This window comes from Oncorhynchus gorbuscha, linkage group LG08 (assembly GCF_021184085.1).
Source record: "Oncorhynchus gorbuscha isolate QuinsamMale2020 ecotype Even-year linkage group LG08, OgorEven_v1.0, whole genome shotgun sequence".
NCBI lineage: Eukaryota > Metazoa > Chordata > Actinopteri > Salmoniformes > Salmonidae > Oncorhynchus > Oncorhynchus gorbuscha.
Genome location: NC_060180.1, coordinates 57,022,108 through 57,166,286, shown reverse-complemented (window position 1 = coordinate 57,166,286; position 144,179 = coordinate 57,022,108). Strand labels below are relative to the sequence as shown.

The window sequence follows — 144,179 nt, the reverse complement described above, 5'->3', positions numbered from 1 at the left end:
GCAGATCGTCAACCCAGTTATGAAGCGGGACTAGACCATTTATCCAGTATCGGCTGCCATATTTTGTAAAACATTGGATTTCTATTGGAGGTATTGTATCAAATCTTTTCCATATGTATTACATTCCCTAAATCCCGTAACCACATTTCAAAGGTAGGTACAGTCTCCAGTTTCCAAAATTGCAATATGAGCCTTTTGGCTAATAGAGTACAAAGAGAGACAGCTTTCCCTTCGTGGTTATTCCCATCAACTGTACCAAACAGAGCGGTCAATGGGTCTGGGGCTAGAACTCTATCAAAGGCTCTAGATAAATAATCAAAAATGAGAGCCCAGTAAACATATAACTTAGGACATGTCCAGAATAAGTGGCTCTTACACAGTGGTGAGGTGTCCGGGAATATTTTATGCAGTTTTACTTTTGAGCAATGTAACCTGTGTATCACCTTAAACTGTACAATGTTGTGTCTGGCATTCACTGAACTGTGGTTTATATTCCTGAGAGCTTCTACCCAGTCCTCATCTAAGATTTCTGACCCAAGTTCTTGTTCCCAAGCCCTTTTAATGGTGTCTGTGGATACCTCTATGTGGGCCTGTAGCACATCATACAGTCTAGAGACCGACCCTTTTGAATGGGGTTTGACAAGGATCAAGCTATCTAATGTAGGACTATTTGGCTTCATGCCATACTGTGGGATATGAGTCCTTAAGAAATTCCTGATTTGGAGGTATCTGAAAAAATGTGTTGTTGGCATGATGAACTTTCCCTGTAATTGTTGAAATGAAGCTAACTGACCATCTATGTATAGATTACCAATTGATGTGAGCCCCTTCTCCCTCCACTGTGAAAACACCACACCATCCAATGTGGGGTGGAAAGCATGATTCAGGCAAATCGGGCTGTCAATGTATACAGTGGGTATGTCAAGAAAATACCTAATCTGTTTCCAGATCCTAAGCGTATGACAAATGACTGGGTTAGAGTCATAAGTGGATCGCAGGTAAACTTTCCCTCCAGAAAGACACAATGTTCAGATTAGCAGTCCAATAATACAGTTTAAAGTGAGGAAGGCCATAGCCCCCTCTATTTTGTACTTGCATAAATGCTTCTTTGAAATTCTGGCTGCCTTGTTATCCCAAAAAAATGGAGTTACTATTGAATCCAGTTTCTTAAAATAGCTTTGTGGTATGAAATTGGGTAGACATTGGAAGAGGTAAAGAAACCTGTGTAGGACAACCATTTTAATAGCGTTTATACGACCAACCAAGGAGATATGCAGAGTTTTCCAAAAATCTATATTTTCTTTAAGCTGATATATTTTCATGTCCCAATTCGCTTTCTTTAGCTGATCAAGGTCTCTTGTCACTACAATGCCAAGGCTTGTGAACTTGTCCATCACTGTTCTAAACGGGGTAGATTGCAGAAATGTCATATCCACAGGCCGTGATATTGGCATCAACTCACTTTTTTGCCAGTTTATCTTGTAGCCAGAGAAGGAGCCAAATGTGTTTATCAAGTTAAGTAAGGGTGGAATAGAAGTTTGGACAAAAACAAAAGAACATCGTCTGCATATAGGGACATTTTGTGCTGTGTGTCTTTTATTTTAACAGAAGCTATATCGGCACATGCCCGAATGCGAGTAGCAAGGGGTTCCATGGCTATAGCGAAGAGAGCAGGTGAAATAGGGCACCCCTGTCGGCATCCCTTGAACAAGCGGAATGACTGCGACATTTCTTGATTGGTTACCATGGACGCCATTGGGTGAACCGACATCATATATTTCCACTCAATCCGGTCAAACGTCTTCTCTGCATCAAGAGCTATTACTACTGCCTCAACCTTATGATTGTGATACATTACGTTAAAAAGACGTCTCAAATTGTAGTGTATATGTCGGCCCGGGATAAAACCTGTCTGGTCAGGGTGTATGATGTCAGAAATATATGTTTTCAATCGGTTTGCCAATATCTTTGTCAACACCTTGTTTTCAATGGGGAGTAACGACACAGGGCGATAAGACGACATCTCCATGGAATCTCTATCTTTTTTCAAGATCAGTGCTATTGTAGCCTCATACAGTGTTTGTGGGAGTTTGGCATTTAGGAAGTTCACATTCAGCGAGAAAGAGTTCCATAGTTTGTGGATCAGTAGCATCGCATTTTGATTGGTATAGCTCTGAGTAAAACTGCGCAAAGCATTTATTAATATCCTGCGGATCTGTTACTATTTTACCCTTCTTGTCTTTTATTTTGTGAATAGCTCTAGATGCCTGTACATGCCTTAGCTGTCTTGCTAATAATTTATGTGGTTTGTCACCCAGTTCAAAATAACTTTGTTGCGTTCTAGCAAGTAAAGAGCCCACCCGTTTCGAAAGGATGGTATTGTATTCATATTTTAACTTTGTGATCTTCTCAAGGACTGTATACGAGGAATTCGTCCTAAAAACGTTCTCCTGTTCCCCTAACTCTCTTTCAATTTCTCTTAGCCTAGTATTGGCGCGTTTCTTCCTCTCTGATGTATAAGAAATAATGTAACCTCTAATCACAGCCTTTAGAGATTGCCAAAGGGTGGAGTCGTCAACATCCCCCGTGTCATTAGTTCCGAGGAAAAAGGCAATCTGCTCCTTCAAATACTGACAAAAAGCCTCATCTTTCAGCAGGTATGTGTCTAAGCGCCATATTGTCGAGTTTCAGCACCATGGACAGAGGAGAGTGGTCCGTAATTAGAATAGGGTGATAGGTAACCGACTCAGCTGCTGAAATTAGTTTGGAGTCCAACAAAAAATAGTCAATTCTGGAATATGATTTATGAACTGATGAAAAGACAGAGTAATCCCTGTTTGTTGGGTGCGTCAGTCTCCAAATATCGACAATATTAAGGTTTGTCATCAATGTATTTAGACAGACACTGGCATTTAATTGTTGAAGTGACCTTGATAGCTGTTTATCTAAAAGAAGATCTAACGTACAGTTAAAGTCCCCTCCAACAATAATACTTGTATCCGAGATATTTGGTATGTCCTTAAATACCCTTTGAAAAAATAATGGATCATCAAAGTTGGGTCCATATAAATTGACCAAGGTTACTGGTTTCGAATTCAGTGTACCAGCCACAATAATATACCGACCATTAGGATCTGAAATCGAGGATGAGTAAACAAACGGAATGTTTTTGCTTATCAGGTTTTGCTACCCCTCTCGCTTTAGCATCAAAGTTAGACTGGTATATCTGACCGATCCAGCCGACTCGTAGCTTGGCCTGAGCGGAGCGTTTAATATGAGTTTCTTGAAGAAACACTATGTCAGCACCCAGTGATTTAAGATGAGAGAAAACCTTAGCTCGCTTCACCACATGCTCTAAGCCATTACAGTTCCAGCTGACTATCTTTATTCCACCTGGTCTACTCTGTGCTCTGTCACTATGTGGCATTTCTTATTTTAGAGCAAATTGTTGCTGTCATACAAAACTCAGAAGAAAAATGTCCCGCCGTGTGGGAGCTTGTCATGCCACCTGTACTAATAATAAACGTGAACATAAAACACATACCCCATCCCCCCTCCCGTCCCTTTACTGAGTGACTTCCCCAAACGAAGCACTCCTTGGCTAACACACAGACCTTAGGGTGTCTAGACATACAGCTTGAACTAACTCGTCGTCTATAGATGCTCCGCATATACGCTAATATTAAATAACACTTAACTCTCACGTTAGGGGGTGAGTGGCACTAAAACATGATGTGCCAAACAATGCTATATTAGCCACAACATCTCACCAATCACAAGTCCCAAATTCTGATCTTCTAAGCGAAAAGCCATAGTCCGGAAATCCAAACACATTCCTGGCCTGTATTTGGTCATTTAGCCGGCTGACACAGCCGTTCTGTATCCTCAGCCAGGGAACTTGCTTGTCAAGAACAGATCGGCCTCTTTTGGGTTGTCAAACGTACGTGTTGATCCTTCGACTGTCAACTTAAACCGGGCTGGGAAGAGGAATCCATATCGGATGTTGGCCGCCCTGCATTTGTTGCGTACCTCATCATACTCTTTCCGTTGGTTCCTCACCTCCAAGGTAAGATCTGGGTAGAAAGACACCCTGGTTGAAGTTAAGGGGGAACTTTTGACTAGCCAGCTTGAGGATGAAATCCCTGGTCTGGGGATAGTGCAGCCGTACAATGAGTGGCCTTGGTGGCCCGCCCTTGGTCGGCTTCGTTGCCTGAGATCTGTGTGCGCGGTCGATCAGGATGGCCGTTTTGAAGTATTCACTCCCCAGCAGGGAGCTCCGAGACAGCTCCGAGACAAATTCAGTGAGTTTCCCTTTCTCAGTGTCCTCCTGGATGCCACATATTCGGATGTTCTGGCGTCTTGAATGCGACTCGAGCATTTCCAGTCGGGCTTTCAGGGTTTTGTTGTCATTTTTGAACGTTGCGCACTGTTTCTCTATGTCCTGTAGTCTGGCCTCGTGATCGACTGTCGTTTGCTCAACCTCATGCACCCTTCTCTGAGTTGCCTTCACAGTTTCGGCCAAAGTCCCAATACTCTTTGAGATATCAGCCAACCTTGTGTCCACCTTCTTGCTTATATGTATATACTGTATATACTGTACTCGATACCATCTACTGTATGCTGCTCTGTACCATCACTCATTCATATATCCTTATGTACATGTTCCTTATCCCCTTACACTGTGTATAAGACAGTAGTTTTGGAATTGTTAGTTAGATTACTTGTTGGTTATCACTGCATTGTCGGAACTAGAAGCACAAGCATTTTGCTACACTCGCATTAACATCTGCTAACCATGTGTATGTGACAAATAAAATTTGATTTGATTTGATTTGATTTGAGTTTATGGCAGCCAGTATGTCACTTTGCGTAGGCTCTGTGGGGGACTCTTGGAAGCTAGCCTCTTCAGCTAACTCCTCGTGGGTTGGCGACGTTGAAATTGGTTCGCTGTCTATCTCATTCAAGTTATCTTGTTTAGCGCTCCCTTTTCTGGTGCCTTTTCACTTTGTCATATTTGTTTGAAGATATAGGTCGTGAGAGGTTAAGATAAATACTAATTTGTTTCAAAATGGAGCGGAGCTCTAGCAAAGCACGTCTACTCCATAGCACGCTCTCTAGCGCCCCCATCACAATTTTCTTTAACCAATGTTTGGTCTTTAATGCAGGGCCGACAGACAAGCTCCTTACTTTTTCTGCCTTGTACCTGCCTCTTTCATTTTTGAGGTAATGCTGCAATTAGTTGGTTGTAATTTTGGTTAGAGCAGACATTTCTATATGTCTGTGTTAGCTGTATGTGTGACACAACTCCACCAGTTTTATTTATGATAGAATTTACAAAAACGATACCTTTTTTAAATATTTTAGCGAAAAACGTTTTTTTTAATCAATTAGTATATTTGAGTTTAACCACAATTTTGTTCTGTCTTTTCCGGTGGATTAAACTGAAATTGCAACTAACTTTCTAAGGCTTGTTTAAAAAAATAACAATATTTTGGAGATGATTTTGTTTTCAAACAACCAAATGTGAGCAGTTGTAATCTGAATAAAGGGAAAAAGGACATCCTTGAACATAGGATGAGACATTCGTACCAATTTACCAGAGAACCATTTCGTATTTAAGTATAACTTTTGTATGACTGATGCCTTTAGTGAGAGGTCTAATGCTTTAATATTTAATCATTTCTGCCCTCCAAATTCATATTCATTATATAAATAGGCCCTTTTAATTTTGTCTGGCTTGCCATTCCAAATAAAATTGAATACTTTTTGTTCATATAATTTAAAAAGCAGGTCACTAGGCGTAGGCAAAACCATAAGCAAATAGATTAACTCTTAACTAGTCATATCACAGTTTATCAGGGCGATTTTTCCACATAGATGGGTATTTTCCTTTCCATGGAAGCAAGATGGTATCTATTTTTGGCAACTTTATATACAACTTTATTGGTAGCATTTCTATGTTAAAGATTGAACAATTATTTGGTGCATTTTCCCCCATATTCCATCCAGTTCACTTTATTTTTTATAATATATTACACTGGATCTTTCTTGAATAAATTCCTCCATTTATCTTTCCTCTATATAATTCTGTGCCTCTATGGTACCATTTTTATTGCTATCTAACTGTACTGTTAGACCTTCCATTTCCTTTGTTAATATGGATTCTTCTGATCTAAATTGCTTTTGTTTTATAGATGAGTTCTGAATTGTATGGCCTCTAAAGACACATTTAAAATTGTCCCATACAATAACATAGGTACAGCAGATCCCCTTGTCGGAAAAGGTCAGTTCTAAATTTTTATGTCCTAAATATAAACAGGTTATCATCCAGTAGGCTTTGATTCAATTTCCAATATCCTCGCACACATGGACATTCTGTAAGAGTAATATACATGCCAATTATGTGATGATCTGACCACATTCTGTCCCCTATCAACACTTTTTAACTTTTGGTGCCAGAGAATGACATAAGAAAGTAATCAAGACGACTAGCTTGATTTAAGCCTCCGTCATGTATTTCTCACTAGGTCAGGGTATTTAAGCCTCCATATATCCACTAATTCCAATATATCCATGATTTCCTTAAGTGTCTGTTGGTGATAGTTTGTAGTGTGATTTCCTTTCCGGTCCATAGAGGTATTTAAAACCGTATTAAAATCTCCCACCATAATAATAGAGTCTAGTGTTGCTTGTAGAGTTGATAAATTCGTATATTTTCAAAGATGCTTGGATCATCATTATTTGAACCGTATAGGTTAATAAGCCATATCTGTTAATTTTCCAATAACATATTTAAAATAATCCATCTACCTTGATCTGTTATGGACAATTTGCACATTTGGATCAAAATTACTGTTAATTATTATCATCATCCCTTTTGAATTTCTTTGCCCATAGGAGAAATATATTTTGTCCCCCCCAGTCCTTTTTTCACAAGGAGTTTCCTGTAAACAATAGACATTATATTCCTTCTCTTTTAACCAGGTAAATACTGACCGTGAAGCACGGGTGTGGCAGCATCATGTTGTGGGGGTGCTTTGCTGCAGCAGGGACTGGTGCACATCACAAAATAGATGGCTTCATGAGAAAGGAAAATGATGTGGAAATATTGAAGCAAAATCTCAAGACATCAGTCAGGAAGTTAAAGCTTGGTAGAAAATTAGTCCTCCAAATGGACATTGACCCCAAGCATACCTTCAAAGTTGTTGCAAAATGGCTTAAGGACAACAATCACCCATCTTATTGTGGGAAGCTTGTGGAAGGCTACCTGAAATGTTTGACCCAAGTGAAACAATTTAAAGGCAATGCTACCAAATACTTATTCAGTGTATGTAAACTTTTGACCCGCTGGGAATGTGATGAAAGAAATAAAAGCTGAAATAAATCATTCTCTCTACTATTATTCTCACATTTCACATTCTTAAAATAAAGTGTTGATCCTAATTGACCTAAGACAGGGAATTTTTACTATGATTTAAATGTCAGGAATTGTGAAAAACTGAGTTTAAATGTATTTGGCTAATGTGTATGTAAACTTCCGACTTTAACTGTACGTCTCCAACTTCAACTGTAAGTCTCCAACTTCAGTGATTTTTGCAATTCGTTCCAGTCACTGGCAGCAGAGAACTTGAAGGAAAGGCGGCCAAAGAAGGTGTTTGCTTTGGGGATGAACAGTTCTTATTATCTGCTAAGTCATTACAATTATAACTGGCTTTACTTATTTCACCACTTACAATAATGAGACAAGTTTCAATTCTATTTATCAAAATATATGTTTGTAAACATACCATTAAGAAGTAATGGTAAGTTTGATTGAGTGTCTATATAGCTGTACCATGATATTTGCAGTGCTACCAAGTAAACCTCCAATTGGTCCCCACTGTTCCACCCGCTAAAAGCCCTCCTTATCCCGAGTTGGGTTGTCATCCCAATGCCCGGCAGACCTCCGGACCCCATAGCCCTGGACACGATTCGTCAGGACCTCCAACAGCCGAAGCTAAGTAGTAACATTAACATGATGCCTTCTAATTGCAGCCGCTGTGCTCGCCTTACGGCGAGGATAGCTGTACTGCAAGCCCAGCTTCAGACGCAATCGTTAGGCAAGGGTAATTTCAGTGTAGGAAAGGATGAAACAGCGTCTGTGCCACCAGTAAGTACAGATAGTAGTATAAATCCCCTGGCACAGTCCCCGCAGCCGGACAACTTTCTCACGGTTTCTGGAAGGAAATGCTGTAGGAACGCTCAACCGGTGTCGCTCATTCAGCAGACAGAAACTTTCAACCGGTTCTCCCCATTAAGCAGCGGGTCGGTGTCAGAGGCCGAGTCTTCTCTGGTCTCTACTCCTCCCGTTACGGGGTCTGAGACGCCGAAGCTTCCCACCATTAGCTCTGACAAATTGAAAACTCTAGTCATTGGCGACTCCATTACCCGCAGTATTAGACTTAAAGCGAATCATCCAGCGATCATACACTGTTTACCCGGGGGGCAGGGCTACCGACGTTAAGGCTAATCTGAAGATGGTGCTGGCTAAAGCTAAAACTGGCGAGTGTAGAGAGTATAGAGATATTGTTATCCACGTCGGCACCAACGATGTTAGGATGAAACAGTCAGAGATCACCAAGCGCAACATAGCTTCTGCGTGCATATCAGCTAGAAAGATGTGTCGGCATCAAGTAATTGTCTCTGGCCCCCTCCCAGTTAGGGGGAGTGATGAGCTCTACAGCAGAGTCTCACAACTCAATCGCTGGTTGAAAACTGTTTTCTGCCCCTCCCAAAAGATAGAATTTGTAGATAATTGGCCCTCTTTCTGGGACTCGCCCACAAACAGGACCAAGCCTGACCTGCTGAGGAGTGACGGACTCCATCCTAGCTGGAGGGGTGCTCTCATCTTATCTGCCAACATAGACAGGGCTCTAACTCCTCTAGCTCCACAATGAAATAGGGTGCAGGCCAGGCAGCAGGCTATTAGCCAGCCTGCCAGCATAGTGGAGTCTGCCACTAGCATAGTTAGTGTAGTCAGCTCAGCTATCACCATTGAGACCGTGTCTGTGCCTCGACCTGGGTTGGGCAAAACTAAACATGGCGGTGTTCGCCTTAGCAATCTCACTAGGATAAAGACCACCTCCATTCCTGTCATTACTGAAAGAGATCATGATACCTCACATCTCAAAATAGGGCTACTTAATGTTAGATCCCTTACTTCAAAGGCAATTATAGTCAATGAACTAATCACTGATCATAATCTTGATGTGATTGGCCTGACTGAAACATGGCTTAAGCCTGATGAATTTACTGTGTTAAATGAGGCCTCACCTCCTGGCTACACTAGTGACCATATCCCCGTGCATCCCGCAAAGGCGGAGGTGTTGCTAACATTTACGATAGCAAATTTCAATTTACAAAAAAAAAAAAAAAATGACGTTTTCGTCTTTTGAGCTTCTAGTCATGAAATCTATGCAGTCTACTCAATCACTTTTTATAGCTACTGTTTACAGGCCTCCTGGGCCATATACAGCGTTTCTCACTGAGTTCCCTGAATTCCTATCAGACCTTGTAGTCATTGCAGATAATATTCTAATCTTTGGTGACTTTAATATTCACATGGAAAAGTCCACAGACCCACTCCAAAAGGCTTTTGGAGCCATCATCGACTCAGTGGGTTTTGTCCAACATGTCTCTGGACCCACTCACTCTCACAGTCATACGCTGGACCTAGTTTTGTCCCATGGAATAAATGTTGTGGATCTTAATGTTTTTCCTCATAATCCTGGACTATCAGACCACCATTTTATTACGTTTGCAATTGCAACAAATAATCTGCTCAGACCCCAACCAAGGAACATCAAAAGTCGTGCTATAAATTCACAGACAACACAAAGATTCCTTGATGCCCTTCCAGACTCCCTCTGCCTACCCAAGGACGCCAGAGGACAAAAATCCGTTAACCACCTAACTGAGGATCTCAATTTAACCTTGCGCAATACCCTAGATGCAGTTGCACCCCTAAAAACTAAAAAAATGTCTCATAAGAAACTAGCTCCATGGTACACAGAAAATACCCGAGCTCTGAAGCAAGCTTCCAGAAAATTGGAACGGAAATGGCGCCACACCAAACTGGAAGTCTTCCGACTAGCTTGGAAGGATGGTACCGTGCAGTACCGAAGAGCCCTTACTGCTGCTCGATCGTCCTATTTTTCTAACTTAATTGAGGAAAATAAGAACAATCCGAAATTCCTTTTTGATACTGTGGCAAAGCTAACTAAAAAGCAGCATTCCCCAAGAGAGGATGACTTGCACTTTAGCAGTGATAAATTCATGAACTTCTTTGAGGAAAAGATTATGATTATTAGAAAGCAAATTATGGACTCCTCTTTAAACCTGCGTATTCCTCCAAACCTCAGTTGTCCTGAGTCTGCACAACTCTGCCAGGACCTAGGATCAAGAGAGACGCTCAAGTGTTTTAGTACTATATCTCTTGACACAATGATGAAAATAATCATGGCCTCTAAACCTTCAAGCTGTATACTGGACCCTATTCCAACTAAACTACTGAAAGAGCTGCTTCCTGTGCTTGGCCCTCCTATGTTGAACATAATAAACGGCTCTCTATCCACTGGATGTGTACCAAACTCACTAAAAGTGGCAGTAATAAAGCCTCTCTTGAAAAAGCCAAACCTTGACCCAGAAAATATAAAAAACTATCGGCCTATATCGAATCTTCCATTCCTCTCAAAGATTTTAGAGAAGGCTGTTGCGCAGCAACTCACTGCCTTCCTGAAGACAAACAATGTATACGAAATGCTTCAGTCTGGTTTTAGACCCCATCATAGCACTGAGACGGCACTTGTGAAGGTGGTAAATGACATTTTGATGGCATCGGACCGAGGCTCTGCATCTGTCCTCGTGCTCCTAGACCTTAGTGCTGCTTTTGATACCATCGATCACCACATTCTTTTGGAGAGATTGGAAACCCAAATTGGTCTACACGGACATGTTCTGGCCTGGTTTAGGTCTTATCTGTCGGAAAGATATCAGTTTGTCTCTGTGAATGGTTTGTCCTCTGACAAATCAACTGTACATTTCGGTGTTCCTCAAGGTTCTGTTTTAGGACCACTATTGTTTTCACTATATATTTTACCTCTTGGGGATGTTATTCGAAAACATAATGTAAACTTTCACTGCTATGCGGATGACACACAGCTGTACATTTCAATGAAACATGGTGAAGCACCAAAATTGCCCTCGCTAGAAGCATGTGTTTCAGACATAAGGAAGTGGATGGCTGCAAACTTTCTACTATTAAACTCGGACAAAACAGAGATGCTTGTTCTAGGTCCCAAGAAACAAAGAGATCTTCTGTTGAATCTGACAATTAATCTTAATGGTTGTACAGTCGTCTCAAATAAAACTGTGAAGGACCTCGGCGTTACTCTGGACCCTGATCTCTCTTTTGAAGAACATATCAAGACCATTTCGAGGACAGCTTTTTTCCATCTACGTAACATTGCAAAAATCAGAAACTTTCTGTCCAAAAATGATGCAGAAAAATTAATCCATGCTTTTGTCACTTCTAGGTTAGACTACTGCAATGCTCTATTTTCCGGCTACCCGGATAAAGCACTAAATAAACTTCAGTTAGTGCTAAATACGGCTGCTAGAATCCTGACTAGAACCAAAAAATTTGATCATATTACTCCAGTGCTAGCCTCTCTACACTGGCTTCCTGTCAAAGCAAGGGCTGATTTCAAGGTTTTACTGCTAACCTACAAAGCATTACATGGGCTTGCTCCTACCTACCTCTCTGATTTGGTCCTGCCGTACATACCTATACGTACGCTACGGTCACAAGACGCAGGCCTCCTAATTGTCCCTAGAATTTCTAAGCAAACAGCTGGAGGCAGGGCTTTCTCCTATAGAGCTCCATTTTTATGGAACGGTCTGCCTACCCATGTCAGAGACGCAAACTCGGTCTCAACCTTTAAGTCTTTACTGAAGACTCATCTCTTCAGTGGGTCATATGATTGAGTGTAGTCTGGCCCAGGAGTGGGAAGGTGAACGGAAAGGCTCTGGAGCAACGAACCGCCCTTGCTGTCTCTGCCTGGCCGGTTCCCCTTTTTCCACTGGGATTCTCTGCCTCTAACCCTGTTACGGGGCTGAGTCACTGGCTTGCTGGGGCTCTCTCGTGCCGTCCCTGGGGGGATGCGTCACCTGGGTGGGTTGATTCACTGTTGTGGTCGGCCTGTCTGGGTTCCCCCCACCCCTTGGGTTGTACCGTGTCGGAGATCTTTGTGGGCTATACTCGGCCTTGTCTCAGGATGGTAAGTTGGTGGTTGAAGATTTCCCTCTAGTGGTGTGGGGGCTGTGCTTTGGCAAAGTGGGTGGGGTTATATCCTTCCTGTTTGGCCCTGTCCGGGGTGTCCTCGGATGGGGCCACAGTGTCTCCTGACCCCTCCTGTCTCAGCCTCCAGTATTTATGCTGCAGTAGTTTATGTGTCGGGGGGCTAGGGTCAGTTTGTTTATCTGGAGTACTTCTCCTGTCCTATTCGGTGTCCTGTGTAAATCTAAGTGTGCGTTCTCTAATTCTCTCCTTCTCTCTTTCTTTCTCTCTCTCGGAGGACCTGAGCCCTAGAACCATGCCCCAGGACTACCTGACATGATGACTCCTTGCTGTCCCCAGTCCACCTGGCCATGCTGCTGCTCCAGTTTCAACTGGCCTGGGCCCTAGGACCATGTCCCAGGACTACCTGACATGAGGACTCCTTGCTGTCCCCAGTCCACCTGGCCATGCTCCTGCTCCAGTTTCAACTGTTCTGCCTTACTATTATTCAACCATGCTGGTCATTTATGAACATTTGAACATCTTGGCCACGTTCTGTTATAATCTCCACCTGGCACAGCCAGAAGAGGACTGGCCACCCCACATATGCTCTCTCTAATTCTCTCTTTCTTTCTCTCTCTCGGAGGACCTGAGCCCTAGGACCGTGCCCCAGGACTACCTGACATGATGGCTCCTTGCTGTCCCCAGTCCATCTGACTGTGCTGCTGCTCCAGTTTCAACTGTTCTGCCTTATTATTATTTGACCATGCTGGTCATTTATGAACATTTGAACATCTTGGTCATGTTCTGTTATAATCTCTACCCGGCACAGCCAGAAGAGGACTGGCCACCCCACATAGCCCGGTTCCTCTCTAGGTTTCTTCCTAGGTTTTGGCCTTTCTAGGGAGTTTTTCCTAGCCACCGTGCTTTTACACCTGCATTGTTTGCTGTTTGGGGTTTTAGGCTGGGTTTCTGTACAGCACTTTGAGATATCAGCTGATGTACGAAGGGCTATATAAATAAATTTGATTTGATTTGATTTGGAGAGACTGGGACCCATCCTTTGAAAAGAGCACACAGTGCCACCCACAGAACAGAAGCAGATCAACCGCCTAATGCATTTCCATCACCCTCATCTCAATTTCTATTATATATAGCCATTCAAAAATATATAATATGTGTGTATATATATATATTTGAACAGGATTTTTAAAATATACTGTATATATATTATTTTCCATGATGAGCTATTCATATTTCTAGTAATGTTGGCAATTTATGCAAAGGATTTTTACTTCTCACCAGTCTTTCCATGACCAAAATTACATTATGGAAAGCAATTATTATATTAGCAAACAATTATTGTGAATCATCCTATATTGTCCCTAACATCTTTAATTACCTTGCAACAGTTGTGGAATACACACACTCATACCCACTCAACCCCTTTCCCCCACAACAACCATAGACTCAGATTCACAACAGTTGCACCATTCCAGAGCCCAACTCAAGAAAGGTCTTGATTTACAAATGCATATACAGTTGCAGCTGTATGAGAAGGCCTGCAAGACCATGCAAAAAAAATAATGGGCAGAAATGGGGGGAATTGATTAACCATTGTCACGTCCTAGATGATGGAGGTCAGATATACCCCTTTTCCCTTAAACACCCACAACATGGTACCCTGTATAGACTGTATTCCCAAGCATCTCCGTGCAGTCAGACCTTTGATTTTGTGCCACCAGGGCCACAATAATATGCCCCCTTTCTGAATGTCTGAGTGTGACCCCCTCCCCACGGGTTACTGCAGCTAGTGTTGCCAGCACCGCCACTGCCTGGGTGGGGGCACCCCCCGGAATCCCCACCGGCTAGGTACAAGATTGTCAAGGTTCTCATTAGCAGCTTTGAGAATTTCCTTGTATATTATGCTCTCCTTTCGGGGGGCTTTGGCTTTGCAATAAATAAGCTATATGTATAATTTATTTTAAAACGCTGTTTCACCATGATAGGACAATAAATAAACAAATAAGATGTATATCCCTCATCTGAACAACATTGAAAGCTCTCTCTCACAAACCCTGCTCACAGCAATACATTGCTTCTGGGATATGCAACCATTTCCTTTCTTACTCAACGCCACACTTTTCCAAACACCAAAAAACACACACCACATCATCCATCCACACACACTGTGCATTCTGTTTACTGATTTTTTATTATTATTATTTATTATTTTTTATCTCCACCATGTTGAATTAGTGCTTTTGTGTTCCAATTATATTTGAAGATAGATAGAAAAGCTATATTTTTGTTGTATTATTGCAATCCATAACTGGGCTAGAATTCTTTTTCCTTATTTGTCTCCTCGATGAGAACTTTGTCATTTTTAAAATAGCCATGGAGTAGTCTTTGAACAACTGGTTATCAATATACAGTTTAGCGACGACGAGAGCTATGCCTTTCCCTTTCAATCTATTTGCCTTGAAAATTTGATACAGAACTTTACGATGTTCTGCAATTTCCTTTGGGAACTGGTCATTCATGCCTATTTTTGTGCCAGCAAGTCTTTTACCCAGGCTTTTAAACATGATTTAACTTTAAAGGAAGCAAATTTGGCAACAATTGGGCACTCATGTCTCTGTCCTCTCTGTCCAAAACGGTGTACACATTCCAGTTGGATTTTGTCGATAGCATCACGTGGAATCTGGAGCGCTGTGAGGAGGAACTCTCTAACTACAGATTCAGGAACTTATCAGTTCTTTCTCTTGGATACCTGTAAGTACCAAATTCTCTCTCATGGATCTAGTCTGTATGTCAAGTAAGGCTCCTCTCAGAATGATGTTCTTTTTAAGTTCATTAACTTCGGTTTCAATCTTATTGACTGTCCCTTTCGCTTGTGTGTTTCCTTCTCCAATGTCGCAGCTTTTTCGTCACTCATCTTGAGGCTCGCCTTCAACTCTTTTATATCCTTACTGACTGGTTCAAGTATACCCAGTTTGTCATTTATTGATTTTAACAGATCAGTTTCAACCTTTACCATTCCCGGTGGTGAAAATATTAAATTGTCTGTGTCTGTAGAATAGTCATGTTTTAGTTTTAAAATAGGCTCCCGTCTCACTCTCCGTCATGTTTGGATGTTGCTTGTTTTCGTAATATTTGTTGATTAAATTTCTCTAGTCTTATGATTTGTTTTGTGTTGTTATCCAGATTGAAGGTTATTACCCACCAGATTGTGTAGTGCTAATATTTAGTCTAACTTACCGATGTTGAATACTACGTTTTTATCTTGAGGTGGTCTATATAGCTGTGTTCAGTTCGCCATCTTGCTTTGCAGTTTTTGACAAACCGGAGCAGCCTGGGGTTAACACCCCTACTCTTTACGATAAGTGCCATGGGATCTTTAGTGACCACAGAGTCAGGACACCCATTTTAACATCCCATCAAAAAGACAGCACCATACACAGGGAAATGTTCCCAATCACAGCCAGGGTCATTGTTTTTGTGTGTGTTTAAGACCAGAGGAAAGGGTGCCTCCTACTGGCCCTCCAACACCACTTCCAGCAGCATCTGGTCTTCCATCCAGTATCAACCCTGCTTTGATTCAGAAGCAAGCCAGGAGTGGGATGCAGGGTGGTATGCTCCTGGCACATAGTGTCCATTCAAATGTCAAAATAAAACTTCCCACAGTAGGCCTAGGATCTCAATCAACTAGTCCGAAAGAAAGAGAGAGGGGGCAGAAAATAAGGAAATGGCATTAACTTAGTCCAATTGCACTAGTGTGAGTTCTGGAAACTGGGGTTAGTATAATACCAATGTTTTGCTGGGGCTTAATGCAAGGCAAGCTAGAAGTGTCCAAATAATGGGACTTACTGTATGGGGACTTGTGGCCTGAGCCAGTAATAGGCTTACATCAAAGGGGATGAATGTCAACTGGATGAGGCTATGGGAGTCTGGTGTGGGAGGAAGGTTTTGAAGTGGGTGTAGTGGGGGGTAGGCAGTGGTATTGGTTGGTGCTCTCCCTTGCCCTTTTCATCCTTTTAGCAGCTATCATTTCCCCCATGGGGATTGACAATTTCTCAGAAGACTCATAATTGCTTTCCTCGATAGTGTATAATGGCCTCATGCTGTGTCATCCTCCTCAACTGTACCTATGAGAAAAGATGACTTTATTGATTTCCATGTCTTTTTTACCTTTTCAAATGTCCCTGATTGCCTTTCAGTTGGCAAACCAAGTGGATCGGCACTAATCCAGTTTCCAGTATCATTTTGTTGGGCTGTGTTGTTGTGAGATGCAGTATACTCTGCTAGTTTGATCACATCAAATATAAGGCCAGCTGACTCAATGAGATGCTGTTATGCATCTTTTGCCATGAAATGAATTATCGTTTTCAAATCTGAAACCACAAAGGGCATCAATGTAGGTGATGAAAGACAATGAAAATGCATTAGAAATACAAAAAGGGTCAATACATCACACAATTAATGTATATTTCAGTTTTAGTTTTTCTTGTATATGTATATGCATTATATATTGCTGCTTAGAGAAATGGCTACTTGATATTTACCAGGGTGAGTGTAAGAACAGATCATTGCACAATAGAGGATCCATGTCGTGGTCCATGTCAACATGTGGCTCATGCTTTTTTACAAGCAAAGAGGCTGTTTACAAGCATGTGCATCTCTACCATTTAGGACAGTGTCGGTGGAATTGTTTCCTTCCCATTCTCTTGCTCCTGAGTTCTTTTACCTCGACCACCACAACCATGCGTCTGCAAAAGACTTCCAGATAATTGAGTGTGATCCAATTAAGGTATACATTGCACTTCAGCTATCTCACAGGCCAATGGTAATTACCTTGGGGGTTTGCAATTCCAATACCTTCCTTCAATCCTCACTAGGCAGGCAGCGGCTTCCCCTCATCTACTTCCTGTCAATTTGAGTCTCTGGGTCAAAGACCAGTTGTTGCAGCTGAAGCATGCTGGGAGAAAGCTTATTGATGAGACATCCAATGTATCAAAGTGTTTGAAAGAGAGAAAAACGATGAAATAATTATCCTATTGTTTTTTTAGAGCAACAATAGTCATGCGTAATTCTCAGGAAAAAAGATTTGTACATTAGTTTTTTCCATCAAATCGAGTGAATCCATTTTGCAAGAGAAAATGTGTACACAATGTTTATTTCTGGTGTTCAATGCTGAATATCCAATCTATACACTACGTGGCCAAAAGTATGTGGAGACCCCTTCACACTTGCTTACAGGTGTATAAAATCGAGCACATAGCTATGCAATCTCCATAGACAAACATTGGCAGTACAATTTGCCCGTACTGAAGAGCTCAGTGACTTTCAACGTACCACCGCCATAGGATGCTACCTTTCCAACAAGTCAGTTTATCAAATTTCTGCCATGCTAAAGCTGCCCCTGTCAACTGTAAGTGCTGTTATTATGAAATGGAAACGTCTAGGAGCAACAACAGCTCAGCCGTGAAGTAGTAGGCCACACAAACTCACAGAAGGGGACCGCAAAGTACAGAAGCACCCTCGGTTGCAACAATCAATACCGAGTTCCAAACTGCATCTGGAAGCAACGTCATTACAATAACGGTTCGTTGGAAGCTTCATGAAATGGATTTCCATGACCGAGCCGCCGCACAGAAGTCTAAGATCACCATGCGCAATGCCAAGCGTCAGCTGGAGTGGTATAAAGCTCACTGCCATGGGACTCTGGAGCAGTGAAAGCACGCTCTCTGGAGTGATGAATCACACTTCACCATCTGGCAGTCCGACGGACAAATCTGGGTTTGGCGGATGCCAGGAGAATACTACCTGCCCCAATGCATAGTGCCAACTGTAAAGTTTGGTGGATAAGGAATAATGGTCTGGGGCTGTTTTTCATGGTTCGGGCTAGGCCCCTTAGTTCTAGTGAAGGGAAATCTTAACGCTAAAGCATACAATTAAATTTGAGACGATTCTGTGCTTCCGACTTTGTGGCAACAGTTTGAGGAAGGCTGTTTCAGCATGGCAATGCCTCCGTGCACAAAGCAAGGTCCATACAGAAATGGTTTGTCGAGATCAGTGTAGAAGAACTTGACTGGCGTGCACAGAGCCATGACCTCAACCCAATCAAATACCTTTGGGATGAATTTGAACACAGAGTGCGAGCCAGGCCTAATCGCCCAACATCAGTGCCCACCCTCACTAATGCTCTTTTAGCTGAATAGAAGTCCCAGCAGCAATGTTCCAACATCTATTGAAAAGCTTTCCCAGAGGAGTGGAGGCTGTTATAGCAGCAAAGGGGGGGGCCAACTCCATATGAATGCCCATGATTTGAGTGAGATGTTCGACGTGCAGGTGTTCACTTACTTTTGTCCATGCATTGTAGAATGCTGAATGTACAAGTCCTTCATGAGGAGAATACACTTTAATGGATTCTTCGGAATTTTCTATATGTAAGGTTGTCTGATTCCGCAATCTGGAGGTGTATAGAGTACCAGCAAGCCCAGCCACCTGATACAAAACCACCTAGCCAGCCTGCGAATAAAGGATGTGGTCATGTACTGTCTGGCTGTGGCCTCAACACTAACTACCTCTAACATACCCCAGACATCCTTGACTTAGTTTCCTATATAGGTATAATTCCCAGTAACGTATCATGTATTTGTGCCTCAGCACCATAGCTCCTGAGTCTTGGCTTCTCTCCTGCCACTACATCCCCCTTTGAACTGTACTGGGAATTACAGCTCCGTTATCGCAACAGTACAGCGGCAGATGTCAGCTCCTCTTGTTGCCGTCTGTCGTCCTCCTCGTATTAACGAACAGGGAATACCAAGCTCTCTGAGTGGATAATACTCTAGAATGAAAGCAATCAGCTTATGTTCCGAAACGTTTTGGGTTTACTGTCTACCTAAAACACCTATCGTAATCTCAGAATTGAATGTCGGCGCTTGTGATCGTTTGAGTGTGCAGATTGATTGACATCAAGCAATCTGCAGTATATGCATAATGATGGTGTGAAGCACATCATACTAGGGTAGGAAAGAAAACATTAGTCATCTCTATATTGAGTGTTGTGTAAATATAGCCCAGAATTTGGATGGCATACCATTGTCTTAAACATCACATGATAATTTCTGGTCACAATGAGCTCTGCCAGTTCACATTTTAGCACGTAAGTCTTTGGGATTGTGCTACTTTCCACTGGAGAGGTGATAGTGTGTAGGATGATATAAAGGACAGCTTGTATGAGTAATAATTGACGATAACGCCTACATACACTCCCATACGTATTTACTTGGACAGTGAAGTTAAAACTTTTAATTTTTCTCTATACTCCAGCATTTTAAATTTGGGATCAATGTTTTATATGAGGCGACAGTACAGAATGTCACCTTTAATTTGAGGGTATTTTCTTACATATCTGTGTCACCGTTTAAAAATTAAGGCACTTAAAGTCCCCCATTTGAAGGTGTCAAGTATTTGGACAAATTCACCTGTAGTGTAGACGTGTTCAGAAACATATTATATTTTTATATACCATAAAAGGTGACTCAAATGACAATATATTATTTACCATTCATTTCTATTGGGCACAACATAATCTGAAACACAACCAAAGTAAACTGCAAATGCATCCAACAAGTTTGTAGAGTCACAAGCTTGATGTACTCAGTGACTGCTAGGAATATGGGACCAAATACTACATTTTTTATTAAATGTTACACACCATAATATTTATGAAACCTTCAAAAATGTATGAATTTTATGAAACCTAAAATTAAAGGTGACATTCTGTACTGTCACTGCATAAACCATTTGATCTCTATTCCAAAATGCAGTATAGAGCCAAATTAAAAGTTTTAGCTTCACTAAATATCGCTAGAATATGGCCATACAGTACATGTATTCCACCTTTTTTGTTGGAATAGGTGACCTTTTGCTCCTTTTCCCTTGTTCATGCTGTCTGGTTGGAGAATATAATAAACTTGGTGAAATTTAAGTGTAGTGGTATTTGTCTAACAACTATACACAGGGATGATGTACTGTATGACGTATTTTCAGAGAAGATTTACAGTTGAATGTATAATTCTATGAAAAACAAGTTACTGTATCTATCTTACAAATTAGTTGTGGACAATTTAGAATAACCTTAATAAGTACCATATAATGGCCAATTCATTGGCCACTCTAAAATGTGTAGTTCATACAACACAAAGCCACAGATGTCTGAAGGTTTGAGTGTGCAATTGGCATGCTGACTGCTGGAATGTCCATCAGAGCTGTTGCCAGAGAATGTAATGTACATTTCTCTATCATAAGCTGACTCAAACATAATTTTGTGAGGCCATCCAACTGGCCATCCAATATGTACTCCCAGCCATGTGAAATCATTTGACTAGGGCCTATATATGAGCTGTACCTCAGTAAAATCTTTGAAATTGTTGCATGTTGCGTTTATATTTTTGTTCGGTGTAGAAGGGGAGGTGGAAGGATGCAAAAAAAACAAGGCTAGTGGTGTCGTACAATGCGACATGCACTGCAGAACAAATAGGAATGTTAGTTTGGTCAGGTTTCTGTAGGGTGACAGTGGTGATTAAGGAGAGTGAGGACAGGTGTGGAGGCTGATGAGCAATGAGTAGCAGCAGATGCTTGTTGAGGAGCTGCATTCAAGTCTGGTCCTCACTCCAGAATTCCTGTCAACTCTTAACACCATTTCACAAGTTTAAGGACCAGACATGAAACATGTTTAGAATATTTGAGGAAATGGAATGGATTTTAGTATGTGGGATACAGGGGGAATGAGAATGGACCATATGAAACAGAGGGCTGCAGAGTCTGTAGAGCAGAGATCATCAACTATATGTAGATTAAGCAACGGGCTGACTTTTTTCTTGAGCGGATGGCCAGGAGGCCAGAACATAATTACAAATACATGTGTAGACTGCAAATTGGCCACTAGAAGCACAAACATATGACTGAAACAATTTCAAACCATACTTGTATTTGTATATCACAGTGTATATCTCTTACACATGGGAATACTTCAGAACAGATTTCCCAAATAAATGAATCACTTTGAGCTGATTTGCTGTTTCTACATTATTTTATGTCCAACAAAAACACTTTTAAAAATCACCCACGGGCCAAATTCAGCCCGCAGTTTGGGGAACCCTGTTGTAGCATTTGGCTTGGAGTCTCAGGTCGACATCATCAGGGCGTGGTAGACTGCTGTGGTGATTGCAATCATCACCCCCCCCCCAGGAGATCCTTGGAAGAACTTAAGCAATACCACTAGTAACACACAGTGTCACTCAACATGCACTGCAGAAGAGAGATGAGGAATGTTAGTTTGGTCAGGTTTAAGTAGGGTGGCAGTGGTGCTTAAGGAGAGTGAGGACAGGTGTGGAGGCTGATTGGCAATTAGTAGCAGCTGGTGCTTGTTGAGTTGCTAGGGCGCTACATTCAAGTCATCTATTTAAAGTGTTGCATTCCAGTCTGGTCCTCTCGCCTCGTTTAAAAAAAAATCTTAACACCATTAAAAATGATAGATATGAGCAAAGCACGATAATACATTAATTTCGGAGACATTGTATTCATTTGTTTATATTCATTCTCCCTCCCAACCTGCCCTTTAAATGATTATACTGTCTGCCACTGCCAAACAGTCAGGGGTGCCTGTGAAGAGACACTTGCTAAAACCCCACGGTACCTCTCATAAAGTTAGCTTGTCTCCAAGCTAAATTTAATCTAATCTCCAGGAGAAAGATTTCACGTAGGCACTGAATCGCTGCCATATCAATTCATTGGAGCATTCTGTGTAGTACTCAATTTTGCAGAGTACACCACCACCATATTAAGTATTTAATACTCATATACTGGGTACACACAGATTATTGAAGCCCTCAGGACATCACAAGATGTGGTGTTTTGCTGTTTCGTATATTTTGTGGACTGATCACAGAAGGTTGGTGGCACCTTAATTTGGGAGGACAGGCTTGTGGTAATGCCTGCAGTGGTTATGGGGGGAATGGTATCAAGCACATGGTTTGACGCCATTCCAGCCTTTATTATGAGCCGTCTTCCACTCAGTAGCCTCCACTGGTACTGATTAAGTATAAAAAATGTATTGCATCACTTTATCTTACACATAACAATTTTAACTATGATCAAAGGAGATAACAATGGTGGTCAGTCTTATTTGTGGATATATAAGCTACTACACCCATTCTAATTGTAGTGTAGCCAAGATGTTTTGTATTTTGAGTGTAATTCAAGTGAATTCTATCTCTCCTTTTGTAGTTTTTGCTTCACTATTTCTCAAAACAAAAATAACCTCAGCTGTTTTAAAATACTTGCCTTTATATATATTTGAAACTCTGAAATCTTGACAGTGTGTTGGAGACAAGAACGTGGACAATAGGAAGGAAGAGGTGGCAGACAGACACACTATTTAAACACAGTTTTGGTGTGGACAAGAACTAGAGCATACAAACCCAAAATGTAAAATTGTGAGTCTCCAATGTTCCCAGCATATCACATTGTGCCAAACAGAAGACTGCTAACAAGCAAGCAACATAAGTGGCTATTGATTTAGTTTACTGAAATAGTGTGTTGGTCCCTGTTCTTTTGTTTTTGTGAAGTCTCGTCCCATAATCTGTCATATAGCCATCTGGCTCAACTCTAGCAAACTACAGATCCAACTTTCTCTCCAATTTTATGTTGCTGCCTGAAAACATGTTTTCTGTCGTGTGGACACTACATAACTTTTAACAATTCCAACTTCCTCCGGGTGTGACCCTAATTTCTCCATAGATTCCCCTGTGTTCAATGGAGACAACGATAAACCATCATCCATGTCCCTGTTGAATTGTCATGTGCATTTTCCCTCTATTGCTCTCGTGGTGTCCCTCTGAACATGGTGGTGGCAAATACATCTGCTGCTCTTTTCTAGAGTGTCCATGTCCCCTGGGCGACTTCTTGGAATAACTGGTCCTCCTCTTGTCACCACTTGAAGAGAATAACCCTTTGATGGCATCAAGGACACTTCAAACGTCCTGACCTTGATAACTTCTCAAAGCTTCTCTCTTTCAAAACCGTTCTCACATGCTCTTACGCACAAAGCCCGAACCCTACAAGTGGCATATGTTTTCGCACATCACTGATCTCTCTTAAACATCTTTCACTCCCCCCCTGATGATTCAGACTTTTTTGTCCCCCCTCTCCTCTCCTCCTCTTTGCCCCTTCTCTCTCCTCGCTGGCTTCCAACGTTTACCCAAGAGGACCTGGTGGATGTGTTTCATAGTATCGTGTGGTTTTCTACTCAGTATTCAAGGCTATTGGATTTCTTTGCAAGATACGCTTGCATGCATCTTTTCTGCACTGGTTTATCTCCTCCTATACTGCTGCAGACATGACTACGATTAGAGTCCCAAGATCTGATTACCATTTACATAACACGTTGTTATCATATCATTTAAATCCAAAATACACTATTCAAATGGTGGTACAAGAGAGCTGTATCAGTTCATTCATTAAGTCGAGAAATAAAATAAAACGGAATAAATGAAACCGTTCACTTCAGCTCACATCAAACATGAATTCCTACCTACGTAAACCTTTTATTGAAGACTAAATGTGAAGTTAATGTGACTACTTCCTGTACTGGTCATTATTTACAAAAATATGGCATATCAAACAGCTCCTTTGAAGTCCAGCCCACTTGAGAAAGACTGACACACATCTCTCCCCTCCTCTCCCCTCCACTCCCCTCCCCTCACACTCTTCAAGGTATTAATTGAGCCTTTAGTATTGCTATTGATTGTTTGCCAAGTTCAATACCGTTACACTAGTTGGCCACTCACACTCCATCAATGAGGCTTCAGCAACAAGATTTTTGTAGAAACCTTGTATCGTATCTAACCCCCTTGCAATGACTTAATAAAGTGGTTGTATCCCTGTCATCTTCAAATGTTGAGAACCCCAAAAATCTAGTTTGGGATTTTGGCACTATGGCCCTACATACTGGACGCAAGATACATAACAATGGTATCAACAAGTTGATCTGACTGGGGAAGTAGATAAAGGGCCTCATTGCCAAAATACTGAACTATCCCTTCGAGGCCGCACTGTGCAGCTTCAGATGAGTCATAGCCAATAAGAAGCCCTCTTTTGCCCTCTTATTGTTTCATGGCCTAAAGCATCGAGAAGAGATCTGGAAAGCCAGTCCTTTTATATTTCTTTATTTTTGGACAATCCTCCTTACAGTTTCTCAGCCCTGAGGATACTGTGAGTCAATTCTCACTTTCCATACTTCGGTTTAAAATTTAACTTAACTTGACGGTCTTGAAGACTGAGAAGATTAAGAGCACGATGGTTGAGGATACTCACTTGTCTTTTATAAATCATTATAAATATATGATTTATTGTATAATACTGTGTTGTTGTGTCTCGTTTGCGGTCAGACATCATTAAATGTCACCTAATTTCACCTCATCATGTCAATTTAGAATTAAGTGGATTATCATTGGTCCTCCCTTCTGCTCACACAGTACTTCACCCTTACTTCCTGTGCATGATGCTGAATAACTTTAAACTATTGAGAATCAATATAAAGGCCTTTCTTCAAAACATGTTCACACAAAAGGCCATAGAGTTTCAGCATTGGCATCATGCCACGATTCGATGTAGGGCATGAAAGAATACATCTGCATGGTATACAATCACAGCCGCCAACAGTCATGACATGTAGCTGACACATATGTGTTGACTGCTTGGTGTCAGTTTTTCCACCCAATGCTGCACAGACACACTTCTACTTGGGAAATAATTACTATTCATTAAAGCTAGCTGTCAGATTCTCTGTCTCCCCTCCCTCCCCAGATGTCCTTCAGCAATCCCAGCACCTGTCATTCTGTCAGCCCTCAGTCAGCCTATCGATTCACAGATCTTTACCCAAGCATAGAATGCTTGCATGCAAATTTCTCTCTCCCTCTTTTTCTGGGCTGACCTTTATTTCTTAAAGAGTTTTTGGCAGGGATAAATAAACCACCATGAACTTTATTCAATTTAATTATTACTCTTCTTCTCATTCAGACCAGACATTTGTCAGGTACTAATATGTATTGATTTGCGGTTGTATCCACAACGACAGTCCAAAGTAAAGTTTGCACCTCACTGCAGAGTAACATTGCAATAACAACACATATATCAGTGAAGGCTGCTGGGAGGAGCTGTGGGAGGACTGCCTGATTGTAATGGCTGGAATGGAATGGTATCAAACACAAACATATGGAAACCACGTTTGACTCCGTTCCTTTTATTCCGTTCCAGCCATTACAATGAGCCCTCCTATACCTTCTCCCAACCACCTCCACTGACATCGAAAGTAGTCAGAATGAAATATCATTATCAGAACACATACGCAACTGAAAAAGGTAACATACTCCAAAGTATTTTCGAATGCATATCTGAAATACCTTGCATCCAATTAATTGTTTTTATATGGATAGAATACAAAGAAATGCAAACTTAGTTGTTCTTTTTTATTATTTAATATAAGAACATTTACATCCTGTTAAAACATTGAGAGAAACAAATATTTTTGATCAAACAATAATAAAAAGTTAAACGGTTCTTTACAGAGCCAACCAGTAAGCATATCAGTATGTTTGTGTATGTAGCGCCTCATTCAGTATGTACAGATACAAATACATAAAACTTGATCATATAATCAAATATAACTCTTTCAGCTGGATACTGAGCTGATATTTCATATTCTTGATTGAGCTGTGTGAAGTAGAGTCTGATCAAAGTCGATGGAGTCAACCTAAGAATATTTACATTCAGCACTTTGGTTCTGGACATTTGTAGCTTTCAGGGGCAAAACAACATCTTATTCTATAACCATACAGAAGTTGAAGGCGTTTAGGAAATATCTGTACATTTTTCGAACGACAATTACCTTTCATACTGTACGGAAAAACTGCTTGGGTTAATTATGTCAGGAATAGTACAAGCTAGACATACAGAGAGTTTGTTGCTTATTTCTTGAATGGCTCGCATAAGTAGTGTACTTTACAGCATAGGTACGTACATGGTAGAAATATAGGAACAAGTTATAACTGTAATTATATCAGAGATAAATGTATATAATTGATCATTGTAAGTGTTCACAACTTGTTCAAATCTTTTAACCATGTTACTACCACCTTTATATATAGTTTGATTCTGATGGTAGCAATACTGATGACATAGAACATGTAATTAAATAAAGGCAGCTAAAGATGACATTCAAATCAAACTGTAATGATAACCTCTTATAGTGGTGCCATTCTCTCATATCATTACCCATTGAAAAGCTGAGGTTGGGCTCCCTGTGGAAAGAAAGATGTCCCCCACATATCAAATAAGTTATAAACCGTAATTGTGAGGTCATGCCTGTCTGAGGCCTAAGGACGTTGGCACCAGTCCCAAGACTTGCACACCAGACAAACAGGCCACTGCTAAGTGACAGTGTTGGCATTGTAGAAGACCTTTTACTTCCACAGGGATATTTACATGTCAGGCGTCCTCTCACCAATGGAAAATGGATCGAGCACACATGAAAAGAGCTGTCCAGCCTTGAACATGGTGGCCATGAAAAGCTCAAGGACGGCCGCCGTTAACAATGAAGTGCCTCAAATGTTAAAAGAAGTCCAATGTGGCAGAATTGGAAGAAATTACACCACTGATTGACATAAAATAATACAGAGTTTGAAAGAAGAACATCTGGGTGGTATGATAAGTGCTGTGTGCTGGCAGCCATGCTATCCGTCAGTTACTGTCCTATGGACAGAGGCAGTCAGAGGCAGTCAAAGGCAACAAACAAACAGAAAGGAAAACATGGCAAATAAATGCTCTATGAAATCATCTGCGGTACTCAGTGTACTGTCTATCATGTAACGAGAGGCTAGCCAATCAAGTCAAGGAGAGTTAATATGCATTCATTTGCATGCTTAGATTTTAGACTGTTATGCAAGTGGATGTGGATTTGGAGTGGAATGTTTGAATGTTTCTATTATATGATAATGTCCATAGTAATGAAATTGTAATAGTACCTTGTATTTGTTGTTGATAATGTTTATAGTTTATCTCTCTCTCCCCCTCTCTCTTTCTCTGTGTGCTAATAATAATATATTCTCCAGACACTTTGTATTTCTAAAATTTCTCTGAACCTTTAATCAAAATTGTAATTGATGACTGTACTACATGACCTACACAGGTACAGGCAAAAAAAAGAAGTACAAGGACCACATTTTATTTGACCAATACCACAACATAAATTAAATTATTGGACTCTCAAAACATAATAAATCATTGGAGAAAAATTGCCAACCCCATTTCCCTCATTTTCTTGTGGGAATGTTTGAAATGTTTACACAGCATAATAGACCCTCCTTGATTGATTGGGTGTCCTTCACTGTCCTGACGATTAGCTGAAGGGCAAGTGATGATTTCTAGATGAGATCAAGATAAATAACTTTTATTTACAAACTCTGTGTTTGTGACTCCCATCTTATTAAAATAGTTTGATGTTTTTCCCAGGTTGTTCAGAAGCACAGTGAGTTTGATGCAATGTGACAATGTGTGTTTGGTTCCCGTGCACTGTGACAACCTTGGAAATGAGTTTTAACTTGCAAATGCTGCACTTCATATATTAGAGAACATTCATCTTATCAGGAAGCACCCAGGGTAATTCCATTTCATGGTAACAAAGAGGATTCGTACAGCGAAGAGGGACATTTAAATATGTGTTCTTTGTCGAGACCAAATGTTCCTATTGTCCAATGGTACAATTGATAAATCCTAGAAACACAGCTATTCCAGCAGTAGATTTATGACAGCAATTTTTCACTCAAGATGTAGGTTTTGTAAATAATGAAAGGTCAAATAGTATTTTATCATATGACATAGATATAGCAGTATGGTCAATTGTTGAACCATCACAATCCGTGTAAAAGATTTGAAACATATCCAGTTGGAATATACTATACTAAGAGAAATGGATGGTCTCCAGTTTATCAGCTCATGTTAATTTGAGTTCCAATCTAGGCCTACCGTGAATACCATTAATAAACATTTGAGTTAAAGAACTAGTTTAAAAAATAATAAAATTCTGCAATATGTTTAACTGGAATTGTGACTGGCATTTACAGGTAAGATCCACAATACAGTGTACTCATTAGAATGCAAATACAGTTAGCCTATTCCAAAAAAGGTGTTATGTCTGCAAAATATATTCAAAACATCTAGCTTGGAAATTAAACTGAACTAAATGTGTTTTTTATCTGAATATTGACTCTCCATTATAAGGCATGATTTTTTTTTTTTTTACAAATATTTTTAGGGTGTTTGCACTTGGTTATCAAATAAAAGGTGTGTGCACTTGGTTATCAAATAAAAGGTGTTTGTACTTGGTTATCAAATAAAAGGTGTGTGCACTTTCCACATAGATGGAGCAATATTTACAGAGCTGTATACACAGACCTTTAGTAACCTTGTCAGAAGAATGAATTTTGAAGTCCGCTGAAAAACTCAACTCAACATTTAAGACATTTATGCCACTCAGTTTGCCACAATGTTCACCTTCTTTTGGTAAAGTAATGTTGCTGAATAGAACGATTCAGTCATAAGCACAAATACATATCTTGTATGGTTTTGAACGAAAGATCAAATGGAAAGGCAAGGATAAACAAATGTGAAGGATTATCAAAATAAACCGTTAAGCATAATCAACAACTCATTCAGCACATCATATTTTCCCTTTTAAATGAAATTGTTCTGTAACCAAATAAAAAAAGTTAGAAAGGGAAATCCTGTTCCGTTTCCTCAACTTCATGCCAACAGATGATCAGCCATAGTGATCCTTTTGAAAACTCATCTGAGTTCCTTGCTTTCTATATTAAAAACTCTATCTGTTGTCATGACATCACTCCACATTCAACAGATTCAACACACGCCACAGTCTTTCAGCAAAGTGTATAGGAATGTTCTAGACATCTCAGAAATATATGTACATGTTTTCCAAACCAGATGGATAAATTGGCGGATGACTGAAGAGTAACCAGCAGCACAGCACTCTCTGGACCCTAATTTAGACTGAGCTAGCTGCATAACTGGCCCAGTTCTGCCTCAGAGGAATTGGGCAGCTTGGAGTTGAAAATCTGGAGGGAGTCTCGGATGCGCACCACCTCGCTGGTGGAGAGCTTGAGCCTGTGTCGGAGCAGACATGAAAAGATGTCCAATGCCTGCACTCCGGGCGGGGAGAGCCGGTTGATGCGGTCTCTCATCTCCAGCAGCATATGAAAGGCTGCGTCCTGGGTTCCTTGCGTGTACGGGTAGTCCAGCTGCATAATCAGGTCTTTGATGCCCTCTGGGTCAAAGTGCATGCTGTAGCCAAACACCTTGAGACTGTTGATCTTCATGTAGCCCAGGTTGGACGTGTGGTCGTCCAGGTCCAGGGGCTCGTAGAAAAGGGTCTCGTTGACAGTGGGGTCGTCGGTCAGGATGCGGCTGCGCAGGTAAATGTGCACCGTCTCGAAGAAGGACTTCCACTTGTTGCCCAGCATCAGCGTCCAGTTGTAGCACTGTAGAGAGGCTTCCAATTTAGTTCTCTCCCAGTCTGGGAAGTCCTGTTGGTTGACAGGCATGAACCAACTCTCCGAATGGCTGCCCCCAAATGGGTTGACATAGATAGCAGGCACAGGCTCCAGGGTACTGTTTTTAGTGGAGCAGATCTGGAATGAGATACCCATTAGCATATGAATGAGGTTGGATTTGTTTTTGTTGCTCTTTAGAGTGAGGAGCATGCGTTTCCTCCAGGCCGGGTTGAACCAGCTGCCCAGACGCACATCATTGCTGATGTAGATGGCATGGACCTCCATGCGACTGTCCAGCTGCTGGAGAAGATACTTGACCTCTGTGTCCGGCATGTCAAAGTCAATGTTCAGGTAGTGGTCCAGAGAGTTTGCTATGTTGGGCCGACACGAGCCCAGGTGCAGGATGTTGCCAGGGTGGCAGGAGCCACAGCGGGTGATGTTGTCCGGGGCACATGAGAGGCAAGTTGACCCCTCTCCGACCTCACAGGGCACTGTCCCCTGGCAGGCGCTACTGTGCTCTGCAGTGCAGGTGCAGCTCTGCATCTCCTCTGAAAACGTGCCCAGGATTCCATGCTCGTTGCAGTACAGGAGTGACTGGGCCCTGTTCAGCCAAAATCCTGGTGTCCTAAAGAGGAAAGAGCATTATTTTCAAAAACATAATTTAACTTTGAGATCATCTTTACTTAAAATGTTTTACCTTTGACTAACACTATTGTACCCTATAGAAAGGATAGAGTAGTGCATACAGGACACAAGTGATGACAATGTCCTAGGGCTCTATTCAATGCGCATCGCAGAAATTCAGCTTTACAGCGAAAGCTGAAATTTATAGGCAATATTCCATCTTTAGCAGAGACTGCATTCATAGTAAACGCTGCATATGTCGGCTCAATCGGAAATAACCTTTACATTTCAATCGCGGAATATAGCCCTTAACGTTCACTTAACATCATCCCATTTAGTAAGTGTCAAATAATGATTGATGTGGCCTTTAAAAGGTTTATCGCCCATCTTTGGGATTCAGAAGAATAGCAAGGGCCCTACACACAAGATCCTTCTCTCAACTGTTCCGTTTACTCTGGAGTCTGTCTTCCAGAGTCCATTTCACACTATTTCTCAGCCCTATTGAATTATGCAGAACATGTATTCCAGAACCTGCAGAACATACTTGTTCTTTTAAATACCAATATGTTATTGCTAAATCATTCTTAGGATTGTATCTATTTGTCGATTTATTATACATAATGTTCACTATATAAAGTGAATTTGCTATTAAATCTGTGTTCATTATTTATGTACAAGCTTTGGTAGGATTTTAGGTGCAACCTCATTTAGAGGGAAAATAACACAAATATTGTACATAAATTAAAAATTTTGTACTTTGCTGTAACTTTCTACTATGCACTATTGAGTAGTTGGTTCTGCAAATAGTAGTTTTGCTCAACAGGTTTTGTATTGGGACTTGCACAACATAAATCTCAAAAATGAAACTTTTCCTTTCCGCCGGCTCGCATATCAAAATTGAGGGATTATATAGCACATGATAATGTAGAATACATCCTCTGGCTCAGCTGAGCTGAATAGATTGTTTTTATTTGTTTGAACAGAGTTAAGGAAGTGAATGACAGCCAGAGGTAGCGCCTGTCAAAGAAATTGAAGTGTTCAGTGGGCAATACGTTAATAACACCAACCTGTTGTCTCTAAGAGCACTTGATTACAGACATGCCACTGTAGACCTCACATCATACAGACCACTTCAATCGGGGCAGAGATACTAAACAGCTTTCTCTCTCGCCCTCTTTTTCATTTCAGACTCTTGCCCTGGTTTTCTCACAGCATCAGATAACAAATTGCATCTTAATGTCAGACAACTCAGCCAAGTCAGTGCCTTCATAAAGTATTCACACCTTTCTACTTTTTCCACATTTTGCTTTGTTACAAAGTGGGATTAAAATGGATTTAATATAATTTATTTTGACAACAATCTATAATATATCTATAATATATCAAATACTCTATAATGTCAAAGTGGAAGAACATTTCTAACATCTGTAAAACATTTATGAAAAGTAAAACACTAAAATATCTTGATAAGTATTCACCCCCCTGAATCAATTCATTTTAGAATCCCCTTTGACAGCGATTACAGAGTCTTTCTGGGTAAGTCTCTAAGAGCTTTCCACACTTGGATTGTGCAACATTTGCCCATTATTATTTTCAAAATTCTTCAAGCTCTGTCAAATTGGTTGTTTATCATTGCTAGACAACCATTGTCAGGTCTTGCCATATTTAAGTAAAAACTGTAACTTGGCCACTCAGGAACATGCACTGTCCTTTTGGTAAGAAACTCCAATGTAGATTTGGCCTTGTGTTTTAGGTTATTGTTTTGCCGAAAGGTGATTTCATCTCCCAGTGTCTGGTGGAAAACACACTGAACAAGGTTTTCCACTAGGATTTTACCTGTGCTAAGCTCCATTCTGTTTATTTTTTTTATCCTTAAAAACTCCCCAGCCCTTATTGATTACAAGCATACCGACACTATGCTTGTAATTGATTACAAGCATACCAACACTAAGTATGGAGAGAAGGTACTAGGGCTGTGGCAGTCACAAGATTTTGTCAGCCGCGCTAATAAACATAAACACATTTAGCATCTCCTGGCTTCCACACAACCCATTGATGCAGACCTTTGGAACATCTACATTTTAGTCTAATAAATCCATGTAATATAGCCTACATCTTCACAACAAATCCATTATTTATTTTAGACAGTTCTAAAGAAGCATGATATGAAGAAAATGTAGTCTATTTCTGAAGAACAGAATAGCATACTCTGAGTTGTCCTTAGGTTAGGTCCTGATCTGGCTATGCCAAATTGCTGTGGGCTATACTAGTTAATTTAGCAGACAAGATTTGCTTAGAATTCCGTGGCATTATTTTATAGTTTGATGAATGCAAATTAACAAAGCTGAATAAAAAATAAAGGGTATTTTCTCCAAACGATTTGAGAGAGAGCGCACATTCTGTGTTGAGCGGTTAACAAAGTGATGCAGTAATGCACCCTAAAAAAATCCATGCCTTTTGCAGCCAGCGGACGTTGTGCCCTTCTCTTGTGCCCTTCTCCCCGAGTGCTACGTTGTGCCTTTCTCCCTGAGTGCTGTGTTGTACCTTTTTCCCTGAGTGCTGTGTTGTACATTTTTCCCTGAGTGCTTGCGTTGTGCCCTTCTCCCCTTGTGCTGCGCGCTCTGAATTACCTCTCACTTACATGGCTCTCCATCACATGATTGGATCTTTCTCACAGGCTACAAGTGAAGAACGACACATCGGGGACGCAACTGCGCGCATCCTTATCCAATTCCGAGGTGCATATTGAAGATATTGGAAGAACTGTCCACATTTACTTTTCGTCAGCCAACAACAATAGTAGGCCTAACGAACAGCAAAAGCACTAGCCTATGTCAATCTACTATCCTCCATAGTGAAAAGGTCAACCTACAGTATTCTGTGCGAGAAATAAATATTCCAAACATAGTCTGGGACAGTTGTGGGATGCGATAGATCCCAAATTCATACAACCACTACCTTCAAAAAAACATTTTGATGCAATGTGGCTGACGCAACAGATCAGAACGTTTTCAGCTTAAAATGTTGATGAACTAGTAGGCTATTTCACATTATAAGTGCAGAAATGCGCACATGGTAGTAGGCCATAAGCATTAATGTTCTATTAGAGGGAAACACCATTCTCAAAAGTGACCGCAAATGCAATTATACATGTAATGCTTTTATTGTAAAGGTGCATTTTAATGGTGAAAATGAGCTTCCACAAACTTTAAACTCACTCGCTGCTTTATGTATCATGCATCATGTTATCGGTATGTCAGTTAGGCTCTACACCCCTTCTTAATTTTAAGAAGTTATTTGGCCACTTTAGTTGTTAAACAAACTATGCCTATGAGCTAGGCTACATGATGTGTGCGACTATGTTCAGAAAATGTTGCAAAAAAAATAAATTGTTTATTATGCTGGGCATTATTCACAAGTCATAGTATATAATTCACAAGTGATAGGCTAATATTGTCATCAGACTATTCTTGATTTAATCTGGTCTTTAGATATACTAAATAATATTTGCGTGAAATTTGTTTTGATTTAGAATGGACCATTATCATGCACCGTTTTTATTTATTACTTAAATAGCGATTGGAGGACGCTTTTCCTGTGGTTCATTTTCATACCAGCCAGGTAGGCAATACTCCTGTTGTAAATATAAGCATTGTGATTAATATTAGCAAAGTTGAGAAATAAATATAGTAGGCCTAGCCTATAGAAAGCAGATGGGTTCCTCCTCTGTTTTCTTGCGCAATTACATGGCCTATAGAAATGTTGCGTGACATGAGCTCATGTTTGATTAGATTTTGATTACATTTGCATTGATGTCAGAGTGATTAGAGGGACAATAGAGTGCCGAGTACAAGACAGTTAGCAAGTTTGGTAGGCTACTAATGACCATCAGTGGCATCAGAGCTGGGAGAAGCCTAATTAACATGACTAAATGGTCACATGGAATTTAACTGTCTTCATGACTCATCACCGCCGCTTTGGCAGTAATACGGTCACTGCAACAGCCCTAAGTGGTACTCAGTTATGTGGTGTATTGGATTTGCCCCAAACATAAGACGTTGTATTCAGGACAAAAAGTGAATTGCTTTGCCACATTTTTTGCAGTATTACTTTAGTGCCTTGTTGCAAACAGGATGCATGTTTTGGAGTATTTTTATTCTGTACCTGCTTCATTTTCACTCTGTCAATTGAGTTAATATTGTGGAGTAACAACAATGTTGTTGAGCCATCCTCCTTTCACAGCCAAACTTTTTTGAGATAGGGGGCAACATTTTCACTTTTGGATGAATAGCGTGCCCAGAGTGAACTGCCTCCTACTCTGTCCCAGATGCTAATATATGCATATTATATTATTATATTATTATTATTAGATTTGAATAGAAAACAACTCAGTAGCTCAGTTGGTAGAGCATGGCGCTTGTAATGCCAGGGTAGTGGGTTCGATCCCCGGGACCACCCATACGTAGAATGTATGCACACATGACTGTAAGTCGCTTTGGATAAAAGCATCTGCTAAATGGCATATATTCATATGACAGGTGAAAACCTGAGACAAATCCAACCAGGAAGTGGGACATCTGAGGTTTGTAGTTTTTCTAAGCTTGGCCTACCGAATACACATCGAGATATGGATGCTATTGCACTTCCTACTGCTTCCACTAGATGTCAACTGTCTTTAGAAACTTGAATGAGGATTCTACTATAAAGGAGTGGCTCATGAGTCAGTAGTCTGGCAGAGAGTCTTGGTCTCATGACAGAGTTACCTCGCGTTCCAGTGCTTTTTCAGAAGAGAAAGGAATTCTCCGGTTGGAACATTATTGATGTTTTATGTTAAAAACATCCTAAAGATTGATTCCATACATCATTTGACATGTTTCTAAAGGACTTTAACAGAACTTTTCGAGTTTTATCTGGATGAAGTGCCTGCGCCTCATGAAGATGGATTACTGGGCTGAACACGCTAACAACAAGTGGCTATTTGTACATAAATGATGGAACTTTATGGAACAAATGAGTCATTTATTGTCGAAATGGGATTCATGGGAGTGCCTTCTGATGAAGATCGTCAAAGGTAAGTGAATATTTATGGTGTTGTTTCTAACTTTGTTGATTCCAAAATGGCGGATATTCCTCTGGCTGTTTTGGGTTCTGAGCGCTGTTCTCAGATTATGCTTTTTCCGTAAAGTTAAAAAATATCTGGAGAAGGAGAAGTCTATCTTTAATTCAGTGAATAACACTAGTATCTTTTATCAATGTTTATTATGAGTATTTCTGTAAAATCACCGGATGTTTTGGAATGAAAACATTACTGCACGTAACGCGCCAATGTAAACTGAGATTTTTGGATATAAATATGTACATTATCGAACAAAACATACATGTATTGTGTAACATGATGTCCTAGGGTTGTCATCTGATGAAGATCATCAAAGGTTAGTGATTAATTGTATCTATATTTCTGCTTTTTGTGACTCCTATCTTTGGCTGTGTGTTTTTTCGACTTGGCAGTGATCTAACATAATCATATGTTGTGCTTTAGCTGTAAAACATTTTTGAAATTGGACACGATGGGTAGATAAACATCTTGCTAATCTTTAATTTGCTGTATTGTACTTGTTAATGTGTGAAAGTTACATATTTAAAAAAATATATATATATTTCGCTCGCTGCCTTTTCAGCGGAATGTTGTCGAATGTCGTCGAAGGGTTAAACTCTTGTTTTAATGTCACCTTTGGCCTCATGGTGAAATCCCTGTGCAGTTTCCTTCCATTCAGGCATCTGAGTTAGGAAGGACACCTGTATCTTGCCTGTATCTTGTAGTGACTGGGTGTATTAATACCCCATCCAAAGTGTAATTAATAACTTCACCATGCTCAAAGGGATATACAATGTCTGCTTTTTTATTACCCATCTACCAATAGGTGCCCTTCTTTGCGAGGCATTGGAAAACCTCCCTGGTCTTTGTGGTCGAATCTGTGTTTGAAATTCACTGCTCGACTAAGGGACCTTACATAATGTGTGTGTGGGGTACAGAGTTGAGGTAGTCATTCAAAAATCATGTTAAACACTATTATTGAGTCTATGCAACTTATTATGTGACATGCTAAGCAAATTGTTACTCCTGAACTTATTTAGGCTTGCCATAAAAAACACTTTGAATACTTCTCAATTAAATCCATTTTAAATTCAGGCTGTAACACCACAAAATGGGGAAAAAGTCAAGGGTGAAGACCATGAAGACCTGACCCAAACAACATAACTTGATATAAAAGAGGAAACAATGATGATGATAGAATGCCATCAAGTGGTTTTACATAATAGTTAATGTATGTAATTTACCAATAAAGTAGGTGTAATATGTTCTAAAGCCAAAATAAACACGTTTTCATCTGATGGCAGATATTACAATATATTTCAGCAATCATTTAAGAGCATGTGATGTTCACATTTTCGTACCTTTCTCTAGAGAGGCTGATCCTTGGCAGTTTGGGACAGCGCTTGCTCAGAGTGAAGAGTTTCCTCACAATCTTCTGGGCTTTCCCAAGAACCAAATTGGTGCTGATCTCCAATTGGCTGTAGCGCTTCTGGAGAGCTGCATCTGTTGCCCAAAACTTGAATACCATGGATGTGTTTAAAAAACGGTCCGTTGGTAGTTTTTTCATGAAGGCCTTGAATTCATCTAAGAAATTGAGAAACAATCACCATAAAAACATGGTTAGTTTTATTCATCTTAAAAAAGTAAATAATTTCACAATCATCAATATATTTTCATTTTCTTCACTTTTCTTAATTTTAACCAGATATTTATATTATGGATTATACCTTTTAAAGTGCAATTATGGTTCATATCCCTAATTTACCATGGGCAGCTCTACATTATCATTATATTATTTCACTATTTCACTAATTTAAACCATCCAGAGACTTCCTACTTATACCCTAGGCAAGTTATATCCCTATGTAGCTGCTATGAAGTATCTTATCAAATCACTGCAATGAAGACACACCGTACTTTTTTACAAAGCCCAACTGAGTGAGACCTGCAATTGTTATGGGGGCTGGAGCTTTTATATTCCTGTATGCTACTCTTGGCAAACCTGTAGTGAGTACATTTCTAGTTAAACTGACAGGCTCAGGTCTTTACAGTGCTTGTTGATCCTGAGTGAGCTACCTCTGGCTCCCAGAGCCAACACCAAATGAGTTGAAAACATCAAGTTTTAGTTTATCACATTCAACGGCTCAATTGGGTTACACATCGGACTTGCGGTGTCACCTCTCTTCATTACTATCAGTCTCAAATGCATGCGATGTCGCAATAGGTAGTTGATAGATCCATTCGTTTGTTCAGTGTTAAAATATTTTGTTTAATGGTAAATTATTTGATTGCATTATATCTCGATAGACCTCCTGCCTGATTATTTGTTGACATGGGCATCATACCAGAGGAACTACTCCTGAAAAAGCCTTACTAAATGTCTATGTTGTCGGCATGCGTTCACATGCATTAATTGGAAACCCTTGAATGAGTAGGTGTGTCCAAACTTTTGACTGGTAATGTACGCTACTACTTCCCTTTTTCTTGGAAAACAGAACAAGCAGTGATAAGTAGCCTATTATGTACCTGCCTGTACTTACATAGATGTTATTCCCTTATGGTTACCTATTTCCGAAAATGTGGTCTCCTTTGACACGAGGAGGCAGAGTAACAGCGTACTTTCATATGTGGTTAGACACCACATTATGCCCTCATCAAATAACACATCTTTCTAGCATGCACTTACGGATTCTAACCACCCACCTGACAAGCCAAGGCTATAGAGTGGTAATATCATCTAATAAAAAACTAATCTTTCACCTTGGACCCTATAGCTGAAAATCAGGGCGCATCAACTTGCTGTTTGTCAGGCTCACCCACCATGTGAAACATACGGGATGTGTCCCAAATGGTACCCTATTCCCTTTTTAGTGTACTACTTTTGACTAGGGCCCATAGGAGCGGGGATATGGTGCCATTTGGGACGTAGGATATGGTGCCATTAACTGGAGTGATCAATGCCTCTGCTTCCCTCCACATGTACTGGAGAACCCAGGCCATTTGAATGATCATTGGGATTCACAGAACACACAAGTAATGTGTCTGTCTATTCCCCTTTTTCTTGGCATTTGTGACTTTATGTTCACATTCATGGAAAATGTAGGCCTTTAAAAATGTGTCAGAAAAAGGGATGTGGTTATTTCCCATAATGGACACAGCCCACTTTCATTCTGATGGGCGTATTAGTGATTCATATAACCATGAACAGAACAGACAGCAAGCTGGGCTTGTTTATTTTTTCTCAACAACAAGGATTTTGAATCATGGTTTTGAATGGCAGCACTGCAACTATTATTTGATATTAGGCAGGGTGAAACCAATATTTTAAATGAGGACAATGCACTGCCATAAAGCTTGTATCTTTGAGTTGTATGTTACAGAGCAGATGCTTTTGCAATGTCGTTGCATGGAATACAGTGATATAATATCTTCCCATTTCTCAATGGATTACTAAATGTTTTTGTTATTACTGAATCCTGAACCTGAATTATTAAGGAACCCGCCTTGGAATCCCCATATCTCTTCCATTGCTTTGATTGAACAAGTTATTAACATACAGTGCATTCGGGAAAGTATTCAGACATTTTTCCACATTTTGTTACGTTAGTATTATTCTAAAATTGATTAAATATATTTTTTCTCAGCAATCTACACACAATACCCCATAATGTCAAAGCGAAAAGTGTTTAAAAAAAACACTTTTGCAAATGTATTACAAATAAAAAACAGAATTATCTTATTTTCACAAGCATTCAGACCCTTTTCTATGACACTCGAAATTGAGCTCAAGGGCATGCTGTTTCCATTGATAATCCTTGGGGAGTTTCATCAACTTGATTGGAGTCCACAGCATGTCAGAGAAAAAAAACAAGCCATGAGGTTGAAGGAATTGTCCTTAGAGCTGGAGCCTGGATTGTGTCGAGGCACAGATCTGGGGATGGGTAGCAAAAAAATTCTGCAGCATTGAAGGTCCCCAAGAACACAGTGGCCTCCATCATTCTTAAATGGAAGAAGTTTGTAACCACCAAGACTCTTCCTAGAGCTGGCCGCCCGGCCAAACTGAGCAATCCAGGGAGAAGGGCCTTGGTCAGGGAGGTGACCAAGAACCCAATGGTCACTCTGACAGAGCTCCAGAGTTCCTCTGTGGAGATTGGAGAACCTCCCAGAAGGACAATCATCTCTGCAGCACACCACCAATCAGGCCTTTATGGTAGAGTGGCCAGACGGAAGCCACTCCTCAGTAAAAGGCAAATGAAAGCCCGCTTGGAGTATGCCAAAAGGCACTCAAAGACTCTCAGACCATGAGAAACAAGATTATCTGGTCTGATGTAACCAAGATTACTATTTGGCCTGAATGCCAAGCGTCATGTCTGGAGGAAACATGGCACCATCCCTACGGTGAAGCATGGTGGCAGCATCATGCTGTGGGAATATTTTTTAGTGGCAGGGACTGGGAGACTAGTCAGGATCGAGACAAAGATGAACAGAGCAAAGTACAGAAAGATCCTTGAGGAAAACCTGCTCCAGAGCACTCAGGACCTCAGACTTGGGAGAAGGTTCACATTTCAACAGGACAACGACCCTAAGCATACAGCCAAGACAATACAGGAATGGCTTCGGAACAAGTCTCTGAATGTCCTTGAGTGACCCAGCCAGAGCCCGGACTTGAACCCGATCAAACATCTCTGGAGAGACCTAAAAATAGTTGTGCAGCAACGTTCCCCATATAACCTGCCAGAGCTTAATTAAGAGGATCTGCAGAGAAGAATGGGAGAAACTCCCCAAATACAGGTGTGCCAAGCTTGTACCGTCATACCCAAGAAAACTTGATGCTGTAATTGCTGCCAAAGGTTGTTCAACAAAGTACTGAGTAAAGGGTCTGAATACTTATGTAAATGTGATATTCTTTGTGGTGCAGAAGTCCCAGTGCAGTAAAAATTATGATTGTTTTACGTTTTATATATATTTCCACACTAGGTTGAAATAATACTGTGAAATTGTGAATATGATGAAAATGCCCTTTTAGTGTAAGAGCAGTTTAAAAAGATCGCCTGAAATTCCAGCCTGTTTTAACTTAATGAACCAATAAGAGAGAGCGTTCCATACCTCTCTGCCAATAACAGCTAGTTTTCAGTTTTCCCCTCCCCACTCAGACCACTCCCAGACAGTCCTAGCTAAATTCTTGCTTGAGACATTGCTCTTTGCTAAGAAACTTTTTTTTTTACCACGTTAATTGAAAACAATCCCAGTAAGGTACTTAATTGTTACCTAGAAAGGATTTGATTTTGAGATTTAAAAAAATGCCTGCATTGGACCTTTAAGAGAGATCTAAGTTCACCATCCTTCTTTCAAATGTATGTCTCCATTTTTTCTTTCCATGGGTATACTACTCCTACTGGAATACTTTGAGTGGAAAACACAGTGAGACATGGCTGTCAAGCTATCATCACAAACACATCAAATGGTTGCTTGTGGCACTTTGACGGCAACTACAATACAGTGCCTCCACCGTATTTGACATTATAGTTACAGTGCACTATATGGTACACTGACATAAAGACAGCACTTCTTTCAAGGTAAAACTTGTCGGGATTGGTAAATTATCTGTAGGAACTACTGCAGTTGATGCTCGCTCTTTATGAACAAGGTTCCTATTCTCCTATGACATTTTTCAACACTTTATATTCCAGAGACAGGACTAAGAACAACACTTTCACTTTCTCTGTGTATCAGATTTGGAAATATCAGATATTGAGGGGGGATCTTGTTGGGCTCAGACTGAGCATATAGAAAATACAACCTGTATCAGATAAGAAATACATTATGCAAACAGCACAAATAAACTAGTTGATCGTTACTAGGCTTTCTGGTGGCATATAATGTGATCCGGAACTGGATAAGATATTCATATTTACATTAATATCTTAAAATATCCTTTTGTTTTGTCCCTTAAAGACACGTTCAATTTTCAAAACACAAATAAATATTTTCAATATGAAATCGTACCACTTGAGATATGCTGTACAGTTTGTGGGCTAAGACAACATATATGAATGCCAATGACTCATCAGGTATAACAAAAAATGTAATCAAACTAAAGGTCCTGCTATGTGATCAAATATGGCTGCTGTTGCAGTTATTAGATGAGACTGAAACACTTTATTTGTTCAGTATGTTTCTAGATCCTATTATTAACCAATGTAAAGTCTAAGACTCACTATGAAAAACCACAGGTCAAGTATGTATTGCTCCCAGCCCACAACCAAATAATGATGAGCAGAAGCACTGTTTTTGATTGCACAGTGGGAGGAAGTAAGACATATGATCTGACCCAACGACATATTATACCACACAGTAAACTGCAGGATCTGATTTGCATTGAGGGTTAATCTCTTTTGCCTTGTAAAGGGCTTATAACTCTCTCTCCCTTTGGATAACTCACAAAGTAATCGCTTGTGGACCGATTCTGCCTGTTAACTGAAGAATCTGTCAGGACTGAATGGGATGTGTCGGATAACGAGCAGCAGCAGTTCTGGTTATTTGGACAAATCATGATTTCACAGGTGTTAGCATCTCTTAATCACTTCTCTTAACATGTATGGGTTAACCGAGATTACTCACAAAGTAACACAATGCTGTCTGAACAGGATTCTTTGTTAATGTGAGACTAGCAACTTTCCCATCAGACAAATAAATATTCACCTATTGTAGGCTCAAGGAATACTGTAGTATTACTATATTTTCAATAGCTTTTCTTCAAGAAATCAAGTATCTTGTTATTTTGCCTTGAACATATGAACATTTTTCATATGAGAAATGCTCCTCACTTTCTGTCAGTGCTGGTAAAGCATGAACAATAAATATATTCGACCTTTGCACACACGGGAAACCAATGCTATCAGGTTTCTGCTTATTGCTCTCTGGTGGGTGATTTTAGCATGGAAAAACACCACTATGTGCTCTAAGGTTCGACAAACTCATAAAGGAGATCAATTTCCACTACTACAATGATTCCTTCTTCCAGGGTTGGTGCTGAAACATAATAACCTGACACTGACTCTTGCTCTTGATCTGCAAGGCTCAGATATTTCAGTATTTATGGCTAACGTGTGGAGCAAGATGTCACAAACTCATGATAGCTTTATGATTTCTTAGGAAAAATCTACAGATTCATGATTACTGTTTCCTTTGATCATGGATGGCTATACACATGAGCTAAGACAAACTATCAATTTGGCTATGTTCAGCAATCAGGGATTTTTATTGTTGCCATTTAAGGGTTTATGTTGCATACAATGAATGCTGTACTGAAATGTTTCCCATTAAACCAAATCTGACATTCAATATAACATCATCATCAAATATTTATTGGAATTAGGATGCTCATTCTAGCTGATGTTGTACACTCTTTTGCCCTTGTTGGTGATCATTGTGTTACAGTATCGCTTTGCCACAATTTATAACCCAGAAGAACCATCCGTTTCAGGGATGTGAAGCACAGTAGTACTGCTTCTGTTATAATTTATTGAGAAATACAGTTTCTTTAGAATGCCATTAGACAATTCCCTTTTACCTCATGTTATACAAATCAAACCCCTTTTGGGTATTATTAATAAGCATGACAAATTGTTTCATTACTACTGCCAGGTCAACTTTGACAACAGAGAGGGTAACACCAGAAGCTTGAGTAAGCTCACAAGTTATTTAGCATTGACTGTTTGGAATATTTCACCAAGTCATGCGGTAAGATCCAACCTGGATAATATATTTAGTGAACAGGAGGGGGTCAATCATTCAGGCAGCATTTCCCCAGCAGCTATTTCTCAGAATACTTGCCTGAGGATAATGGTTTTTACACTTAGTGAGTAATGTATTGAATGAGATATTTCGCCAAAATATGTAATTTCAGTGCCATAGAGGACGCCTGCTGTCCAGTGACTAAAGCAGATGCTTTGGGAACATTTCTAAGGACATTTTATTGAGCTGAGTCATCTATTGGATCTAGCCCAGTTCTTGTAGTCGGGCACCAGTTTCTCTAACCTGACCAAGGAGCATAACAGGAATATATTTTTTCATTGCTCTTACAGTATGAAAGCAGTACTCTCCAATGTTACACCATCAAGCTGCAGTTGGGAATGAGACAGTCATTTGTTCTTCTGTGTTCTATAGTAAGAATGTATTGCCATGGAAAAATACATTATATTCCTCTAATTAGTATTGATGGAGGAATGAAGTTGATGCAGTTGCATATTGGGATATTATTTTAGCCGATATTTCGTATCGTTTTGGAAATATTGCAAGATTATTTTCTCGCTAGTTGGCTGTACCTGCACCAAAACTCCAGTATTTTTCCTTCATAGCTTGTTCTCCATCTTCTTTTAAATAGGGAGCCAATTTGTTTTCAGGACTTATTTCCATTACTGATCAAAACTCGTTTTCTCATGGCTCTCTCTTATCCCTCTGCAGCAGACATATGGTGAGCAATATGTTTGGAACATCGAATCACAATACAATTCCAGTATTGGATCGCAATGCATATAGAATCATGAGAATTGCAATACATATCATATCTGGGATAACATCATATTGTGAGGTCCCTGGCAATTCCCAGCAGTACTAATTCGCCTTTTGACTCCATATACAGTATCAACATTGCTACCAGGTAAGCTATCGTCATCAGCTATCACTCTTTCAGAGAATGCATTTGTCATAACCCTGTAACGTCTTCCACGAACAGTATCTGACAGGTACAATTCTTAGAATAAAGGGTTCCCAAAGGGTTCCAGGTCAAAACCTTTTTGGTTCCAGGCAAAACCATTTTGGGATCCGGTTCTACATGTAACCCAAAACGGTTCTACTTGGAACCAAAAGGGTTATGCCTTGAACCAACAAGGGTTATTTAAAGGGGATCTTCTATGTGTACAGACAAAGAACCCTTTTAGATTCTAAATAGCACCCTTTTTCTAAGAGTGTGTCACCGCAGATTTCCTCCTCTTCCTCTGAGGAGGTGAAGCAAGGATCGGACCAATACGCAGCGTGGTAGGTGTCCATGTTTTAACAGGGAAAACTGACCATGAACACAAAATAACAAAGTGAACTGGCAATGAAACAGTCCTGTGTGGCACAGACACAGGAAACAATCACCCACAAAATACCCAAAGAACATGGCTGCCTAAATATGGTTCCCAATCAGAGACAACGATAAACACCTGCCTCTAATTGAGAACCAATCTAGGCAACCATAGACTTACATAAACACCTAGACCAGGAAAAACACTCCATAAACATACAAAACCCCTAGACCAGGCAAAACACATAAATCCCCCATGTCACACTATGAACTAACCAAAATAATAAAGAAAACAAAGATAACTAAGGCCAGGGCGTGACAGAGTGTAAACTAGGATGTTGTTTGGCTCTCTGTTAAAATATGCTGTCTACTATTTTAAATTGGCTCTAATCTTTAACAAAATGGTACACTGATTCTTAATCCTTAAGACAAAATATGCACGGTCTGCCAGCCGTTATGATTAAATGCTAAATGAGGTCCAGGTAACCATTAGAATCCTAATTCATTAAGTGAATTATAATCCTCATTCATTCACTCATTCATATTTTGTGTATTTGATGGTTCTGGATAATAAAATGTATTAACCTTGGGCATTATCAAGGTTGTATATATAAAGGAAGCCAGGTGGCCTAGTTGGATGAAGACAGATGGGATTTAACTATGTTCCCACTCACAGTTATTATATTGTTTAATCGTATTTGTTTTATATACCAAACATGACCTTAAATTCCCTTTATGGTAGATGTAATTTTTGTGAGGCGGACATGCAGTATTGTGAATAGTGTCAGTAGACTTGACAAGGGTAGCCTATGTGCATGACAAAGGTAGCCTATGTGTCTCAGCACCTCCACCTTTAAATCCTTGATTACAATGCTTCCCCTGCATGGGAGAACAGGTGAAAATTACAACACCTTTCATCCTCTCCCTCAAACACGTTCTTTTTTAAAAACCTTTATTTAACTAGGCAAGTCAGTTAAAGAACAAATTATTACTTTCAATGATGGCCTAGGAACAGTGGGTTAACTGCCTTGTTCAGGGGCAGAATGACCAATTTTTACCAAATCAGCTCAGGGATTCAATCTTGCAACCTTTCGGTTACTAGTCCAACACCCTAACCACTAGGCTAACCACTAGGTGTGCACTTTCTTTAGTTTCTTTAAAAAAATTGATTTTATTAGAATCCCGTTAACTGACGCCAATAGTGACAGCTAGTCTCACATAAAGAATAAGATATTACAGACAAAATGCTTTACAATTTACATACATTTAAAACTATTAACATGTAGTGTGTGTGTGTGTGTGTGTGTGTGCATCAGTTACACATACATGTCAATACATACACACAATAAGTAGGTTTTCATTCCACAGAACTGTCACCTTTTATTACAGTACCCACAGCTTATCTTCTTACTTTTATTAAGTCGTATCTGGGTTTTGATTGATGTTGCAAAAAAAGTATTACGTATAAACTAATGTTTGAACTGCATTGAACTCACACTTTTAAACTAGACTGGGACAGTTACTGGGCAACAGTAAAATGGGCAGGTCGAAAGGCCTATGGGAATTAACAATGGACAGAAGGGTTGCATCCCAAATAGCACCCTATTCCCTATTCCCTATTTATGGCACTACTTTTCATCAGGGCACAAAGGGCCCTGATTAAAAGTAGTGTACGATATAGGGAATAGGGTGCCATTTGGGACGAAAACTAGGAAGTCATAGTCACTGCCCTGATCAGGACACTGCCTCTGAAATAGCGTTCAAAACACATTTTCTAATAGTAAGGACGAGATTCAATAAGATCAAGCGTTAACTGGGGATAGCAAACACTCGCATAGTGGATGTTTTGCCGTGTTGGAGGTGTAACGGCATTGGGCGTCACAAAGCCACACCCACCCCGCCCGCTCTTGTTAGAAGTTCAGAGCTAGAAAGTGTAGGCTATATAGAAATATTTACACTCAAATTAAAAAATCTTCAAACAAGATAATTAAGATTTCTATTATCCCAATGCAGGTGTAGTTGACAGACACATTCCACCTTTCCAACTTGTAATAATAATAATAATAATAATAATATATGCCATTTAGCAGATGCTTTTATCCAAAGCGACTTACAGTCATGTGTGCATACATTCTACGTATGGGTGGTCCCGGGGATCGAACCCACTACCCTGGCGTTACAAGCGCCATGCTCTACCAACTGAGCTACAGAAGGACCTTGTAAACAAGGCTATTGTGACTCCATGCAGCCAATAGAAATGTCCACTTTAGGTATAATGCTGGGAGCCATTGTGGATTTGACAGCTCTTACCAGTTACACCTCAGACACTGCCAAAACAACCGCTATGAGGATGTTGGCCAAAGCGGAACTGATTGAAGAGAACCCCTTATAATCTTTATCGAAGAGCTTGTAAGAAACTATAAGTCTTTGCTCTCATAGTAGGGAATATGAGGAAGTTTCATCTCTCCTCACGCTAGAAAATGTTTGTTGCCTTGGGCAAAGTAAAGATAAAAATGTTTGCAAGGCCTATGTTGCAAAGTACATTCAGAAATGGGCTTAGGGCTTAGTAGCTCAAGAGGGAAGAGCCAACCTGGGAGATACTTGCTGTAACGTGGCTGGCACTGTCTACCTTTGAGGCATTGGGAGTTGACTGTACTTAGTTTCTGTTGCTTAACCTTTAAACATAGACAAATAATTAAAAGCTCAATGTTGTTAATAGGGTATTGTGAATTTATGAATACCACATTTTGTTTCAATTTTGTTTCTACCAATGAGCGGAGGTCACATGAGTTTTTAAGGACTATAAATACCTCTTCACCTTTAGTATATGAAGGCCATTTTCTATTGTCCTGATGGGTAACCGTACCGCTGAATTTACACAACTATACTACACTACACTATTCACATACAACTTGCTATGCTGACAGACATACACACACACACACACACACACACACACAGACAGACAGCTCTCTTGTTGTTTGCTATAAAAATAGAATTTACATTTAAAAAAACAACAACATAATAATCACCCAAGTTATTGTAACTAATAGGTAACATAGAGCCTTTTTAATCTAGTGGTGGACAAGCCCACACAATACTCACACATCCAGTACAACAACACAGACTTAGCTTGTCACACCCTGATCTGTTTCACCTGTCTTTATGATTGTCTCCACCCCCCCCCCAGGTGTCGCCCATCTTCCCCATTATCCCCTGTGTATTTATACCTGTGTTCTCTGTTTGTCTGTTGCCAGTTCCTTTTGTTTCGTCAAGCCTACCAGCGTTTTTCACTCTGTTCCTGTCTCTTGGTTGTTCCTGTTTTCTAGTTTTCCCGGTGTTGACCTTTTCTGCCTGCCATGAGCCTGCCTGCCGTCCTGTACCTTTGCCCCACCTATCTGGATTACTGACCCCTGCCTGCCCTTGACCTGTCTTTTGCCTTCCCCTGTTGGATTAATAAACTGTTATTACTTCAACGTGGTCTGAATCTGGGTCTTAACTGAAAAGTGATATAGCTAGTATTTATTAAACAGCCTTTACAAAGCCCTGAAAAAAGAACTGTGTTTAAAGCTGTTAACGAGATCCTCATTAGCTGTAGTGGCTCTAGCACTATGACATTTGATTAGCTGAATTCAACAGTGTGAGTCACAATGTAATTGAGCCAATGGAGACTACCCCTGGCCTCATGAACTGTCCATGTTGAATGCCTACACTTACAAACAGAAGGCAGTTCATTGTCATTAGCTACTGAGTTGAGCTGTACTCACAAATAATCCCTGACATCAGTTGAATGTTTTTCAATAACAATGTTTTGACAAAAAACATTTGTTTACAATTAGCTCAATTTGCAACAACAAAAACACCAATATAGTCTAGAAAAGTATGCATGGGTTGCACCGCAGTTACTTGGTCGCGTCACACCGTTGTTATCAACGTTTTCAAGCCACTCTCAGACATACTGATGCCGAAAGTTGAGTGGTGCCCAGTCATTCTTAATGGGGGCCAATGATTCCTATGGCTAAATTAGAGTATAGTGGCTTGGAAATACGATGACATTTCTAAAGTAGCCAAACAACTTTGTCATCATTTTGATGCTGTCAAATATACTTTAGAGATGGCAATGTTGCCATTAACTAGCAAAGTTTGTCAAAAAATAGCAAGCAATGCTAATGTAAGTGAGCTAAAGTTATACTTCATCTAAAGTCAATTTGGCGACATCACAATGATGACAAAAGTTTTCGACTACTAAATATTTGTCTCCTTTTGAAATGTCATCATCTTTCCAAGCCACTATTATGTACTTTAGATTAAATGTTCATCAGTGCCAATTAAGCAGACCGTTCAGTTGGGCACCAGTGCTCAAGAGAATATTCATATCGATATTGTGATGCAACGTGCAATCCATTAATATGTTAAACACATTGTATGCAAGTAAAACACTCATATTACAACATACTGTAGCATTATTTCCTGTTTGGCAAAGTCCACTTATTTCACAGGGAGGTAGTTATGTAAGTTATAACTTCACCTGTAGGCAGTGATTTTAACACTGTCGAGGGGAGAGGAAGGACTAGTACCATGACTACATTCTCAGATAGTATCCCCTGGGAGTGCAAAGATTCTAGGAAACGAGACCGTATGAAGGGAGAGCATACGTTACACGAGCCACCCCCCAGAGACATGTAATGCACCAGCTACCTTTGTACAGGGGGGCATGTAGTCCTTTCCCCCCGACCACTTTAAATACGCATCCCAAATAGCATCCTATTACCTATATAGTGCTTTACTTTTGACCAGGGTCCATAGGGCTCTGGTCAAACGTAGTGCACTGTATAGGGAACATGGTGCCATTTTAGACATACACACTACATTTTTCATTAAAAAAGGTTCTCTACAGGCGATCCTGGTGACAAATGGAGCCTGAGCTAAAGGATCCCTAACCACACTAAATTACCCCATGTGGATTTGATGCATCTCTCTCTCAACAGGCACACCGAATGAACAATAGTAGAAGATGAACTGCCATTGTCTCATCCATTTGTCAGCAGGAAAGGGAGGAGAGGCCTTCATCTGCTATTCTATTTATAGCTCAATGTCTTTGTTGCAAGCAGTCAGATATTGAACAGCGTTGATGATGTTTTTCTCCCTAGGAAAAAAAACTTTCTTTTCAGTATACAACACCTCCTCCGCAAGCATCTGTGCTACTTCGCTGAGCTACCGGTCAAGTTTGACGATGAATCACTTTCATACCAGAAATAGAGCCTTGGAAAGTTTTGCTCCCATTGTTCATGTATTAAAGTGAACAAAAAAGTTTGACACATGACAGAAAGAGTAGCGAGGTTCAACTGGTGTTTGAAATAGTCTCAGAGAGTCTGCTGCTGGACCTAGGCCAACACTCCTGAGCCCCTAGTGAGATGTCGAGCACTGTTGAGTCTATGTACCTCAAGAGAGTAAGTTGTCCTCCAGTCCGAGCGCATGGTGGGCTAGTGGTCCTCAGGGATCAAAGAGAGCTTTAGGGGTCAGCAGCACACAAGTAAAACCACCATCACAGTCCCTGAGCTCCAATGGTGAGCTGACAGTGTTTCAAATACTTTTCTCAAGGAACTAACTGTTTGTCTCTACCCCTGCGCCTTAATCCATGTTTCTCCATGTTTTTGTTGTATTTCATTTCACTCGTTTGAAATATAGCACACATACTTATTTTGCTGCCACTGCTGCTTGAGTTAAGGCAGGCGTGTGCTTTGTGGTCTCTGATCATGTGAGCGAACTTATGTGCCTCCGGAATCGACATGTGAAGTCTGCACAGAATGTAAAATCACAGGGATCAAAGTATCCCAAAGCATCACAAAACTATTAATACAATGGGTGTAGATTTCCAGAGCTGAATTTCAACTTTTGGCAAACCTCATATTTTACCAAAATATTTATTATAATTGAGTTCCTTGTGCGTAGTGTTTGTGTGAGCTTGACTAGATCTCTTAGTCTGTATACTAACAATTAGAAAGTGTTGATCTATGTGGCACTGTATCAGCACAAGTTCACGGTAGAATTATAGCTCCAATCATATTACTGACATGTGCAACATCTACCGTTACAGTGCATTTGGAAAGTATTCAGACCCCTTCATTTTTTCCACATGTTGTTATGTTACAGCCTTATTCTAAAATGGATTACATCCCCACAGCATGATGCTGCCACCACCATGCTTCACTGTAGGGATGGTATTGGCCAGGTGATGAGCGGTGCCTGGTTTACTCCAGACATTGCACTTGGCATTCAGGCCAAAGAGTTCAATCTTGGTTTCATCAGACCAGAGAATCTTTTTTCTCATGGTCTGAGAGTCCTTTAGGTACCTTTTAGCAAATTCCAAGCGGGCTGTCATGTGCCTTTTTACTAAGGATTGGTTCCATCTGGCCAATCTACCATAAAGGCCTGATTGGTGGAGTGCTGCAGAGATGGTTGTTCCTCTGGAAGGTTCTCCCATCTCCACAGAGGAACTGGAGCTCTGTCAGAATGACCATTGGGTTCTTGGTCACCTCCCTGACCAACGCCCTTCTCTCCCTATTGCTCAGTTTGGCCGGGCAACCATTTAAGAATGATGGAGGCCACTGCGTTCTTGGGACCTTCAATGCTGAAAAAATGTGTACCCTTCCCCAGACCTGTGCCTCAACATAATCCTGTCTCGGAGCTCTGCAGACAATGCTTTCGACATCATGGTTGGATTTTTGCTCTGACGTGCACTGTCAACTGTGGGACTTATATAGACAGGTGTGTGTGTGCCTTTCCAAATCATGTCCAATCAATAGAATAAAAAAAGACTCCAGTCAAATTGTAGAAACATCTCAAGGATGATCAATGCAAACAGGATGTATCTGACCTCAATTTCGAGTCTCATAGCTAAGGGTCTCAATACTAAGGTAATTCAGGTATTTCAGTTTTTTTATTTTATACATTTGCAAAAAAATCTAAATACCTGTTTTTGCTTTGTCATTATGGGGCATTGTGTGTAGATTGATGATAATAATAATTTTTAAAATCAATTTTAGAATAAGGCTGTAATGTAACAAAATGTGAAGGGGCCAGAATACTTTCCGAATGCACTGTACCAATACATAGGCTATGTCTCTTGCAAGTTCCGTGGCTGTATGCATTACATTGAATTGGCTGCTGGAGAAGCACTATTGAGCTGTGTATGAAGTTTTGCTTTGGGCTAAGAGCAGCATTTCTGCTGTAGGGAGAATCTGCCATGTACTCGACATTAAAATCCCCTCTTAGAGAAAACATTACTGGAGCTAAGCAGAATGCCATCATTTTGCCTTCTTTCTGTATCTACCTTCATTTGTTCCTGAATATACAAGTTTCCACATTATTATGCTTGATCTTCGTTATGACAGTGTTATCATCTAATCAGTGTGTGCAATACACATCACATTATAATCTAACTCCATCAAAATGCAGGGATAAAAAAGCAATACAAATCAGTCGACCACTAAGACATGTACAAAATGCTAAGGTATTGAAGATGCATGGATGCCCTGGAAGCAATTTAACCCCAAAAGCGCCAACAGCAGTTAAAAATGTAATTTCGACATTTTGGGGCTTTGTCAAGCGACTCGTTACCAACAAAAAAATCTAATTTACGATGATTTATGTGTTAATATGGAAGAATTAAAAATAATATCTAATTTGTTTACAAGTGGTGCTAAGCTGAAAATGTTGTCACAAAGGTAGATGTATAAGATAGTTGCTTAACAAAGCCCTCGATCAACTTTTTTCATTCAACTTTTTCACTCCGGATGCTTTATCTGGACGTGGTTCATCAGGACCTCCACCAGTCTAAGCTAAGTAGTAACATTAACATGATGCCTTCTAATTGCAGTCGCTGTACTCATAACATACAGGAGAACGATCGCCTTATGGCGAGGATAGCTGTGCTGCAAGCCCACCTTCTGACGCAATCGTTAGGCAAGGGTCATTTAAGTGTAGGAAAGGATGAAACAGTGTCTGTGCCACCAGTAAGTACAGATAGTAGTATAAATCCCCTCACACAGTCCCCACTGCCGGACAAACTTTCTCATGGCTTCTGGAAGGAAATGCTGTAGGAATGCTCAACCGGTGTCGCTCATTCAGCTGACAGAAACTTTCAACCAGTTCTCCCCATTAAGCAGCGAGTCGGCGTCAGAGGCCGAGCTTTCTCTGGTCTCTATTCCTCCTGTTACAGGGTCTGAGACGCCGAAGCCTCCCACCATTAGCTCTGACAAATTGAAAACCTTTGTCATTGGCGACTCCATTACCCGCAGTATTAGACTTAAAACTAATCATCCAGCGATCATACACTGTTTACCATGGGGCAGGGCTACTGACGTTAAGGCTAATCTGAAGATGGGGCTGGCTAAAGCTAAAACTGGCGAGTGTAGAGAGTATAGGGATATTGTTATTCACGTAGGCACCAACGATGTTAGGATGAACAGTCAGAGGTCACCAAGCGCAACATAGCTTCAGCGTGTAAATCAGCTAGAAAGATTTGTCGGCATCGAGTAATTGTCTCTGGCCCCCTCCCAGTTAGGGGGAGTGATGAGCTCTACAGCAGTCTCACAACTCAATTGTTGGTTGAAAACTTTTTTCTGCCCCTCTCAAATTTTTTTATTTGTTGATAATTGGCCCTCTTTCTGGGACTCACCCACAAACAGGACCAAGTCTGGCCTGTTGAGGAGTAACAGACTCCATCCTAGCTTGAGGGGTGATCTCATCGTATCTACGAACATAGACAGGGCTCTAACTCCCCTAGCTCCACAATGAGATAGGATGCAGGCCAGGCAGCAGGCTGTTAGCCAGCCTGCCAGTTTAGTGAAGTCTGCCACTAGCAGTCAGTGTAGTCAGCTCAGCTATCCCCATTGAGACAGTGTCTATGCCTCGACCTAGGTTGGGCAAAACTAAACATGGCGGTGTTCGCTTTAGCAATCCCACTGGAATAAAGACCTTCTCCATTCCTACCATTATTGAAAGAGATTGTGATACCTCACATCTCAAAATAGGGCTACTTAATGTTAGATCCCTCATTTCCAAGGCAGTTATAGTCAATTAACTAATCACTGATCATAATCTTGATGTGATTGGCCTGACTGAAATATGGCCTAAGCCTGATGAATTTACTGTGTTAAATGAGGCCTCACCTCCTGGCTACACTAGAGACCATATCACCCGTGCATCCCCCAAAGGCGGAGGTGTTGCTAACATTTCTGATAGCAAATGTCAATTTACCAACAAAAAAACCTTTTCGCCATTTGAGCTTCTAGTCATGAAATCTATGCAGAATTTCATAATTCCTATATGTGTTCATTAATTAAATTCACTTAGTCTATTTTATGAGAATTTGTAAGATTCTTATTTGCATAAAATAGACAGAGACCAGTTTTATCAAAATTAGAGAATAGTATTTATTCTTGGAGCGCGCTGCCATGAAACCACGAACAACAGTTTATATACAAAATATGACATCATAGGTTATAAAATGTCCTTCCTCCTATCTACCAGGACAAAGCAGGTACAAAAGTTTATTCCAACCCCCTAGCTCGCAACTCCAGACACACACTTATATCAAGGTTAACTTCTGAAGTCTTCATCTATCACTATTCAGCAGACAGTTCCAGATCATGGAAAACCTAGGGAGACATTCACTGCCTTATCTAAACATCCCAGAGCTAAGTTGAGTCGGTTCAACCATAGGTTAACGATCCTTTCAGCTTACTTAAAACCCACAATCCATTTCCTCCCCAACCTAGCTGGAATGGTATTTATTATGTTTAATTACCCCCTGTTTCATGCTACATAATCCCTTCCTTATGAATTAACATTATTAATCAGATATAATAAAACAGAGTAGAGTTTAATTAGTTATAGTTCTATTTAAAATGTAGATATTGTTTAGTCATTATTCATAAAATCCCTATCAATCCTACTCAATCACTTTTTTATAGCTACTGTTTACAGGCCTCTGGGCCATATACAGCATTCCTCACAGTTTCCTGAAATCATATCGGACCTTGTAGTCATGGCAGATAATATTCTCATTTTTGGTGACTTTAATATTCACATGGAAAAGTCCACAGACCCACTCCAAAAGGCTTTCGGAGCCATCATCGACTCATTGGGTTTTATCCAACATATGACCTATTCATTGCCACAGTCATACTCTGGACCTAGTTTTGTCCCGTGAAATAAATGTTGTGGATATTAATATTTTTCCTCATAATCCTGGACTATCAGACCACCATTTTATTACATTTGCAATCACAACAAATAATCTGCTCAGACCCCAACCAAGGATCATCAAAAGTCGTGCTATAAATTCTCGGACAACCCAAAGATTCCTAGATGCCCTTCCAGACTCCCTCCGCCTAACCACGGACGTCAGAGTACAGAAATCAGTTAACCATCTAACTGAAGAACTCAATCTATCCTTGTGCAATACCCTTATGACAAAAAAATATTTGTCATAAGAAAGTAACTCCCTGGTTTACAGAAAATACCCGAGCTCGGAAGCAAGCTTCCAGAAAATTGGAATGGAAATGGCTCTACACCAAACTGGAAGTCTTCATATTAGCTTGGAAAGACAGCACTGTGCAGTACCGAAGAGCCCTCACTGCTGCTCAATCATCAAATTTACGTTTTCATAAAATTACGTTTTGGATTGCTCTTATTTTCCTCAATTAAGTTAGAAAAATAAGAGCAATCCAAAACGTAATTTTATACTGTAGTAAAGCTAACTAAAAAGCAGCATTCCCCAAGACAGGATGGCTTTCACTTCAGCAGTGATAAATTCATGAACTTCTTTAAGGAAAAGATCATGATCATTAGAAAGCAAATTACGGACTCCTCTTTAAATCTGCATATTCCTCCAAAGCTCAGTTTTCCTGAGTCTGCACAACTTTGCCAGGACCTAGGATCAAGGGAGACTCAAGATTTTTAGTACTATATCTCTTGACACATTGATGAAAAATAATCATGGCTTCTAAACCTTCAAGCTGCATACTGGACCCTATTCCAACTAAACTACTGAAAGAGCTGCTTCCTGTGCTTGGCCCTCCTATGTTGAACATAATAAACAGCTCTCTATCCACCGGATGTGTACCAAACTCACTAAAGTGGCAGTAATAAAGCCTCTCTTGAAAAAGCCAAACCTTGACCTAGAAAATATAAACAACTATCGGCCTCTATCGATTCTCCCATTGGCTCAACATTTTTTGAAAAAGCAGCAACTCGCTGCCTTCCTGAAGACAAACAATGTATACGAAGGCTCTGCATCTGTCCTCGTGCTCCAAGACCTTAGTGCTGCTTTTGATACCATCGATCACCGCTTTCTTTTGGAGAGATTGGAAACCCAAATTGGTCTACACGGACAAGTTCTGGCCTGATTTATATCTTATCTGTCGGAAATATATCAGTTTGTCTCTGTGGATGGTTTTCAATGAAACATGGTGAAGCCCCAAAATTGCCCTCCCTGGAAGCCTGTATTTCAGACATAAGGAAGTGGATGGCTACAAATGTTCTACTTTTAAACTCGGACAAAACAGAGATACTTGTTCTAGGTCCCAAGAAACAAAGAGATCTTCTGTTGAGTCTGACAATTAATCTCCTATAGAGCTCCATTTTTATGGAATTGTCTGCCTACCTACGTGAGAGACGCAGACTCATCAACCTTTAAGTCTTTAAAGAGAGAGCATGCTTCTGTAGGACTCATCTCTTCAGTAGGTCTTATGATTGAGTGTAGTCTGGCCCAGGAGTGTGAAGGTGAACGGAAAGGCACTGGAGCAACGAACCACCCTTGCTGTCTCTGCCTGGCCGGTTTCCCTCTCTCCACTGGGATTCTCTGCCTCTAACCCTATTACAGGGGCTGAGTCACTGGCTTACTGGTGCCCTTCCATGCCGTCCCTAGGAGGGATGTGTAACTTGAGTGGGTTGAGTCACTGACGTGATTTTCCTGTCCGGTTTGGCGCCCCCCCTTGGGTTGTGCCGTGGCGGAGATCTTTGTGGTCTATACTCAGCCTTGTCTCAGTAAGTTGGTGGTTGAAGATATCCCTCTAGTGGTGTGGGGGCTGTGCTTTGGCATATTGGTTGGGGTTATATCCTGCCTGTTTGGCCCTGTCTGGGGGTATCGTCGGATGGGGCCACAGTGTCTAACGACCCCTCCTGTCTCAGCCTCCAGTATTTATGTTGCAGTAGTTTATGTGTCGGGGGACTAGGGTCAGTCTGTTATATCTGGAGTATTTCTCCTGTCTTATCCGGTGTCCTGTGTGAATTTAAGCATGCTCTCTCTAATACTTTCTCTCTTTTTTCTCTCTCTCGGAGCACCTGAGCCCTAGGACCATGCCTCAGGACTACCTGGCCTGATGACTACTTGCTGTCCCTGGTCTACCTGGCCATGCTACTGCTCCAATTTCAACTGTTCTGCCTGCGGCTATGGAACCCTGACCTGTTCACCAGACGTGCTACCTGTCCCAGGCCTGCTGTTTTCAACTCTCTAGAGACAGCAGGAGCAGTAGAGATCCTCTGAATGATCGGCTATGAAAAGCCACCTGACATTTACTCCTGTGGTGCTGACCTGTTGCACCCTCGATAATCACTGTAATTATTATTATTTGACCCTGCTTGTCTTCTATGAACATTTGAACATCTTGGCCATGTTCTGTTATAATCTACACCCAGAACAGCCAGAGGAGGACTGGCCACCCCTCATAGCCTAGTTTCTCTCTAGGTTTCTTCTAAGGTTCTGGCCTTTCTAGATAGTTTTTCATAGACACCATGCTTCTACACCTGCATTGCTTGCTGTTTGGGGTTTTAGGCTGGGTTTCTGTACAGAACTTTGTGACATGAGCTGATGTAAGAAGGCCTTTATAAATAAATGTGATTGATTGATATAGATATAAATCTATGGAGCCACCCCAGATTTGGCCCCTGGGGGGCGTGGCAGCCACTATAAAAAATACAATGAAAATATAAACGTAAATACATATTTAGATTCCAATAATGGCTCTCTATCAAGTTGAGTTGATAGCCCATAGCGTTCCAAAGTTAGAGCACAAAATCTATCGCCTATAATGCTCCATCAGTGGCTAGGTCGTACCAGTACTTATTTTTCCCTTCTTTTTTTTGCTGTATTATTTTGTTTTTTACCTACCCCCCTTTTTTGATCTTGTCTCATCGCTGCAACTCTTCAATTTGCTCGGGTGAGGTGAAGATGGAGTCATGCGTCCTCCTAACCGTGCTCCTTAACACCTGCCAGCTTAACCCGGAAGCCAGCTGCACCAATGTGTTGGATGAAACACTGTTCAATTGGCTTCCTGGGTCAGCCTACAGGCACCGGCCCACCACAAGGAGTCGATGATTCAAGTAAAGGCTCCCCGGCCAAACTCTTCTCTAACCCAGACGACACTGGACCATTTGTGCGCTGTCCTCTGGGACTCCCGGCGACGGCCAGTTATGGCACAGTCCGGGAATGAACGCAGGTCTGTAGTAACTCCTCTAGCACGGCGATGCAGTGCCTTAGACCGCTGCGCCACTCGGGAGGCCCCCGTACCAGTACTTCTAATGACCTGAATTTCTCAGCCTCTGAGTATCACAGAAACACTTTGAATGAATAACAGACAAATGTCCATCACAAGTTGTCATGGGTGACATTTATAAAATGAACTATTCAAAACATGAAAAATATAAAAAATGTAAAATTTTAAACATGAAATTTGACTATAAATGTGTGAATATCTTAAAATATATGCTTATTTTGGGGAATGAAAACCAATAACTTGTGTTACAAAAAGTTAATCAATTGAAATGTGTCACTACTTGACAGACTCAATCATTACCAATTGAGGTCAAAAATGACCTACGTTGCTGCTTTTAAGATACAAATATGAATTTACTGCCAAATGTAATCCTATGAATAAATAAAATAAAATAACAAAAAAGGTTGAGAGATGTTGCCAGCTATTGAACCAAAGAAATCCATTTCTGGATAAGTCTTTTTCATGTTTGTACAAATCTGTCGCATTCAAAAATTGTATGTGCCACATCTAAGCACTCGCAGTCCATGCTTTTTTGAGGTAATAAATGCAGAAATGGGCAAGACATCAGTGGAATTTCAACTGGCAGGCATTGATGGTGAAGCAGTGCCAAGACTATTTGTTGTTGGTACCATGTATCAAACAACTCACTGTTACTTGAAGGCATGTTTTAATTAACATAATGGAAACATTGTGACAATTAGGTGATTTGCACTGTATAACGAAAGAAAAGTAAATCTAACACTGAGAAAATGCTTGACATTTATGGGCAGATTTTACACTTCTGCACATTGTTTATTATGGTAGTTAAAAGGTATTGACAGATTATTTTTGACGGATTAAAAAAATCCACCCAATAAGGTAAACAAACCTGTTAAGATTCATGTAATGTGTGTACATTGCATATTTACATACAATAAAGTGTAGCTCATTTGACTATACAACTATACAACTCATATTAGGGGTAGCCTGGGTGCCAAAGTGAGAAATTGGTTTTGCTTTGTCAGTCATAGAAATCTGTGTAGAAATTGCGTCACTAATGAGAGGCATCATATATGAAACATTAGTCCTTCAATTATTATTATTATTATTATATATATATATTTTAAATCAACATCGAAATAGCTTTGTTTTCTAGCCTTGTTTACTTCGGAGGTTCATTCAACTTGACGAATGCATTCATTACAACCTGATGTCCTGTGACATTGGCTTTCTGAGCCATTTCAATGATTGTGCTCAACAAAGACAGCAGGAATTAATTTGGAAAATGACTACTGCCCGCAGTGGTAAATCAGTATTAGGCTACTGTCTTGTAATTCCTACTTGAATTAGTATTGTGTGTTCATAAGTATAACTACAGTATGTACTGTAGTGTAAACATTATGTCACCACAATCAATGCATTTTTAAACATAAACAATCAAGTCTTTGTTGTATTGCCAGAGCCTAAAACTGCTGTTTTTTTCCCAGTTTTCACCTAAAATTGCATACCCAAATCTAACTGCCTATAACTCAGGCCCAGAATCAAGGATATGCATATTCTTGGTACCATTTGAAAGGAAACACTTTGAAGTTTGTGGATATGTGAAAGGAATGTAGATAACACAATAGGAATGAAGGAATGAATATAACACAATAGATTTGGTAAAAGATAATACAAAGAAAAAAAAAACGTTTTCTTGTATTTTTTGTACCATCATCTTTGAAATGCAAGAGAACGGCCATAATGTATTATTCCAGCCCAGCTACAATTTAGATTTTGGCCACTAGATGGAGCAGTGTATGTGCAACGTTTTAGATTTATCGAATTAACCATTGCATTTCTCAATATGCATTCTTATTTGCATTGCATATCTCATTGCATTTCCAAATATGCCTAATTTGTTTATTAATAATTGACCATGTTCAAAACTGTGCACTCTCCTCAAACAACAGCATGGTATTATTTCATTGTAATAGCTACTGTAAATTGGACAGTGCAGTTAGATTAACAAGAATTTAAGCTTTCTGCCAATATCAGATATGTCTATATCCTGGGAAATGTTCTTGTTACTTACCACCTCATGCTAATTGCATTAGCCTACGTTAGCTCAACCGTCCCATGGAAGGGACACCAATCCCGAAGAAGTTGCAATAATAGTTTATACTTAAAGGCCCTATTATTACCAGACTCCCAAGCCATCTAGTTTTCTGATAATGAAAACAGATTCATGACTGGAGTAAATATAATTCTAGTCAGGCTTTGCCTTGGCTGGCCTTGTCCTCTGGAGCTAGCCATTTCATCTGCTCAAAGGAGATATGGGTCTTTCTATAAATAATGGAGCCAATGTGTAACATTGGGATACATTTTTTAAATTGGATTGAAACAAAAATAAAACAGATTTTCATTCAGTTCCACATGTGCACTTAGAGGAATAAGAAGTGAATATATGCAAATTTCCCATAACTCCACCTATAACAATATAGGCTTAGGACTATAGATCCTTTCAGCAGGATTCATACAGACATTGGCAAGTCAAATTCAAGGACTTTTTCAAGCACTTAAATATAATTTTCAAGTACCTCAAAAAGCATGTAAAAATGTCCAACAATTTGACAACCACTTTGAGAAAAATGCTGTTTTTTAGACCTAACCAATGCATTGATATTGAAATTATTATTACATTAAATATATTTGAGAAAATTGTGGACATTGCCTGACTAAACAGATTGGATGCATGCACAACGATTTTTCTGGAGCCTATGTGGCCGATATTGGCACACATAATAAAGCCATGATTAGCAGTAGCATTAATCTCACCTTTGAATCTCATAATCAATGTTTTTATAATGAGAAAGTGACCAAAAACCAGGTTCCATTTTTTTAGGAAAGGATTTCTGTGGAAAGTCAAGTTGAAGCAATAACCACACATGGTTTTACCGCAAAAGAGTAGCACAACACCCATCAATTGTGTTGCTCTCCACTTTCTGGACTCTCATAAAAACAGATCAAAAAGGAAATCCTGGATAATTGCAAGGGAGCAGGAGACTTTTCGAGAACCAAATTTCGAGAAGGAAATTTCAGATTTTCAAGGTAGGCCTATTCCAGTACTTGAATTTCTGGGCTCCAAATTCAAGTTCACGTAAGCTGCTTCAAGCCCTTTATATTGTTTAAAATAACATGGAAAACAAAATCTATCTGTCATGTTATTTCATTACCAGATCATATTGTTAAGAGTAAAATAAATATATTTTTAAATGTATTTGTTATTCAGAATACAGTGCCTTGCGAAAGTATTCGGCCCCCTTGAACTTTGCGACCTTTTGCCATATTTCAGGCTTCAAACATAAAGATATAAAACTGTATTTTTTTTGTGAAGAATCAACAACAAGTGGGACACAATCATGAAGTGGAACGACATTTATTGGATATTTCAAACTTTTTTAACAAATCAAAAACTGAAAAATTGGGCGTGCAAAATTATTCAGCCCCTTTACTTTCAGTGTAGCAAACTCTATCCAGAAGTTCAGTGGGGATCTCTGAATGATCCAATGTTGACCTAAATTACTAATGATGATAAATACAATCCACCTGTGTGTAATCAAGTCTCCGTATAAATGCACCTGCACTGTGATAGTCTCAGAGGTCCGTTAAAAGCGCAGAGAGCATCATGAAGAACAAGGAACACACCAGGCAGGTCCGAGATACTGTTGTGAAGAAGTTTAAAGCCGGATTTGGATACAAAAAGATTTCCCAAGCTTTAAACATCCCAAGGAGCACTGTGCAAGCGATAATATTGAAATGGAAGGAGTATCAGACTGCAAATCTACCAAGACCTGGCCGTCCCTCTAAACTTTCAGCTCATACAAGGAGAAGACTGATCAGAGATGCAGCCAAGAGGCCCATGATCACTCTGGATGAACTGCAGAGATCTACAGCTGAGGTGGGAGACTCTGTCCATAGGACAACAATCAGTCATATATTGCACAAATCTGGCCTTTATGGAAGAGTGGCTAGAAGAAAGCCATTTCTTAAAGATATCCATAAAAAGTGTCGTTTAAAGTTTGCCACAAGCCACCTGGGAGACACACCAAACATGTGGAAGAAGGTGCTCTGGTCAGATGAAACCAAAATTAAACTTTTTGGCAACAATGTAAAACGTTATGTTTGGTGTAAAAGCAACACAGCTCATCACCCTGAACACCATCCCCACTGTCAAACATGGTGGTGGCAGCATCATGGTTTGGGCCTGCTTTTCTTCAGCAGGGACAGGGAAGATGGTTAAAATTGATGGGAAGATGGATGGAGCCAAATACAGGACCATTCTGGAAGAAAACCTGATGGAGTCTGCAAAAGACCTGAGACTGGGACGGAGATTTGTCTTCCAACAAGACAATGATCCAAAACATAAAGCAAAATCTACAATGGAATGGTTCAAAAATAAACATATCCAGGTGTTAGAATGGCCAAGTCAAAGTCCAGACCTGAATCCAATCGAGAATCTGTGGAAAGATCTGAAAACTGCTGTTCACAAATGCTCTCCATCCAACCTCACTGAGCTCCAGCTGTTTTGCAAGGAGGAATGGGAAATAAATTCAGTCTCTCGATGTGCAAAACTGATAGAGACATACCCCAAGCGACTTACAGCTGTAATCGCAGCAAAAGGTGGCGCTACAAAGTATTAACTTAAGGGGGCTGAATAATTTTGCACGCCCAATTTTTCAGTTTTTGATTTGTTAAAAAAGTTTGAAATATCCAATAAATGTCGTTCCACTTCACTTGTTGTTGATTCTTCACAAAAAAATACAGTTTTATATCTTTATGTTTGAAGCCTGAAATGTGGCAAACGGTCGCAAAGTTCAAGGGGGCCGAATACTTTCGCAAGGCACTGTAATTAATAGGAATAGCATTGGGTGCTGTGCAAAAGTCTATTTACACAATTGCACACAGTAACCAATCAGCTGGACACCAAATGCGCATCCAGCAAGTATTATGCATAATTATTGAAGAACCACGTTAACGAGGGTATCAATTTAGGTTTTACAGTAAGTATCAAGCGAAGGTGACTTTCGGTTATAAGCATCTGATTTTGCAATCACATTTACTCTCTTGGATTTGTGTGCCCATGAAAACTGTTTTCACCAAATAACATATAGAGACACAAAATGTTACAGAGTTACACTGCATTTCTGATATCTCGATACCAAAAATGTCCCACAGAAGGATCCAGGCTTCTTACAGTGTTCAAGTTCAATGTCTAATTTAACTGATTAATACTTAATATGTGACCAGATGGCTCGAGTCGGTCTTATGTAGCAAAATTTGAAATGGTGTTTCTCACATTGAATAAAAGTAGAGACTCAGAGCTAGAAAATGGTGTATCATACACCACAGTTTAGGAACAATGGGAAAGTAATTTTGTTTTGAAAGTTGATAAACTTGTAATCTCACTTTTGAGAAAATGGCCTTTGAATATTTAGGTACACCTACTAAGAGCTCCTCTTTGTCTACACCCATTCAGCATCATTCACACCATCTTAAGCTTTAGCCTCACCGATCTCTTAAACGGTTAATCCGAGCGTTATGTCCTAACAACAGCGGTCAAGCACCCAAGCTTGCTCGCTACTTCAAGACAAAAATGAGAGAACAGCTCACTGACCATTTTACTCGCCCTAGCGGAGCTATTTACGCTGTTATGTTATCCAGAGCATTGGGGACTGCAACTGTGCTGCTGGCAACAACTTAATTAAGCTTTTTTGCCAAAGTTTACTGACACCGGCCATATTCAACAGGTGTTGAGCGTTCTTAAATTCGTCAGTTATTCTGCGCTCTTGCACACTCAAACGAGAGTACTCGGAAATCAGAGTAATTAACCAGAGCGAATTTACCAGCTACGTCTATCAACAGTTGTCGCAGTGACATCATTAATATTATATTGAAATGGTTACTTGCATAGTGGAGTCACTTGTTTAAGCTACTTCCAAACACAAATGAGAGAACAGCTCACGGACCATTTTACTCGCCCTAGCAGAGCTGGTTAGGCTGTTTTTATGTTATCCAGAGCGTTGGTGACTGCAACTGTAATGCTTTCAATAATTTAATTACACTTTTTAACTAGCAAAGAAAATAGCTCTGAGATATGAATAATATTACTACAGAGATAGCTAGCGAGCCAGCCAGCTAATGTTAGCTAGCTAGCTAACAGTATGGCTGAGAGGTATACCGTATTTTACTTTATACCGATATTGATACACGGACTGGTTTGGTGTTTTACTTTACCTTCTATAACGTTATTTTGATGTTAGGTTTGTTAAATGTGATACGCTGTGTGTAACGTGCCTTTTTATAATTTACTCCGCTACTTGAGTCATCCCTCTCCGCTCTCTCTCTTTCCATGCTGCTTTCCACACAGACCTTGTCCCACCCCTGTCACTCAAGGAGCGCATCAGCTGTTGCTTGGCCACGAGACACTTTCGTTCAGTCCGCATGGTCAATGCAGTACATGCAACAATGTTGATGACAATGTTTGATCTCAATATAAATTCACAAGCATTCTATAATTACAATATTAGTTTGTGATTCTTACATCTGCAAACAGCTAGTTTGTATTTTCTTAGTAAGTTAAGCTAAATCGTGTTAGCCACTAATGCTGATCGCTAGTTAGCTGGCTGGCTAGCTTAATTAGCAAGTTAGTTAGCTGGCTGGCTTGCTAACTTGCTAATTAAAGTATTGAGTCAGTGCAAACGTAGCTAGCTAATATAGCCTGATACCAGTGCTGGTTGAGGCCTACATCAGCATGTTGTTTGTGCAACAGTATCTTCTAAATCAAAGACAAGTATGCGAAGCATGAATATGTTGGCTATATGAATAAAGATTTAATGTAGCCAAAGATTTTAGGGTCACCTAGGAAACACAACATCACTTTGGTTCCTACCCTGTCACTATACACATCCATGGCATTTTCATTTGTTGTCATGTCAAGCAATACTGTATTCAAAGTTCTCACTATTATTTATATTCAAATTATATAATTATAATAGACATTCTATTTCCACAATTCCAAAAGTGACATAAATCACAATTGCAACATTTTGTTAAAAATAAGGCCTAGTATTTTTGCCCATATCGTGGCAGTGTGGAAATTATCTCGAAATGCAGAAATTGATGGAAATGCAGGAAATTATTTTAGGTTGAAGTTGAATTGAACAGTATAAAGCAATCCCAATAAATAATGACCCATTGAAATAATTTAGAATATATGTGTTGCCACCCTAGGGTCACACACTACTCATAAAGCAAATTTGGAACTTTTATTAATCAAATACATAAAATACCGCCAAATACCATTATACCGTCAAAAATGTGAAAAATACAATGATATGATAATTTGGCCATATCGCCCAGCCCTATCTAACAGTACTCTTTGACTTGAAATGAAAACAACTTTCTGACAAAATTATAAAAGTTTAATATCTGAAAATGTAGCTAGGTAGACTATCTTACATGGATGGACGCTTCTCCCTCTGTAGCAGATGCCATGGTTGCCCTTAGTTTCTCCTTATCTATTATACTCTAATTCCACTGATTTCAAAACTCGGTCCTCCAGAAAATGGAGAGCAACACTTATACAGTTCTACTATGCAGGACTAGACAGGATTACCTACTGTACACATATTGACCAGCTCAAATAGACAGAAGCGCGCTACATGGCAGACCAATCCGAACTCATCTCTGGGCATGTCCAACCCACTCATTATCATTACCAATCATGGCTAGCAGGAAGGTTGTTCACTTTTTCTGTGGCTAAACCAACTAGGGTCATAATTTAACCATTTTATTCATATTTACAGATGGCATTAAGTTTGTTATTAAGGCACATGAAAGTTCAAATCTTCCAGAAGGCATTTCTGTCAAGAAACATTCAAATGACTCTCCTGTGAAGTAGTGACACGCGACATACGCGCCACATATATGATATAATGACAACTTACACAGCCATAAATACAAGGACAGAAAAGTCATGTTTAATGTCACATGATTTTGTACAAATCCATCAGGACACCAACCATGATAAAGGGTTAAACATATGTTTTAAACCAACTCATGAATTTTATTGAATGTAGCCATTATCGTCCCTTAAATCTTAATGTAATGACATTAACATTTTTTGCAGATTATTGTCAATGACATCTGTAACAAGTTGTCCAGTGTAGTAAATCCTCACTGTTACGCTAGTTTATAGAAAGACCCACATGCATTTTGATGAGTGAAGGCCTACAGTTAAAGATATTTGGGGGTGCTTTCAATAAGGCCCCATCGTGGGACAGAAGAGGCTTTGGAGACGGAGACAGGATTTATCTCTCTGTTTGGATCATTCCTTGGCTGGGTGAAATACTTGATGTGCCAGCACTTCCCACCAATTTCAAGTTTTTCCTCGCCACATTATTTATCAACTAATCTCACTAGAACTGCTGCAGCTCAACCTCACATGCAGACTAAGCAGACTCTAACCAGCCGCACTGAGCCTTGGATGCTTTGCTCTCTGTGGCAAGTGGAGAGCCATGAAAAGACAAACACTCTGCCCCATTAAAAATGCTTAGTGTTGAGATCACTTCCTCCCTCTGTATTGTACATCATACATTTTTCAGCTTGGGTTAAGGTGTTTGAGTGTGTGTGTGTGTGTGTGCATGTGCCTTTTATGATATTTTTTGCGCATTACTTATTTTGACACTCAACCATCTAAAAGAATGAAAGGGGCCATGTGCTCCTTTTCATGACAAATTGCTTCAGTTAGGCTTCAGACAAAAACAATGTCAGCAGAACAAGAATGTGCTGCAATTATGAGGAACTTATTCCTCCTTTTCAGTAGCCTGTCAACAACGCAGCATCTTATAACAATTTAATGCGAGAGGTGCTCTGATATTGCTAAGTCAGGTATTGTCAAAATGATGTTCAGGGAATTAAAGGAGCATGCCTGTGCTTTCAAAACTTCACTCAGTATGCACTTTCTATATCGTACAGTATCCAACAGATGGAGAGAAGCCCTCGCACAGATAGACATTAGATAAAACATTGCAATGGGGAACACTACCTGCCTCCAATGTCAAACTACACTTGTTTTTCTTCTTCTGTTTTTCTTTTTTACATTTAAGTCCAATTGAGACCAATGTCTATTTTTCAAGGGAGCCCTGCATATTCACAATTTACAAATACAACATAATACAAATATACAAGATTATAAACACACTCAAGAGAAACAATCACATTTTTCAGTAAAGTTGTTCCCAATCAATAACTTGAACTGCCTGAGAGGCACCAGTACATCTAGTTGTACATATTCACGGCATTAGCTAGCTGTTTGTTGATATTGAGTCAAATGGTTGTAGCCATTTTGGGAAAACTTTTTTTTATTTTAATTGATCTTGTGCATTTTATAGCACACCTGTGTCCTGCTCCTCCCAATAGCTTTCAAATGCAGCTTGACGGAAATGAATAACAAATAACAAACAAATAGCCCACCTGATTCCATAAATTCAGTGTTGAAGTTGGTCCAGGATTCCTTGCTTTTGTGCAGATTTTCCTCCATGACTTTGATATCAGCCAAGGGGCAGTTACAATCAGGGAAGTTGGCAGAGCAGCGACACCAGCAGTCATTGTTACGACACAAAAGCTCCCCCTCAGTGTTGCATGCCACGTAGCTGAGAGCAGCCTCCACAAAACGGTTCCGGAGGAATTCTGGAAGGACATCCTGTAAACCTGAGCACAGAGGAAAATATTATAGAATCTTGTCATTTATGCATTATTATATTTTAGTGACCTCAAGTTATACATGTCACGTTTATCCCTCAAAGAGCCTCCATAGCGAGAGCGTAAGTCTAAAAATGAGATGGAAATGACTGTAATTGGGTTAGTTTAGCCACAGCAAGACAAGGGAACCTGGTTGCTAGTAATTGGGCATTAGAGATTATGGTAGAGACTGCAAAACAAAATCCAGAGTGTATGTGATCAAGGTTATGGAACTATGCACTTACGATACTACACTACTTAGGAAATAGGGTGCTATTTGAGACGCAACCAACATTTTGATGGAACAGTTCTATAAAACAATGCCACCCATCAGCCTCCCCTATGGATCTACACCTGCACAAATATCCTACAATTGTTACAGATGCACCTAAAATAGGTGATATGTAATGTGGATAAAGACACCATCTAATCACAAGCACACAATTTAAAAACCCATTATATTTTTGTAGTGTTTAAAATATGCATGATCAATACATATTCATATTATTGCAGAGAGTTCAATAATATGCATTCAATTGTGTGCTTTTTTTCTCTCAAAATGTTTTTGTTTAGTCAGTAGACGTAGGTGTTTGGAATCTAATGATCATGTTATCCTTTGACAAAGGCTCTCTGTCAGTTGCACCACTTTGGACATTTTTCAGGAGCGGGAGTCAATCTGTATGCCTTATTGTGAATATTTATGTGTGTTCCTTGGTATTTACTTTCTGGATTGTGGAGAGCAGACACAATTAGTCACAGTCTTCCATCCCTGCCTTGGCGGCTGCCAGGTTCTGTGAGCCAATAGGAGAGCTAGCTGGCAGAGATAGCTTTAATTTGGGAGACAGCTAAATAACAGACTGCTCCCCAGACCCTCCCTCCTTGCCTCTTTTTGGAGACAGTGTAGTACTTTTCTTTGGAATTGCAAGCTTCAGTTGTCAAGAACAACACTTTCCCATATATCATTTATCTTCCTGTGCTAATGTCTGATCTCTTGTGGGGACTTCAGACTTTTTTGCAAAATAAACTTCTACACATTAGAAGAATATAATGAAACATACACACACACACACACACACACACACACACACACACACACACACACACACACACACACACACACACACACACACACACACACACACACACACACACACACACACACACACACACACACACACACACACACACACACACACACACACACACACACACACACACACACACACACACACACACACACACACACGCACCAAGGCACACACACTCTCTCTTTCTATTTCAAAAAAGAGCTCATATAATGTTACAGATTTCCAACCACCTCTCAGTAGTTACCGGGTCTCTGTCAGCAGGGAGCTTCCTTCAGGAGGCGGCGGTATTAAGTGGGTTGACAATTTAAATGTCAAACCTGAAGAAGGCGCTAGAAATTGGAAAAAACTGTGTTTATAATTGGTGATGGCTGAAAGAAAATAATGCTCAGGGCTCATTCCTCTCCTCACACTACTTTGTGTTTGTTTCACCTTTGACTTGTGGTGACATTCCTGTCGTGGGTGTTCGAAGCAAATTAGTGTTCGCTGAAATGCTTGTCTGCAGACAACCCTACAGCCTGCTTTTAAAGAATTGGAAAATATAACATTTATTAGACCTCTGCCATTTCATATTATTATAGACCACATGGACTTTGAGTTGCAAATAACAGTAGATGTACTGAAAAGGGATTAACTGTCCTTGTTTGTTTTCTAGTAACCCTACTACAATGTTTATCTACTTCAACTTCACACGTAAGCCTATTTGAATAGGGTTATTATCCTTATGGATTTACTAGTGCTGTAAGACACCTTTCGGATTGTAGACCACCACAATTAGATTCATTCTATTATATCCAAATCAAATGTTATTTGTCACATGCACCGAGTACAATAGGTGTAGACCTTACAGTGTAATGCTTACTTACAAGCCCTTAACCAACAATGCAGTTTTAAGAAAATACCAAAAAGTAAGAGATAATATACAGGTGGTAACGGTACAGAGTCTATGTGCGGGTGCGTCAGTGTCGAGGTAATATGTAATATGCACATGAAGGTAGAGTTATTAAAGTGACTATGCATCGATAATAAGAGAGTAGCAACAGCGTGGGGGGGGGGATGCAAATAGTCTGGGTAGCCATTTGATCAGATGTTCAGGAGTCTTATGGCTTGGGGATAGAAGCTGTTTTAGAAGCCTCTTGGACCTAGACTTGGTGCTCCGGTACCGCTTGTCGTGCTGTAGCAGAGAGAACAGTCTATGACTAGGGTGTCTGGAGTCTATGGCAATTTTTGGGGCCTTCCTCTGACACTGCCTGGTATAGAAGTCCTGGATGGCATGCAGCTTTGCCCCGGTGATGTACTGGGCCTTACACATTGCAGTCGGAGGCAGAGCAGTTGCCATACCAGGCAGTGATGCAACCCATCAGGATGCTCTCAATGGTGCAGCTGTAAAAGACTTTGAGGATCTGAGGACCCATGCCAAATCTTTTCAGTCTCCTGAGGGGGAATAGGTTTTGTCGTGCCCTCTTCACGACTGTCTTGGTGTGCTTGGACCATGTTAGTTTGTTGGTGATGTGGATGCCAAGGAACTTGAAGCTCTCAACCTGCTCCAATACAGCACCATCAATGAGAATGGGGGCGTGCTTTTCCTGTAATCCACAATCAGCTCCTTTCTCTTGATCACATTGAGCGGTTGTTGTTCTGGCACCACACGGTCAGTTCTCTGACCTCCTCTCTGAACTCCTCCCTATAGGCTGTCTCATCTTTGTCTGTAATCAGGCCTACCACTGTTGTGTCATCAGCAAACTTAATGATGATGTTGGAGTCATGCCTGGCTGTGCAGTCATGAGTGAACAGGGAGTACAGGAGGGGACTGAGCACGCACCCCTGAAGGGCACCCGTGTTGAGGATCAGCGTGGCGGATGTGTTGTTACCTACCCTTCCCACCTGGGGGTGGCCCGTCAGGAAGTCCAGGATCCAGTTGCAGAGGGAGGTGTTTAGTCCCAGGGTCCTTAGCTTAGTGATGGGCTTTGAGGGCACTATGGTGTTGAATGCTGAGCTGTAGTCAATGAATAGCATTCTCACATAGGTGTTCCTTTAGTCCAGGTGTGAAAGGGCAGTCTGGGGTGCAATAGAGATTGCATCATCTGTGGTTATATTGACCAAAATCCAGTGTTTATATGGCATTTTTAATTAGCTGAAAATAACTGGATTGTAAAAAAAAGTATTCATAATAGTTTCTCTTCATTATATTTTCTATCAATAGAACATTAAGCCACATATAACTTTATTGTGTGATATTCTACTACTCTCAGTCTCCACCTAACCCAAGCTTTACCCAGGTTTCCGTTTTGGCCTATCAGATGTTTGTAATGGCTGCTCAGTGAAATGACCTGTCCTGATTTGTAATAGACGCTTTCTAAAAAACTTTAATGAGTAAGCCTTCCTTCATGAACTGGCCTCTGTAAAATGGTATAGAATCAGCTTGATCCCCTCTGTCGAAAACGCTTGGGCCTTCTTTTTAAAATATTTTCAGTGGTATTGTTAACAAACACACCCCCATAAAGAAAATTAGAATTAAAAACAGGTTCAGCCCCTGGTTCGACCGTGATGTTGCAGAGTTACTCCACCTCAAGAATTGCATTTGGCTGACTGGCTCTCATTCAGGCAATTGATAAATAAGTGCACTCAGGCTATCCGAAAGGCCAAAGTTAGTTACTTTAAGGAGCATTCTCTCTCTGTGGGTCTAACCCCAAGAAGTTCTGGAAAACGGTTAAAGACCTGGAGAATAAACCCTCCTCCTCACAGCTGCCCATGTCCCTTAAAGTTTGATGATATGGTTGTTACTGACAAGAAGCACATTAAGTCAGGATTCCTATTTGACTCAGTCATGCCTCCTTGCCCGTCCAACATTTCTTCATCTCTCACCCCTTTTAATGCGACTATCCCGATGCTTCTCCCTCATTTCCCCTGCCCCGCTACAAGGTTCCTCCCTGCAGGCAGTCACTGAGTCCAAGGTGCTAGAGGAGCTCCTGAAACCTGACCCCAAAAGAACATCTGGGTCGGAAGGTTTAGACCCTTTCTTCTTTTTAAGGTTGCTGCCGCTATCACCGCCAAGCCTATCTCCAACCGTTTTAACCTGTCTCTTCTTTCTGGGGAGGTTCCCATTGCTTGGAAGGCAGCCATGGTTCATCCTTTATTTTAAGGGAGAGATCAAGCTGATCCCAACTGTTATAGGCCTATTTTTATTTAGCCTTGTTTCTCAAAAGTGTTGGAAAAACTGTCTTTCTTGATTTTCAAAAATGTAGAACTAAGAACAGATATAGCCCTTGGTTCACTCCAGACCTCACTGCCCTTGACCAGCACAAACACATCCTGTGGCAATAGTCCCCGCAATATGCAACTGTTCAGAGAAGTCAGGAACCAATACATGCAGTCAATCACCCGTAGCACGCGCTCCAGCAGGTATATTTCACCGCTCATCCCCAAAGCCAACACCTCTTTGGTCGCCTTTCCTTCCAGTTCTCTGCTACCAGTGACTGGAACGAATTGCAAAAATCGCTGAAGCTGGAGACTTTTATTTCCCTCACTAAATTTAAACATGAGCTATCTGAGCAGCTAACTGATCGCTGCAGCTGTACATAGTCCATCTGTAAATAGCCCACCCAATCTACCTACCTCATCCCCATATTGTTTTTATTTACTTTTCTGCTCTTTTGCACACCAGGATCTCTACTTGCACATCAGCATCTGCTAATTTATCACTCCAGTGTTAATCTGCTAAATTGTAATTACTTCGCTACTATGGCCTATTTATTGCCTATTTATTGCCTACCTCCTCACGCCATTTGCACACACTGTGTATCGACTTTCTTTTTTTCTATTCTGTTATTGACTGTACGCTTGTTTATTCCATGTGTTGTTGTTTGTGCTGCACTGCTTTGCTTTATCTTGCTTTATCTTGGCCAGGTCGCAGTTGTAAATGAGAACTTGTTCTCAACTAGCTTACCTGGTTAAATAAAGGTGAAATAAATACAAATATATAAAAAACGCAATCTGGTTTCTGCTCAGGTTATGGATGTGTCAATGCAAACTTAAAGGTCCTCAATGATTATAAGCAATGTTGTGCTGCTATTTTTATTGACTTGGCCAAAGCTTTTGACACCGTAGACCATTCCATTCTTGTGAGCTGGCTAAGGAATATTGGTGTCTCTGAGGGGTCTTTGGCCTCGTTTGCTAACTACCTCTCTCCAAGAGTGCAGTGTATAAAGTCAGAAAATCTGCTTTCTCAGCCTCTGCCTGTCACCACGGGAGTACCCCAAGGCTCAATCCTAGGCCCTACGCTCTTCTCAATTTACATCAACAACATAGCTCAGGCAGTAGGAAGCTCTGTATCCATTTATATGCAGATGATACAGTCTTCTACTCAGCTGGCCCCTCCCCAGATTTTGTGTTAAATGCTCTACAACAAAGCTTTCTTAAGTGTCGAACAAGCTTTCTCTACCCTTAACCTTGTTCTGAACACCTCCAAAACCAAGGTCACGTTGTTTGGAAAGAAGAATGCCCCTCTCCCCACAGGTGTTATTACTACTATCTCTGAGGGTTTAGTGCTTGAGGTAGTCACCTCATACAAGTACTTGGAGTACGGCTAGACAGTACACTGTCCTTCTCTCAGCACATATTAAAGCTGCAGGCTAAAGTTAAATCTAGACTTTGTTTCCTCTATCGTAATCGCTCCTCTTTCACCCCAGCTGCCAAACGAGCCCTGATTCAGATGACCATCCTACCCATGCTAGAATACGGAGACAATTTATAATTTATAGGTCTGAGATATCTACCAGTCACATTATGTTAAAGGTCCCCAAAGCACACACATCTCTGGGTCGCTCGTCTTTTCAGTTCGCTGCAGCTAGCGACTGGAACGAGCTGCAACAAACACTCAAACTTGACAGTTTTATCGCAATCTCTCCATTCAAAGACTCAATCATAGACACTCATATTGACAGTTGTGGCTGCTTTGCGTGATGTATTGTTGTCTCTACCTTCTTGCCCTTTGTGCTGTTGTCTGTGCCCAATAATGTTTGTGCCATGTTTTGTGCTGCTACTATGTTGTGTTGCTACCATTTTGTTGTCATGTTGTGTAGCTACCATGCTGTGTTGTCATGTCTTGCTGCCTTGCTATGTTGTTGTCTTAGGTCTGTCTTTATGTAGTGTTGTGTTGTCTCTCTTGTCGTGATGTGTGTTTCTTCCTATACTTATGTTATTTTTTTATATATATTTTTTATCTCAACCCCTGTCCCCGCAGGAGGTCTTTTGCCTTTTCGTAGGCCGTCATTCTAAATAAGAATTTGTTCTTAACTGACTTGCCTAGTTAAATAAATGTTAAATAAATAAATAAAAACATGGTTCTTTAAACCATTCGTTGTTGCTAGCTATCCCTGTGGTGTCCATGGGAATACCAGCTTGGCTAGTGAGATGCTGTTCCTCCATCCTTGGACTGTGTCCTGGCCATCTGGGCCTCATTATGTCTGATCTTTGCCCAATCACCTATTGTCTAGCCTCTCCTTCTGGACCGGTGCAGCCATGATGGACCTGCTGGTTGGACTTGCTAGGAGCCAGGGCTCATGATGGCTTCTCCAGGTTATGGAAGCAGCATTCAAAGTCAGAATCCCAAATGGCACCCTATTCCCTATATAGTGCACTAACCTTGGCCTTCTGGGCAAAAGTAGTGCACCGTGTATGGAATATAGGGTACCATTTGGAACTTCACCAAATCTTTTATTTTACTGCGTTAAAGCACTAGTCCATAGTAGATGGATGAATCCATAACCAAAAAAATCCCAAACACAAGGATTTAAAAAACCTTACTTCACAAATATGATTTATGATCTGAGATTTGATCATGCAGGAGTCTGAATTAATTTCTTGAATAGTCTTGAGGAGTGAATAACGTGTCCACTGATTTGAAGCACTGATCTACACCTATCTAAATCATAGGGCATTGGTTGGATAGATCAGAGCTGGAAAGAACCGTGAATAACACAAGGGGAAATACAAAGCCTTTGCCTGGAGAGTGTACTGTTTGCAGTAAAGGTTATCCACCTAAATAATCACTTACATCCCGTTGAAGAGTTATGATCATTTCAAACTTAAATCATTTTCTCTTCCTGGCAAAAAAAATAATATTTTTTGTGGATTCCAAGTCATTTGTCTTACAGAATAAACACACTGTACCATAAAATGAGATGAAGTGCAAGGAACATACTGAGTATATTATTAAACACATAAAAATATAATGAAAAGAAAGGGCGTTCAAGTCAATGATGGCATAATGGGTGGGCTGGCAGCCATTTTGAGTGCACTCATGCCAGGAAGTAAAAGCTAGGATAAAAATATACAGGTTAAGATAAGAGGATTCTAATATCCCATAAGTCTTTGGGAACAGCTTCCATATTCGTAATGACTGGGAGTGAATGGTAGAAATCATAGTGAATTTCAGATAACTACTCAGCGAACACATGCTGTAGCGTAACTGCTTTACTGTCATTCTATTCATTTATTTGAGATGTTTTGAACATAATCTACATTGTTTTCAATGCTAATCCTGTATAATCAGCAACGGTGCTGATCGCATGAATTTCTTAATTATTTTCGAACACTTCCTCATGGAATTATTAAGTTGTCTTAACCTTCCCATCTTCAACCTAGAGTAAAAGTAGTGGAGGGGAGTCGACTCAAAAATAATCGATTAATCGACTCCTTGCCCGTCAACTCCCGGTGTCAACTCATTATTTCTGGGTGTCAAGCTTCGATTCCGCTAGGAATCGACTCCTAAGATCCAGTATTTTTGCAACAGAGGAAACTATTTGCCGTAGTCTACTTCGAGAACACAAACGATCGTATCTCTCACAGTAAAGAAAGCGTGAGCTAGCGCGGGAGAGAGAGATGGGATGGGATGTGCATTGCCAGGAAGTTATGCAGGCAAGCAGACAGTTAGGCAGACTGTACAAGCATCTGTAATCAAAAGATGTAGGCTATAGGATATCTAAATGCTGTATTTTTCAATTTCTTCGCTTGCGATGTCTAATGGAAGTTCACTAGCCTAAAGTAGGAGCTACCAATGAGTAGGCTGAGCTTTTTCTACATGCAACAGACCGAAGACCAAACACATACTAGAATCTTTCATAGCAAAGAGAAAGAGGAGCAGGCGAGCCAGTGAGGGCAACCGCTATGCTTGGTAATCTGTATCTAGTAATATCTTGTCTAGCAATGCCTCGTAAATTCCCGAAAAGTATATTAAAGTATATATTAGGCTATCAATTAGTATGGTTAAGCTATTCTTCATAGTGCCAGGGAATTGAAGTTTAACATCGCCGAATGCACACATTTAATTAGGCCGAAATGTGCAATAAAAGGTATTGTATGTGCCTATATGTTATTTTATGAAAACCTGGCTGACTGTTGTTGTCCTAGGACAGGGCATTCCAACCCTGTTCTTGGAGAGTTACCTTCTCATAGGTTTTTGCTCCAACCCCAGTTGTAACTAACCTGATTCAGTTCATTAACCAGCCAATGGAGGCTGCTGATTCAGACATGGTAGATTAGGGTAGGAATGAAAACCTACAGGATGGTAGCTATCCACGAACAGGGCTGGAGAGCATTGTCCTCTGCAATAGATCACAAAGCATCCCCGCTAAACTTTTTGGAAATGGCAAGTTCACTTTCTCATCCATAAACACAGTCAAGTGCAAATACGGTTCAGCAGCTCAAATCAGCAGGATGTTGGGGCATTATTATTAGGAAGGTCGTCGACAATGGATCATTAAAATAATGATTATAATCACACTTCATGAATGTTTATATTAAAGGTAGACCTATACATTTGGCAGCCAAGCACGAATTATCAGTGTATGTAGCTAGCCTATTATCGTCTAAACATGACATTGAGATATCTTCACACCTACAATTAAAACCTCCATAAGAGTCAATTAAATTTGAAAAAAATGTGGAATTACAGGGGCAGTTTTGAAAAACAAATCCTGTGTGAATCATCCCCTGGAATAATGCACATGCTTGGATAATAATTACAAAACCAACATCTCTAATAATTCCTGTTCGAATAGGGCTACAACATGGCAAAGAATAGGCTTATCAGCGTTGAGTGCTCCGCATCATCCCATGGGATCAGCCAAGTTTGCACACAGCAGAAATATCTGAAATATTCTAGTACCTACACACCACCTTCTAAATTCAAACAAAAATGACTTTTATAGGATAAATTGGTGAGAAAATGGGCAGCATCATGCTCATGTCTGTCCTCTAGAACGCAAATGTAGTCTTTCTAGTAGGACTCTGCAATAATGAGGTGGTGTCTACGTGTGTGCGCCTCCATTTCAGCATGTTTTGGGAATCGACCACAGGAATCTAAGTCAACTCCACAAATTCTGGAGTTGTGCACCATTAAGGGCAAGTAAAATGGTCAAAGTGAGGTGTTCTCTCATTTTTGTCTGGAAGTAACTAGCAAGCTATGCAAAGTTAGCCTGTTAGCTTGGATCCTTGACACCCGTTGAGAGGTCAGAACGCAACTCCTCGGCCAGAGCTTCCAGTGTGCGCTTTGAACTCTACGAGAGCGAAACACTCTGAATTTACGAAAGGACAATCTGATAACGCTCTGAATAACACTCTGGCACTGCATGAGCCACATCATTTAGCATCATTTGAATGAACATTCTACATTACCATGGCAATCCAGCATCAGTTAATAGAACCTTCCAAAATACCATGGGAATTACTGCATCTTATAAAACTGGTTGTTTGGATCCTGGATGCTGATAGCAGGGAGTTAGAGTACCACAATTCCCGCATTCCACGGGTAATGCCTGTATCAGTTCCATTAGATTTTTCAATGCACATGAACTGTCCCATAGCCCAGCCAGTCAATTTATAAACTTCATGGACAAAAGTGTCTAGACAATTATTTCCCCATTCTATTAGCCTAGCATTTGGTTTGGTACAACAGGGTTATTATAAGCCTCGCTGTGTGCCTTTCCGACCTGCACAACATATTGCAGGTGTTTTTTTGTGTGATCTCCTCCGTGCTCTGCATATGACCGTGAATGATAGCTTCTCTGATCCAGGTGAATTCATTTATCAGGATCCTTATAATGCATATATCCAAATAATTGGCAATAGAAACAAAGATAAAACAAATGAAAATGCACATACTTTGCTGTCATTTCAGCTGCTTGATGTGATTGCGTGTTAGCTGTAGTTGGCTAACTACCTAGCAAAAGAGAAGTAATGTTAGCCTAGCTATCCTCCATAACTATCTTATTGACCCGACAATCAGCTAGCTGGTTGTTGCCTGCCTATTTATAAATAATTTTTTAAAGTTCTTGTCTATCTTGTAATAATTGAACCTCTGTTAGCTAGCTACATGCCAATGATTTGTTGGCAAGTAGTTCATTCTATTAATGCAGAATTAATAGAATGAACAACTGGGTCTGAAACATAAGAATATAATTAACGACTAGCCTCATTGGTTAGCAACTTCAGAACCTCAGAACTAACAACTGACTTTTGCCCGGACTATATTGTCTAGTGGAAGGATGTATAAAAACAAATTTACTAATTTTTGTAAAATGTTGCTAATCTTTTTTGTTATATATATGTTGGCAACCGTTTTATAAAAGCAATAAGGCCCTGAAACCCATGGATTATCATATGATAACTCCCTCCTAAGGGCTGTTTCCCAGCCCTAGGCTTTGCCTCAGGCCAAAGAACAGCTCTTACCAGTCAAATTGCCAGGGTTAGAGCTTCCAATACAGTTTTATTCATTTTATTTATATGATTATACACAAATATAGTAGAACACAGTTCAACCATTTTGAGAAAGGAGTAAAATAGCTTACCTTTTAGATGTATTTTATTTTCAGGACTGTGTACCAAGACAGAGCTAACAGAATCAAGGCTGTCATAGTTACTGCATCCAAGTGGCCCAGTCCTAGTTTCTGTTACCTAGGAAACAAGGAGATATTTTAAACCTTATTACTGGTGAATCATGCACCTGTTTGTTCCCGTTTCTGGCAGTAAAGTAAACAGTACGGGCGGTTTCTAACCATACCAAAATACTTCTGCACTCATCTGAGACGATAGTCAGAGAACCAATCATCTTAACTATTTTTCAGATGTCACATCTGTCAAAAAATGCTATCTTGCCAAAAGCCAGGAGAAATCTGAAAAAAAGAAAACATGCCCCTGCAACTCCTGTCATTGAAATATTAATGATTTATGAATAATATACAGTAGTACGGAAAGGCAAGATCCTGTACATATAAGACTTTACAAAAAAAAGTTTCCAAAAGGGTTCTTCAGCTCTACCCATAGGAGAACCCTTTTGGTTCATATAGAACCCTCTGTGGAAAGGGTTCTACATGGAACCCAAAAGTAATTATTTAAAGGGTTCTCCTATGGGGACAGCCGATGAACCCTTTTAGGTTCTAGATAGCATGTTTTTTCTGAGTGCAGTTAGTTATTGGATGAGAAGAATGTACAAGAACACGATAGTGAAAGATGTTGGTTTCTGAGTATATGCTAATGATGGGAGAACTAGCAATAATACTAACGATATGCCTCTGGCTGAGCAATTTTGACCAATAAATTATGTCTTACAAATGATGTGATGTCACTTTGTCCTCATAAAATCTCACCCATCAATATAAACCTCCCTTGCAAATCTCCTTCCAAATCTCCCTTGCAGTTATGTAGGAGTAAGACTGTATTTATTGTCAAAGAAATGCTGCCAGTAAGCTACAATAGACTCAATTAATATGGCATTTTACAAATTATTCATTGTAAAATATTGTTTTTCAATTGACCCCTGTCAAACAATACCAAGTCAGTGCAACAATACATGCTATGCATTGTGAACTATACTGCATTCGTCTTACTGTTGTGTCTGTGAAGGTGTCTGTGAATATGTTTCAACTGCAGTTGTGTCAGTTGAATCTGTTTCAACTATAAGACTGCAATATATTCTGACTAAATTGAAGTACTTCATGGTCACCCTGCATTACCATAAGACAATATATTTAATTCCTCCTCCAGAGGTTTCATTGCAACCACAAAGCCTAAAGGCACGTACACAGACAGGTCAAGCACATCCCACTCTCTCCTGGATGATTAGCTGAGTTGACAGAGCATTGAGGAGAAGGTGGCTCACATATTAGAGATGATAATTTTGCAAAAATGTAACCAGCAGCTTCTCGTCTTGAAGCACTGCAGGGTTGAAGTCTTCTTAATGTGAGTGTTAAACTGTCTATCCTTTCACATAGTTTTAAACACTGATTCCCGGTGCTTCATAATGTTATTTAGACGGTTCTGCTGTCTGCCAGTTAGCTTGGATACATATAACTAGTACAGCCCATTGTGAAACTTTCTGACAAAGTTTGATGATGGTACCAGTACTCTATAAAATGGTAATGGATGCTCTATAGACTTTGACAAATAATCTTACATTCCAAACAGAGCTATTGAAGTAGATTGAGTTAAATGCAGTTTAAAGTAGATCAAGCTGGAGCATACATTATAGGACTGTTACTGGGATCATGTCATATTGCTATCATTATCGTTATATTTTGCTCTCGGTGTAGTCTAAGCTCAAACATACTTGCAATATCCTGAGGACAATGGAGTGTCATAACAAATAATGGCAGTGTACTGTATGTGGTCATGACAGTGAAGTGTACCATAGGTCAAATGGGACATTTGTCCTCTAGAGGCAACCAGAGAACAACAGAGATCATATGGTATATAGCTGTGCTGGTAAATACCTAGAAAGTATTTACTCTAAAATACTCTAACATATACTGTAACCCATTTCTCAATTTAAGGTACAATATGAATGAGTAGCTTACCAGGATGTTGTCTAAATAAGGGAAAGTCTGATCATTAAAAGCACAAAATACCCCACTTGAATCTAATAGGCAAATTGGAAAATCCCTAGTTGCAATGCATTACGGTACAGCCTGTATGGCACTTTCTCCTTGATGTAAAATAAAATCTGAAAAGCTTTTTAAGAGCCACAGCACAACATGTTGGAAAACACTTGTCTAAAATCACGATCAAGTCCGAAATGTTCAGAATAAGTTATTTTATCCGAGATGAAAAGTTGAAAAATCTTAGATGTTATTTGAATAAACGTTGAACGCCAACCCTGTCCACCGACTCGCCTCCCGTCATCATGATACATCAGTACTCAATGCATGCATTGAGTACTGCATTGTGCATTGCTCAGAATACTGCCTTTTAAAGTGTGTGTGTGTGTGTGTGTGTGTGTGTGTGTGTGTGTGTGTGTGTGTGTGTGTGTGTGTGTGTGTGTGTGTGTGTGTGTGTGTGTGTGTGTGTGTGTGTGTGTGTGTGTGTGTGTGTGTGTGTGTGTGTGTGTGTGTGTGTGTGTGTGTGTGTGTGTGTGTGTGTGTGTGTGTGTGTGTGTGTGTGTGTGTGTAACTCAAATGTATGCTGAGTAATTAGCTGCTAAGCAACAAAACATTACCCATGCAACCTTTTCTTACTGGAGTTGAGCATTGTATTTCAGAAACACGGAACGATTTCTCAATGCCAAAGGTTTCAGTAGCCTACCATCATTCTATTTCACATTCAAATGAAAACTAACCGGCCAAAAACTCCCATGTACAACCCACTGACAAATTGGATATACTCTAGCAAACTAATCGAATATATTCTGAAAAAGAAACGGGATGCTTCAATGACTGAGTGTCCTTGAGAGTAGCAGTAGATTTACCTTTATGGCGGAGGTGGCTATCTGTAGGTGGTGAAGTCTTCTTAAGGTGCTCTCGCGGTCTGTGAAATAAGAGGCAGCCAACTGATGCAGTACTTCCAGGGAGACCACCGAGCTGTTTCCCTGCCCCTCCCATTTCTTACTGAGCTTCTGCTTATCCAGGAAGATTGTCAACGATTCTTCTCCTGTAGAAAGAAATAATAGAAGAGAAAAGAAAAGAAAAGAAAAATAGAATGACTTTTTTTTCCCCAGAGGGAACTTCAGTCAAATATACACACAGTCCTTAATACTAATGAACAACTAGAACAACTGGCTCACTCATAATGACAATACATTTGTAATACTCGTTGAGAGTAATGGGTGACATTATCCTCCACGAGAGGAATTAACGGAGGTATTCAGACAAAAGTTCATAGACTGCAGACAGATTATAAAGGTCTTTCTCTGTCTTGTATGAATCCCCAGACTTTTCAAAATAACACCATAGTATTCACATGATTCTGCTCGACCAGACAGTGGACCTCTTCTACCTTGGGGCTATGAGATGCCATCAGCACCCAGCAGAAGAATGTGTGCATTGCTATTTGCGATCATCTCATTAGCATGCAGTGTATGGTCCATCCCTTTTGATTTGAGCCATTGATTACAAAAGCTCACTATGGCTTTGCCACTGCATTCATCTCTCTTGTCTTTTAGACTCTGTAACTTCACTTCATCAATCCACCATTAAGTGACATCATAATTAGTGCCCACATCTCATCAGGCATAATGTTCTGGTTGATGTCACAGCAAATGTTTTGAGACCAGGACCATGACTGTTCAATCAATTATTTAGATGCTAGGCGGAGTATTGCATTCCACATCTCGAACTAGAACTATTGACATTTCCTTATGTATCCAGCAGTACCTCAATCATGGATTGTCAAATCAACACCAAGCAGGTGTTGTCCATACCAATAGAGAATGACTGACAATATGTATTGAAGCTAGAATCCTTCATTTAAATAGTAACAAAGCGTTCTAACTGCCCCTGTTTCGCTAAAAAGCTAAGGGATGGAGCTGGAAAACCCCTCAAATTCATAGACAGAGCTATGCAGGAACATCCATAATATGAAAGGTACAGTTTTAACCATGTTTTGAGGCTATACAGTGTTTGTTAACATTTAGGTTGTTTACAAACATTGGAGTAAAACAAGCTTATATTTTGGGTTATGAATAACAGTTGAACTAAGCTCATTGGGCATTTATGTGTCTTTTATATAGTTTACATAGTCTTCATTAACAATGGATATACCTCTTTATATGTGAAAAAAAAGTGATGTAGCAACTAAGGATTCTAGCTTTAACGGTAACTCATGTTGAATAGTAAAAACAAAGTTTCTGTTGACATAAATGACCAGTATGACAATGTCACCAGTGATACCAAGAGCACAGTGTTACACATACGAGTAACCTTTGGCTTGTTTTGAGGCAGTCAACATGATCAATATCTAAGGAGATGACATTACACTGAAGCTATTTTGAGAACAAACTGAGATGCGCAACAACATCCCTTAGCCACATAGCCTAGAGCCAAGTGCCACTGAGTCGGTGTATGTGAAGCTGCTTACCTCCTAGCGTAGCAGACACCAGAAAGTGTGTCCCATATTTCTTGATCAAGTTCTCGTGGATCTGCTGCAGACTTGGCCTTCGACCCAGCAGCCTCAGGTTGCGTAGAAACTCCGGCGCCAGTGGCAAGGGGGCCTTAAAAACTTCCCTCTTCTCTGTGGCCAAGCTGTTTACTTTCCAATGGCTGAATTCCCTGCAAGTGAACCATTGGAGAATTTGGAAATTTGGACAAATCTGATTCATGGTGATTGGATCATTTCATAGGTTGATACTTGCATATTTGAAAGAATTCAAATATCACCAGAAGATGTGCATACATTTGCAGTAAAAACTACTATTCAGTGCTGGCAGGGTAGCCTAGTGGTTAGAGCATTTGGCTAGTAACTGAAAGGTTGCAAGTTCAAATCCCAGAGCTGATAGGGGACAATCTGTCATTCTGCTCCTGAACTATGCAGTTAACCCACTGTTCCTAGGCTGTCATTGAAAATAAGAATTTGTTCTTAACTGACTTCCCTAGTTAAATAAAGGTAAAATAAATAAATAAATGAATATGTATGTATTCCTTCAGAACATAAAATAACAGAACAGTGACATGCTGTTGTCCCAAGGGGAAAATAGAATTTGACATTCCACATCAACACTTATTTTGCAGATTATTTGAAGTCAGCATTACAATAGTGACAACCAGCTGTTACATTAGTTGTGTATGATTATCATAGACATTAAATACATTTGCACTTACATGACAACATACAAAACATGGAAAGTGTTTGATCATGATTCAGTGTAAGAAAGTATAGAAAACACGTTTAGTCCAACCTAACACTACATAGGCATTATGCCATAGGAATAACATTGGTAGTACAATGTAAGTACAAGGTAATTCAACTATAATTGCATACTGTTACACAATTTCAAAGACTAAGAACGACGTTACAGTCCAACTCTTTAGTCATATCCCAGTTTACCTATTTGTTTATGGCCTTGCCAACACCTAGCATCCTGTTTTTTCAATTATATGACCAAAAAGATATTACATTTTATTTGGAACAGCAAAACAGAATAAATTAAAAGGGCCGATTTATATAATTAATATGAATTCAGAGCTTAGAAATGATTGAATATTAGAGCATTAGACCTCTCACTAAAAGGCATCAGTCATACAAAAGTTTAAATGCAAATTGGTTCTCTGGCAGATAAGTAAGAATGTCTCACCCCATGTTGACAAATGGCCTTTTTCCCTTTATTCAGATTACATCCTCTCACTTTCAGTTATTTGAAAATGAACCAATCTCCAAAATATAGCTATTTTTAAAATAACCCATAGAAAGTTGCTTGCAATTTAAGTTTAATCCACCAGAAAAACAAAACAAATAATACAACAAATATTGTGGTTAAACTCAAATGGAAGAAGTAAAAAATAAGGAACTTGACTGTCGGCCGTGCATTAAAGACCAAAATTGGTTAAAGGAAAGTGTGATAAATAAAAAAGTATACCAGTTTAACTTAGGGACCAACGTATGAACAGCTGTGCCATATAGATTGTAAATATTTGGGAAGAGATTGTCAATGTTCCGATTCCATGGTAAATGGTTTATGAACTGATACGCAAAACAACGCTGGATGCAAAACTTAGAATTGTTCAATTTAAATGATTATTCAAAGTTCTTGCAACCAATAAAATGTTATATAAATGGGGGGATACAACCATCCCAGCTCTGCAGATTTGGCTGATAAGAGACAGAATCATTAGATAATTTGTTTTGGTACTGTAAATATGTAGCTTGTTTTTGGACACAGGTCCAGGAATGGCTGAAGAATTGCAACATTTTCCTCTGCAGATAGCACTACTGGGTGATTTGAAAAATCATAGTCTATCGATCAATAATACAAGAATACTCTTAGCAACAACAACAAAAAGTATATTTAATTTACAATCTGTAGAAACTATGAGAATAGAAAGGTTCAGAACTTTTGTGAAACATCACAGAACAGTTATATATAAATATATGGCAAATAGAAATCCAAAATGGATGGTGTTGAGAGATAGATGGGAGGGGTTGAGTGGAGCTGAAGGGTGGCATTAATAACAAGATAACTGCAATATAATATACTGTGTCCATGAAATGTTTATACTATAGGTTCAGAACTTTTGTGGAACAGCACAGTTAATAATATATGGCAAATCGAAATCAAACTGGATGGTCTTCAGAAATAGATAGGAGGGTAGCAGAGAGATAGGGAGTAAAAACAAACAAAAGATAGATATTGTAAAATAGATTGTGTCTGTAAAATGTATATAGTATGTATTAGCTGGAAGTGGAAACTAAAGTGTTGTTGTTCATTAGTTTACTCCAATTAGGGGAGGTAGGGTTAGTGGAAAATAATAAACGAAAATATATTTTAAAAATATGTGTATATTGTAATGAACTTCGTCTGTTGTTTGTAGAGAGTCAGACCGAAATGCAGCGTGTAGGTTACTCATGACTTTTAATAAAGAAAAATGCGGTACATGAAAATAACTGAAAATACAAAAACAACAAACGAGTGAATCTAATACAGCCTATCTGGTGACTAACACAGAGACAGGTACAATCGCCCACGAAATACAACGCGCACTCAAGCTACCTAAATACGGATCCCAATCCGAGACAACTAGAATCAGCTGACTCCAATTAGGAATCGCCTCAGGCAGCCAAGCCTAACTAGACACACCCCTACTAATACACACTCCCAATTAATACAAACCCCAATACGAAATACAACATATAAACCCATGTCACACCCTGGCCTACCCAAACATATAACAAAAACACAAGATACAATGACCAAGGCATGACATATATATGTGTATATATATATATATGTATTTTATATGTATGTGTGTTTGTATGTACAGTTGAAGTCGGATGTTTACATACACCTTAGCCAACTACATTTAAACTCAGTTTTTCACAATTCCTGACATTTAATCCTAGTAAAAATGCCCTGTTTTAGCTCAGTAATGATCACCACTTTATTTTAAGAATGTGAAATGTCAGAATAATAGTAGAGAGAATGATTTATTTCAGTTTTTATTTCTTTCAACACATTCCCAGTTGGTCAGAAGTTTACATACAGTCAAATAGTATTTGGTAGCATTGCCTTTAAATTGTTTAACTTGGGTCAAACGTTTCAGGTAGCCTTCTACAAGCTTCCACAATAAGTTGGGTGAATTTTGGCCCATTCCTCCTGACAGAGCTGGTGTAACTGAGATAGGCTTGCAGGCCTCCTTGCTCGCACACGATTTTTCAGTTCTGCCGTCAGGGCTTTGTGATGGCCGCTCCAATACCTTGACTTTGTTGTCCTTAAATTTTGCCATACCTTCGGAAGTATGCTTGTGGTCATTGTCCATTGGGAAGACCCATTTGCGACCAAACTTTAACTTCCAGTCTTGAGATCTTGCTTCAATGGATATAGATACTTTTGTACCCGTTTCTACAATTATTTTTCCGAGGTCTTGGATGACTTCTTTTGATTTTCTCATGATGTCAAGCAAAGAGGCACAGAGTTTGACGATAGGCCTGGAAATACATCCACAGGTACATCTCCAATTGACTCAAATTATGTCAATTAACGTTTCAGAGGCTTCTAAAGCCATGACATAATTTTCTGGAATTGTCCAAGCTGTTTAAAGGCATAGTCAGCTTAGTGTACGTAAACTTCTGGCCACTGGAATTGTGATACAGTGAATTATAAGTGAAATAATATGTCTGTAAACAATTGTTGGAATAATTACTTGTGTCATGCACAAAGTAGTTGTCCTAACCGACTTGCCGAAACTACAGTTTGTTAACAATAAATTTGTGGAGTGGTTGAAAAAGGAGTTTTAATGACTCCAACCTAAGTGTATGTAAACTTTCGACTTCATCTGTATGTATATATATGTACAGTGCAATCAGAAAGTATTTAGACCACTTGACTTTTTCCACATTTTGTTACGTTACAGCCTTATTCTAAAATGTCCTTATTTACATAAGAATTCAGACCCTTTGCTATGAGACTCAAAATTAAGCTTAGGTGCATCCTGTTTCCATTGATCATCCTTGAGATGTTTATACAACTTGATTGTAGTCCACCTGTGGTAAATTCAATTGATTGGGCATGATTTGGTCCCATAGTTGAAAGTGGATGTCTGAGCAAAAACTAAGCCATGAGTTCGAAGGAATTGTCCATAGAGGTCCGAGACAGGATTGTGTCGAGGCAAAGATCTGGGGAAGGGTACCCAAATACGTCTGCAGTATTAAAAGTCCCCAAGAACACAGTGGCCTCCATCATTCTTAAATGGAAGAAGTTTGTAACCACCAAGACTCTTACTAGAGCTGGCCGCCTGGCCAAACTGAGCAATCAAGGGAGAAGGGCCTTGGTCAGGGATGTGACCAAAAATCTCACTCTGATAGAGCTCCAGAGTTCCTCTGTGGAGATGGGAAAAGTGCCAGAAGTACAACCATCTCTTCAGCACTCCATCAATCAGGCCTTTATGGTAGAGTGGCCAGACGGAAGCCACTCCTCAGTAAAAGGCACATGACAGCCCGCTTGGAGTTTGCCTAAAGGCCCCTAAAGACTTTTAGACCATGAGAAACAAGATCCTCTGGTCTGATGAAACCAAGATTTAATTATTTGGCCTGAATGACAAGCGTCACGTCTGGAGGAAACCTGGCATCATCAGCATCATGCTGTGGGGATGTTTTTCAGCGGCAGGGACTGGGAGACTAGTCAGGATTGAGGGAAAGATAAACAGAGAAAAGTACAGAGATATCATTGTTGAAAACCTTCTACAGAGCGCTGAGGATCTCAGACTGGGGTTAAGGTTTACCTTCCAACAGTACAACGACCCTAAGCGCACAGCCAAGACAACACAGGAGTGGCTTTGGGACAATCTCTGAATCTCCTTTACTGGCCCAGCCAGAGCCCGGACGAACCCGGTTGAACATCTCTGGATAGACGTGAGAAGCTGTGCAGCGATGCTCCGCATCCAACCTGACAGAGTTTGAGAGGACCTGCAGAGAAGAATGGGAGAAACTCCCCAAATACAGGTGTGCCAAGCTTGTAGCGTCATACCCAAGAAGACTCAAGGCTGTAATTGCTGCCAAAGGTGCTTCAACAAAGTACTGAGTAAAGAGTCTGAATGCTTATGTACAGTAAATGTAAATGTTCTGTTTTTTATTTTTAATACATTTGCAAACATTTTTTAAAAATAACTTTTTTGCTTTGTCATTATGGGGTATGGCATGTAGATTGATGAGGAGGGAAAACGATTTAATCCATTTTAGAATAAGGCTGTAACATAGCAACATGTAAAACAAGTCAATCGGTCTGAACACTTTCTGAATGCACTAATTTCTGTAATAATGTTGACTAGTGTACAGAAACATGAAGAAGACAAAGGTCTTTGGAAGAATTTTAAAGGCTACGAAGTATTAGCAAACCAGTGTTGATGAGGATAATCCAAATATCCAAAGTAAACTTCAAATCTTACATCATACTGTATTATCTTTGCCTATAATGTGTAAAGACCATCAGATGCTGTGTACTAGCTTTGGATGATGTTGTCTTGAGTGAAAAAATATTGACGACAGAGGTTGTGAATGGAGCATTGCTTTTCTTTCATGATGATTTCTAAAAATGAAATGTAAAAGTGTTGGCTGACCATTCCAGTGCTGTTAATGATGATAGATGCTCTAAATTACAGGGCTTTAGCACAAGATGATTGCACCTGCAGCCCGGCAGGCTTGCAGGGAATTGTTTAAGCTAAAACTCTGTACCTAAGTGAATACTCCATTCCCTATTTGATAAGAGCACCTGGATTTTAGCATTGTTGTTGCCCTTTCCTCCAGTCAATTGACCACATCGCTCTCTAGTGGCCTCCTGGGTGGAATGATATTAATATTTTTCATCATTTCATCATTAATAATTCATTTTTTATTTTTTACTTGTCCCAAAATCTGGTGTTTCTATGTGAAATGGTTTTGTTATATTTAAGTCTTCTGTGATGTATATAGAGTGTACATTTGGGATGCAAACTCAAAATGGAATACATTTTAACTCTATATCTGGCAGAGTTGAAATGACAAGCCAGTAACCATGTGTGTGAGGTGTATACTTTTGGTTCAAAGTAGATTACCAAGAAACACTGTGTGACCCTGATTCAGCCCACTGCAGTGAAAGGTTAACGTTCCACTACATTCCTCTATGAGTCAGAGCTTTGACACAAGTAGAACTTTCCCAAGGCTTCTACTTCTACACATGATCGGGAAACGTGTTACCATATAATTCGAATGATTCATTCTATTTCTATGAGTGTTAACCCTAAGTTAGTCTCAGTTACAACATGGAAGGTCATGTTTAATGAGTTCATTACATTGTCTATATCTACAGTGACCCCCAAAAGCATTGGGACAGTGATACATTTTTTGTTGTTTTGGCTCTGTACTCCAGCACTTTAACCTCATAGTCATTGTATAATTTCAAATCCAAAGTGCAGATTGTCAGCTTTAATTTGAGGGTTTTGTCATTCATATCGGGTGAACCGTTTAGAAATCGAATCATTTATTGTAAATAGTTCCGCCATTTTAGGGGACCAAAAGTATTGGCGCAAATCACTTATATATGTATTAATGTAGTGAAAGTGTAGTATTTGGTCCCATATTCTTTGCACGCAATGATTACATCAAGCTTAATTTCTATTGGGCACAAAATAATCAAAAACACAACCAAAACAGACAGCGAATGCATCCAACAAGTTTGTAGAGTCACCAGCTTGATGTAATCAATGCCTGCTAGGAATTTGGGACCAAATACTAAACTTTGGACTACTTTAATACACATAAGTACATACAAAAAGTAATTCTTTACTTTTGGAGCTCACTCCACTGTATATTTATCAGCTCTTGCAGATGAGGCTGTATTCCCACAGCTACGTTGATTTAGATGTTTTTCTTCATAAAGCATGATTGCATGAAGCAGCCTAAAGCCATGCAAAATATCACCTACTGTACAGTAGGTATGGGTTTAACCTGGATCACAACAGCTGCTTGCCGTGTATATTAGCCACACACTGGCAAATCAAGGTGTTGAATGCCTCTCTTTCCATGTTAGATTTCTGTGAGCTATTTTGAGAGGCAAGAGGGGAATGGTTGATCGGCCCCATTTCCTCTGGAAGTTGACAACTGGGTTTCCAGCTTATTAATATTTGGCCCTCATCAACTGAGGAGGCGTTCTATCATTCCAATGTGTTTTTGTGGAGTATTGTAGCAATTTCTTGGAAGACTTTTCAAGTACACTTTTGATATGGATTCTCACAACTTTTCAGGCGAGACAGGACTGGTCTGGTCTGGACAAAAGTACTATGGTGTTGCAACTTGCAGAAACCTCTTTGATGCAGACTTACAAAGACTTTCTCAAAGTACATTACTGAAATAGCACAGGTTTAGACAATAGGAGTATACTTTATTGCACAAATCTCTTTGAGATTCACATGGTCTTTAGAGCTAAAAATGCAAGCGGCAATTAGTGTCCTTTCCTTGTCTCCCCAGTGTATGCCTATCATGAGCTGGCATAGCACATTCCACTAAACTGTTTATGCTCAGCAGAATAGGTGTGTCTTGGAACACTGTCCATCTAATTTGAGGCAGTTAAACATTTCCTCTCAGATTGTTTAGCTGAATGAAGAATAATTATGTTAAAGGAAGTAGAGCTCAAAGATCTGGCTTTTCAGTAATTGTAAAATGTGTACTAAATTTGATAATTCATTGTGCGAGTGCACAAATGGCTAAAAACATCTATTTTCCCAAGTTGAATAGCACATTCTGATTCTCAATTAGAATTCAAATTAATCTTGTTAATTGTACATGGGGACTCACAGCATTCAACAGAGTAATTAGATTTCTCAACTGTGTTGCCGGAGGCAATCGAATAAAAAGCTGGAAAATGAAAAACAGCAAATACATTTGTCCCTCAGACAATGTATTCATATCATGGACACACTTCAGATTTAGAAACCGTTTTAGCCACACTTGATATACAGAGAGATAGCCAATTCCATCAATAACTAACATTATGGAAAATGGCTGATAAGAAAATAGGAAATTTAATCAATTGTCCCTCATGTCTGACCTGATGTGAGACAGGCAGTTTGTCACATTAATTTCTAGTTAATGTTTTTATATTCACCCTGAAACAAACAGTCCCTTTACTGAACCTGAATTGAACAACTGACATCTGGTTTTTGAAAGAATCCTTTTGAAAATAAATTGAGCTACTCTTCCTACTGAAGGGCTGTATTGTATTTTGAAAGCCTTACACATTCATTTTAAAGAAAGATTACCAAAAACAGTAACATTATGCCAATACAAAATAACAAAATCAAGCTTTCAGCGAAAACTGAAACAGCACAACACAATGCCAACATAGAAACACTAGTCAGCAAAACTCGTATTCTTGAAGGCAAAACATAAATTCAATATATAATGTGAAATTTGATTTTGGTTAGTGTAGAGTGTTGGAAATTACATCAAGTCATCTACACAAAGCCGGAGTGCCTCAGAACCCTACACCAATCTCTCTCAAATCACATTTCAGTGCTTGAAAAATCTATAGTTGCCAGACATTTCACTCATTAATCATCTTCCCTTTATTTAGAAAATGCTCTTCTATATCAGAAATGTTTCAGATTTCTCTACCAGCAATATACCTCCTGACGTAATCATTTGTGACAATGTCTCATTTCTTATTTTATTGTCTTGACAGCTCTTGTTGCCTCCAGAATGAGCTGTTACCAGTTACAAGAGCCATAGGGGCCTGGATGGGCATAGTATGGTCCCTATAGGCTGTCAGTTCTGCCACCTCTCATGGCACCAAAAGTACAATGAGCCAACAGTAATGTTTCTTAAGGGAAAGCATCTATCATCCCAAAACACCTCCTGGGAGAGTATTTTCCTGTCTGGATATTATAAACATCCTTCCCTTTCTTTCCTATTTCATACCAAATGAAGGCCAATGAAAGAACAGTACCCAAGCTGCAACAAGGGCTGCTTCTCTATCTTGTTTTAAAGTGGTTCATTATGTACAGACTACATGAAATACAATTGTATTTATTCATCAGACCATTATTTCAAAAGGATATCTATTGAGTTGCAAACCTCGTCTGTGAGAGAAACCTTGCAAGACACCAGCAGCAGCAGAAGCTCTTTGTTTGACAATCACCATAGCTAGATTCTGCAGGGAATTTAAGCATCCTTCCCCCTGTGACCCTCACATTCAATTTATTCATAGGCATGGGGGCTCCTCGAAACTTAAATCACATATATCTTTACACATTTCACAGGCATAGTAAATGCATGCTATGTATACTGAACAAAAATATACATGCAACGTGCAACAACTTCAAAGATTTTACTGAGTTACAGTTCATATAAGGAAATCAGTCAATTGAAATAAATTCATTAGGCCCTAATCTATAGATTTCACATGACTGGGAATACAAATCTGCATCTGTGGGTCACAGATACCTTAAAAAACAGGTAGGGATGTAGATCAGAAAACTAGTATCTGGTGTGACCACGATTTACCTCATGCAGTGCGACACATCTCTTTAGCATAGAGTTGATCAGGCTGTTGATTGTGGCCTGTGGAATGTTGTCCTATTCCTCTTCAATGGCTGTGTGAAGTGGCTGGATATTGGCGGGAACTGGGACATGCTGTCGTACACGTCAATCCAGAGCATCCCAAACTTGCTCAATGTGTGATATGTCTGGATACTATGCAGGCCATGGAAGAACTGGGCCATTTTAAGGTTTCAGGAATTGTGTACAGATCCTTACGACATGGGGCTGTGCATTCTCATGCTGAAAGATGAGGTGATGGCGGTGGATGAATGGCACAATAATGGACCTCAGGATCTCGTCACGGTATCTCTCAAATTTCCATTGATAAAATGCAGTTGTGTTTGTTGTCTGTAGCTTATGCCTGCTCATACCATAACCCCACCGCCACCATGGGGCACTCTGTTCACAATGTTGACATCAGCAAAGCGCTCACTTGCACGACCCTGTACACGTGGTCTGCGGTTGTGAGGTCAGTTGGACGTACTGTCAAATTCTCTAAAACAACGTTGAAGGCAGCTTATGGTAGAGAAATGAACAAGCATTTTGCTACACTCGCAATAACCCAAGCTAACCATGTATATGTGACAAATAAAATTGGATTTGATTTGAACATTCAATTCCCTGGCAACAGCTCTGGTGGACATTCCTGCAGTCAGCATGCCAATGACACGCTCCCTCAAAACTTGTGACATTGTGTTGTGTGACAAAACTACACATTTTAGAGTGGCCTTTTATTGTCCCCAGAACAAAGTGTACCTGTGTAATGATCATGTTGTTTAATCAGCTTCTTGATATGCCACACCAGGTGGATGGATTATCTTGGAAAAGGAGAAATGCTCAATAACACGGATGTAAACAGAAATATGCTTTTTGTGCGTATCTTTTATTTTAGCTCATGAAACATGAGATCAACACTTTATATGTTGCGTTTACCAGTGTAGTTACCATATCAATGGCACTTACAGAATCTTCATGCACAACACTTGAACTTGTCAAACATGAAAGATTAAACAATGTTAGGCTTGCCTTTCAAATAGGACAAAGTCCCATCACTCCAGAAAGTAACAGCAAGGATGACTGAATTTGCCTTGGCAGAAATATTTCAGTGAACCACCCGTAGGGCAGCTGTGACCAGGCAGAGAGGGGGAATAAAATCAGTCTTCCTCTATATAACCCAGTTGGTGTTCCCTATTCGTAATGGGCAGATTTACACACCTACTTTCCCTCTGGGTGTCCTTTAATGAGATCAGTTAACATATCAAAAGGCCTTGGCAGCACAAATGGCTTGTGGGGGAAACCAAATGTATGTCCATCGATGACTGAGGTGTTGGTCAGACAACAATGCGCTCTCACACACACAAACACAACACACACACACTGCTAGACAACCATTCAAACAGTACCGGCTATGCTCTCTGCCTGATTCCATCAGAGATCTGCAGGCATTTTTCTGCATTTCAGTTCCTTGTCCTAGTCATTTCTAGCACTGTCCCAGAGCATGAAAGAGAAGCGTGATCCATCAAACTTCTGTCAAAAAAACTCCACCTATCATGGCTAGCTATACTCAGAACATCTGCAATGAAAGCTATCATTTCAAGTTGTATGAGAAGAAAACGGTGACAGGTTTCTGAATAAATTGGTTTCCAAAGAGACAAATATCTCTTTCTTACAGTAAAGAAATGCACCTACACCCCTTCAACATGCCCACACTCAAGTAGCATTAACATCACAGCAGAAAATATGTTGGCAGTAATCTGGAGCTATAATTTGACTCAGGTGAGTGTAGCACCATGGAGAGCATGCAGCAACAACACAATAAAATGTAATGGAGGCTGTGTGATGGAGGAAAGTAAAATGCATGGATAAAATGCATGGAAGGGTCAGAGTAAAATGTTGTAACGACCCTGGGTTTATAAGCGTGGAATCCGTACGAGCATGCTTTTGGGGCACAGTCGATAGCGCACTGGACTTCGGGCTAGAAGGTCGAGGGTTCGAGGCATGCTCCCTGCCTCAGTTTCATTACAATATATATTCTAAGCTGAGGAAAAATGTAAATTAAAGGCTTATCAGAGAGAGTATATCACATTTGGTATTACATTTAAAATAAAGTTAATGATATTGAAAATAAATGTTGAAAAATAATTTGATGGGATGGAAGGGTCATAGTGGATCTTGATTGGTACAGTACAGCACATACAGTACAGCAACATTCAAACACGCACAATTTGCCTCTAGATTCTCACCTGTAGATCTTATAGCGTGTGGAGAAGCCTTGCTGGAAGCGTTCTTTGAACTCTGTGTATTCCGGACAACGGTGGAAAGGTCCCTTCTCAGACAGCAGCCAATCCAATTGGTCGCCACTCTGGTGTCCGGTGCTGGCAGCAGTGAGCGAGGGGTTGTTACTCTGCTGCCCCTCAGCCAGGGCCAGAACCCAGCCGAGGTGGCCCAGCACTGTCCACTGCCATACGAGCATCAACAGCAACCATCTAACAGCTGTGGCTCTTGGCCAACGCATCACCATCTTCCTGTTGGGCACCTGGGACCAGCATTCTTCAACTAATCCCCCTTGACCTGTGAAGGAAAAGAGAGAGAACATGTTTTAGGGCTCAATTCAGAGGACAACTTGAAATAATAGAAAAACACAGACACTACGCTTGACACTTGTATCACTTGCGTTGATTTAGCTTATGTATCCGCCTCACAGCCTTCGCTTTCCTTAGGGATCAATTCAATTAAACACACATGCAGTAACTTTCTTTTCCATAGACAAAAACTTAATAGACTTGGCTAGACTTTCAATCTTAGCCTGTACTAACAACACTGTGAGAGCCTTTCTTTGGCTAGCGTTGGGAGGCTATACACCAAGGAATCAATTCAATAAAACACACTGTGTTCTTTTTTTGCGGAAGCGCTCTTTACCATGGTCAAAAACCTACTGCTAGGTGCAATCCACTCATAGGTATATGCTTTTAGTCGTGCTTTCAAGTTTGTGTGGGCGGACAAAATCACATGAAAACATAATTGTTAGGTATAAATAAGGACCTTGCTCTTGAAAAGAAGACCTAGCTTTACACCAAGTACAGATCTACTGTTGGTCTAAGTTGCCGTTGTTGGATTGTTTAGGCTGACAAAAGTAAGGACACAATCAATTATCCAAAGCTGTTATGACAAAATAATAATTGCCATCATGTCTGAAGCGTCCTTAAAAAAAAAAGAGGGTGGTACGTTTTTGTTATTTATGAATAAGTTAGTGTAGTGTTAAATCTGCAGTGCACAGTCAAACATTTAGGCCCAAGAATAGAACAAGCTAGAACAAACTGTACTAGCGATATGGGACCAACAGTATTCCCTGTTGGTCTTCTATTTTGATAAATAACACAATGCAAATTAACTTGAGAGAGCTAAATGCATGTTTAGACAGTAAATAACCTTTCTTTAATTTACACTTGGAAAGGGGGATACCCAGTCAGTTGTACAACTAAATGCCTTCAACTGAAATGTGTCTTCTGCATTTAACCCAACCCCTCTGAATCAGAGAGAACCATGGGATTGTTATGTTTTAATAGGCAATTATTTAGGTAATTTATCTCATTAATAATTATAATAGGTAACTAACTTGGAGAAAGTATGTAGGATCAAGCTTTGAAAAAGGGAACATCATCAACTCCACTTTATACTAGACAGTATAAAATGTAAGACTACAAAAAGTTGCTGTGTGGTAACATTAGAATTACACGAGTCACAGTATCATATTAGCAATGTTAATTTAGTAATGACTTTGGAGAGTAATTACACATAGTAAGTATAATGTGTCAATACTGCTCAGGAGTAATTGTTGATTTATTGTATCTCACATATAGATAAGCCTCCTAGTCCATGTTGTGCATGACATAGAACACAAACCACCATTATTCTGTGAAGTGAACACCTCACATCTTACAAGTCACCCACTCTTGTTTTGCAATGTGAAAGATAAATCTGTCCGTACATTGTAAAATGTGATGTATTGTGATCCTGTCTTGAAGTGCCTGGCATTCCAAATGATCTGAATTCCATACATTATTTCAAAGGCTATGATGATACAAAATATACATTACGTAGAGAATTAATCACTATGAAATAATATTGAATACTTTATTTCACCTTTGTGCATCACAGTAGTTAATAATTCAAATACCTATCATCTGCCTGCCCACTCATCAAGATAGGGCCTGTCTAAAACAGTATCTCTCTTATTGCACACTGCACACTCCACTGGGGAATAAACCCTTTTTGTGTCCCAAATGGTACCATATTTTGTATTTGGTGCACTTTTGACCAGGGCTCTATAGGGCTCTGATCGAAAGTAGTGTACTATATAGGGAATAGGATGCCATTTGGGAGAGATACGGTAAAGAGGAGAAGCTGTGTGGCAGCTGCTGCTGCTTTCACATTTCCTTTCATTCTGTATAATCCCTCCCTCCCTCCACCCCCCCCCTCCCTGTACCCCTGCATTGCCTATATCCCATACAGCCAAGACTCTATTATAACTTTCCTTTTCACAGTTGGGCTTTGCAGTTGTAAACAGGAGATGAGATTTTAATGCTATTTCATCATGCTGAATCCAAGTGTAAATTCTACTTTAGCATAAATAAAATATGACTTGCGGTGTAGTCTTTCCTATATGAAAGTCTTTCCTATATGATGGTTGTCATCTCATGAAGCTAGAGGGGAAAACGAGCCACAGCTGATTCATAAACAGTATAGTGCTGACTTTCCAATCTTGCTTGAAATTTGCCTTTCAAATGAGTCTATGTTCTAAAAGCAACACCTCTTGCTGAGATCTCCATCCCAGGGCTTATTGCTCCTCTCTTGAGGTTCTTCCTAATTATAAAATGCATAGAACATCCTAGAAATGCCAGTGAGACAATGGAGGAAAAACTGAATTTAGCCTTGACATTTAATGTTCATCTTGCATAATTCAGGTACCTTCCTGTTTACCCTTTCTACCCATGAGAAAAACCAAGGAGAAGACACACGTCTTGAATTCAGTATGGTGGTACGAGGGCGGTCGGAATAGAAAACCATTTTACCGCCTCTTGCTTAGAAATAACATTTCAGACAAGTATGGTCTGGGAAACTGGGCACCTTTTGTGCCATTCACATTTGTAGCATTCACCAAGTTTTGCAGGTGGTTAATGTTCACAGTGGCCAACACCCCTAAATACCACACGCGCACACACTCACCTACACGTGCACGCACACTCAGACACACACACCTGCACATCGTCAATGACCATGCATTAGGAGAAAGCCTAAGATTGGTGCGTTTCTTCCCTGCTTTATACTGGATATCATAAGGCACAGTATCAGGCAGGTCAGTGGCTTAATGAGCACATAGTATATGCTATACCTGTAAGATCTACCCAGTAATGTGTGCATGGCAATGAGAGCAGCTGTGAGTCCTTATTGGGTCTGACTTAATAAGGTTTTGTTTGTGAGTGTAGGCAGACACCTGCCTCATGGCCAGGCCCAGCAGAGCAGGTGTAGTCCCATTACCAGAAGGCCAGATGTCCTCTTGAACTCAGGTACTCATACTCAGTGTTTTAACTACTCAGCAACCCCGCCAGCTGTCCCACAATATTTCTGTGTCGCTGCATGCTGAGGGTGGATTGCTTTATGCAACAAAGTTAATGCATAGTACCAGGTTGGTGGGTTTGTACTATGACTCTATTATGAAAACTGTCAGCCAAGGCAGAACTTTCCATCAGTTCCAGCCTAGCAATTTGTTTAAGCGTGGTTTGATGAAAGGATGAGAGCAATTATGAGGAGTACACCTCCTACACTATGGTAAGCCAAACAGCTGTTATATATATTGGTTCCGCAAGATTTGTGTCCTTATGAGCCGAGCTGCACCGCACCGATAGCATCGTGATTCCAACCCAAAAGCTATAAGTACGTGTTTAAACAAGCGAGGTATCCCACTCATTCAAAGAGAATTAAAGGCAGACCAGGTCCCTGAGATGCACGTGTTTTCTTTTCCTCAAAAATAAAAATCTACCATTGCCGAAAAAACATTCCCTGCATAAAGCTGTGGGATGTAGTTTTTTTTATATCAGAGTTGCTGGTTGGATGTTGTTCCGTTTGTGTCATTCTTTAGTTAAAAAAAAAAAAATCTTATATTTGTTGTGTAGATAATATTTCAGCTTTTATTTTCTATGTTTTTTATTTGTTTTTTTTTTTCTCCCTATAAAGCACATTGCATTCCATGCCTAAAATGTGCATTATAAATAAAGATGATTAAAGGTCGATCATCTTGCTCAGTAACTTCAATATGATAATCATTTATGAGCAGTTTCTTTCTAACCATGAAGTTGATTCAAATCTCATCCTTCCAGTAAAGGTTTGCCCCCAGGTAACTGTCTTGCAAGATGTAAGATAAATATAAAAATAAAAGAGCCTTAATTAAAAACCTCAAGCATGCCAAGTTAATCAGCTAAAACAATTAGGAAGGCGTGAAAAAGCATTAATGTAAAAATAATCTGATTCTCAGCCACACCTCATTGTTCAGGGCACTTAAAAGTGAGATTCCACACATATTTCAAACAGGAAAGCAGGTGCTTACCTATTAACTGCACATTAATAAAGAGTACAGTCAGCATTACACAGGGCAGATGGTCTCCAGAGATAAGGCTTAAAAGCTAGCCAGAGAGGAGTCAAACTAAATATCAATGTTAGATCTACATCGGGTTCTCCGACGGTGCCAAAGTTTAGCAAACAACCATATGGGCAATTAGGACCATCAGTACCCGCAAAATTTCTATAGCACTTGATAATTAAGACCAATCTGTCTTTAGGACGTTTCATATTTTCCACCTGTTTGATTTTAAGAAAATTCCAAAGTACTAAAGGATCGATGATGTGTTATTGCTTCACCTGTCCATCTGCCGTTGTTTCTCCATAAACACAAAGCCACGTATAGCGTGATTGCCTATACATCACTCTGAAAATACATAGCCCAGATAATTACCCAAGCTGCTTACTGTGGGTAACACTGTCTCCATAAAAAGCCCATCTGCATATTGCAACAACTCTTTATTAGTTTGTTGACTAATCCCCCAATAGGTCCACAGTGACATGGGAGGTTGTGGAATTCCTGCCAAGAACAATACACACACATTTGGTAATTGAGAGCACAGCAGGGCCTCAGTTTGAATCACCTCTGTAAACTTTAATTATATACAGTATCAACTGAAGTTTGGAAGGAAATATCCAAAGGTGGGATACATGTTTTAAAAATGTAAAACAGCAAAACATCAATCAAAAGCTAAATTCAATCGTAATGCATTTCACAATTTCACAATGTATAACATTTCCCATTTTCATGATGCAACTGTCAACCTGGTCTCATTAGTATGTTGAAAACATGTAACAAACCATATTGCCTGTCATCTATACATGTGATGTGCATTGTCATGGTAATTTATTTCAGTGGTAATAGCTAATCAAGGCCAATTGCAAGGCCACAATCATCTTGATATAGAAAGACACTGATGTGGGTGTCAGTTGTGCTTATGCTGAATCCATTTCAGAAAAGCCATGAGCCATGGGTTGATGGCTGGCTTTGAAAGGGTTGATGGGACCTTATTTTCAAGAAAAGCCACGAGGAGCTCTTGTGCTTCTCTGTTGATATGTTCATTAAATATTCAGATAGTTTTATATAATGTATCAGCTTCATGTATATTTGAACTACCTTTTAGGGCACATCAATTCTATTTGATTCATGTGAGAGATGGCACAGTACCAGTCCCTTGTTCTGCAAAGGAGAAACCTAGCAGAACAGTTTGATTTATTACGCATCTCATTTAAAACTTTACTTGACTTTACAGTCTTGTTGATTCTGAATGAGAACAGAGGGGAGATTTAAAAGGTTGACTAAAGGTTCAAATGTAACACAAAAGCAGAAAGTACACAATGTGCCTTAAGGCTAGCAAGTACTGACTTCTCTGTGTGTGTGTGTGTGTGTGTGTGTGTGTGTGTGTGTGTGTGTGTGTGTGTGTGTGTGTGTGTGTGTGTGTGTGTGTGTGTGTGTGTGTGTGTGTGTGTGTGTGTGTGTGTGTGTGTGTGTGTGTGTGTGTGTGTGTGTGTGTGTGTGTGTGTGGCTTGTGGTCCTTGCGGTGGAGAGAATGCAGAAATGCAGAGATGTTCCTCTTTTCAATAAATCCATGACCATGAATCAGTGCCCACGGCTCATCAATGCCAGATAATTTGACAGAGTTTTAAAGCATGAAGCAATCTAGAGCCAGAAGTAAAAGTATATTAGAGTTACTCTATCATATAAAGATTTTTGGCTAATATTCCCAACTTTTCACTGTGAGGGGTGGATTGTTTTTTAAAGTAATATAATTGTGGTTGGTTTTGGAGCTGATTTATATATTTTTTGTATTTGTTATGGATCCCCTCTTGCGGGTTTGGCAAAATTAAGTTATAAATTATATATATGTTTAATACAATTTCAAAATTCATACATTCATAAGTTTTCACCACACACTAAGTGTGTGGCCTCAGGCCTCTACTCCACTACCACATATCTACAGCACAAAATCCATGTGGATGTGTGTGTCATTGCTTCACAGTCCACACTGTTCTATACGGTGTATTCTTATACGGTTTTATATCTGATTCTACTGCTTGCATCAGTTACCTGATGTGGAATAGAGTTCAGTTATGGATCTATGTAGTACTGTGTCCTCCCATAGTCTGTTCTGGACTGTAAAGAGACCTCTGGTGGCATGTCGTGTGGGGTATGCATGGGTGTCTGAGCTGTGTGCTAGTCGTTTAAACAGACCGCTCTGTGCTTTCAACATGTACCTCTCACAAATACAAGTAGTGATGAAGTCAATCTCTCCTCCACTTTGAGCCAAGAGAGATTGACATGCATATTATTAATGTTCGCTCTCTGTGTACATCCAGCTGTGCTGCCCTGTTCTGAGCCAATTGCAATTGCAAGTCCCTCTTTGTGGCACCTGACGACACGACTGAACAGTAGTCCAGGTGTGACAAAACTAGAGCCCGTAGGACCTGCCTTGTTGATAGTAATTTTAAGAACATAGATCTGTTAAGAACGTAGAGCAACGCTTTATTATGGACAGACTTCTCTCCGTCTTACCAACTGTTGTATCAATACGTTTTGACCACAACAGTTTTAGGAAGCTCTTTGCCACCTTCTCCTCCCTCCTGAATCCCCCCCCCCCTCCTCCCTCTCTGCAGATGACTTCGTCAACCATTTTGAAAAGAAGGTCGACGACATCCAATCCTCGTTTGCTAAGTCAAACGACACCGCTGGTTCTGCTCACACTGCCCTACCCTGTGCTCTGACCTCTTTCTCCCCTCTCTCTCCAGATGAAATCTCGCGTCTTGTGACGGCCGGCCGCCCAACAACCTGCCCGCTTGACCCTATCCCCTCCTCTCTTCTCCAGACCATTTCCGGAGACCTTCTCCCTTACCTCACCTCGCTCATCAACTCATCCCTGACCGCTGGCTACGTCCCTTCCGTCTTCAAGAGAGCGAGAGTTGCACCCCTTCTGAAAAAACCTACACTCGATCCCTCCGATGTCAACAACTACAGACCAGTATCCCTTCTTTCTTTTCTCTCCAAAACTCTTGAACGTGCCGTCCTTGGCCAGCTCTCCCGCTAATCTCTCTCAGAATGACCTTCTTGATCCAAATCAGTCAGGTTTCAAGACTAGTCATTCAACTGAGACTGCTCTTCTCTGTATCACGGAGGCGCTCCGCACTGCTAAAGCTAACTCTTTCTCCTCTGCTCTCATCCTTCTAGACCTATCGGCTGCCTTCGATACTGTGAACCATCAGATCCTCCTCTCCACCCTCTCCGAGTTGGGCATCTCCGGCGCGGCCCACGCTTGGATTGCGTCCTACCTGACAGGTCGCTCCTACCAGGTGGCGTGGCGAGAATCTGTCTCCTCACCACGCGCTCTCACCACTGGTGTCCCCCAGGGCTCTGTTCTAGGCCCTCTCCTACTCTCGCTATACACCAAGTCACTTGGCTCTGTCATAACCTCACATGGTCTCTCCTATCATTGCTATGCAGACGACACACAATTAATCTTCTCCTTTCCCCCTTCTGATGACCAGGTGGCGAATCGCATCTCTGCATGTCTGGCAGACATATCAGTGTGGATGACGGATCACCACCTCAAGCTGAACCTCGGCAAGACGGAGCTGCTCTTCCTCCTGGGGAAGGACTGCCCGTTCCATGGTCTCGCCATCACGGTTGACAACTCCATTGTGTCCTCCTCCCAGAGCGCTAAGAACCTTGGCGTGATCCTGGACAACACCCTGTCATTCTCAACTAACATCAAGGCGGTGGCCCGTTCCTGTAGGTTCATGCTCTACAACATCCGCAGAGTACGACCCTGCCTCACACAGGAAGCGGCGCAGGTCCTAATCCAGGCACTTGTCATCTCCCGTCTGGATTACTGCAACTCGCTCTTGGCTGGGCTCCCTGCCTGTGCCATTAAACCCCTACAACTCATCCAGAACGCCGCAGCCCGTCTGGTGTTCAACCTTCCCAAGTTCTCTCACGTCACCCCGCTCCTCCGCTCTCTCCACTGGCTTCCAGTTGAAGCTCGCATCCGCTACAAGACCATGGTGCTTGCCTACGGAGCTGTGAGGGGAACGGCACCTCAGTACCTCCAGGCTCTGATCAGGCCCTACACCCAAACAAGGGCACTGCGTTTATCCACCTCTGACCTGCTCGCCTCCCTACCACTGAGGAAGTACAGTTTCCGCTCAGCCCAGTCAAAACTGTTCGATGCTCTGGCCCCCCAATGGTGGAACAAACTCCCTCATGACGCCAGGACAGAAGGAGTCAATCACCACCTTCCGGAGACACCTGAAACCCCACCTCTTTAAGGAATACCTAGGATAGGATAAAGTAATCCTTCTCACCCCTCCCCCTTAAAAGATTTAGATGCACTATTGTAAAGTGGCTGTTCCATTGGATGTCATAAGGTGAATGCACCAATTTGTAAGTCGCTCTGGATAAGAGCGTCTGCTAAATGACTTAAATGTAAATGTAAATGTTACAATCCAGGGTTACTCCAAGCAGTATAGTCACCTCAACTTGCTCAATTTCCACATGATTTATTACAAGATTTAGTTTAGGTTTAGGGTTTAGTGATGCTTTAATGCTTTTAGTTTTTGACATATTTAGGAACAAACTGATTCCTTGCAACCCATTCTGAAAAAAACTACTGTTCTTTGTTAAGTGTTGCAGTCATTTCAGTCGCTGTAGTAGCTGACGTGTATAGTGTTGAGTCATCCGCATACATAGACACACTGGCTTTACTCAAAACCAGTGACAAAGTAAGGGGCCTAGACAACTGCCCTGTGGAATTCCTGATTCTACCTGGATTATGTTGGAGAAGCTTCCATTAAAGAACACCTTCTGTATTCTGTTAGACACTTAACTCTTTATTGGGGCGGCAGGTTGCCAAGTGGTTAGAGCGTTGGGCCAGTAACGGAAGGTTGCTAGATTGAATCGCGAGCTGACAAGGTAAAAATCTGTCGTTCTGCCATTTATTATTTTATTTTTTTAACCTTTATTTTACTAATAAGAACAAATCCTTATTTTTATTGACAGCCTAGGAACAATGGGTTAACTGCCTGTTCAGGGGCAGAACAACAGATTTGTACCTTGTCAGCTCAGGGATTTAAACTTGCAACCTTTTGGTTTCTAGTCAAACACTCTAACCACTAGGCTACCCTGCAACCCCAGATGAAGATGAAATAAAAAATGTCAATTATCCACAATATAGCAGGGGATGTAAAGCCATAACACATACACGTATGTTTTCCAGCGGCAGATATGATCGATAAAGTCAAAAGCTGCACTGAAGTCTAACAAAACAGCCCCCACAATCTTTATCATCAACTTACATGATGACATGTAAGTACACAGTTTTGATTGATTAATTGTGCTCTGTTACCATGGTTGTTTATCATCCTTCAAAACTGTTGAGTTGAGGTGTTTGTGAAGTAATTCTTGCCCCCAGCTTGCATGCTCACCGACCGCTGCTGCTGTAGACTGAGTGAACAGCATGCAATACATACAATGTGTCTCTCATCTGCCATCTCATACTCAACCTTGGAATTCATTCAGAATATGGAGCCCAGAGCTCTGCTTATCATCTTCACAATTCCGCACATTGTTACTGTTTTTATGTTCAATCAGGCATGGAAGACGATCTGATGATTCAGATGGGTCGTGACTGATTTCAGCTCTCCTGTGGACACACCCTGCTAAAACATTTATGGTCAGTTTGGTCATGAATTTTAATCACACGTATCTCGTGATACTTCTGGACTAAAGTAGAGATATCCTTCCAGGCATGTTTTGGAGAGAAGAAAGTAGGGAAGTGATCGGGATCGTCAGCTAGATGCTACAGCCATAGACAGGTGGAATCTATTAGAGTCTGGGTGAGGATAAAAAGGCACAAAACTCTCCATGGAAAAAGTCTAATGTTTCTGCATACAGAATGGTCAATCAAACGAAGAATCATCATATCAGAGGAGCAGGGTATTTCATAACAGATATTCCCAACACAAAGCTTGAGAGAAGATGAAAGTTTATAGAAGGTTGTTTTCCAGTACACTGAATGCATTTGAAATTTGTCCTGAGGCTCATTAGAATTGCTATAGTCATTCAACACATCATTTTCTCTGAGTGATGGTTTAAAGTGGTTGTGTGTTTTCTCACTCTTTAATAATATGAGCAGGCTGTAGCAGGGCTTGTCATCGTGGTTTTTAGATAAATGCCTTTTTCTGCAGGATGAATCACTCTATCAGGGTCAATGAACACTAATGGAGAAAAACTCAACATAATGCTTCATGCAATATAATTTTTGGAGGTTCTGGTATGCCAAAACTAACCTGTTAAATGTACATATGATATAGACATGATTTGTATAAAAAATAATCAAAGATAATCAGTTTGCTTTTATTGAACATATTGGCCTAAGACTTGTTCTCATAAAATGCAGAGGTATCTTTACAAAAACAAAAATCTTTAGGAACTTAGGAAAGTTGTTTATATTTGTTGATATTTTGAAGTTGCTTGGACCAGCAAGGCATGAAGTGATATTGTGCAATTGGAAACCCTAGCCCGGATGTCGATGATGAGTATATCTCCCCTTGTATAATTCTTAGGGAAATGGATGGAAATATTTTTAAGCTGCATAATGGTGAGAGATCAATATGCAAGGGCAAGACTGATCCAATATCCAACCCAGGGGAGGTCAGAACCACCAACGTGCTCAGGGTTCAGTGCACAGCTCAAGACCAACGGCAATGGTACCATGCCAACTCCTCTCATGTGCCTCTCTCTCTAAACCAGCCATTCCTCTGGAGACTTCAGCAACCAAAAACAAACACCTCTCTATCTCTCCCTCTCTCTCGTTTTTTCTCTCTCGCTATCTTAGCAACCCCTCGTATTGTGTGCCAGTCAACATTCATCCGGCCATAATTGAAAAAAATGTAGTTCCTTCCTCAGTTTATGTGACTTGGCTATTAAATTCTGTTTTGACAGGCCATACTCTATAGTGGGTCAAACTCACTCTGTCTGACCAAGCTAGTTCCAAAAACAGGAACAGGTTATCATTCAATTTTCTGGTTTGCTGTGGCAGCTCTCCCTCAACACTTTCCAGAAGATAATTGCATTAGTCTAATTTGACACATTGGGAACATTTGTCACGCTCCTATAGCTGATGCACCACTGTGCCCCACGGTGGATATGAACTTTCCGAATTCCAAAGTCTATAAAAAATGAATCAAGAGATAACATGGAAGCAGAATTTTTGTTTTGAGTAAAAACCCAGTATCCACAGGCATTTTCTGAAATTCTTTCAGCTTTGCATGTTCAGCTCATACTCAATTTAAGGCACACATCTGTGATCTGAACCCTGGAGTTCCTCAAGAAACCATTGCAGTCAATGGGTTAATATTTGCACCCTTGGTAAGTTGAGGGGTTCTTGGAGGAAACTTTAATGTTTAAATGTAGCAAAGAGTTCCCGGAGGAACCTTTTTGCTGGTGCGTGCGGATTTGTTGCGCTGCCAGACTCAGAAGGTTTTCGGCACTGGATTTATCGGATAGCTAGCAATTTGTAAACAATCCCCCATTCCTATCAGTGCTATTTTAATAGCCATGTTGAATAAATCAACATTGGTTCCTGTAGCCTCCTGTTTTAATTCAGAAACGTTTATTGTGATGGTAATGATGTTTACTTATAATGAAAATTATTAGGTGACATATTAAGTCGCTATGTAGCTACAGTATCTTCAATCTTGCCTACACTTAAAAACGCTGGGTTGTTTGGATGACCCAATTCCTGGGTTGGAGGCATTGGGTAACTTAGTAGGGTTGTTTTCTTTAAAAAGAGCCAGGTTGGGTTGTTGATTCTGGGTTAAAGTAACTGGGTTAAAGTAAATCTCACTTTCAATAGTTCATATTGTGTTAACTCATACCCAAATAATGTTTTTGACTCGCCCTATTCTCCTATTTGTGGCCAAAGCATAAATTGGTTTAAAAAACACTTTAAAAAACCATCCCAATCAGCGGTCTAGAGCAGGATAAGCTGGCCAATCAGCAGTCGACTCGCATTAATATTTTTTATATCCTGGTATACACCCACACCATTCTGTTGTTGGGGTACGCCCACACCATTCTGTTTTTGGGGTACGCCCACAGCATTCCAACACTGAAAAGCTGCTTTTTAACAAACTTAATTTTTTTTTAAAGTAAAACTATTTCACTCATATTCACCATGATTCTTTCTAACCGTTTTATGTGAGTAAAGTAACATTTCACAATAGGCCCAAGGGAAACAGCAAATTTGCCTGTAACTTTGCAGATGGATCGCCAGGTCGCAGTTGTAAATGAGAACATGTTTTCAACTGGCCTACCTGGTTAAATAAAGGTGAAATAAAATAAAAATTCTCCCGGTACTCCTGCTCATTCCGTGCACCAGTTCCGGAGGTCTACTGTCACCTGCCTTTAGGCATCACTGAACTGTCTTATTACGCACACCTGATTCCAATTCACCTGATCAGTAATTGTATTTTTATAAATGACTGGAGACCAGTGCAGAAATACGTAATAGGGGGCTTTAATACTTTAATACCCCAAAATACAACATGCCATGAAAAGGCACAAGGACGAAGCCCAAAACGAACACGTATACAAAAACACAGGGATGTAACCCAAATAAAAGAGCGAGGTTAAACCTCCAACAAATACACAGGACGAGACCCGTAATAACAAGTGCACAACAATACACAGGCCGAGACCCGTAAAAACAAGTGCACAGCAATACACAGGACGAGACCCGTAATAACAAGTGCACAACAATACACAGGCAGAGACCCGTAATAACAAGTGCACAACAATACACAGGACGAGACCCGTAATAACAAGTGCGCAACAATACACAGGACGAGACCCGTAATAACAAGTGCGCAACAATACACAGGACGAGACCCGTAATAACAAGTGCACAACAATACACAGGACGAGACCCGTAATAACAAGTGCGCAACAATACACAAGACGAGACCCGTAATAACAAGTGCACAATAATACACAGGACGAGAAAAGTAAAAGCGAGTACACAATACAAGCAGCACGAAATCCGAAACCTCAAAGCACAGGTATTCACAAGACCAATGGACATGGGAACAATAACCGACAAGACAAGGGTGAACAGAGAGCACATACAGTTGATGTCGGAAGTTAACACACATTTAAGTTGGAGTCATTAAAACTCGTTTTTCAACCACTCCACAAATTTCTTGTTAACAAACTATAGTTTTGGCAAGTCGGTTAGGACATCTATTATGTGCATGACACAAGTCATTTTTCCAATTGTTTACAGACAGATTATTTAAATAAAATTCACTGTATCACAAGTCCAGTGGACAGAAGTTTACATACACTAAGTTGACTGTGGCTTTAAACAGCTTGGAAAATTCCAGAAAATTATGTCATGGCTTTTGAAGCTTCTGATAGGCTAATTGACATAATTTGAGTCAATTGGAGGTGTACCTGTGGATGTATTTCAAGACCTACCTTCAAACTCAGTACCTCTTTGCTTGACACCATGGGAAAATCGAAAGAAATCAGCCAAGACCTCAGAAAGAAAATTGTAGACTTCCACAAGTCTGGTTCATCCTTAGGAGCAATTCCCAACGCTTGAAGGTACCACGTTCATCTGTATAAACACCACGGGACCGCTCAGGAAGGAGTGCCCTTTGGTGCGAAAAGTGCAAATCAATCCCAGAACAACAGCAAAGGACCCTGTGAAGATCTTGGAGGAAACAAGTACAAAATTATATATATCCACAGTAAAACAAGTCCTATATCGATATAACCTGAAAAGCCACTCAGCAAGAAAGATGCCACTGCTCCAAACTGACATAACAAAGCCAGACTACGCTTTGCAAATGCACATGGGGACAAAGATCATACTTTTTGGAGAAATGTCCTCTGGTTGTAACGGCGTTCTTCGTTTGTCAAAAGAGAGTCTGACCGAAATGCAGCATAGTGGTTACTCATGTCTTTAATGAACAAAGATCGTGATACATGAAATAACTTAACAAATATGAAAACAACAAACAGAACGTGAAACCTATTACAGCCTATCTGGTGAAACTACACAGAGACAGGAACAATCACCCACAAAATACACAGCGAAACCCAGGCTACCTAAATACGGTTCCCAATCAGAGACAACGAGAATCACCTGACTCTGATTGAGAACCTCCTCAGGCAGCCAAGCCCATACAACACCCCTACTCAGCCGCAATCCCAATAATACAAAAACCCCAATACGAAATACAACAACATAAACCCATGTCACACCCTGGCCTGACCAAAAATATAACGAAAACACAAAATACAATGACCAAGGCGTGACACTGGTCTGATGAATCAAAAATGGCCATAATGACCATCGTTATGTTTGGAGTAAAAAGGGGGAGGCTTGCAAGCCAAAGAACACCATCCCAACTGTGAAACATGGGGTGGCAGCACCATGTTGTGGGGGTACTTTGCTGCAGGAGGGACTGGTGCACTTCTCAAAATAGACGTGATCATGAGGAGGGAAAATTATGTGGATCTATTGAAGCAACATCTCAAGACATAGGTCAGAAAGTTAAAGTTTGATCGCAAATGGGTCTTCCAAATGGACAATGACCCCAAGCATACTTCCAAAGTTGTGGCAAAATGGCTTTAGGAATAACAAAGTCAAGGTATTGGAGTGGCCATCACATAGTCCTGACCTCCATCCTATAGAAAATGTGTGGGCAGAACTCAAAAAGTGTGTGCGTGCAGGCCTACAAACCTGACACAGTTACACCAGCTCTGTTAAGGGGAATGGGCCAAAATTCACCCAACTTATTGTGGGAAGCTTGTGGAAGGCTACCCGAAACGTTTGACCCAAGTTAAACAATTTAAAGTCAATGCTACCAAATACTAATTGAGTCTAAGTAAACTTCGTACCCACTGGCAATGTGATGAAATAAATAAAAGCTGAAATAAATCATTCTCTCTACTATTATTCTGACATTCCACATTCTTAAAATAAAGTGGTGATCCTATCTGACCTAAGACAGGGGATTTTTACAAGCATTAAATGTCAGGAATTGTGAAAAAATGAATTGAGGTGTATGTAAACTTCCGACTTCAACTGTAAATACAATTACTAAATCAGGGGAATTGGAATCAAGTGTGCTTAATGAGACAGTTCAGTGATGCCTCGAGGCTGGTGAGGTAGACCTCCGAAACTGGTGCACAAAATATCCTGGAAGGATATTGACCTCATTCCATCAGTAGAGGATGCCTGGCTATTCTTTAAAAGTGCTTTCCTCACCATCTTAAATAAGCACTCCAGACCTGACTGCTCTTGACCAGCACAAAAACACCATGTCGCGTACTGCACAAGATAATATAATAATAATAATAATAATAATAATAATAATAATAATATAATAATAATAATAATAATATAATAATAATAATAATAATAAATAATAATAATAATAATAATAATAATAATATAATAATAATATAATATAATAATAATATAATAATATATGCCATTTAGCAGACGCTTTTATCCAAAGCGACTTACAGTCATGTGTGCATACATTCTACGTATGGGTGGTCCCGGGGATCGAACCCACTACTCTGGCGTTAGAAGCGCCATGCTCTACCAAGGAACCAATATACACAGGCAGTTAGGAAAGAAAAACAGAAATTTGCATCCTGTAGCACAAACTCCAAAAAGTTCTGGGACACTGTAAAGTCCATGGAGAATAAGTACTCCTCCTCCCACCTGCCCACTGCACTGAGGCTAGGAAACAGTGTCACCACCGATAAATCTGCGATAATTGAGAATTTCAATAAGCATTTTTCTACGGCTAGCCATGTTTTCCACCTGGCTACCCCTACCACGGTCAACAGCATGCAGCCCCCACAGCTACTTGCCAAAGCCTCCCCCATTTCTCCCAAATCCAGATAGCTGATGTTCTGAAAGAACTACAAAATCTGGACCCCTACAAATCAGAAAATTACCCACCCGAAAATATTGCAACCCCTATTACTAGCATGTTCAACCTCTCTTTCGTATCATCTGAGATCTCCAAAGATTGGAAAACTGCCGTGGTCATACCCCTCTTCAAAGGGGGAGACATTCTAGTACCAAACTGCTACAGAACTATATCTATCATACCCTGCCTTTCTAAGGTCTTCGAAACCAAGTTAACATACAGATCACCGGCCATTTCGATTCCCACCGTACCTTCTCCGCTATGCAATCTGGTTTCCGAGCTTGTCATGGGTGCATCTCAGCCATGCTCAAGGTCCTATATGATATCATAACCGCCATCGACAAGAGACAATATTGTGCAGCTGTATTCATTGACCTGGCCAAGGCTTTCGACTCTGTCAATCACCACATTCTTATCGGCAGACTCAACAGCCTTGGTTTCTCAAATGACTTTCTCACCTGGTTCACCAACTACTTCTCAGACAGAGTAAATATTGCTATAATAACTATATTGAAGTAAACTTGGAGTCACGCGATGATATGTTGTGTGGTCCTCCCACTACGACTTGGGAAAGAATACCGTTTATTAGGCTATAGATTAAATAAGTTATGATGGACTTCAAAAGGGGATGAACGTGCACTCTGTGATTGACGCTCCTTTCCAATAAATATCCATGGTCTTATTCTGGAGACATGATGATTGATGCTTACATGCCTTTTAACAAATAAAAATGATCTCGCTCTTTTGTCCATAATAATATCATGTAGGCTATCCACCCGCACAGTATCTGCAAGCTTTTTTTGGGACAAGACCAACAGTAGATTTGAAAATGTGGTGGAAACTACGTCATCGCGCATAGCCTTTTTTCTGCAACAAGTCAATTTCATGGAAACACATCTCTGCTGTGAAAATATATTTTTTTATGCATATTTTTTAATATTCACATATAACTATTGCATGGAAAACGAGATATAGTAAGTAAATGTAGGTCCTATTTCATAGAAATCTGAAAACAATAGATAATTCCTTTAAGATATGACCCAAATCAAATCAGAAGATTGGAGGCATGGCTTAGGGGCTTTGAGATATTATTTTTGGCCACCCGTGATGGTAATGTCATTCCTGTTCATTTGTTCTGTTGTATTGTCATCACATGTTAAGGTTGAACATTGACAGTTGTGTAGCTTCAATGAGGCTTACAGAGATGTAGGAGTTCCTCAAAGGCAAATCACAATGTTAGAATAGTTACTACTTTATTACTATATGTAATCAGCAATGTAAATCTTATTAATATTATAACATGTACTATGCATAACTATTAAAATACAATTTACATTTTCAGTGTACAAACTTAACATGAATGACATTTACACTCATGGGTGGGCAAAAATAACTATGAAAGCCATGGCTCCAATAAGCCACGCCTCTAATCTTCTGATAGGCTACCACCGCTACAATACATTAACCCCTCCCATTACAAAAACATTCTTTGAAGAATCTTGTCAAAGGGGGTTCCCCGAAGAACCTTTTTGACCCCACAGTGGCAATCGTTTGAACATCAAAATATTATTTGAGGCTCCTTCACTTCTAAGAGTGCAGTTCACTGCACAAGCTTACAGTCTTAACCTTTTTATCTCACCCACTCAAATAAGACACCCAACATTGGTAAAGATATAATAGACATACCATGTTTGAGAATAACTTCAGAGGAGCCGTATTTTTTTGTAGGAGTGATTCAGTCCATGATACATGTAAAAGTTAACACAGTTAATATTCACAACCAACAAACTTGGTTTTATTAAAAAAATGTGCATAAAGTTGAGGTATATTGCCAAGAACTGTGTATGCACTGTGGTTGATATAAGTGATGAGTCAAGATGGGCATTTGCAATATAGCAGGGCCACCAGGGAACATTTTCAGTGTGCATTGCTGACACAGCACAATATAAATTGTTCATGATTTTCAATTAAGTGTTGAACTATCGGTTTACAATAATGTCTCAGAATGCTCATGTCAAAATTCTATGGAACAGTTTTTCCTCCTACATTGTAACAAAGTCAGTCATCTCTAGTTCAAGACTTCAATACTGCAGATTGACAAATGAAACTCAAATTAACATTAAAATCAATGCATCGGTCAGAATTTATCTGACTTATCTTATCTTCAGATCAAACCTGCATAGCAAAGCCTTTAAAATGATTCCTCCAAGGTAGACAGACACAGCAGTGACTCTAACAGATGAGGCTTGTGTAGTAACCTAATGTTTGAAGATGTCTCCCCTTTTCCTTATCGGATTCTGCTCCTTTGTAGGGTTTGCATCGACAGTAGCTTTGGATATTATCTTATTTGAGGTCTGTCTGATATTTTTACTGACTGTGGACAGCACAACTTATCTGATGTGTTAGGATATAGCAGTGGATGACGGGATATGTTTTAGAAATAATGCCTCTCCCTTTATTTCTTCATTGCAACGTTCAAAACCCACAACCACTCTGAAGCTAGACTGTGTGTTCTACTGATATGGCGGAGCTTCATTTACAGTCTGATAATTGCTATTATCATAGGGGGATGAAAATTAAACTTCACACCATGCAAACATGTTCCAACATGTGAAACTGGGTTATATTTTATGAGCTAACAAATGCATTCTGCATTGTTTTTCCTCTCGGGACAACAAACAACTGAGGTGACACTGGCATGTCTTCAATGGGTTGAGTTTGTGGACTCCCAGACTCAAATTTCATCATTTCTGCCTGGTCTGTCATGGGATAGCAAACAGCTATGCTTAATTTACGCATGCCAGGGTGGTATACATGTAGCTACTCTAAAAACAAGGACAGAAGATGCTAACTAGTGGCAAAGAAAAACACCACCATAAAAAAACAATGGAGAAAATGCCTCCTATAACATTTTAACATGAAATCAGCTGTTCTATCATTCAGCCCACAGAAGCAGCCAATGTGTTGTGTTCAATGTAGGCCTAAATTGCACGAGGCTTTTGAAAAAACATGCAGAGCTTGACATTAACATGTTTAACCACTTGTCTTTTAGACAAGGAGGTGACTGAAAATGTTTTTGTGTTGATTGATGCAAGAAACCACTTTACAAAATAAAATACATTATTATTCCCATACCATTATGACAGAGAATCAGACAAACTATCCGACTCTCTGCCTAAAAAGCTCTTTATCTGACTCGCTTTTCAAAGATATCTAGAAATGTACATGTTTTGTGTTCTTGAAGGAAGCAATCACTCCCCTATTGCTAACTACAAATGATCTATAACTGGGCTATTAACTCACTAACTAGCAAAGGAAACGAACAAAATGTGCACACAAAGGCCTCCCGGGTGGTGCCACCAGAGACTCTGGGTTCGAGCCCAGGCTCTGTCGCAGCCGGCCCTGACCGAGAGGTCCATGGTGCGACGCACAATTGACCTAGCGTCGTCCGGGTGAGGGAGGGTTTGGCCGGCAGGGATATCCTTGTTTCTTTGCGCAGTGCATGCTGACCAGGTCGCAAGGTGTTTCCTCCGACACATTGGTGCGGCTGGCTTCCGAGTTGGATGCATGCTGTGTTAAGAAGCAGTCAACCTTGGTTGGGTTGTGTTTTGGAGGATGCATGGCTCTCGACCTTCGTCTCTCCCGAGCCCGTATGGGAGTTGTAGCGATGAGACAAGATAGTAACTACTAACAATTGGATACCACGAAATTGGGTAGAAAAAGAGGGGTAAAATTTAAAAAGTAAAAAAAAATATATATATATGTGCACGTGGCTACATGCTGCTCTCGCTTCGATCTCAAAACAATCTACTCACGACCGCTCATGCTGTAAATACAGTCCAGTTCAAAGTAAATGGCACAGATCCATATATGGCAATGGTCTATTTGCATATAGGCCTACTGCAGCTCTGATTGTTTTTGCCGCACTGTTCTGTGTACAGTATGGGCTGAGTTGTGAGAGTTTCTCTCTGTGTGCTATTTCTTCTGCGCTGCAGTCCAGGGGAGCTGTGTGGCAGTCTTGGGCTACTATGTGCAACAATGCAAGCATGGCACAAAGTTATATTTCAGTCTTCTGTGATGTATGCAAACTCAAAATTGAATACATTTAAACTCTATAGCTTACATGGTACAGGTGTCTGTACAGGTACTGCCCACTGCACTAAAATGTTATTTATGTAAGGTGAAAGAGCATGTTCAGTCATCAGTCATCAGTCAAAGAAGGTAAAGGAATAGATTGGGAGGGGCAATAAAGAACTTCTGCTGACAGTGTACCCTGGGGCAAGGGAAAGTCTATACCGCAGTACTGGAACACTGCATCCAAATAACATAAATCTCACAATTACGTAACTATTCATTTCCTTTACTCAGTACTTTGTTGAAGCACCTTTGGCAGCGATTACAGCCTAGATTCTTCTTGGGTATGACGCTACAAGCTTGGCAAATCCTCTCAAGCTCTCTCAGGTTGGAAGGGGATTATCGCTGCACAGATATTTTCAGGTCTCTCCAGAGATGTTCGATCGGGTTCGGTCTCTGGCTGAGCCACTCAAGGACATTCAGAGACTTGTCCCAAAGCCACTCCTGTATTGTCTTGGCTGTGTGCTTAGGGTCATTGTCCTGTTGGAAGGTGAACCTTTGCCCCAGTCTGAGGTCTTGAGTGCTCTGGAGCAGATTTTCATCAAGGATCTATTTGTACTTTGCTCCATTCATCTTTCCCTCGATCCTGACTAGTCTCCCAGTCCCTGCCGCTGAAGAACATCCCCACAGCATGATGCTACCACCACCATGCTTCACTCTTGGGAAGGTATTGGCCAAAGAGTTCAAACTTGGTTTCATCAGACCAGAGAATCTAGTTTCTCATGGTCTGAGAGTCCTTTAGGGCTGTCATGTGCCTTTTACTTAGGGTTGACATCCATCTGACCACTCTACCATAAAGGCCTGATTGGTGGAGTGCTGTAGAGAGGAGAAGAGGTTGTCCTTTAGGAAGGTTCTCCCATCTCAACAGAGGGACTCTATCAGAGTGACCATCGGTTTCTTGGTCACCTCCCTGACCAAGGCCCTTCTCCCCCGATTGCTCAATTTGGCCGGGCTGTCAGCTATAGGAAGAGTTTTGGTGGTTCCAAATTTCTTCCATTTAAGAATAACGGAGCCACTGAGTTCTTGGGGACCTTCAATGCCGCAGACATTTTTGGATACCCTTCCCCAGATCGGATCCTCTTCACAATCCTGTCTCGGAGCTCTACGGACTATTCCTTCAACCTCATGGCTTAGTTTTTGCTCTGACATACGCTGTCAACAGTGTTGACCTTATATAGACAGATGTGTGCCTTTCCAAATCATGTCCAATCTGTCACAAATCCTTTCGATACTGCTGCTCATTCTGTTCACCAGTTCCGGGGGTCTACGTCACCGGCTTTCTAGGCTTCAGTGAACGGGATTCATTATCCTCAACCCTGGGCTGTCTTATCTGATTACACACACCTGGTTTCCATTTCCCCTGATTAGTATGTTATATATGAACTTTTAACAAGGCACACCCGTTAACTCACATGCATTCCAGGTGACTACCTCATGAAGGTTGAGAGAATGCCAAGAGTGTGCAAAGCTGTCATCAAGGCAATTGTTGGCTACTTCGAGGAATCTCAAATATAAAATATATTTAGATTTGTTTAACACTTATTTGGTTACTACGTGATTCCATAAGTGTTATTTCATAGTTGTGATGTCTTCACTATTATTCTACAATGTATAAAATAGTCCAAATAAAGAAAACCCCTTGGATGAGTTGGTGTGTCCAAACCTTTGACTGGTACTGTTTAAGAAACATTCACATTTGAAAATCTAACTTTCACATGTGTAATTACAATTTCGCTTGTGGTGGTGAAAGTGTTATTCCCCTTACATGTGAAAAGGTTTGGTTAACATGTTGTAGTAGCAATGTTTTCACATATGAGATTACAAATTCTTTAATGTCATTCTGTAAAAAGGTAGCAGTTTACCTGAGTATAATAATTTAAGTGTGTTAAAAAGAATGATTTGTTATTTCTGAGCCATCCACTGGGTGTGTTACTGCTGCAGGCACACACCTCTCTTCTTCATACATTTGACAGTGACCGTTGAAAGAAGCCCAGTGAAAAGAACAGAGAAGCTAGTGCTCCTTGTCGCCTTATTTATCCTCTTTAACATGTTCAAATTAGTGTTGCCAGTTGACTGAAATTGACTTTTTGTAATTTTAGTGCACAATTTTTGATTATTGCATTTTCTGAAAGCGTTCAAAATAAACTGAAAACGTAATACATCATCTATACAGCTAAAAACAACAATGCGATGTGAAAACAAGGTGAATTGTTTGTAAATTTTGCTAACTGACAAAATCAAAACAGAAATATTCTTGTTAAGCTTTTTATTTAAAAAAATCATAATTAACAGCTCAATTTGAACAAATTCTGAATTTGCGATTATTTGTGATCAATCACAGCAAATCCTGCGATAAAAACTCAATACATTTTTTATTGTTTGACAGCCCTACTTCACATTGAAATGTGAAAACCCACATGGGAAGGTGTAGCAGACATGAATCGGTTATGGTTGCTCATGGTCATGTGTTGGGGTATCCCACCTGCGACTTCAAAACTAGTGTTTGTCCTCTTGGTCGAATGGTCAAGACCTCGGCTTCTCTGCAGGGAAACCTGGGTTCTAATCCCACCACTTACAAAAGCACATGTGAAATTTAGAATATCACATAAAATGTTTGGAAACCACATGAATCATGTGAAAAATCTGTCAAACTTCACGTGTCTGACTTATATGTCTGTTTTCCCATGTGACCTTTTTCACATGATTTGTTCAAATGTGAAACGTCACACGTGACTAAAAAATGAACATTTCACGTCGTTTTTTTCACGTGTTTTTTTGTAAGTGTATACCATCCTCTCTCCAAATTCACAAAGAGTGATTACAGTGTGTCCACTGGAGCAAGAACAAAAGGGCTGGCAGTCCATATTATTATCTTAGATAATAAGAGAAACAAGAAGCCATTATGGTTCCAGCCAAATCTATTAAGAAACAAAGTATCTCAATGACCTTTCTATCTGGACTCATTTCACACAATGGTTTGACCTTTTAGTATTCGGTGAACTGACAGTGTTTAAAACAACATGGTGGTTCATTTCCACTTTCAATCATGGGGGCATTATTTTTTTTAAATGCGTTTTACGCTACACTGCTTTTATTCTTCTGCCCAGCTCACATTGTCTGTGACTATGAGGCTATATGAGGGCTTGTTGTACAACTCATTGGATATTAGTGCTTACAAAATGAATATACTGTACTCTATTGGTTCAGTTTGATTTTTATTTTATATATTTTTTTTCAGAGAGACAGAATAAAAGATGGTAGAAATATTACTGAGCCAAACCAACTATTTAATTGACTAATTTCTGCCCTGCCCATAAGCAAGTAAGCCAGTTGTCAACTTAAACACCTTCATTTCGTATAAACGTCAGGAGAAATATCAAGACAGGACCGTATTTAGCCCAAACAGAAGGCCATGCGAATTCTATTAAGATGTATGGGGAGACAGTTGCTAAAGCCCTTAAATCGTGCTCACATTCAGCTTAATCCTGCTGTGGCTGATGTATGCCTGTAGGTATTGCGAGAGGAAACATGAGTCATTTAGCAAACCACTGCACAGAGGGAAAAGTGAAGACGGGAAAAACAGACGCACAGTCTTTTGAACCCATGAGATGAAAAAAAAATGCAGACTCCAACAGGATGAGTCAATTTCCACATAGACCACTTCCCTTTTGTGGGGTGTCTGAATGAAATATGTGCAAAGGCAGGGATCCTATATTTAGACATCAAATCGCTCTGTCACCTCACTGCTCCATCTCTCAGAGTTCTATTTTTCTCCCCATGTGTCACTTGATATCATTGGCATGCAAAAAGGCAGAATAAGTCCTATGTGGACTTTTAGGAACATTAGAACGACGAAGAGGGAACCAGAGGCATGAATTCTCCTGACTGACAGGTAAGGCAGGAAGTTAGAGTGGGCAGAATGAAGGCAATGGCTTTCAAGTATTCTGTGAGTAAATGGATGTCTGTCACGCGAAAGTGAGTGTACACAACGTTGAGGTTTTAATTAAATAAGAGAGATGACAGTTTGAATATGCTTCAGGATCTGTTGGCGAACGCCTTCTAAAGGCTTAAGATACCGACAACATTTTCTGGATAGGCTAAGGAGCAGCACAGGTGAAGCTCAGACAAAGGACATCTCATCGGTCAAGGATTTCCATACCTGCCTACTGGTAATCTTGAGGGCATCACACGTCTGGCTAAGCTTTATTTCAAGAGGGAAGAAATAGATAAGCAAGTGACAGCGATGAGAATCTCTCTAATCCAAAAGTGCAGCCAGGTCTAAGTATCGTGGGCTACAGGAGAAAAGATAATGAAGGACTGGCAAAAGCAGTCAGTATCAAGAAGTGAAAGGAATAGCAAGAACATACAGTATCTACTTGTCTCTCTCTGCACAATGTATAATTCATGAAAACAAAGTCCAAGGGTAAATCCTCCAAAGATCTTCCTCACATCACATACTAGAGGTTTAACACTAAATGTCAAATTTGCAATATAGGCCACCCCCCCCCCGGTGCAGGGCTTATCTAAAACTGCGGGATGTATTTTTATGTTTGTCTTATCCCTAAATGAAATAAATTGATGACTGTACAATGCCATTTCAGCTATTGTTTATGCGCAAGTTGCCAAAATGTACTGAAAAAAGCTATCTACAGGAAGTAACCTTCAATATTTGGTAACCACTCTGGCATCCAAGAGCAATTGTGAATGGAAAGTCACAACCATGAAAAAAATGCATAAATCAATCCACGTATTTCAGTTATTGATACATAGGCCTATCTTATGTCATGAAGTCAGAAAGGGAAGCAATAGGAATAATAAAATAAACAGTAATATACATCCAGCCTGTTGTGGGAAGTGTGGCCGCACCATACATGAAAGTACAGTCAGCTTTAATTAATTACCCATCCAAACACACAGTGGTCCACTTCTCTGTAAAAACAGCTCCATGTACTACATAGGCCTCTATAGAAGAGGCAGTAAATATGAATTATTTGAGACAGGTGTCATAAAAACAAGTGCCCAGTCAAAGAGGTCTCTTGGTTTGGAAAAACAGGTATGAAATAATAAATACATCTACTTGTGTATAATGTGTTGTCTTACTCATTATAATTCGGTAAATACTGTGTCATCAGCAGTACAGTGCCACAAGAAGTCTATCTATACAGTACACAACTCGGCATCTGATTACAACCCTACCATTTTCGAAGAGCATGCGAATACTAATCTAATTACAGCATGCGTACAATATTCAAATGTTCCCTTGGTACCAATGCATCAGGGAGATAGTGAAAACTATCCACGCTGCATTGTTTTCACACCAACTACTGCATGAGCTTAAAAAGGGAAAGACTTGGCTTAATAATAACCGCGAAGAGATTTCCAAATCTACCAAGTGCTACTGGTTGACCAACAAAGGCCACTATTCTACTCTATCAGGGAACATAAACTCAGCAAAAAGGAATCGTCCCTTTTTCAGGACCCTGTCTTTCAAAGATAATTCGTAAAAATCAAAATAACTTCGCAGAACTTCATTGTCAAGAGTTTAACCACTGTTTCCCATGCTCATTCAATGAACCAAAAACAATTAATGAACATGCACCTGTGGAACGGTCGTTAAGACACTAACAGTTTTACAGACGGTAAGCAATTAAGGTCACAGTTATGAAACTTAGGACACTAAAGAGGCCTTCTGACTCTGAAAAGCACACAAAAAAACATACCCAGGATCCCTGCTCATCTGCGTGAACAAGAAGAAGGCATGAGGACTGCAGATGTGGTCAGTGCAATATTGCAATTGCAATTAAAACTATGAAACAACACATGAAATATATTTTAGATTTTGAATTCTTCATAGAAGCCACCCGTTGCCTTGATGACAGTGTACCCACATATGCTGAGCACTTGTTGGCTGCTTTTCCTTTACTCTGCTGTCCAACTCATCCCAAACCATCTTCAAGTGGGTTGAAGTCGGGTGATTGTTGAGGCCATGTCATCTGATGCAGCGCTCCATCACTCTCCTTCTTGGTCAAATAGCCCTTTCACAGCCTGGAGGTGTGTTGGGTCATTGTCCTGTTGAAAAACAAATGATAGTCCCACTAATCGCAAACCAGATGGGATGGCGTATCGCTGGAGAATGCTGTGGTAGCAATGCTGGTTAAGTGTGCCTTAAGTACTATATAAATCTTCTGTAGCTCAGTTGGTAGAGCATGGCGCTTGTAACGCCAGGGTAGTGGGTTCGATTCCCGGGACCACCCATACGTAGAATGTATGCACACATCGCTTTGGATAAAAGCGTCTGCTAAATGGCATATATTATTATATTATTATTATTATAAATCACTGACAGTGTCACCAGCAAAGCACCCCCACACCATCACACCTCCATGCTTCATGATGAGAACCACACATGCAGAGATCATCCGTTCACCTACTCTGCATCTCACAAACCCTCTCCCCAAAAAAGGACACATTTCCATCGGTCTAATGTCCATTGCTCACCTATAGGAAAATAGCCCACCCATTTTCACCTACCTCATTCCCATACTTTTTTTATACTGTTTTTATTTATTTATTTTTCTGCTCTTTTGCACACCAATATCTCTACCTGTACATGACCTGATCATTTATCACTCCAGTGTTAATCTGCAAAACTGTATTATTCGCCTACCTCCTCATGCCTTTTGCACACATTGTATATAGACTGCCCATTTTTTTTTCTACTGTGTTACTGACTTGTTAATTGTTTATTCCATGTGTAACTCTGTGTTGTCTGTTCACACTTTGCTTTTATCTTGGCCAGGTCGCAGTTGCAAATGAGAACTTGTTCTCAACTAGCCTACCTGGTTAAATAAAGGTGAAATAAATAAATAAATATTTTAAAAAATTGCTCGTGTTTCTTGGCTCAAGCAAGTCTCTTCTTTTTATTAGTGTCCTTTGGTAGTGGTTTCTTTGCAGTAATTCAACCATGAAGGCCTGATTGACACAGTCTCCTCTGAACAGTTGATGTTCAGATGTGCCTGTCAATTGAACTCTGTAAGGCATTTATTTGGGCTGCAATCTGAGGTGCAGTTAAACCTCCACAGGATCAGTGGGTCCCCTGCGGGACGGTTGAGCTAACGTAGGCTAATGCGATTAGCATAAGGTTGTAAGTAACAAGAACATTTCCCAGGACATAGACATATCTGAGATTGGCAGAAAGCTTAGACTCGTGTTAATCTAACTGCACTGTCTTATTTACAGTAGCTAGTACAGTGAAATAATACCATGCTATTGTTTGATGGCCTTTCTCTTGCATTTAAATATGGCACATCAGATCTAATGTGTTATATTCTCCTACATTAATTTCACTTTTCCACAAACTTCAAAGTGTTTCCTTTCAAATGGTATCAAGAATATGCATATCCTTGCTTCAGGTCCTGAGCTACAGGCAGTTAGATTTGGGTATGTAATTTTGAGTGAAAATTGAAGAAAAGGGGCGGATCCTTAATAGGTTTAACTCTAATTAACTTATCATCTGCAGGAGAGGTAGCTCTGGGTCTTCCTTTCCTGCAGTGGTCCAGCTGGGTTTGGCGGATACCAGGAGAACACTACCTACCCAAATGCATTGTGCCAACTGTAAAGTTTGGTGGAGGAGGAAAGGTCTGGGACTGTTTTTCATGGTACGGATTAGGCCCCTTAGTTACAGTGAAGGGAAATCTTAATGCTAGAACATACAATGACATTTTAGACAATTCTGTGCTTTTGCTGTTTCATCATGACAATGCCCCCATACACAAATCAAGGTCCATACAAAAATGGTGTGTCGAGATCGATGTGGAAGAACTTGACAGGCCTGCACAGAGCTCTGACCTCAACCTCACCAAACACCTTTGGGATAAATTGGAACACCGACTGTGAGACAGGTCTAATCGCCCAACATCAGTGACCGACCTCCCTAATGCTTGTGACTGAATGGAATCAAGTCCCCGCAGCAATGTTCCAACATCTAGTGGAAAGCCTTCCCAGAAGAATGGAGGCTGTTATATCAGCAAAAGGGGGACCAACTCAAAATTATTGCCCATGATTTTGGAATGAGATGTTCGACGAACAAGTTTCCACAACAAGTTTCCACATACTTTTGGTCACACAAACATATTTTACTTCAAGTATAATTTTTAGATATGACTAATAATGTTACTGTTCCCACTACAACAAAAATACTGAAAAGGAAAAGTCAACATTTTACAACTTAATATTCATCATATCCAGCATTACCCCAACATCAGCATATGTGAAATTGCTGCGTTTTTATGTTTTGTAGTAAAAAATAGGAACATCATCGGTGTGCAGAGTGTGATTTTTACCAATTGTGAGTAGGCATTTCATTGGAAACACTTATCTTCCTATTTTTACGTGTGGGGTGGTACTAGAGATGATGATTATGAAGTTTACATTATTTTTACATTTCCCTTTAAATACATGTAATTTTGTCCTTGAAACATTTAATTAAAATACTGTACAATTCCATTCATTCCTATTGAGAATGCTCCTACTGGGCAGTGCTAATATGTCTGACCGGTGGCTTCAAAGCCTCTCATTGGCCAATACATAGCATCAGCAATCCATAGTTTATATACATCATTGGTTGAGAACAAGGGTGGTGGAAGCTTGATATGGGGCTTATGCAGTACTGTTCCAATTCCCAATACCTAGAGCAGAGCAGCCCAGTTCTCCGTACTCTCACTCAGTCATATTGTATGTGGTAATGGATGACAATAGCCAGTCCCAGGCTTCAAATTGCGATGGGGAAAAGGACTGCACTTACAGAAGAACAAAATGTCCACATTCTGGCTAGGTCAAATAATGAAGATACATTTTTGGACCTAGCATTCTGGTCCACATACTTTCAAGCATTTACTCAGAATTACAGTTATTCGTTATTTTCATCTACTGGAAATCATAGAATTCAGTAAATTCCGCTTGGGACAGATCTTCCTCACTCGCTTGGACAATCAAAATCAAGTCAATCTGTGGGCCATCAGACCCTGCCTCCAACTGTAATGGCTTACAGCTTGTGGTCTCTGATGGCTGGCATCCTCTTAGTACTCAATTAAAATGCAGTGAAAGAAGCCTGCTGTTGGGGCTGATTGGTGGAACCTCCACCTGTGCCCAGCTGCAGCATGAATCAACTAAGTCTGTGTCCCAAATGACACCATATTCTCTATATAATGCACTACTTTTGACAAGGGCCCATAGGGTTCTGGTGAAAAGTAGGGCACTGTGTAGGGAACAGAGTGCCGTTTGGGACACATCCCTGGTTGCTGCCTGGTCTCTTCTGATCCTTGACTCCTAGTCCAATAAATAATTTTTCGCCACGGACCCTTGACCAGGATAATCTGGAATTTCCACGTTTTGATGATTGATGCCATCTTGAACCTCACCATTAAACAATAAAGGCTGACAAAAAAGTTATTGGTGGTATTTAAACAGTTTGTTTTTTCAAGACACTAAACGTGCCATCTTTATCAGCAGTGTAGGCTGTTTATATTACACAAATCTTGTCTTTCGTCCAACAGCAGATATTTTATAGGCTTTAGTAGAACCCAATAAAACTAGGATCCACCACCACTGTGCTTGGATTCAAACTATATGGCCTAAGGATCTACACAACATACCACAATCACTCTATTTGTTGACATAAAAAATGATCTTGGGGCATACATTATACTGTAAAAATGATATAAACCTTTATATGCTCGTTGCAATAACATTGAGAACTTTTTCTTTCTATAATTCATAATAAGAAGAGAAGAACACCTTGCAGAACAAGAGGTTTGACTCATTAAAGCAATGGTCGTCTGCAGGCGGCCTGTGGGACAAAATCGGCCCGTAAGTGATATTTGTTTGTTCCGCAAAAGTTTTTAGAGAAATAAATTGAGATATATTTTGGGGATTTTAGTTTTGGGTCAACAAATACTGTCAAATTACCAGGAATTCTGCAAAAAAAAAAAAAAAAAAAGGAAATATTCCTACTAGTAACAAAAAGAGACATAAGTGATCGTATTTCAATTGAATCAAGGTATGAAATTATTGTCATTTTCCATTTCTTGTGGTCAATTTAGAAAGAGTACAAATTACTTTATTGTCCGGCACCCCGACCATCCGTTCCTAAGAAGATTTAGCCTGCAGTTGAATCTAGTTATCTTGCCCTGCGTTAAAGGATGGGGGTACTACCACCCTCATACGATCAAAGGGCTTCCACATCATCTCCCAGAATGTACTGCTTTATTACATAATCTAGATACAGTGTGATAAAAAAGGCCATGAACTTGTATCTAATTTAGCTGTTACTGCTACTACCCTTTTCCACATGAATGAGAACTCCTCTTGAGTTGGAATTTCCCATCTTTTAAATCAGATTGTTGACTGCTGAAGCACATCTAATAAGTGCACCCAGTATAAAATGATATAAATATGAATTTCCTATTTGAACCATACTGTAACTTGACTTTAAGGCCTTGCTCAGGGTTAGCCTTTATACAGTACAGTCACCTCAATTGTGTTTTACTTGTCATGGAGCTAAGGATGCTAAGCTAGTCTCTTCAGTGACCCTGAAACATCCTGATGTAGGATCTTAATCTGATCACCATGTGTTACAGGATAACTTTTCTGCAATGCAGGACATATAAAACTTGTAATATATTTGAATTAAAGTCTTCTGAAATGTGTAAAAATGTCAGACTTGATTTTCACTTATTCATTTTTTAAATAAACCCCTACAAAAATGTTCATGAATTACAATCCACATTTCCTGTTGCTGCAGGATTATTTCCTGTCTCAAATTACCAGCCTGCAGTCACGACTCAGTGGCTGAATCTCAAATGGCACCCTATTCCCTATATAGTGCAATACTTTTCACCAGGGTCTACAGGGCTTTGGTCAAAAGTAGGGCACAATCTAGGGAATAGGATGCCATTTGGGATGCAAACAGAGGCTTTATTGATGAGCCTCAGCTATGAAACAGTCAACCATTGAGTGTACTGTATGTTCCAACACAAACAGACAAATCCTAGTTTTTGGCCCAATTGCAAAAGCATCCTTTATAAGTAGCCTGTGTTATAGAGTGCTGATTCATTTCAGTTTCCAATTTCTCACCCCAAAAAACCGTCCTTTGTTTCACTCATTTGGAAATATTATTTTATTCATTTTCAAGGACTGGAACCTTTCCAACCTTTTCTTGCATGAGAGCTACTTTTATGAAAAGAGACACGTTGTGAGTGACATTTTTTTCTAGCTTTCAAATAGGCACATTCTTCTCTTCTCCCCTGCAAGTCTTCCCCAGGTGTGCAGGAGAAAGCAGTGCACTGTTTTCTGGCAATATACAGTACCTGGTAGAATAATGGTTAATAAACAACTCAATAAAAAATGTGATTTCCCCCCCCAAATTATGTTTTATATTTTCCTAAATGATGTTCTCAGTTGTATTTTTCCTGGTTTTAGCTTTATTGTTTTTCACTCTCAAAATTGCAATTGTTCATAGAGAAAAAATACAATTGGATGTTCTGAGAGTCCATGTCAATGCTTAAATCAGAAGGCAATTTTTTGTAGGTCTCGAAGAAAACAAATATATTTAGACTTCAATGTAATTCCCCTTTAATTCTGCATCTGGCCCTTTAATCGATAATCTAGCTAGTGAGGAATATGCTGTCTAATGTGCCGGTCTAGGATGGTTCTGTACTGATGCTGCTCATTTCATAGAAAAGTTAGCAAATACCAAATAATAGATATAAATTATATACTTACTCATAATATACTTCTGCCAGGTAAGCCTACTTTGCAGTTAAGATTTAATTCAGAAGGTTTTGGGGAAAGTATTTCTGTCAACCCACATGCGGTTATCAGAACTGGCTACACACAGAGTGATAGACAAACATGCACACCACACACACAGACAGGGGCAATACGTATTGGAAATTAATTGGCAGATATTGTGTTAGGTTTAGCTTTTTAAGCTAATAGTGGCTAACCACGGTGGGGTAATGTCAATGTTCCGTTAATTAGATAGTAGCTAGTAGTTTCTGATACTTTTTAGATTTGTTTATGGCAGGTTGCGGTGGAATATATGAATAATTGCATGTCCTTTCAGAATTGTTTGGCGAGCTGCTCAAATGTGGGCTGCAAGCTACTGGAGCTGTTGGAGACCTGTTGGAGACCCCTGGGATAGAATATGCAGTGCTACGACATCCATTGCATATTCCAGTCCTTGAAAAATGAATTTCAATTAGATTTTCTGTTGTATCAGTCTGGCATTGTTTTTGTCTTGAGTGCTTTAATAATTAACCAAGATTGATTGATCGACATCAAAATCCTATCAGCCATTTTCACTTTGAAATGATTAAAACACACTTGAGTTTTACTTTCACTGCACACCATTTTATCTACGGGTAAAAAAATGCATATATATTCTACTCCAAAGTTCTCAGTCAGCTCTGAACTCGTATTGACATGCATGCTTTCTACACTGCATGAATGAGTAAGTTAAAAGGGGGTTCTCTCTGTGAAAGTCAGGAAATGGAGAGAGAGGTTATGAGGGGAAGGCTTGGTAATTCAACTTGTGAATTTAACATTTAATTAAACATGCAAACCAGTCAAGCAATAATAAGGGGGAAAAATTAAGATGGAAAATTCCTCATCAATGAATAAATTAGAACGATTGACACTCTCTCCTAACTGTGCCATATATTTGGGTATAAGATAGTATATTTTTCCCTCTTTGTGGAACAGAGTTGGTGTACAATGGCCCTACTCGTTGAGATCAACCCAAGTTTCCCCTCTCTTCTGTCAATCTCATTTTCTACAGCTCTCCATCCTTCAATCTCAATTATGGAAATGTAATCAATGACCCAAACTTCCCTGGGCACAAATGATTGCTAAAAGGTGGGGAAGACTAATATCATGTCCGCACAGATGTTCTTGGCAAGTGATTTTGCTGTACTGATATGGTTCTACTACAGAGAGAAATGGCACCCTATTCCTGTTATAATGCACTACGTTTGACCCTAAAGGGAATAGGGTGCCATTCCGGACACATCGAGAGACTGGTTCCATTCCAGTCCACTTTGAATCAGCAGCTTCGATCTGGGAAATAAGATCTCCAAATGAAAATCCAGCTGTACTACTGCTAGGCCTAGGCATATACTGTATTGAGTTTGCCTTGGCTCCTGATCAATGTTTTATTCATTTAGGAGCACTACATTTTTACCACACACACACACACACACACACACACACACACACACACACACACACACACACACACACACACACACACACACACACACACACACACACACACACACACACACACACACACACACACACACACACACACACACACACACACACACACACACACACACACACACACACACACACACACACACACACACACACACACACACACACACACACACACACACACACACACACACACACACACACACACACACACACACGTCATGTGGTATCCCATCTACTCACATAGCCTACTGTAGTTAGATAGCTGGCTTCATGGTGCACCAAAGAGTGCTGCAAATAAAAAATAACATTAAACTGGGTCAAGATAGTACAAATGGTACATTTCTGCAGCATAACCTGTGCGGCTCAGAGGGATTAAATCTCCGCTGACAGTAACATTGAAAATCAATGAATTTGGTTTGGATGTCAAGTCAAATGAATCTCTGCTGTGGTAATGTTCAATAATTGAGATCAATGCATTTACTTTAAACATTGCACATATCCCGTTCTAAAAATGTTATTTATCATTCTCTAAGAGAGTTCAGCCAAGCATCATACATGTTTCAGACTGCATTTAAAAAAAGAGTGAGCTCAAGAATCGCTTAGTGCTGGAGGCAGATCAGCTAAACGTTGTGTGGTACTATGCTCCCTCTGTAGGTGAGAAAAAGCAGTAAAACTGTCAAGAATCTGCTTCTCCCTTCCCAACTGCTGGAAGAGGAGGGTGGTGAGCAGCTAAAAGTCTCTCTCTCCACAGGGATTTTAAAAAGCAGACTAGTTGTAACTACTCACTGTAGCAAGCCCCTGATATTCATGTACATTTGATGTTCAATAAAAGCAGGCAGGAAATAGAGGACAAGACAGACAACCTCCCTCAGAGATGCTTTGTTGTAAAGAAACAGGGACTCTTTTTCTAGTAAATGTGTTCATTTTGATAACATTGTATATTTATGTTCTCAACAATGCCCATATCCCACCCCTTAGTGAATAAAATACCAAATTAAAGTAATTGGAAAGAGAGAATTATTTCATCATTGTTTATAAATACTTATAACAATCAAACACCAGGAATCCGCTATTCAAATACGAATTGCACAGAACCAACAGCTTAGTCGCCTAGAACCAACAGCTTAAAAAATACACTGAAGCAGCTTACACATTTTCCTCCACGGATTAGACAAAAAAGAAAGCTGCTTTATATTTGATGAAAAATTGCATGAAATACCCCCTCCGATTGAAATGTCAGCATGATTCTAGTCTGCCAAAATCATGTGCAAAGAGGATTCATGAACATATGTAAAACAATAGACTGATTGCTCACACTAGTGTCCAGTTCTTTCCTCCTACAGTGGTAGTGCTGCCTGTGGCCTTTGACGAGCACAAATACTTTGAGACACATGGCCATATCAAGAGGGAAGCACTGACCTACACACTGCCTCTTCCTTTCCTTCCACCATGCCCAGGCAGTTATCCAAGGTTCACACAGCGAGGAGGCAAACCCATACAGTGAACAACAAAGCTGTGGGGTGGTTTTGTTAAATCTCTCAAGCTTTGTTCTTGAGGTGCTATATTTAAAATGACTGGCTGAAGAATTCTCACTTGACCAGAAAGTTAAAGCACTGGGCATCTCACGTTTTGAAGGCACTTTCAATGATTTTGCAGCAATCTCCTGAATCTCTCTCTCTCCTCTGCTCCATTATCATACCCTAAGCCTAAGGCAGGGAGAGATCTGGACTGAGTAAGCCTAGTTGGAGATGCTTACGAACTGAATGCAAATTCACAGAGGAGCATGTATAAAACATAATATTCACAAATCCTCTGCTGAATATAGTAGCCTATGCACATCAAAATTCATGCGTCACAGGCTATAGGGGACACCCCCATTGATATGAGCTGTTTCAAATCACCAAAAAACTGCACACAAATAAAAAATATACAATAATTTAGCATCATAGCACCAGAGTAATAATTTAAGGAGATAATTTAAGAGTAAACTAAGCGAACGTCTGAAGTTAAAAAAAAAATGACAGGTTGATAACGAATGTACAACTTCTTTGGATAAAAACACAAAATCAGACTACTAACTCAACATTATTAATAATACACACCAGCCAGGTCACTGTGCAAATAATAACATCAATACTCAGGCACTCTAAAGCACATTACAAATTTATATAGAAGCAAGGCAAGCAATAGCAATGGCATCTCACCCAGAGTGTGAAGGGTGATCCTGTTGTCTCTTTCGTTGTGCGTGTATCCTACCAGCTAGTGAAGGTTGTCAAGATGTTTACAGTCTTCAGACAAACTGGTGGAATGCAGCCAGCAGCTAACCGACAGCCTCCAGTCCCTGATTCATTTGCAGCTTCCAACAGGCAAGTTATAGAGTCGCTTATTATAGGATAATCCAGGCATTGTCCTCTCACTGCTATAGCCAAGTTAGTCAATGTTGGTTGCAAGTTGGGGTCCAAAGGTGCCCCTAGAACACTGTCAAGTCCACAACAATACAGTGTATATTTAGCTTGAGATAATCAGCTGAGACCAAAAATAGGCACACCTCAAAAATATTTTAAAACTAAGGATGCATCTAAGATTTCAGAAATAGGAAACAGCAAGATAAAAGTCAAAGGTGCCAGTGTCCCACATGCCTCCAGGTCTTAATGATAATATATAGTGTAGCAGTCAGAAGAACCAGAATAAAATCCACTCAAAATATCTCTTCTTTTCCTTTTAGGCAACTCTCCCTTCAGTAAAGAGCCTGCACCTGCTACCAAAGCAGAGAAATACAATGTACACCTTTTTCTGTGAGCCACACAGCTAAGCTTCAGCTGCCCCTGTTACAGTCATCACTCACTCTCAAGCCCAGCACTTCGGATGAGCACTGGACTGACGATTGCTCTTGCTCAAAGTCTTTCAGGAACACATCTCTTTGCTCTGTCAAACCGACTCTTGTTGCCACGCCTCCCCGACCGTGATTGGTTGAGCTGAGCTCAGAGCAAAGTACAGGGAGGAGGGGTCGATAATGCTATGTGGAAGGAAGGAGAGGGACATGAGAAGAGGAGAGAGAGTGGGGAAATGGTAGGCTGGGGGTTGGGGAAGCAGAGGAGAGGATATACGGAGCTCTGCAAGCCTGAAGGGACAGCCTGGCTAATGAAAGAGAAATGCTTCCCCCAATACTTTAGCCAAATTTGTGTTGCAAATTTGTTGTGACTCCTGGCAAACTGAATTCATACTGACAAAGTACCTAGTTTCTGAAGAGAGATGCAGGTAACTGCCAAAATAAAGGAAACACCAACATAAAGTAGGGCATTGGGCCAACATGAGCTGCCAGAAAGGCTTCAATGCACCTTCGCATAGATTATAGTGTCTGGAAAAGGGGTTGGAACAAATGATTTTCAAAGTTCTAAACCGGTTCGAACCCCCCAAAAAGTGCCTGTTTAGAACGTTCCTTTCTCTTCCCTTTTAACCTCTGAAATTCCTAGTAATAAAAAAATCATATTAGAATCCAATAGATTCCCCAATAGAAATCCTATCAGATTTCAGAACCCATCCTATAGGATTTTATCCTAGGGGATAGAATCCTATAGCACCTCTCCTATTGGGATTTTATCCTATAAGATTGGTTCCAAAATCTAATATGTTTTTTTCAATTGGATTCTTGTATTGGAATCCTATAGGACTGGTTCCAAAATCTGATTGAATCACTCCCATATTGTGGTGGTGTGTTGAAGAGGTTGAGAACCTCAGGGAATTACCGCTAGTGTAAGTAGGCAAAGAGATGGAGACACGAGAGTAAGACTGTTTCTCAGTTTACTTGTTATTTAACCATATTTAGCTGTGAGATTATCCAATAAAGCTACATTACATTATTTTAAATTATTTGCACAAATTTCCTGCATGTGGACAGTATGTGTTACTAAACTACACAACCTCACGTTTTGCCCACATCGAATTGAGGGTAATTAATAGAGGTCGACCGATTATGATTTTTCAACGCCGATACCGATACAGATTATTGGAGACCCCCAAAAAAACACAGATACCGATTAATCAGCTGATTTTTTTTATTTGTAATAATGACAATTACAACTGTCATGTTTGTCATTTATTATCATGTCTTGTCCCTGTGCTCCCCATTTATTCGTTTCCCTCTGCTGGTCTTATTTGGTTCTTTCCCTCCCTATACCGATACAGATTATTGGAGACCCCCAAAAAAACACAGATACCGATTAATCAGCTGATTTTTTTTATTTGTAATAATGACAATTACAACAATACTGAATGAACACTTTCATTTTAACTTAATATAATACATCAATCAAATCAATTTAGCTTCAAATAAATAATGAAACATGTTCAATTTGGTTTAAATAATGCAAAAACAAAGTGTTGGAGAAGAAAGTAAAAGTGCAATATGTGCCATGTAAAAAGCTAACGTTTAAGTTCCTTGCTCACAACATGAGAACATACGAAAGCTGGTGGTTCCTTTTAACATGAGTCTTCAATATTCCCAGGTAAGAAGTTTTAGGTTGAGGTTATTATAGGAATTATAGGACTATTTCTCTCTATACCATTTGTATTTCATATACCTTTGACTATTGGATGTCCTTATAGGCACTTTAGTATTGCCAGTGTAACAGTATAGCTTCCGTCCTTCTCCTCGCCCCTACCTGGGCTCGAACCAGGAACACATCGACAACAGCCACCCTCGAAGCATCGTTACCCATCGCTCCACAAAAGCCGAGAAGAGCAAGGGGAACAACTACTCAAAGGCTCAGAGTGAGTGACGTTTGAAACTCTATTACCTCTATTAGCCATTTCACATCAGTTACACCAGCCTAATCTCGGGAGTTGATAGGCTTGAAGTCATGAACAGCGCAATGCTTGAAGCATTGCGAAGAGCTGCTGGCAAACGCACAAAAGTGCTGTTTGAATGAATGCTTACGAGCCTGCTGCTGCCTGCCACCGCTCAGTCAGACTGCTCTATCAAATATCAAATCATTGACTAAATTATAACATAATAACACACATAATTAGGAGCCTTAGGTCATTAATATGGTCAAATCCGTAAACTATCATTTCAAAAATAAAATGTTTATTCTTTCAGTGAAATACAGAACCGTTCCGTATTTTATCTAAGCGTGGCATCCTTAAGTCTAAAAAATCCTGTTACATTGCACAACCTTTAATGTTATATCATAATTATTTATAAACTCAAGCAAATTATTTCGCAACGAGCCAGGCGGCCCAAACTGTTGCATATACCCTGACTCTGTGTGCAATGAACGCAAGAGACACAATTTCCCTAGTTTAATATTGCCTGCTAACATGAATTTCTTTTAACTAAATATGCAGGTTTAAAAATATATACTTCTGTGTATTGATTTTAAGAAAGGCATTGATGTTCATGGTTAGGTACATTCATGCAACGATTGTGCTTTTTTTTCGTAATTGCACTTTTGTTATGTCATCCCTCATTTGGCAAAGTTGTCTGTCTTTGTAACGGCGTTCTTCTATCTCCTCCTCTGACGAAGAGGTAGAATAAGGATCGGACCAAAATGCAGCGTGGTGGTTACTCATGTTCTTTAATGTAGAATAGCGATACATGAAATAACTTATAAATATACAAAACAACAAACGGAACGTGAAAACCTATACAGTCTGTCTGGTGAATAACTAACACAGACACAGGAACAATCACCCACAAAATACACAGTGAAACCCAGGCTACCTAAATATGGTTCCCAATCAGAGACAACAAGAATCACCTGACTCTGATTGAGAACCGCCTCAGGCAGCCAAGCCTATGCTAGACACACCCCTAATCAGCCACAATCCCAATGCCTACAAAAAACACAATACGACAACACAATAAACCCATGTCACACCCTGGCCTGAACAAATAATTAAAGAAAACACAAAATACTAAGACCAAGGCGTGACAGAACCCCCCCCCCCTAAGGTACGGACTCCCGGACGCACCTCAAAACCATAGGGAGGGTCCGGGTGGGCGTCTGTCCATGGTGGCAGCTCCGGCTCGGGACGTGGACCCCACTCCATAAATGTCATAGTTCCTCCCCCTCGCGTCCTGTGATAATCCACCCTCGCCCCAACCATGGCCTAATAGTCCTCACCCAGAACCCCACTGGACTGAGGGGCAGCTTGTGACTGAGGGGCAGCTCGGAACTGAGGCAGCTCGGGACTGAGGGGAAGCCCGGGACTGAGGGGAAGCCCGGGACTGAGGGGAAGCCCAGTACTGAGGGGAAGCCCAGTACTGAGAGGAAGCCCAGTACTGAGAGGAAGCCCAGTACTGAGATGAAGCTCAGGCAGGTAGTTGGCTCCGGTAGATCCTGTCTGGCAGATCTGGAAGATCATGGCTGACTGGCGGATCTAGCTGCTCTGGCTGCTCCATGCAGACTGACAGCTCTGGCTGCTCTATGTAGACTGGCAGCTCTGGCTGCTCCATGCAGATTGGCAGCTCTGGCTGCTCCACGCAGACTGGCAGCTCTGGCTGCTCCATGCAGACTGACAGCTCTGGCTGCTCCATGCAGACTGGCAGCTTTGTGCAGACTGGCAGCTCTGGCTGCTCCATGCAGACTGACAGCTCTGGCTGCTCCATGCAGACTGACAGCTCTGGCTGCTCCATGCAGACTGACAGCTCTGGCTGCTCCATGCAGACTGACAGCTCAGGCTGCTCCATGCAGACTGACAGCTCAGGCTGCTCCATGCAGTCTGGCAGCTCAGGCTGCTCCGAACAGGCAGGAGACTCCGACAGCGCAGGAGAGGAGGAGAACGCTGGCTGCGCTGAACAGGCGGGAGGCTCCGACAGCGCTAGAGAGAAGGATGGCTCTGGCTGTGCTGAACAGGCGAGGCGCACTGAAGGCCTGGTGCGTGGTGCTGGAACTGGTGGTACTGGATCGAGGACACGCACAGGAAGCCTGGTGCGGGGAGCTGCCACCGGCGGACTGGTGTTTGGAGGTGGCTCTGGATAGACCGGACCGTGCAGGCGCACTGGAGCTCTTGAGCACCGGGCCTGCCCAACCTTACCTGGCTCGATGCCCACTCTAGCCCGGCCAATACGAAGAGCTGGTATGAACCGCACCGGGCATAGCATAACACGGTGCCTGCCCGGTCTCTCTAGCCCCCCGGTAAGCACAGGGAGTTTGCGCAGGTCTCCTACCTGCATAGCCATACTCCCTGTGAGCCCCCCCAATACATTTTTTGGGCTGACTCTCAGGCTTCCATCCGCGTCGTCGTGCTGCCTCTTCATACCAGCACCTCTCCGCTCTCCCGCCTCCAGTTCTTCTTTGGGGCATCGATATTCACCAGGCTGAGCCCAGGGTCCTTTTCCATCCAATATCTCTTCCCAAGTCCAGAAGTCCTTTGATCGCTGCTCCTCACAATTAATAGGGGGAGTTGGCTCAGGTCTGACTCCTGACTCTGCCACTCTCTCCCTGAACCCCCCCCCAATACATTTTTGGGGCTGACTCTTGGGTTTCCTTTTGCGCCGTCGTGCTTGTCTCTCCAACTCCATTCTCCTATAACCCTCTACGCACTGCTCCAGCGAATCCCAGGCGGGCTCCGGTACTCTCCCTGGGTCGACCGCCCACCTGTCTATTTCCTCCCACGTCGTATAGTCCATACTTCTGCTGTCCATAACGTCCTCCCATCGCTGCTCCTGCTGTCGCTGCCTGTTACCACGCCACTCGGTCCGGGTGTGGTGGGTGATTCTGTAACGGCATTCTTCTATCTCCTCCTCTGACGAAGAGGTAGAATAAGGATCGGACCAAAATGCAGCATGGTGGTTACTCATGTTCTTTAATGTAGAATAGCGATACATGAAATAACTTATAAATATACAAAACAACAAACGGAACGTGAAAACCTATACAGCCTGTCTGGTGAATAACTAACACAGAGACAGGAACAATCACCCACAAAATACACAGTGAAACCCAGGCTACCTAAATATGGTTCCCAATCAGAGACAAGGAGAATCACCTGACTCTGATTGAAAACCGCCTCAGGCAGCCAAGCCTATGCTAGACACACCCCTAATCAGCCACAATCCCAATGCCTACAAAAAAAACAATACAACACAATAAACCGATGTCACACCCTGGCCTGAACAAATAATTAAAGAAAACACAAAGACCAAGGCGTGTCAGTCTTTGTTAGGAAGAAATAATCTTCACAGTTCGCAATGCTGCATATACCCTGATTCTGTTGCACAGAACACAAGAGAAGTGACACAATTTCCCTAGTTAAAAGAAATTGATGTTAGCAGGCAATATTAACTAAATATGCAGGTTTAAAAATATGTACTTGTGTATTGATTTTAAGAAAAGTGTTGTTTATGGTTCGGTACACATTGGTGCAACGATAGTGCCTTGTTCGCGAATGCACTTGTTTAATCACCCGTTTGGCGGGTGCACTCGCATAACAGGTAGTCAGCCTGCCATGCAGTCTCCCGTGAAGTGCAATGTAATTGGCCATGATCGGTGTCCAAAAATGCCGATTACGGATTATTGAAATCGGTCCTTCCGATTAATCGGTCGACCTCTAGTAATTACACATCCTTTTAAACTCAAATGAGTAATGCTAATATAAACATTTATAGTGATCACAATGACACAACATCGATTAAACACAACGTGTTTAAAACAGATCAATATCATTGGTTTTAGGATTTATAATTTTTGAAGTCAAATCGCTGGTCTCACACCAATACATGGATTTGAGTGTTAAACTAACAGCCAACCCCTGTCACTGTTGATACACTATGGTGGGTACTGATTCCTTGAAATTAAATAACAAAGCAACTGATGTGTTTCCTTTGATGTTTCGGGCAACCTCCCAAAACTTCCATCCGACATTCTAGAATTTAGATGGCTGTCTTCAGCAAATTCTCTTCTAACCAGTGATATACAAATTATTTTCAGATTCAGTGTGGCCTTTGAATAGTGTTAGTTTAAACAGTGCATTCACACCGTTTTCCCCTTGCTCTATTGATTTCAAATTGATATCGATATGAGTGATTAACCAAATAGTTGTGTTTAACTTTTTATAAAAAAGTTAATCAACGGGAATCAGCAACAGCATCATTTTCAATTTACATTTCAGGAATATAAATGGACTTTCAACATTAACGTCCAATAGTAATCTTCTTAATTCGGGTAAAAACTGCGGAATGAGTCCAAAAAAAGTTATGCGATATATTTATTTTTATGATCTACCAGAAATTATGAAAACAGGGCTGACTTGCCTATAATGTGGCACATATATTTAGCAATAAGAAGCAAGATAAACTTTTCTCATTTGCTATAACGGTGAAGTGACTCAGAAACTAGATGCAAATGGTTACAACTTAGCTAGCTATCTAGTCAGCTGGCAGGCAAAATGTGGCTAACAGTAGTTTCTTAGCTTGCGTAAAAATAAGTGCATAAAATGCTGCACAATTGATAAAATACGACAGAAACTTTGTCAGGAAACACAAGGAAACAAATACTGTAACGTTACTCACAGTTCTTACCTTCACGCACAGTAACAGATAGAATAATAATATTAGAAAACTGAAGATTCTCTGCACAGCCACAGGTGGCGAGCAGAACTTGGTAGTTAATTAACACTGCAAGCATGGGGGGTATATTATTGTGACCCTAGTGCCACAGAATCAAAGTTGGACTGCATGGAGATGCTTGGGAATATGGTCAATACGGGTGACCGTATTGTAGGGGTTTCAGGGTAGAGGTGTACATTTGACCTCCATCGTCTAGGATCTGACAATGGTAAATAAAATCTCTTAATTTTGCCAAATTTTTTGTGTGGTCTTGCAGGCCTTCTCATGCAGCTTTAACTGCGAGTGCATTTGTAATTCAAGACCTGTCTTGAGTTGGGCTCTGGGGTGGTGCAATTGTCGAGTAAGTGAGCTTATGGTTGTCTAGGGGTATGGGTTGAGTGTGTGTGTGTGTGTGGGGGGGGGGGGTGTATGTGTGTATCCCACAACTGTTGTGAAGAAGTAAAAGATGTTAGGGACAATAGAGTATGATCCACAGCTATATATAATACAAATCGAGGTGAGGGCGATGGAAATGCATTTGGCAGTTCATCTACTTCAATTCGGTAAATGGCACTGTGTGCTCTTTCCAAAGGATGGATCCCAGTCGGTTATGGGTTATGGGATACAAGGGGTCGAGGGTGGTCTGCCGGGCATTTTGATGACAAACCAACTCGGGACGAGGAGGGCTTTTAGCGGGTGGAATTGTAGGGACCAATTGGAGGTTTACTTAGTAGAAAGGCAAAGATCATGGTACAGCTATATAGAATCTCCATCATTATGTTACTTTTTAATGGTATGTTTACAAACATATATTTTGATACATAGAATTGAAAGTTGTGTCTCATTATGGTAAGTGGTGAAATAAGTATAGCCAGTTACAATTGTAATGGCCTAGCAGATAATAAGAAAAGACAATCAGTATTTACCTAAAAGAGAAGGAATATTATATTTATTGTTTACAGGAAACCCATTCAACAGTTTTAGATGAAGTTTTGTGGAAAAATAACTGGGGGGAAATATACTTTTCCCATGGACAAAGAAATATAAAATGGGTGATGGTTTTAATTAACATTAATTTTGATCCAAATGTGCAAATTGTCCAAACAGATCCTCAAGGTAGATGGATTATTGTAAATATGTTATTGGACAATAAACAGATATGGCTTATTAACCTATACGGTCCGAATAATGATGATCCAAGCTTCTTTGAAAATATGTATAAGAATCTATCAACAATACAAGCAACACTAGACTCTATTATTATGGTGGGAGATTTTAATACGGTCTAAAATATCTCTATGGACCGGAAAGGAAATCACACTACAAATTATCACCCTCAGAAATCATGAATGTCATGGATATATTGGAATTAGTGGATATATGGAGACTTAAATACCCTATTCTCTCTGGCACCAAAAGTTTAAAAAGTGTTGATAGGGGACAGAATGCGGTCGGATCATCACATAATTGGCATTACTCTTACATAATTTCCAGGTGGGCGAGGATATTGGAAATTTAATCAAAGCCTACTAGATGATAAATTGTTTAGAACAGAAGTAAGTCGCTCTGGATAAGAGCGTCTGCTAAATGACTTAAATGTAAATGTAAATGTAAGAATTTATAACTGACTTTTTCAGACATAACATAGGTACAGCAGATCCCGTTACTGTATGGTACATTTTTAAATGTGCCTTTAGAGGCAATGCAATACAGTACTCATCTATAAAACAAAGCAATTTAGAGCAAAAGAGTCCATATTAACAAAGGAAATTGAATGACTAACAGTACAGTTAGATAGCAATAAAAACGGTACTATAGAGGCACAGAATAAGTTAGAGGAAAAACAAAAAGAAACGGAGGAACTTATTCAAGAAAGATCTAGTGTAATATATTATGAAAATAAAGCGAACTGGATGGAATATGGGGAAAAATGCACCAAATTATTTTTCAATCTTCAATATAGAAATGCTACCCCAAAAAATGTATTAAAACTTGTTACAAATGATGGAGTCATGCATGATTCACCAGATGATATTTTGAAGGAGGAAGTAAAGTACTTTGGGAATATGTTTTCATTTCAGACTCCTCCATCTCCACTAACTGAAACTAATTGTATGGATTTTTTTCCTAATAATAAAGTAAAATTAATATCTGTACAGAAATACTCATGTGAAGGCCAAATTACAGAGGAGGAACTGCTTGAGGCAATTGGGGCCTTTAAGGATGGGAAAACTCCAGGGCTGGATGGCATACCAGTGGAAGTATACACAACTATTTTTGGTATACTCAAAGGACCATTGTTGGCTTGTTTTAACCACTCCTATATAAATGACAGATTATCAGACAAACAACAAGGTCTGATATCATTATTACTGAAACAGGACCCAAGTGGTATATATAAAGATCCAGTCCATTAAAAAAATTGGAGACCTCTTACACATCAGTGTTGTGATGCAAAAATCCTAGCAAAATGCTTGGCACACAGAATTTAAAAAGTATTGTCAGATATTATTCATCCTAATCAGACAGGTTTTTTACATGGACGATACATTGGAGATAATGTAAGAAAAGTACTGGAAACAATAGAACACTATGAAATATCTGGGACACCAGGCCTGGTTTTCATAGCTGATTTTGAAAAGGCTTTTGATAAAGTACGACTGGAGTTTATATATAAATGCCTAGAATATTTCAATTTTGGTGAATCTCTTATAAAATGGGTTAAGGTTATGTATAGTAACCCTAGGTGTAAAATAATAAATAATGTCTACATCTCAGAAAGTTTTAAACTATATAGAGGAGTAAAACAAGGTTGTCCACTATCGGCATATCTGTTTATTATTGCCTAAAAACTAAGGTGTCATTGTACGCTGATGATTCATGTTTTCTTTTAAAACCACAATTGGTGTCTCTCCACAGCCTCTTAGAGGATCTAGATACTTTTGCTATCCTCTCTGGATTAAAACCAAATTATGATAAATGTACCATTACCATGTAGTTTACCAATTAAATGGTCTGACAGAGATGTAGACATACTCGGTATACAAAGCCCAAAGGAAAGAAATGGCCTTACTCAAATACATTTTTATAGAAAGTTAGCAAAAATAGATAAGATCTTACTACCATGGAAAGGAAAATACCTGTCTATTTGTGGAAAAATCACCCTCATTAACTCCTTAGTTTTATCAGTTTACCTATTTGCTTATGGTTTTGCCTACACCTAGTGACCTGCTTTTTGAATTATATGAACAAAAAATATTCAATTTTATTTGGAACGGCAAACCAGATAAAAAGGGCCTATTTATGTAACGAATATGAATTCGGTGGGCAGAAATGATTAAATATTAAAGCATTAGACCTCTCACTAAAGGCATCAGTCATACAAAAGTTATACTTAAATCCAAACTGGTTCTCTAGTCAATTGGTACAAATGTCTCATCCTATATTCAGGAAGGGCCTTTTCCCCTTTATTCAGATTACACCTGCTCACTTTCGGTTGTTTGAAAAGGAAATAATCTCCAAAATATCTTTATTTTTTAAACAAGCCTTAGAAAGTTTGTTGCAATTTCAGTTTAATCCACCTGAAAGGACGGAACAAATATTGAACAAAGTACAACAAATATTGTGGTTAAATTCAAATATACTAATACTATACTAAAACTTTATTTATCAAATATTTTTTTTAAAGGTATAAATGTAGTGAATGATATCATAAATAGGACTGGTGGAGTTATGTCGCACATGCAGCTAACACAGACATATGGAAATGTCTGCTCTACCCAAAATTACAACCAATTAATTGCAGCATTACCACAAAAATGGAAGAGGCAAGTAGAAGGGGAAAAAAGTAAGGAACTTGTACGTCGGCCCTGTATTAAAGAACAAAGTGTGATGAATAAAAACATATACCAATTTAATTTAAGGACCAAAAAACTGACAGCTGTGCCATATAAATTGCAAAATAGTTGGGAAGAGATTTTCGATGTACCCATCCCATGGCACATGGTTTATGAATTGATACGCAAAACAATGCCGGATTCAAAACTTTGAATTTTGCAATATAAATTACTATACAAAATTCTTGCAACTAATAGAATGTTATATATATTAGGGATACAATCTTCCCAGCTCTGCAGATTCTGCTGTGAGGAGGCAGTCATTAGATAATTTATTTTGGTATTGTCCATATGTAGCTCATTTTTGGTCACAGGTCCAGGAATGGCTGAAGAATTGCAACATTTGCCTGGAACTAACACTACAGAGAGCAATACTGGGTGATTTGAAAAGCCATAGTCAATCAATCAATAATATAATAATTAGAATTTTTTTAGCAAAAATGTTTATTTTTAATTTACAATCTGTAGAAGCTATGAGAATAGGAAGGTTTGATTCTTTTGTGAAGCATCACAGCACAGTTGAAAAATATATGGCAAGTAGAAATCCGAAATGGATGATGTTGAGAGACAGATGGGAGGGGTTGAGTGGAGCTGAAGGGTGGGACTAATAACAAGATAAACAATGTAGGGCATAAGGGATCTGTAGAATGTATATAGGTTCGGAGCTTTTGTGAAATAGCATAGTTACAAATAGAAATCATCAAACTGGATGGACATCAGAAATAGAGGATAGAGGACTGTTAAGGGAATTTTTATCAATGATGACTAATTATTTATACATTTCAATCAGGACTGACTAATCAGAATACTATTATGTTACTGTATATGTACTAATCAGAATACTATTATGTTACTTTATATGTACTAATCAGAATACTATTATGTTACTGTATATGTATGAATTTTCTTTTGAATCCTAGTACTGAATATAATGTGTGTAAATATAATCAAGAATTAGAACAATGACTGTCTGTTCCTTGGTAGAAATTAATGAACTATATCGCCAGTCTGGCTAGAAGGCTTATCTTCACAAGCATGACCTTGGCTCGGTCGTATATTATCTTAATAGGGGGAGACGATGTGAGAACCATACAGACTTTATACTAGAACGGAGATGGCACGGTTTGGTACTGAAACTAATGACGTCATTTTAAGTTTATAACCTGTGGTAAAATGTGTAAGGAGCAGTACTCTCGTGAATAAAAGCTGCTGTTTGACTTTAAGACTGGGCTCTGTCCTTTATATAATAAGGGTCATACAAATCCTTATGAATTGACAGAGTGTGTAATTTTAATTACGTGTTAAAACATAGAGGAATTTAATTCATGCAACAAGGACTAAGAACAAACAAGAGAGAACTATTGTAAAGTAGACTGTGTCTGTAGAGTGTGCATAAGATGTATGGATTGAAGGTAGAAGGAGAAGTGTTTATTAGTTTACTCCAATTGGGGGATCGGCGGAAGGGTTTGCGGGAAATAATAATAAAGGTATATTCTTTAAAAAAGTATGTATGTCTATATAGGTATGTGTATGTATATATGTATGCGTGTATGGATATATATTTTTACCCAAACAATATGGGG

The 144,179-nt window shown here is 40.1% G+C and overlaps 1 protein-coding gene across 1 annotated transcript; it reads right to left on the bottom strand.

Moving 5' to 3' along the window:
* Positions 1-25,839: 25,839 nt before the first annotated feature.
* LOC124041874 (BMP/retinoic acid-inducible neural-specific protein 3-like) lies at positions 25,840-132,039 on the bottom strand. The gene is made up of 8 exons (XM_046359971.1): positions 131,355-132,039; positions 95,379-95,706; positions 83,494-83,684; positions 81,887-82,068; positions 78,996-79,101; positions 67,796-68,032; positions 37,030-37,252; positions 25,840-30,574 (listed from the first exon to the last, which is right to left on the bottom strand). The coding sequence occupies exons 2-8, from the start codon at positions 95,654-95,656 to the stop codon at positions 29,455-29,457; spliced, it is 2,337 nt and encodes a 778-aa protein (XP_046215927.1). The 5' UTR covers positions 95,657-95,706; positions 131,355-132,039; the 3' UTR covers positions 25,840-29,454.
* Positions 132,040-144,179: the final 12,140 nt, after the last annotated feature.

Coding starts and splice junctions, on each gene's coding strand:
- LOC124041874 (XM_046359971.1), bottom strand. CDS start 95,656: ATGGTGATGCGTTGGCCAAGAGCCACAGCTGTTAGATGGTTGCTGTTG. Junction 83,685..95,378: donor ACACGCTATAAGATCTACAG/GTGAGAATCTAG, acceptor GTTCACTTGCAG/GGAATTCAGCCATTGGAAAG. Junction 79,102..81,886: donor TAGCCACCTCCGCCATAAAG/GTAAATCTACTG, acceptor CTTGTTTCCTAG/GTAACAGAAACTAGGACTGG.